Raw genomic sequence first — 144,179 nt, forward strand, 5'->3', positions numbered from 1 at the left:
AAATTTCATAGCATAAAAGTATATTTCCAGGTATAAAGAGGATGATTTAATAGTAATGGAAGTGTTAATTCATAAGTACATGATAATACTAAACAATTGCTATTTAATGAGTTTTTTCTCATTGACATTTATAAAACACTACCTAATGATAGAATACAAATAGTTTTGAAGTGTACAATAGAAAATTTAATGAAAATTTTTCTGGGCCATAAGGCAAATGTGAGTAAAGCTGCATGAAATTAAAATATAGAAAACATGTTCTTTTTTTTTTTTAATATGTATTTTACTGTGCTTTAGGTTTTGGGGTATATGTGAAGAACATGCAGGATTGTTGCATAGGTACACACATGGCAATGTGGTTTGCCACCTTCCTCCCCATCACCTATAACTGGCATTTCTCCCCACGCTATCCCTCCCTAACTCCCCACCCCCTGCTGTCCCTCCACTAGTTTTCCACCACAAACCTCAGGGTATGATACTCCCCTCCCTGTGTCCATGTGTTCTCATTGTTCAACACCCGCCTATGAGTGAGAACATGCAGTGTTTGATTTTCTGTTCTTGTGTCAGTTTGCTGAGAATGATGGTTTGCAGGTTCATCCATGCCCCTACAAAGGACATGAATTCATCATTTTTTATGGCTGCATAGTATTCCATGGTGTATATGTGTCACATTTTCCCTGTCCAGTCTATCATTGATGCGCATTTGGGTTGGTTCCATGTCTTTGCTATTGTAAATGGTGCTGTAATGAACATTCGTGTGCATGTGTCCTTATAATAGAACGATATAAGGAAATAATTATAAATTAAAAAGAGGAATGAATTTGAAAAAATAGCAAATAATTAGAAAATAAATAATATTCCTTTAGACCCCAAAAGACAATCACAATTATGATTAGAAAGTATATATAACTGAATAAAAATAAAAACACAACCTATATTAATTTGTGGAATGCAGGCAAAGCATTAATTTGAGGGAGATTTATAGCATTGAATATGTTTATTATAAACATATAATAAACATATAAACAAAAATAGTCTCAAATTTGTGACCTTCCAATTTAACATATGAGGTGTTTGTTTTTAAAAAAGTCAGGAAACTTTATGTAAGCAACAGAAAGTAGGTCATAAAGGTTCATATAAAAATCAATAAAATAAAAAACAGAAAAATGACATGTTAATTATAGAAAAAAATCTTATTTTTCAAGAACAAAAATAAATTAATGATTCTATGTAGCCAGACTAAGAAAATTAAGATAAGGGAGACATGATTCTAATATGAGGAGTGAAAGAGGTGACATTAGTGCAGATCCTATTGATATTAAATAGATAAAAATGGAATATTATCAAATTCACATCAATAAATTTCATAATTGTATAAAATGGACAATTTTTTAAAATGACAAATGCAAAGCCTATTCAAAAAAAAAAAAAACAGAATAGCTAAATCAGTGTATATGTAAGTATAATAGTATGTAATAAGTATATATATACTTATTACATTTGTAAGTATTTTATAAGTATAAATACTCATAAAATAAATTAGATTATGGTAAAAAAAAAACAAGCTCAGGTAGCTAGCTGGTGACATCTATGACATTTTAAAGAAGAATTGATATCAATTCTATAAAACTCTTCCGGAATATTGAAATGAAATATTTCCCATTTTTATAAAGTCAATATTAATCTAATATCAACAATATATAAACTTTCCACAAATTGTATGTGTGTGTGTGTGTGTGTGTGTGGATATAATATATATTCTATACTCTACATGATAAACAAAAACTCAGTTAATAAAGAACATAGGTCTAAACACAAATCCTACATCTGAAAAGCTTCTAGAAGATAATGTCACAGGATCTTTACGGTGTCACTTTTCCAGTCGGAAACCTCTGTGGACAGTGGCGCCTTTGCCGAAGTTTTGCTGGAGGCCGCTACCAGCCTGATCCCATGCCTGTCAAAGGCAGGCTAGAGGAGGAGTGAGGGGTGTGAGAGCAAGCACTGGGTATGGCTACTGCACATGCACACTGCCAGCCTTTGGCAGGGTGGGCAGCTCTAGGTTCCCGTACAGGCTCTGGCTCCATGAGAGGCTGTGGCTGGACCAGGTGAATTCCAAGAAGCTTCTACTGCAGACACTGGGGACCCAGGTGGCACCTGGAAGCTTAGAGACACCAGGAACCACACAGCCCCAGAGTGTCACAGTCCTGGCTCAGGGAGCCCCTAGGTCTGGGATTCCCGAAGGGCTGCAACTCTTCTCTCCTTCTCCTTGCCTACAACTTGGTGAGAGAGGGGCGTGTTTCAGCCCTGTTTGCTTTGCAGCTTTTTCAGTCCTGCCATTTGGCAGTCCTCAAGTTTTCATCCCACGTCGCGGAGGAATAGGTATGAGGACAACTGGATGGTGAGTAAAGCAGCGAGGAGCTTCATTGAGCTACAGAACAGCTCTCAGGAGACACGAAGTTGGTAGCTCTTTTCTGCAGGCAGGTCATCCCAACAAGTGTCCAGTTCTCAGCGTAGAAGAGATCCAGATCCTTTCCCCAGGCAGGTTGTCCCAGTGAGTGTCCAGCTATCAGTGGTTGTGGGTAGCTCCTTTCTGCAGGCAGGGCGTCCTAAAAAGCAGAAAAGACCCAAAGTGGATAGCTCCTGACCGCAGCTGGTAGATCCAACGTCTGTCTGAGCCTAGCTGGGTCTGGGATTTATAAAAGCTCAGAAGAAAGAAAGTACCATGCTGATTGGTCCATGTGCAGCCATAGACAAGCCTGGAAAAATCACCGTAAGTTCTCACTCTTGGCCGCGGACTCTACAGAGAACTGGCAGGCTGGTCCCCAGGCTTTAGGTCGTATCTGACTTGAAGGCAGGGTTTCACTGAGGACCCATCCTTTTCTGCCCAGGAGCCCATCTGCCTCCTGCTGCCAAAAACATGTCATCCATGGCGCCTAGGCTGTTCGTGCTGATGAGCGCCTGCAGGCCTGCATCAAGCTGTCCTCAGCCCACCCCGTACTCCCTCCCTGAGCTTGTCTGTGTCTTAAGTTTCAGAGCGGGCTGAGGTTGCTGAGGGGCCGGCATGCCAGCGCCACCCTGAGAATGTGCACATCCAACCGAGTTGTGACAGCGCCCAGGCTTGGCTTCAACTTTGCTTTGAAATCAGAGTGGGCGCCAAGAGCCAGGAGAGGCCAGAAAGCAGGAGTAGGTACTTCTGAGCTAGCAGGGGGAGAGGCAGCTTCCTAAGCCTCCGAGAGCAGGGGTGCCAGGGTCCAGAGCCGCTGATGGGCAGCTACAGCTGCACCTGGGAATACAGGGCTCCTGTCCCACTGACTCAGAAAGGGGAGGGGCTCCTACCTGTTACCAGCTCCCATCTGCTTTGTGGAGCGCACAGCTCCAGCCACGCCCCAACCTCTGCAGCCAAGGTCTTCGGAGTGGCTGCTCCAGATGGCCCACCACTACCATCGATAATATAGGAGAATGTGTTTGTGATATTTTTAAGGCAATGAATATTTTTTAATTCAGTCATTAGCATGTCTCATCAAAACCTGAAAAATGGATTTAGCAAAATTATCATTTTTGTTTTAATTTCCAACTTATAAGAACAGGGGTACATGTGGAGGATGTGCAGGTTTGTCACATAGGTAAACATTTGCTGGACAGATCATGTCATCACCAAGGTATTAATCCCAGCATCCATAAGCTGTTCTTCTTTATCCTCTCCCTCTTCCCAACCTCTGCCTTCTGACAGGCTCCAGTGTGTGTTGCTCCCCACAATGTGTTCATGTGTTCTCAACATTTAGCTCCCACTTATAAGTGAGAACATGTTGTATTTTGTTTTCTGTTTCTGTGTTAGTTTTCTAAGGATAATGGCTTCCAACTACATCTTTGTTCCTGCAAAGGACATTATTTTGTTCCTTTTTATGGTTGCATAGTATTCCATGGTGTATATTTACCACATTTTCTTTATCCAATGTATCATTGATGGGAATTTAGGTTGATTCCATGTCTTTGCTATAGTGAATAGTGAAGTGAACATATGCATACATGTGTCTTTATAATAGAATAATTTGTATTCCTTGGGTATACACCCAGTAATGGGATTGCTGGGTCAAGTGATATTTCTGCCTCTAGTTCTTTAAGAAATTGCCACACTGTCTTTCACGATGATTGAACTAATTTACATCCCCACCAACAGTGTAAAAATGTGGCTTTTTCTCCATAAGCTCACAAGAATCTGCTGTTTTTTGACTTTTTAAAAAAAGCCATTCCAACTGGTATGAGATGGCAGCTCCCTGTGGTTTTGATTTTCATTCTCTAATGACCAATGATGCTGAGCTTTTTTTCATGTCTGTTGTCCACATATATGTCTTCTTTTGAGAATTGTCTGTTCATGTCCTTTGCCAACATTTAAATTCAGTTGTTTTTCTCTTATAAATTTAGGTAACTTATAGATGTTGGATATTAGACCTTTGTCAGATGGATAGACCACAACAATTTTCTCCCACTCTTTAAGTTGTCTGTTTACTTTTTACTTTGTTGATAGTTTCCTTTGCTGTGCAGAAGCTCTTCAGTTTAATTAGATCTAATTGTAAATTTTTGCTTTTGTTGCAATTGTTTTTGGCATCTTTGTCGTGAATCTTTGCGTATGCCTATGTCCTGTATGGTATTGCCTAGGTTTTCTTCTTGGGTGTTTACAGTTTGGGGTTTTACATATAAGTATTTAATCCATCTTGAGTTGATTTTTGTATATGGTGTAAGGAAGGGGTCCAGTTTCAGTTTTCTCCATATGACTAGACAGTTCTCCCAGCATCATTTATTACATAGGGAGTCCTTTCCCCATTGCTTGTTTTTGTTGGGTTTGTAGAAGACTCGATGGTTATAAGTGTGTTGTCCTATTTCTGATTCTCTATTCTGTTCCATTGGTCTTTATGTCTATTTTTGTACCAGTACTATGCTGTGTTGGTTACAGTAGCCCAATGTTATAGTTTGACTTGGGTAGCGTGATGCCTCCAGCTTTGTTCTTTTTGCTTAGGATTGCCTTGGCTATTCAGCCTCTTTTTTGGTTCCGTATGAATGTTTAAATAGTGGTTTTTAAAAAAATTCTGTGAATAATGTCAATGGGAATAGCATCAAATCTATAAATTGCTTTGGGAAATACAGTCATTTTCACAATATTGGTTCTTCTCATCCATGAGCATGGTATTTTTTATTTGTTTGTGTCATCTCAGATTTATTTGAGCAGTGGTTTCTATATAAACATAATTTATTAAAATATGTTTTTGAGTATCTGATGAAGCAATTGTCATGGTCTCACTTAGCTATTACAAATTTTGAATGCTTTATTCTCTTATCCTCTCCATTTAGAAGATAAAGAAATAATTCAGTCATGCACTACACAATGGCATTTCAGTCAACAAGGGATAACATATAAGATGTGGGTCCCATAAGATTATAGTGGAGGTGAAAAATTTCTATATCACTTAGTGAAGTCATAGCTGTCATAATTTTATAACTTTATAATGTAATACATTATTCACGTTTGTGGTGAGACTGGTATAAACAAACCCACTGCACTGACAGTCAAATACAGTATAATACACACAATTATGTACAGTTTATAATACTTGACAATGATGATAAATGACTGTTATTGCTTTAAATATTTACTATACTGTATATTGTTACTTTTCAGTATAATCCTTCTACTTATTAAAAAAAGTTATCTTCAAACAGCTTCAGGCAGATCCTTTAAGAGGTTTTCCAGAAGATATTGTTATAGGATATGAAGCTCCATGTGTATTATTGCCCTTGATGACTTTCCAGTGACAAGATGTAGAGATCGAAGATAGTGATATTGATGGCCCTAAGCCTGTGTAGACGTAAGCTAATGTGTGTATTTGTGACTTGGTTTTTAACAAAAAAGTTGAAAAAATTAGGAAAAACAGAACAAAGCTTATAGAATAATATGAAGAAAAAAACATGTATAACTGTCTAATATGTTTGTGTTTTATGCCGAGAGATATTACAAGAGTAAAAAAGTTAAAAAAAATTAAAATTTGTAAAGTAAGAAAGTTACATTGTTAACTTATTGAAGAAAGAAAAATTATTTTTTTAATTTGGTGTACCCTAAGTGTACAATGTTTATAAGTCTACAGTGGTGTACAGTAATGTCCTAAGACTTCATATTCACTCACCTCTCATTGTCTGACCCAAAGCAACTTCTAGTCCTACAAGCTCCATTAATGATGTGTTCTATGCAAGTATACTCTCTGTAATCTTTTATACCACATTTTTACTGTACCTTTTCTATATTTAGATAAACAAATACTTACCACTCTGCCTATAGTATTCAATACCTTAACATGCTGCACAAGTTAGGAGCAATACGCTATACCATATAGCCTAGCTGCGTAGCAGGCTGCACCACCTAATTTTGTGGAAGCACACTTTATGATATTCCCATAATGTTGAAATCACCTAATAACATGTTCCCACATGTTTCCCCAGTCATTAAGTACCTCATGACTGTACAATTATGGCCAATCCAATATAAATGACAGTCTGTTGAAAGCTTCTTGAAGGTGTGTTGCTTCTCCAGATATAAGGAAAAGATGTAGCTATTTCCCAGTTCATATTGTGGGAAAAAAAAAAAAAAAAATATATATATATATATATATATATATATATATATATATATAAAAAATACTTGGTGCTGGGAGGCTATCTTGCAATAATGAAGGAAAGGAACAATAAGAACAATAATCACTGATATGCCAGTCCTAACATTTTTGGACAACTAAATGAACTTAAGTGCGTACTTATCTCTATATCTCTTGTTATATAAAAATATGTATTCAAGCCATCAAAATTTAATTTTTCTATTTTATGCAATCAAATACATTCCTTAGTAATAAACACAATGTAGGTCAACATTTTTGTTTAGTGTAAGAGTTACAGAAGGGAAAGGTGTTGGCCTTGATTCCAAACACTTTAAAGTTTAATAAGAATGACAAAGAAAGTAATGCTTAGAGAGATTTGCTCTTGCGAGACAAAGACAGTACTAGGGAATCATTCAGAGGACCATTACACAGCAAGGCCAGGGCAGGGAGGCTTCCTGGAGATGTAGACTTGGGGAAAAAGTTTTATTTAGCCAGACAAAGAGATGAAAGAGCATTCTATCCTCAAATAATTGAATATCTAAAATGGCTTGCTTCAAAATATCTCTTTAATTCATCTACTTCCCTTTCTTCCTCCTCCCTCAACCCAGTTCACCTGATTTACCTGATGAACCTCCTTGCAGGTTTTATTTTCTGTGTTTATTTCCTCTTCTCCAAATCCATTTCTCATTAGCAGCTAGAGTGATGTTTCTAAAAGAAAAGAGATCATGCCACTCCCTTACTCTAAATTTTGCAATAGCCTCTCATTTCACTTAAAGTAAAAACTTGTAAATTATTTTATATAACAAGTGTCTAGAAAGTATGAAGACAAGATGAAAAAATGATACAAGATGGTCAGCCAAATAATGACTTAGAATTAAATCTGCATTATCTGAATTGAAAAATATTTCAGCTACAATACAATACAACATCAAAACCATTCCATTAATGTTTTTTGAACAGCTAACATATTGAGTGCAAGACTTATCTATTTTTATGCTCTTTTGAAATGTCTCCCCAAAAAATGGAAGATTAAAAAAAAAGAAATAAAACATTGCTGTACCAGTTGACCTGAATGGCATTAAGCTCTCAGTGTGTGAAAATGAATTTGACATAGTTTATTATAAAATCAGTGAGATAACTTTATGCAGGTAAAAAAAAAAAACAAAAACCTGACTTGTATGCAGACTTGCAGAAAGCATTTGTATAAAGGAAAAGTCAAAAACTCCCCAGTGTAGTACACACCATGATCTATTGTTGGAACAAGACACCTCAGCTATAAGCAATTGGGAACATAGAGAACAAAATCTTTTATCCATGACTTTATGTAGATACTTTGATTTTGCAAAATCTTTTTCACTTTTGTCTCTAGAAAGGTACCGAGATTTTTGAACAGTGCAAAATGAGCAAAACAGTACTTGATGGAGGAAAGTATATATTTAAGTGTGTCAAATAGGCTGGTTTAGAACAGGATGTCTCTCATAGTGCTTTATTGGCTCAACCTGCATTCCAGGGTCTGGAATAAAGAATCAAGTAATAAAATTGTGTTCTCCCTTGTGTTCTGACTGATGGAACTGCGACAAAAGGACATGGGAGGTAGAAAAAGGGATTAAAAAAATACGAGTAAATTATAAGACCTTGAAGCTATTAGCTACAGATGTTTGTATGACAGTTCACATATTATCAGCGAATTACAAAATTCCTTCAATTTCATGTTACCAAGAATGCTTTGCAGTTGTAATGTATGTTGATGTGTCTTCCTTCATCTCACCATAGACACCATGGTGTTTTTTCCCTGTTTACAATGCCACATCCTGGGTTTTTCTTGCTGTATAGAACCCAGTCCTTGCCCTAAGAAAGCTCTTGTTCCAGTGCAGGAAAGGAGATGAAGGAACAAAGAAAGACAACATGTAATCAGTATTGAATCACTCAGGTTATAATGCAGTGGATTGAAGAAACGATTAATACTCATTTTTCATTTGAGAATTAAAGGAGTCTGCAAGGAGGCTGTGCTGTGTAAGACAAACAAAAGTTTGAAATTGTTTCATATGTAGCAAATGCTATGGTAGTAAAAATGTTAATACTAGTAATATGTATTTTTTTCTGGCATTGTATGTTTTCCCCAATAAATAACGCTTAATTTAGAAGTAGGTTTATTAGTTGAATTACTTAATTTTCCAAAGCATACTTGCCACATGGTTCAATGGTAACAGCCATACCACTTAATACAGATATCTCATTTTGCACTACATTTTAATTTGAAATTAATATATAATTTCTACATTACATATACATCAAGTAACTGTCATTTTAAATCAAAATAACTATGAAATTAGCATGTAATATATCATATCTCCTTCACAGTTTTATTTAAATATTTGTATATATTCATGTAGCAATGTAAGAATATCTGACTTTTGTAATTACAATCCCTGCTCTAACATAGCTTACCAGATTGTGTATATTTTATTATTGGTTTATTTTTCCTTCTTGCTGCTAAAAACCCATAAATTAGTTATTTACATGTGAATCATTTGTATGAATAAGTTAGGAGAGAAAGAAACTAAATATATACTTTGTAGAAATGAAATCATTACAGCAAGTCCTGTATTACTTATGAATCTAGTCAGATGCATTCAGTCACAGCACTACCTGACACCTTTTTCTATTTGCACAGAGTAAGGGCTGTGACTACTGATGTATAACCTCCTAAGGAAAGAAGGCAGAATTGATGTCAATGGTGATTCAGAATGGCCAAATTTTGATTCAGTCTCCTGACATTAGGCAGCCAGGCCTATCAGTCCCTAACATTACTAGTGAGATTACAGAAATAGTCAAATGTTGTTAAATTCATAAGGCATAAATTTAATGAAACCACAGTCCTGCAATCACCAGTGAGCACTTTGTTCTCACAGGACACAGAAAATAAGCAATCATTCAGACCCAACTTTTCAATTAAGGAGATGAGTGGAAGTTGGTTGTGTGGTGCAATTCAAGATGAATAAAGAGAGGATGTGGTAAAGTGAAATAAATTGGCTGAAAGTCATGGCCACTTGTATGAAATTCAGTCTCTTAACTGCAAATTTGATTGGTATGATGCTGCAGGATAGAGTTATAAATAGGGTCTTCAGAGTCATTACAGAACTAAGAGAACTGAGAAAATCATCTTCATTGAAGATTTGGGAAATACAAGTATTATATTTAGACTAGATTAAAATGAGAAAAAAATACATACAATCTGAAATATGATAAAGGGCTAAATAAAAGGCAGTTTTCTCTCTTTCCTTTTTTTGCTGAAGATCCCTTCCTTATAATTGGGAACAAATTATTCTTAAGAACTCCAGAACAGTTTCCTAACATTTGTCTGTTAAATCAGGTAACTACTCAATTATAGATACTAACGTCACCATAAGTAATTAGGGGAGAACAATGTGATAGAATTCCAATCATGCAAAGTAATTTTGCAGAGAGGGTAACCAAAATGGAGCCTATTTTTTACACAGTAAAATGTAAACATAGTCACATTTTAAAGTCTCTAAATAGGTTAACAAGATGAGAAGGAAACAGGGTCCAGATAGCAATTCTTGTTGATGTAAAAGTATGCATTCTCACAAGTAGTAAAATGAAGAAATAGTCTTTGGCAAGAAAAAAAAAAATCAAGTAGGACCAGATGAAACTGGAGAAATTATTAATAGCTGAGGGAATGTTCATAAAGAAATATCACCAAGCCTAATAAGTCACAGAGGGAAACACCTTCCCCAGAACCATCTAAACATTCAAAGATGACAGACTAGAAAATTCTCAAGATTTTCAATGTCAAAGAGGCAAAAGGTTTTATTCGATATAAGTCAAAAAACATTTATTAAATATTTATCAAATGGCAAATACTACACTAAGCACTGAGTGTGAAATAGTCATAAGACATAAGACATTTACAATCCCTGTCCTGTAGAAGCTAATATTTCAGTGGGGAAGAAAGGCAAGTACACAGATATTTCCAATCTCAAATCATTTTAGGAGTTTGCCAGATAAAATCCCAGACCTGTATAGCTTTTTTTTTTCCTTCTGTAAAATGCTTTATTTCCATTTGCTACAAAGCTTGGGAAAGGGCTCCATGGTGATTAAAAAGCTGCCTCGCTGATGAAGGCAGAGTCTTAGGCAGAAGCCCTGATATTCTAAGAGAAGACCTAGACTCAGTAGGCTCCTAGTCATGCTAAAGGTGAGCCTTTGCAATAATCTCCCAGCCAACCCTGGGGCCCGACCAGCCTGTGGAGGTTGGTCACTCATCTTCTGAAGGTGGGAGAGGGAGGGGAGGGAGAGAAAGGGAGAGCAAGGGGAGGAAGAGTGTGGCTGAATGGGAAGGGAGGGTCTAGGGGGAGGGGGTAGGAGGTGTGGAGCAACATCTTAGAGGCCTCCTGTGTAAATATAAATAAATATAGTGTTGTTGGAAATGCTCTCGGGGCTGCTGCCTCTGTCCTCAGGGCTGTGCTGCTCAGTGGAGGTGGGTCTGTGAAGGAGTACAGAGGGACCGGGAGATGCCAGGCCCTGGGGACCCACGGGGGCCAGCCCCACTCATTCCTCCAGGTGTAGGCTGCCCCTTCAGATGCTCCAGGGACTGACGGATGCTGAGGAAGCCCTGATCCCTCCCACCACCCACTCACAAGCCCCCGCCTGCTTTAGTTATCAGCATCCCTGGAAAATCCTGGGATGGAGAGAGCTGGCTGGCTCTTGTTCTGCCCAGTGGGACCTGAGGAGAAGGCAACTGCCTGCAACATGGACACAGGGAGAGGCGGCCGCTCCTGCTTAACCCTCCTCAGGAAGAGCTCAGGATCTGGGCTGAGGGGAGATGTTGAGGCGTCCATCCACATGGGTGTGTTTGGGTTATGACGGTGGGTGGGGAGCAGGGGAAGTCCCTCTGCCGGTTTCTGGGCAGGAAAGAGTCTTGTCCAACTGGCAGAAGCAGGTGCTCCTTGCTGTGGCCACAGGGACTGGCCTCAGGGGCCCTCGGGGTCCTGCATGGAGCCCCCTCACAGCTATGATTCCCTTCCCATATGATGACTGAACTCTTGTGTGGAATTGCTGCATACACAGATTTACATTGGTATCTGAAACAGTTCCCTCCCAACCCACCATCACCAATGGGCACAAGCATGGCCAGCCTGCCAGGTGCAGGGTGGGTGTGTCTGCTGGTCCCAGGGCCAGGGAGAGCTGGGACCCAGGCCGAGAGGGGCCGAGGGTCAGCCTCACTTCTCCAGGCACAGACGCCTAGGGCAGAGCAGGGGCTGCCTGAGATGTGGCACTGGCTGTCTGGGAAGTGCCCTGGGAGTCAGGGGCTAGGCATTCACTGAAGGGAGACTTCCGGAGTCTAAGAGTGAGTTGAGGACTGCATCGGGAGAGGGACTGAGGCTGGGGAGGACGCTCTGCTCTTTCCCACATTGTCCTGTCCTCCTCATCTCTGCTGAATTCCCCTCACCCCATGTGGCCGACCTCTACCCCCTTACCCCTAACCCACCTCTCAGAATCTCAGATCCCAGCACAGACCGGACCCAGCACCTGCCCCAGTACCCTCCTGGCCAATGCCTTCTTCACCATCTGAGTTCCAGTTCCTCCCCAGGGCCCTTGTTGGCTCACGACCATGGTGACTGCCAGAGCACTGGTCCCAGCACTGCCTGTATGCAGAGCTGTGGTCATGGTGCCAGGGGCTGGCCCAGCAGCAGAGGCTGGTGGGGCACAGCTGTCTGGTATACAGCGGTCTGGCCCCTCTGCAGAGTGACAAAGGAGCCATGTTTGGGTCCTCTTTGGCCCCATCCTCCCCCAGAACACACCAGTCAGCTGGACAGATGCCCCTCTGCCCCATCCCTTCTGCCCCATGTGGGCAGTGTCAGAGGCTGGCCCTCTGTGGCCTTTGGGAAGAAGAGTTTATCTTGGCAGGGCTTCCCCAGCACAGTGCACATCAGCCCACCGGGGAAAATGTGGGGAGTGAAGAGTCACTGGTGGGTGATGTGCACAGCTCCCGTGATTCCTCTACCTTCAGGGTCATCCTCAGGAGACGAGGTAGCACCTCCCCTTTGCAGGGTTGAGGAATGGTAAGTGAGCCGTGTTTGAAGGGAATGTGGTGTGCACTCTCGTGTGTGTGGGTGCTCAGCCAACTTCCTCACCTAAGGATGAAAGTGACACCTTGGCTTAGTGATACCTCAGGATTCCTGCTGGTTACCCCACTGGCTGTTGTCTGCCCCATGTCCCTGTTCTTGTTTTGGCTGAACCATTCCCAGGAGGAAGAACCTGTGCTTCCTCCACCTCTGTGTCCCGCCTCTGCCCTACAATCTGCCCCTAAACGGGGACAGTGGGGCTGACTGGGGGGCCCTGATAGACTGAATGTTCATTTCCCCACTCCTGCCAATTCCTGTGTTGAAGCCCTAATCCAGGATAGATGATGGTATTTGGAGATGGGGCCTTTGGGAGTTCTTCAGGGCTAGAGAGACCATGAGAGTGGGGCCTTAATGTTGGGATTAGGGCCCTGGTAAGAAGCAGAGACCCCAGAGCTCTCTCTCCCTGACAGGAGGACACAGTGAGAAGGCAGCCATCTGCAAGCCAGGAAGAGAGCCCTTACCAGAACCTCAGCACACTGGCACTCTAACCTTGGACTTCCAGACCCCAGACTGTGACAAATACATTTATTTTCTTAATACATGTCCCGCCCATCCCCCAAGTCTATAACACTTTACCCTAGCAGCCCTATGTGACTAGCACAACGTTCATCATCTCAGGAACTTCCTTCCTAACTGGTATCTGGAAACTGCATCAGAGCCATGGGAAAGAATGAAGAAAGGCTCAGCCCTTTAGGACGGTCAGCACACCTCCACCCCAAGTGCAGTGTATCACAGGTGAACCAGGAGTGCTGTGGAACACAGTGAAAGGGAATCTGTAAATACCCATGACATCATTACATCCATGCTCAGGGAAGCCAGGCAGCTCACTCACAGCAGGTGCTGGGGGAGTGCTGAGGCTCTCGGTGGGCTTGGCCTCCCTGCTCATGCACCCAGTTCACATAGAAAAATATAATAGAAACCACACAGAAAAAATATGATAGAAACCAATATACCCACCACGTAGATGTGGGCCATGTCAACATTCTACCCTTTGCTCATTTTTAAAATAAAAGCTTTATTAAGACATTCACATAGCATGCTTTCACTCACTGAAATTGTACAATTTGTGTTTTACATAGAATTTGCAATCATCACCACATTAAATTTATTTATAGAATTTGCAGCCGTCACTGCATTAAGTCTACTTACAGAATTTGCAAGCATCACCTCGATAAACTTTAGAACATTTTTATCGCCTCAAAAAGAAACCACTGGTCAGGCATGGTGGTTCACTCCTGTAATTCTAGCACTTTGGGAGGCCGAGGCAGGTGAATCACCTGAGGTCAGGAGTTCACAACCAGCCTGGCCAACATGGTGAAACTCCGTCTCTCCTAAAAATATAAAAATTATCTGGGTGTGGTGGTGTACTCCTGTAATCCCAGATGCCTGGGTGGCTGATGTGGGAGGTTTTTTTTTTTTTTTTTTTTTTTTAATCCCTGATACTTGGTTTGGTTCCTTTCACACAGGGAAATTGCATCAAGGAAAAGAACTGGGCAAAGTCAGATTTTCATGCCAGCCGGACTCCTTTGCACCCACTTCAGGGAGTACCAGAGCCTCGCGCTATCCTCCAGCCGTGGTCAGATGATATGACTTTGGCTCCAAACATCCTCAAGGTTCAGGTGTCACAGGCTCCCAGCCCCAAGCAGCTACAGCCTAAGCTTGCAGTCGGGCTTCATGCTGAAGGGCTTCAGCCGCTCGCCCTCAGGGAGCATGCTATTGAGCCTGTCCAGCAGGGGCACGGTCTGGTCGATGCTCATCTGTATGCGGCGGAGGATGGCGGAGATCTCGTTCACTTTCTGGATCTGCTCAGCCTACTTGGCATATCTTTTCTGGCGTTCCTGCATGAAGCTGAACAGGGTTTCTACAGACAGATCCATCTCTTTGATTCGTTTAACCAAAGCATTCTGGTCAAAAGCAACAGCCTCTGCACACTGATGCAGGTGATCTTGGTATCGGAGGCAGAGCTGCAACACCTGCTGAGAGTCCAGTTTCTCCAATTTGGCATTTGTTGGGGAAGTCTGGCCACTCAATAGCCCTTTCAAAAGGGGCTGGAAGGTTGGAATCTCTTGCAACTTGGTAGTGACATCGGGATCGTTGCTGACATTCCATGAGGCCTGGGAGCCCTGAGCTACAACCACAATATCATCCATCTTGGCTCTATGCTTGGCTGGTGAAGGAGTCACTGTGAAAACTAAGATGCGATTCTTTAGAATAGATCTTCTCAAGGTTTCCTGGGACCTGGGATCCTCCAAGATTTACCCGACCGCCGCCCAGGCGACCACCAGTTGCGGCGCCACCTTGGACTTGAACCACCTGCGGGATAGACTCGGCCGCCGCCAAGAAATCGGCCTAGGGAGTCAGCAGCAGATCTGCTTCCCGCGGCCGCGGTCTGCGTAGCCGCTGGTGCTCTTCAGGTGCGGCCCGCAGGCCCGGGGCGTTCGTCAGACCCTCCGACCCGCTAGGGAGCCCGAACTCTTTCAGACTCGTGCTCCCCTCAGCTGGACCCTGGCCCTTTTTCACACACCAGAGGAGTCGATTTATCGTAGCCCCAGGTCCCAGCTCCTTCTCAGTCTAGCGCTTCGGACTCCCTGGAGCCCCAACTCCCTCACCCTGGAATCCCGGGAATCTCCAGTCCACATGTTCTCAGAGTCGGTCCCGGCCCTTCAGTCCCCTGGCATGACCTCGTGAGGCCGCAGTGCCCGAGGGGGTGAGCCCTGACTCTCCTTAGAGCCTGGAGATGCCCAGGTCCTCCCAAGCTCGAACCTATCTCCTAAGCTCCTTCTCAGCCTCTGTGGTCCCCAGAGGTCCTGGGAAAAAAAACCAGTTCCCTCTGCCTCGCTAGGGAAGTGGCTTTCCAGGAAGTCACAGAGACAAAAGTCTGTGTGGCTGAACCCAGTGCATGAAGATCCAAAAGGTCCTGGTTCAGGTTCTTCCCCAGGGCTATGGCACCTTCCAAGACATGCAGGGTTTTACCCCACTCATCTTGAAATTTCTTCTGAACATCCTGAAAGAGAACATAGCCCCCCAAGCTGGTTTTGCACCTTCAAGAGTTGTTCTGAACTCTCTCCTTAGCCAATTCACAGATAAGGTGGCCCATGCCTTCCAGAGCTACATTGTTGTGGTCAAATAGAAGCTCAGAGAAAAGTAGGTGTTGCAGGCCTGCAGATGCAAATTGATCAGGTGGCTGATGGCTGCTTCCTCCTTGATGGAATATATATATATATTTTTAATTTCAACTTCTATTTTAGACAAGGATTACATGGGCACATTCATTTCATGGATATACTGCACCAAAGTACTGAGCATAGTATCCAACAGGTAGTTTTTCATCTCACACCCTTGGCTCTCCCTATGCTTCATAGTAGTGTGCAGTGTCATTGCTCCCATGATTATGTACACGTGTGCTCAATGTTTAGCTCCCACTTACAAGTGAAAACATGCTATATTTGGTTTTCTGTTCCTGCATTAATTTGCTTAGGACAGTGACCTCCAGCTGTATCCATGTTGCTGCAAAGGACAAGACTCAATTATTTTTTATGGCTATGTAGTATCTCATGGTATATACATATCACATTTTCTATATCTAATCTATCATTGATGGCCCCCTGGGTTGATACTATATCTTTGCTATTGTGAATAGCACAGAGATGTACATACAAGGACATGTGTCTTTTTTGGTATAATTATCTGTTTTTTTGAGGGGGGGCATATATCATGTAATGGGATTTATTGGTCGAATGGTAGCTCTGTTTTAAGTTTTTTGGAGAAATCTCCAATATGTTTTCCATAGTGGCTGAACTAATTTACATTACCTGGGTGGAATAATTATGACAAATCTGGCAGTTCATGGTTGGTCATCAATAAGGCCACAAAATGGTGTTGGCTGGTCCCAGAAGCAGGAGATGGCTGAGAAGATAGTCTTGGAGTTGCAAGCAGAGGGGATATTGGAGGTTGGTGAGAGGCTGGAAGAGAGGGACTCCCCAGGTCTATTCCATTCAAATACTGTTGAAGCAAGAGACAGATCTGTGGAACTCTCAGAATGCTGCTGAAACTAAACATTTGTGATGTTTTAATTTTGTTTTGTTTGTTTTGTTTTATCATACATGGTGACTTTTCAATACCTCAGTTAATTGTATTATTGGTACACAGTGGGTTTTAAATATTTATTGAATGATTGTACAATGAAATGAAAAGAGAAATATCATTCTGGTTAAAGGAAAATGATTTTGCTTTTTAATGGAAATGTTATCCAAACTTTACACCATCTACCGTATTAGTAAAAAAAAAAAAAAACTGTGTACACAACCTCACCATAAGTATATGTATTTTATGTACATATACTATTGTGCTAATCTATCAAAAACATTAGACAATTTAAGAAATAAAGATAAAAGTATATGAAAATATAAATTCTAATATTTTTCTTCTTATAGTCTGATAAATTTTTGTATCTATCTCCTGGGGTGCATGAGATTAGTTTGTTTTATTTTATTTTGTTTTAGGGATCAAATATAGCAGTAAAAATTTTATCTGACTTCATATGACACAATGAAAATTTAAGGCGACTTTTTTCTATAATCCTAAAAGTGAGGGCTGGAGAAATACATGCTGTGAAATTGGTCAAAACAAATTAATTGTCTGGGACATTTTAGTTGGGCAAAACAGGTCATGAAACGCACATGAGAAAGAACATTTATAATGGTATTGGTTGCATCTTTAGGTGAGTTAGTTCCCAATTTTTAGGTAAAGGAAAGCCCTTCTTAAAGACAGTGTTATTAGAAAAAAAAAATGTTTCCTGCTCAAATACATTTGATTGTTTAACCTTTGAACATATTTATACAGTTTTGTCTTTTACTGTAGATTTCTCAGAGCCCAATTAATACATACTGAAGACAACATAGAATAAAAAAAGAATGAAATGCATTTTTAAGTTAGTGAAACATTATTAACAAACATGAATTATGCTTGATTAGATTTCTACTTTTACTGGAGTTTTCTTATTAAAAAAAATCTGGTTATATTTTTTCATGATTTTCTCCAAGATGGTTTGGTTGACAATGTGGTCAACATACTTGTATAGTAAAGGATATGTACCATTAGTATCTCTGAGATAAAGGCCAGGAAGCCCTGTCCTTGAAAGTCAACTAAAAGAAAACTCCAACTAATACTACCTGATGGCTTGAAGACCCAGTTTGAAAAGCTCTCCTTACCATTTTACAGGTGTCATTAGATCCTACTGACCTGTTATGCAAATCCTATTTGCCTTTAATTATGTGTACTGGTGTTCCAAATACTTTCAGGAACAGTTTTCAGCCAGGCCTGAAAGTGTACTGGCTGGAGTTATAGGAAACCTCAAACACAGGTCCCAAATTCATCCAAAGCACGAAGTACTCAAAATAGAGAAAACAAATGAAAAAGGACTCTAGCACATTTCTAGTGCTTCCTGCATGGAGGCATCTAAGGTCAATTTTCCAGTTCTCTCATCCCTTCAGCCAGCCGCCTACTTTCAATCCAGCTATTCATAAAGACATTGAGATACTGGTGCACATTAGTAAATGTGATATCGGGCATCTATGTTAATAGAATAGATGAAATTTTCCAGGTGGATCCAAAGGCAGTAAGGATGTCCATCCACAGGATCTGGTTTTATCTCTGTCAACTGGTCTATTTTTATTGTCATTAACTCAAACCATACACAAGAGTCACAGCATGATCAAGATTTCACCACCTTCATCATGAATAATCTTAAAGACTCATTACAATAATTTTATAAAACTGTCATTCTTGAGGTATATCATCTTAGATTAGATCATATATCATCTTTGAGCAATCACTGTGACCAGAGAGATACAATGCTCTGATTAGTAAGATAATATTTTCAATGTTGAGTGTGTGAAAGAAGTTAAATATACCCACACCAAATGTGCTATGATTCAGGGAAGGATGTTTCCTATTGAAATATCACAGTCTGTTATCTTAAAGCAGAATAGATTATGGGTAATCAAAATCAACAGATGCCCTTAACAGAGAAAACTCTTATGATCTTTCTTTCTTAGAGAAACTATCATCAGAATGATACTAACTTTCATTATAATGTTGCTGTTAATGGGGAACAAAACCTTGATATAGGTTGGTATGTGTCAGGGTTTTTTGTGTTTTGTTTTCCTTCCTTCCTTCCTTCCTTCCTTCCTTCCTTCCTTCCTTCCTTCCATCCTTCTTTTTTTTTGGTTGGAGGGGGGTCTTGCTCTGTCACCCTGGCTGGAGTGCAGTGACGCTATCCTGGCTCACTGCAGCCTCTGCCTTCCAGGCTGAAGTGATCCTCCCACATCAGCCTCCTAGGAAACTGGGACTACAGGTGTGTCCCACCATGCTTAGCTAATTTTTTAACATTTTATAGAGATGAGATCTCACTGTGTTACTTAGGATGGTCTTGAACTTCTGGACTCAAAGGATTCTTTTACCTCCCCCAAAGTGCTGGGATTACTGATGTGAGCCCCCGTGCCTGGCCCATATTTTCTTATGGAAGAGATTTTGCTGAATCTTCCATACAAATTTGTCATAGATCTACCAATTATCTAAAATACATTTTTAAATGCAATGACAATTTCATTTTTATAAGGTTTTTTATCATATAAATATTATTAATTTATACACTTAAGAAATGGAATTGAGACTATCCCATTAGAGGCAAACTTTATGAACATCTAATGTGTCTTCTTCCTATCCATGTCAGTTTTCCTCAAATGCCATCCTTTTGAACTTAGCATTAGCAAATCATTCACGCTTTGTGACATTTTAAGATTCTGAAATTCAGAGATCACAGCAGCTAAAGAAGGGAAGACCTTTAAAATGACCACTAAGTCAAACTTATGATCTTCTGCCACAGCAGGAAATTAAAAACAAATTCATAGCACTGATCTTTATAGTCAGGAAATATTTATACTATTAATATATTTATACTATGTTGAATATAAAATCATTTAACTCCATGTTGAAATATAAAATCATTTGCAATTGCTCATGAATTTTCAAACATTTTTAATTGAAAAATATTTGGATTTCTATTATGGTACATTAATATATGTTATTTTAATTTAATTTATTTTAATAATGTAATATGAATTACCTAGGAGTCATTACTTTGTAGTAGAAATAGAAAATATTATCTAATGAAATTGCATTCAATTAAATATATGTTTTATATATAATTGCACATATAAAAGAAAAGATGAACTTGCATATTTACAAATGTAGAGCATATGTGAAAGAGTATCAGAGGGAAACTGCTAACTAAAGAATGTCTTTAAATGATTTCATTCATTCTAAATTATTATTTTGAATTCTCTTTTTAACTTACTGATACTTTGTATAATTACTTTTTCTTTGATTTTTTTCCAGGAATAAAGTGAATATGTTCAATATTATTAAATCTTATATGTGATAACCTATATTAAATCAAACCTTACAGTTCTAATACATTGAGCTATCACTAGAAAAATTTTTTAACTTCTAAAATGTTATATTAAATTTTTATATTTAACATAATTCTATCTTATTAAGGTATTGGTCAAACAAGATGTTTTAGCTAATTGTTGTGAAAACTATGTCACATTCCATAGTGATCACTTTTTTTTTTAAATTAAACAGGTTATTTCCAAAAGCATAACTGATGTCTCCATAACTTTTTTCTCTTTTCATAATTAACCCTCTTTGGTGCATGATCACAAAAATGACCTCTATATGGACTCATTAAATTCTGTTTGTTTGAATGTTACCCTTTCTGAAACTAGCATTATGTAAATTTAATAAACATAACTACATAAATTGTATTATAAAAATATATTGTAAGAAAACTTTGCATTTACTTGAAACCTATTTACCAATGTTTGTTTACAAAGAATCCTAACAAGTCCTTTAAAAAAGAAGTCTAGTTTTCAATATACAACTTCACAGAAACATACAAAAAACATCTTTGTTTGCTAGGGTAGCCATAACAAAATCCCACATATGTTATGGCTTAAAACAACAGAAATTCATTGTCTTACGATTCTGGAGTCTAGAAGTCCAAAGTCAAGGCATCAGCATGACCATGCTCTCTGTGAGACTCCATATAGAATTCTTTCTGGCCTCTTCCTTGCTCTTGTGGTGGCAAACAATGGTTGGTGTTACCTGACTTGCAGCTGCATCAGTTCAATGTCTGCTTCCATCATTACATGGCCATCTGCACATCATCTTCCCTTTGTTCATGTCTTTTTTGTGTCCAAATTTACCTCTTTCAGAAGGACACCAGTCATGTAATATTAGGTCCCACTTTAACCACATCATTTTAACTTGATTACCTCTGTGCTATCATCTAAATGTTTGTGTCCTCCTCACATTCATGCATTAAATCTTAATCCCAAATGTGATGGTATTAGGAGGTAGGGCCTTGGGCAGATAATTAGATCATGAGGTAGAACCCCAATTATTGGGGTTAGAACCTTTATAGAAAAGACCCCAGGGAACTAGCTAGCCCCCTTCACCAAAAGTTGGGGGCACAGCTAGAAGTTACTATCTATGAGGAATCTCGGTTTCAGTAGATGTCACTGGTGCCTTGATCTTGGGCTTCCCAGCCTGCATAACTGTGAAATGTAATTAGCTACTCAGTTTTTAGTGTTTTATTATAGCTGCCCACATAGCATTAGACACTATGTGAAGACCCTATTTCCAAATAAAGTCACATTTTAAGGTACTGGGCTTAGGACTTCAACATATATCTATATACAGATAAATATTTTTTTGAGTGACACAGTTAAATTGATAATAGGAACCCACAGAATGTAATGATGTCAAAAAAAGAGAATATACTAATAACCTGACAATACTAGAATGTGAGATCAATGAAGCCTCATTTCAAACATTAAAAATAAGGGAAGAAAAAAAGAAAGAAGATAAAACTAGTATAGGAAAGAAGAAAAACACTCTCAACATAAATGTAAGGAAGAAATGCCTTATAAATCTCACGGTACATAAATAAATACTTGATCTCATGATAGAATTAATATTTAATATCCATGACTCCCAGCTATCAATAATGAAATCAGTAACAAAATGATTATATTAAAATAACAACTTTTTGTTTTTGAGACAGCATCTCACTCTCACCCAGGCTGGAGTGCAATGGGGTGATCTCAGCTCACTGCAACCTTTGCCTCCCAGGTTCAAGCAATTCTCCTGCCTCAGCCTCCTGAGTAGCTGGGATTATAGGAATGTGCCACCATAGAAGGCTAATTTTTATATTTTTAGTGGAGACGGGGTTTCACCATATTAGCTAGGCTTGTCTTGAACTGACCTCAAGTGATCCACCCACCTCAGCCTCCCAAAGTGCTGGGATTACAGGTGTCAACCATCACATCTGGCCCAATTATTAATATTTTATTTTTTAATGTGTAATAGATTATAGGTTATTAGAGAGAGAGTAAATTTTACACACATATTTGAAAAATTATGAAATACTTTTTATACGTAAATGGTCTCTATGGTGTTCATCAGGAAAATAGGTTATTGAAAAGCATATTATTTCCCTCTGGTGCTAAATGAATTTAATGTAGCATAATTATGATTTCATTTCAATTTTAAAATTTGTTTTCTTGAAACAATATGAAATGTTTCTTGTCATCAACTTTAATGAAAGCAAAAGTTAACACACAATGGTGAGAAAATGTGAAAATATGAAAATGTGTAAAGAAGCAAATAATTAGAATGTATACAGGTCTTTTGAAAGTTTCTCAGAGTAACATTGTAAATGACAGCCCTGAGCAAAACATCACACAGTGTTCTGAAGCATCTTAAACAGATGCATTCTTATGAAATATGAAACAATTATTTTTAAAAAAGCTATTTTTTCTAATCAATTATCAAGGATTAAGAAAAGGTAAAAAAATATTTTAATGACTACAAACATTTTTTTGCAATCTTCATTGCAAATGAAATGCCATTTTACACCTAGTTCTAGTAGTTCTGACTACTTCATCACATCTGAGATTTCTCTAAGTAAACTGAATATAGAAATGAAGCATTCTAATATTTATTCAAATGTGATAATGCATCATCCTAGTTTAAAATCTTTTAATAGCTCCTTGTGTTCCCAATTTTGACATTGCTAGCCCTTGGTTCTTTGACCCAGTTTTCTTTTTCCCTAGCCTAGTTTCTGAATTAAACTTCCAGCCACAGGGAATGATTTGAAGTTCTCAGAAAATATCTATTTTAACTTGATACCTTTGCAAAATCTATTCACTATGACTTAAATAATATTATGTAATCTTTCCCTAATTTTCACAGAAACAATTCTTCTTCACTTTTTATATTTCTTCTTAGATATAATCTAATTCAGCATTCTCAGTAAATGATCCAAGATTGTATCAGCTTCTGCTTTTATACCTTTTCAGAGAACCCTATAACATAACTCTTATCATACAATATTGAAGCTAACCACAGTCTTGTATTCTTCCTTATACAGTACTACCTAATGGAGAACAAGCCTGTGTCTTAATTATTATTTCTAGAATCTAAACACAGTGTGACCTATGGTATGGGCTCAATAAATAAATGTGTGCATACATTTTTATTACTAATATTTTTTTTCTGTTTCTAACACATATGTGAATATGAATGATTTTAAAACAATGATAATTCTTACAAAAAATTTTAACTTAATTAAATTTCAAATGTAATTTATTTCATCTGTAGTCAAAATTATACAAAAGGCATTTCAATTTATAATACACTTGATTTTAATTTATTAAATTAATTATTCTATACATAAAATATTCACTTTTTGATAAATATATGAAAAAACGTTTAAAAATATGAACCACCAGTTGGTTTTCTGGAATTCAATCTTTTACTCTGTAACCCATAAGATTTATACAAAATTATAATCATATTCCATCATAGTGTTTATTTGTAGTAGTATGCATTCCTTATCTCAACAAAAGATATTTACAGTACATGCAAATTTAAATGGTATTTTACACAGAGCAGGGTGGATTCAAGGGATTTTACTGAACTAAAATGATTTTCTAAATTTGTAAAATGTGTAATCCCATTTCTCCTAAATGCCAAATTTTGGCATGTAATCAGTATATAAAAATTGATGTAATAAATTATAAAACAATAATTCCTACTTCACTAGAGTGCACAGCACTGTAGAAGTGACTCGTTTAATATTACTTGTTATCCTCTAATACCATAGGTATTTTGTATGTGTCAGCAATAATGTTTGTTATGATTACACTCAATAATTTTCTTATAAGCTTGTAATATGTAGCAGTACTAATTTACCAAATAGTCTTGATTCCCTACCTGATATGTTATTTTATTTATTAGCATTATATTATCTTCTTCTGTTTAATGACACTCTTGTTTATATAACTTTTCGAATAAATTGTGTGCATGAATGATGGAAATCATGTCTTTTCTGAGCAGAATTTTTCAGAGTTAGCTTGGGGTGCATCATGTTCCTTTTTTCACTGCCCTAAGACCAATTAAATGTCCCAGATAAGGGCTACTAAAATACTATAAATTCCAGAGAGAGAGCATGAAACAAAGGTGTAGTTTACCCATTTGCTAGTTCTTCTGCATAGCAGCTGTGTAACTTTTAACCCATTACTTAACCCATTTAAACTTTAATTTTCTCATCTAGAGATAAAAGTAATGATATATTTTCAAAAATTCATTTTTATACGTAACTAAATGCATGTGAAGGGACCAGTCAAGTATCTTGAGACAGTTAAACAATAATTGGAAATTTCTGTTCTTGATCTTTAAAATTGAGATAGAGAAAAAGGTACTCTATTTTTTTAGTAGGAATATGTGAATTTTAAAAATTCAGAAAAGAATGAACAAATATATACCTTTCACAAGTGTCAATATTATTGAGAAAAATGACCAATTAAGAGTATGATTATTAATTACTAATATACTAAATTATTTTGCTCATCAGTATTTAAAATTAAACTACAAAATCACATCATTTCACCCCCCAAACACATTAGTATGTATCTCTTAAATTAAGGATATCCCCAATACTGTACAATTATCAGGCCTAATAAATTAGTGCCTCCTTAATTTTGGTTAATACTTGATGCATTTTCAAATGTTACTAATTGCTTGCAAAATAGCTATGCATTTGTTTTTTTGCAGTAGCATTCAAACACGGTCTTCATTTTACTTTGTCTTATGTTTTTTAACTCTATTTTTGTGTGACATTTTTGGAGAAGTTTTAAATTAAAAAAGTAAAAAGAAATAGTACAATTAACACTTATTTACTAAACATTTATTTTTATTAATTGCTAGCATTTTGTTATCTTTAATTAAAATCTGTATCTGTGTCTCCAAATATTTATCTATTAATTATAATGCTAAGCCATTTTAAAGTAAATTGTAGAGGTTCTGACACTTCATCCCTAAAAACTCATAACACATCTGAATAATTAAAAAAACACATATTCCCCAACATAATTGTGATACCACAGACACCTAAAATTTATATTAATTTTCAATATCTAATACTCAGTTCATTTAAATGTTTCTGAGATGTCATTAATTAGCTGGGATGAAAAGACAAACAGGTAGAGAATATGTGATTTTTTAAGAAAAGTCTACATAAGAGTTTGTTTTCAGCTTTAGTGATGTAGTTTAGATGTTTCATCCCTTCCAGAACTCATGTGGAAATGTCATCCCCAATGGTGGAGGTAGGGCATGGTGGAGGTGTTTGGATTATGGGGGCACATTCCTCATAGTTTGGTGCTGTCCTTGCAGTGAGAGTGAGAGCAAGTTTTCACTTTCAGTTTTTGTAAGGTATTGTTGTTTAAAAGAGGGCAGCACCTCCTTTCTTTTGCTTTCCCATTAGCCACGTGACTCACCTGCTCCTGCTTCACCTTCTGCCATGAGTAAAAACTCCTTGAGGCCTCACCAGAAGCCAAAGACATGTCAGCATCATCATGCTTCCTGTACAGCCTTCAGAACCATGAGCCAATTAAACCTCTTTTCTTTATATTTTTTCTTTTCTTTGTATTACTCTAAAGGAATATCTGAGACCCAGTCAGGTGTGTAGCATCTCCCCCTTCACTCTCTTCTTCCTACTCCCACAATGACTGTAAGTTTCCTGAGGCCTCCCCAGCCATGCCTCCTATACAGTCTGTGAATCTATGAGTTAATTAAACCTCTTTTCTTTATAAATTTCTCAGTCTCAGTTGTTCTTTATAGCATTGTGAGAATGGACTAACACAACACCTATCATTGAAGGAAAATCACTAAAAAATATTAAATTAGATATTGAATCCCTCAAAATATAATGAATAGAAGTAATTAGAAAGTGTTTTTATTTTTAATTGGAGAGTGGAAAATTATAATGGGGAAAAGCTTGGTGACATGTGTGGAGAAGGAACCATTTATATAAAATACATATCCAGGACCTTAGAAAGATTTTGGTTTTATTTTTGAAGAATTTACTGTGAAATACCAGAAGCTGTTGTGAAAAAGCTTGGTTAGAAAGAGTCCAGTAGCATAGAGCTTTGTTAGAAATAGGTCAATATGGTGCCTATCAATTGTTCTCTACATTCCTACTTATTTAATATTAGAGTGCTAACTGCTGTCTGAAAATTTGGAGAATGAAGGTGAGATGCTAAGGCAGTTTCTTAAATGCTTTATCTCACAGAGTAATTTGCAAATATGGTACAATAAAGAACAGAAGGAGAAGATAAGTTAATGAAAGTTGATAAGACTCAAGTGGGTTTCTCAAGACAAGTTTACAATAAAATTAATCTATTATGCTTACATTTAGGAAGGCTGTTCATTCTGCCCCAGCAGATGGTAGCACAATAGCATTCCTTAAACACTGTTGGAAGTGGCAGTGCATGGTGACGGCTGCTGATGTATTACACTAATACTTTTTTAGAGTGACAGCACTCTTGATGATGTATTATACTAATATTGTAGTTTATCACATGAGCAGGACTCTGATGATGCATTACAGCAATATATCATCAAAGCAGTTCTGTTTGTTTTCTTTCTCACTAATCTAAGTCAAGCCCAAAATTCTGTTAAAAAAGTAAATTATTGACTTTCAACCTGTTTTCTGGGGGAGAAAAGGCCTTTGAGGAAAAGTATGACACTTGTAGTTACTATAAAAATGCAAATGACTATAAAAATTTAATCATTATTTTGCTTTAGTGCTTAAAATTTGCATTCTATAACCTTGCCTTAAAAATCATAATATATATGCAACAGAATTTTGCTTTACATCAGCAGAACAAAATTTTGTGTTCAGTGTATCTACAAATAAGTTCCACATATGGATAGAAAATACTAAATAAGGCTAAGAGAAGAGATAATGCTTTATTATGTAATTAAATGACTATAATTAATTAAATGAAACAATTATTTGCATTGTCTGTCTTCATTTAAGAAAACAAACATCTGCCATTGTATAATAAGGAATTAGCATGTGAAGGTTCTCCTTTTTTTCCAGTAACCAGGAAACTTTTCTATGAACGATTATGTGATTACAAAAAAATAGAAAAAGTAACTTAATTCTGGATAATGGATAGAACCTGAGATTTATTTGAGGAGTACACGGCGGGGGAGGGAAGAAGAAGAAAAATAAAAAAAATTAGGGATTGAATACATCTACTAGTAGAAAGTTGAAACTCATCAATACAAGCACCTGAGACAAGTCTGTTCTGAAATGTAAAGTTGATTATAAATGGGAAGGAACCAGAAAGTGTACCAGGAGGATACTCTTGGTGTATAAAGAATAAAGAGCAATCTTTAGGACACTCTTGACTAACAATAACCTCTTACCCACACTCACTTTAAAAAGTAAATTTTATTGGTTACACTGCATGCTGATATGTCCCTGCTAGGGGAAGAATCATCATGATACAGACCTCATAGGATAATATGCAAATAAGATGATTTAACGGGGGAGAAAAGAGAGTTGACACAAAGAATTTTAAAATGTAACCATACTTTTAGAAACTTTCCAAAAGTAGTAGATAATTTAGATGTAATAATTTTATGTTATAGGAAAGTATAACATTTCAGACCAGAAGGTAATATTTTAATCTTGATGCTTTTGCTAACAAATCAAAGTTGTGCCTCTCTATATAAATAGTTTTCCTCATAATTACAAAAATATATCTACTAGAAAGAAGATGTGTAGGAGCCTGCTCAATGGTATTAGCCATCTTCATTTGATTTAGCAAATAACAAATTTAAATACTAATACAATTGTATAAAAGGTAATAGTTTTACCATTACACTTTCTTGTTTGCCTTCTTTCAAATGGCAACCTCATTAAGCATAAAACTTAATTATACTATGATATCCAAGTAGATGTAAATATATTACTGTATATCTATTAAGTTGGAAGAACTGACAAAATAAAAACTAACAAAAATAAAAATAATAAATCATGTAATTAACCTAGTTACAATATGCTTGAAGAGAAAAAACTCAAAAAATAATGCTTTGCTCTATAAAGTTCTATAAAGTCTACCATGTATTAGAGCATTCAAGATCTCATTTTATGTCTGCATTGGCTCTGAAAAGTGAATAACACATAGATTAAGACCTGGAATGGCAGATTCAAGAAAATCTGTATTTGAATCTCAATTATTTTGTTTGTCATATGTGGGGCCTTGCACTAATTAAGTCTCTTAGTATTTCTTAGCCTCAATTTTTCTCATCAATCATAATATGATTTTAAAGGTTTAATGTAATATTTGGAATACTGTAAGCACTCAATATATACCATTATTATCTGTTTTATATGAATTTTGAAATTTAAAATCTAAGGACCACTTTTTGTCAAGGGCACTCAGAGAGGGAGAGCTGAATCACAAACTAGATTTCTTGATTGCTGTGTGACTCTGATACACAACTTCTTCTTTCATACAAAGTCTTATCAACCACTGTTGGCGTTCATGACAATGGCTTAATATGTTTCTGTGTATGTTTGTTTTCTGAAATAAATCTAGACTGCTGTAAGTTCACTGACTATATAAATTCAGGGAAAGCTTCCTAGATGAGAACTATTAAATTAGCATTTAAAGTTTTGCCTTTTTAATTTATATGCAAAACTTGACTTTATTGGTGGGAATGAAAAAGCAATACCTAAAATAATGTATTCCCAATCAACATGGTGACCCTGACAAGGAGTTGAAGATAGAGAGGTAACAGAACTCAGTTGAAGAAAAATAGAGATATTCTATAAAAAAATAGTGTTTCTGAAGGAATTCACACACAGTATGCTAGAAAGGGATTTTCTCCACTACATTCTTGAAAGCTGGGGAAGGGTAAATAATAAATACTAAGAATCATGGGCCTTGGGTTTCTTTGTAGAAGACGAGCAGGCACAAGCACAAGCAAGACAAAGCTTTGAGGCCTCTGCCTTCCAAATGCACCTATGTGAGCATGAACAAAGTCTACTTCCTAGTGACAAATATCAACTACAGAGCAGAACAGCAGTTCCCAATTTATCTATAAGTAGATACACATGCACACACACACATATATATATACAAACACCTATGTGTATGTGTATATATAAATATATAAATTATTACATGTAATTGGAAGCAAATGTGAGCCAGGACTCAAGAACACAAGGGATATTTCTCAGAATAACTTGGATAATTTAGAATAATTATGTTTCTAGTCACTGTGGACCTCTATATTTATAAAACCACATACTGCTTCTATAACTTAATAAAAAAGAAGCTACAAACCAGCCTGGAATAGTTGCATGATTTTATTAGTAAAGATAAATAATTCTCTATTTTCTCTAGGATGTAGTTTCAGGAAAGCAAAAGATAATAATTCAGTTTAGAAAAATGTAACCCTCTATTTAGTTTAGGAACTTATATTTACTGTGTAGAGCTAAGGAATCACTATGATAATTATGATCATAACAGTAGCCTGCCTAAATATTTTGATACCATATGTGATCTTAGATTATGAAAAATTTTGGCTAATAATTATTTAGTAGTATATTTTTCAGGATAAAATTGCTTTCTAAAAATGAGCTCACATATATATCAGCAATTTATTAATTTTGAAATTAGTTTGCACTGAGCATCTCAAAATCATAATTGTCAGATACTTAAAATATTAATAATGGGAGAATAAATGTACTTACAAAATTTTTGATTAGGTAAGTTGAACTACTTCTGGCTATGTTTCTTAAAATATCAGACTTTTTATTACAGATAAATCTAATATGAAAAGTTCTATTGACCTCTGCTACATCTCCAATTGCAGAAGTTGTCAAATATATTTTAGGAGTGAATATATATTACAAAATACATTCCTTACATCTAAATACTTTATGCAAATTAACTTGCCTTTATAAAATTATAACATTATGCTTTCTCCAGATGTGGAAATACAGTGTTTCATTTTTTCTTTTTTCCTTTGTAGAAGATACATTGCTTTTCCATAGCATTATGAAGGGCACAAACTAAACATAAGAGAAGGCTATGTTTTATTGTTCTAGATTTAAAGAGGTCATAGGACATTTGAATTTGAAGGGACTTTAAAAAAATCATTTAACTCAACCTCTGCACTTTACAAAGCAGACAACAAAGTCTGCTACTGGCAGAGTAAAAATCAAAGTAGCTACTGGCAGAGCCATCAGTGGAAATCAGGACTGGTTCTTTTCCAAAATGGGAAAATAATTGTACTCATTTTGTAATATGTAAAATATTTGAAATTATTTATGCAGTTGTAATCAAACATCTTTGGAATGAAAGTTGTGGAAGAAGGGTGTTGGGTGAATGGCAGAGATTTTTCTTTAGTGTGGGTAGATTTAATTGTGTCTACATAAACAGTGCTGCACAGACTGATTGTGGGTCGCTTCAGTGGCAGCCTGCACATTCAGCTGCAGGCTAGAGGCAATGGATTACCAATGTAACAGTATTTTGAAACCCATTAGCCTCTTGTAAGATGAGTGCTCAAATAAGCCTTACAGACATAAACACAAAGAAATTAAAAAATAGCTCTGGGTTTTAATTGAACATTAAACACTAATGCTATTTTACTATTTTTTAATATATGTGAATTATTTTATTTCAAACAAGTTATCTAGAGAGTAAAATAAAATGATCAATGACACCCATTGATCAAAGGCTATTTAGTGAAATAGATCTCTGTGTATCAGTAAGCATGCCTCTATCTTACATTGTAAAGATTAAACATATTTAGATTGAAAAAAATAAATAAAAACAGCTCTAGTATTATATGTACACTAGCACTGTAGTTTTAGGGTAAGTCAGATGTTACCTACATCTTATGTGACAGTCCCTATAAGCTCTCATTTTGAGACAGAGCTTCTACTCCTCAGAGTTTGAGTCAAGCATTCATGAGATTAGACAGAAGAGAAAAAGCTTCCTCAGTTTTTCCTTTGCTATCTCATTTTGGTTCTGTATTCTCCTAGCATCTCAATCAATTGTCTCCTATGTTTAACCCCTAAATTATATTACCACCCAGGTTCTAGGTTATTTTTTTGTAGTCCATATATTTCCAATTCTGCAGCATACAGAGGCTATACTTTTTGTTAACAGCCAAGAAGCTAAACCTAAGCTTCCACTTGAGCTGCCTTAGGAAAAATGGCTGATTTATCAAGTTTCTAAAAATCACTGAATCATGCTTATATATTCCCTGAAGAACTCCTATTTGCTTAAGACCACTATGTCAGCTTCTACTCTAGGTAAAAAGAGTCCCAGGGAATGATATGTGGTCCATCTCAGTTCACCAACTTGGGATGCAGAAAAACTTTAGCAAGTACAAATGGTTGTACTTGTCTAGAGTATCTCTCTGCAACTGCTTAACCACTTGAATACTCAGATTTGGCCGTACCACTTGTTTTCATCAAAGATAACTAAAGTTCACCACAGAGTTTGCCTATAACTTTCTGTTCTTGATTGCTATCCCTATCGTGACACCAAACTCTGAACTCTATGTAAGAAACGGTCTCCAAATTTGGTGTACTGTAATGTCAATGACATAACTACATTTCTGTAGGCAGTAGAGATCAATTCAAACTATACTTTATTGCCATTCATAGAACTGTAACATGACAGTAGGCAAATTACAGCTTATTGAATTCTTAAATGGTACAGCATATGAAAGGATCAAAACATTATTTGGGGTTATTGTTAAACCCAGTGGGTAGAAATGCTGCTGCGTATTATTGAACTTCCACATAAGAAAATATTGCTGCACACACAAAAAGACACAATAATAGCAGGGAATTCGTGTGCAGACAATTAAACACACCTGATGACAACAAATTTTCTCTCAAGTAACTCTAAGAAGCTTTTCTTCCTCTCGTCCCATTAATAGTTGATTTTCTGGTCAGGTGCACTATTGATCGATTTGTACTGAAGCCATTTCTTCCTCATCAAACTTTACTTTGCTTCAATTTTCCTCAGATACAAAAGCCCCACAAGATTATAGGAGACTTGTTGCTTAGCAACAATCTCATACTTATAACTGTAATGGTTCAGTGTACAAAGTGACCTTTTTAGGGGGAGAGGTCAGATGCTTTTCTGTTTCCAATGCTTACTCCATTTAATTACCAAAGTAAGATATTTAGTAATTTTTAATTATATTTTTCCTACATGAATGGTTTCTGGTTTTGTAATTGTGCATGGCAATGTTGAGAGAGAATACTTGTTTATGTCCTTTACAAATACATCCAGAAACTTATTCCTTATTACAAAAATACAAGCAAGAAAAATACCTTTTTTAATTTTCAAAATATTTTTTCACACCCAAAAAGAGAAGTTTTGACACTTCTTGTAGCAATAATAGCTGTCATTATTGTGTTCTTGAGGCTTATATAATATAGAAGTTTATTGTAAACACATTTGCTGTAGTAAATTTCTATAATAATGGAAAATTATGTATCATAAGCTTTCTGCTTTCCACCCACATGTGTATAACAATTATACCCTTTGTATCTGCTCAATATGAAATATCCTCTGTTTTGTGCACACCATTTAAATATAATTTACAGGTATGCATAAACTTAGCTACATATGATACTTTGACTGCAATATAGTTTTGTACAAAATCAAACCCACCCAAAAATGAGATGTAGAAATAACACAAAGAATAGTGGGTGGAGATTTAAAAATACAGCTGCTTCAAGGAAATAAAACATATCCTAGATTAGAAAACATTGCATCTGTCTCTGGGGACAGACTAATGTAACTACTAAATCTTTGCTCATATTGCAATATAAATGTCAAGACATTTTTGTTTGCAGAATTTGGATTAAAAGCATTATACTAATACCCTGAACATTATGAACCTTAATACAGCTGGCTGGAATGTAGAACAGTTTAGAAATGTTATTTTTATTTATTTATTATTAATGAAGGATGAAGGCTGAAGTTTAATAAATAATTTAGAAAATAAAACAATCATAAAAATAAATCTTTTATCTGTATTTACTGGGCAATTTCTGCATGTGAAACTCTAGTTACCTCTAATAAATGTGTTTGTTTTAATTTTTCTTATTGTATTAACTACATTTATAGTTGGTTACTACTTTTTTTGCATGCTACAGTTACTAAGTGATAGAGGGAATGTTTAATTGTGCATTGAAATTGCTCTTGTCAGATGACTTCCTTGTATGTTATGGGGAGGGTATTCACTTAAATAAGTCCTCAGAGCTGACTACAGAGCAAGTTATAACTAACCATCCTCATCATATTCTTATTAGTTATTAAATGTGTTTGTATTTCAAAAGAGGGAGAAGATAAAATATGTGATTCATAATAATGTTTATCTGGAATTCCATATTCTTCTTGTAGGTGCATGTCTGGAATAGGTCAATTTTACTATCAACATTAGATCATATTTTATTAGCTTGGTACAAAAGTAATTGTGATTTTTACCATTGAAAGTAATAGCAAAATCCACAATTACTTTTGCACCAACCTAATAATATAGAGATCTGAATTTTTTAATCACATTTGCATTTTAAGTTTTACTGTTAGTAGGTGACTGAGAAAATATACTATTGTGCATAGAAAGAAAATTGCTGTCGTCAGATGACATCCTTTTGTTTTGTGTTGAGGTTCATTTGAATCGCACCACAGAACTGACTACAGAGCAAACTGATACCCTAATCTCAAAAGCTCACTAAGGGCTGGGCACCAAGATTTTAGACATTAGATGTAAACAGCATGTTTCTGAGATGGTATTAGCTTCCTAGGGATACTGTAACAAATTAGCAGAAATTGGGTGAGTTAAGACAATACAAAGTCATTCAGATGATATTCTCTTGGAAGCCTCAAGGAAATAATCCTTTCCTGCCTTTTTGACTCCTTGGAGTCCCAGGCTTGTGGCAGCCTCATTACTCTATTTGCTGCCATCTTCACATGGACTCCTTGTGACTCTGTCTTCACCTATCTGACTGTAAGGACAATGACTATTAGATTAGAAGCCCACCTTACACCAGGATGACAACATTTTAAGTAATTTTATCTCAAACACTCATTCCAACATAAGGTCATTTTCTGAGGCAATGAAGCTTAGGATTTCTACATATCTTTTTGTGGGGGACACACAATTCAACCTATCACAGATGGTAAAAGTCACAGGATTAGCGCTCTACAGTTGTAGAACTTTGAGTAAGGGGGCTTAGCCCTGTCTCCAAAATATGAAGAATACAGTGTTCAACTGAACTGTTCCATTATAGTAATGTTTGAAAAATTAAAAAAAATAATTGTTAAAGTTGGGATGGGTATCTAAGTATTAACCATATTTTTTCCTCTGATTTTGTAAATATTTGAATATTTGAAAACTTAAAATATAAAGTTAAAATGTGGTCTGTGTCTCTTGAAAAGAAGAAGTTGATTGGCTATGATATTTTTAAATTGTGATAAAATGCAGATATTTAATAACATAAAATTAGCTAGATTAGCTATTTGTAATTGTACAGTTCAGCACTATTAAGTACATTTACATCGTTGTGCAGCCATCACCGTGACTCATCTCCAGAACTCTTTTCATCTTGCAAAACTACACAGTAGTTGTTATAGCTCCTGACAACCAATGTTCTACTTTCTGTCTCTATGAATTTTATCACTCTCAGTACTTCACATAAGTGAAATCATAATGTATTTGGCTTATATCACTTAGCATAATGACTGCAAGGTTTATCCATGTTGTAGCATCTGTCAACATTGTCTTCCTTTTGAAGGCTGAATAATATTCCATTGAATGCATATGTCACATTTTGCTTAGCCAGTTAGCTGCTGATGGATACAAGAGTTGCTACCACCTTGTGTTTCATGTTAATAAGGTTGCCATAAATATGAGTATATGACTATGTATTTGAGACCATGCTTTTAATTCTTTTGAGTATATATTTAGATGTGAAATTGTTAATCATATGATAATTCTACTTCTAATTTTTTATGGAACTGCCATACTATATTCTATAGAGGAAAAGTGTACCACATTACATTCCCAGCTATGCACAAAGGTCCCAATTTTCCAAGTTTTCCACATTTTTGCCAATAATTGTATTTTCTGTTTTTTTCTTTGTTGTTGTTTGTTTTTAAGCAGCTATCTTAATGTGTGTGAGGTGACAATTAATTGTAGTAATGTTTTGATTGGCACTTATCTAATTATTGGTAATATTGAACATCTACCCCTGTGCTTATTGGTCATTCAAATACCTTCTTTGGAAACAATACTAATGAAATATTTTGTATATACTTGAATAAAGTTATTTGTATTTTTTATTGTTGAATTGGTTTTTCTTAATTGTAGAGTCACATAAAGCTTAAGAACTACCAGCTTGAGCAACATAACAAGATCCTATGTCTACAAAAAAATTAAAATATTAGCCAGGTGTGGTGTTACCTGCTTATAGTCATAAATACTCAAGAGGCTGAGGCAGGAGGATCACTTGAGCCCAGGAGTTCCAGGCTACAATGAGTTATGATCTTGCCACTGAATGAGAACTTGGGCAATAGAGGAAGACTGTTTCTAAACAATAAAAATTTAAAAAGAAAAGCTTATTTGTAAGCATAGTAAAGAATACCCATATATATTCATTACCCAAATTTACCAATTTTTAATCTTTTTCCCTTGTGCTTCCTATTACATAATGGATATATATATATGTTATATATATGTGTGTGTGTGTGTATGTGTGTATGTATGTGTGTGTACATTTAAATCATTTGTATGACATATAAAAATCTATATGACATATATCATATATAATCATATATGATATACAAAAATTATATATATGCACACACATATACACATATATGTGATTTTTATATATCATATATGATTCTATTATATATATTAGATTTTTATATATATCATATATATGACTTTTATAACTTGCATCTAGAAGTCCTTAATCTCTAAATACTAGTGTCTGTATTAAAAAAACATAAAAGATTGTCTCTTGTATATAACCAGTACATATATAATCTACACATTTAAAATTTGTATAAAATGTTATCTCATCTCTTATATGTATGTATTAAATCCTTTTCATCTTACACTGTAATGCCAATAAGTTTTTTGTTTACTCTTTTGTTTGTTTTTCCAGTCACTACATGATCAAGTAGGCTTCCATATTGTATTTGACTTTCATGTCTCTGGAATCTCTTTAGTTTTGAATCAGAAATCTGAAATATTTCCACAGGAGCTTTTCTTTTTCCTTTCTTTATTTTTTAAATGTCATTGAGGTTTAGGAGAATTTAATCAAAGGGCAATTGTTACACCCCTTCCTCACACAAGCAAATTATAATTCTGGAGTATAGGTTTGCTCAAAATTTCTATTCTTTTTACATTTGGATTCTTGGGACTGTTTAAAGCCTATCAGGGCAAGAATGAAGGCATAACTGACATTGTCATAGATACAGAATTTGTGGAGTGTAACATAGAGCAGCTAATGATACAGAGAAAATTGGCAATGAAAGGACTATCTGTCCTGGACCAAGACTAACTCATTAGGTTCAACAGTGAAATGGGGAAAATAAAAGAAAGTGATGTACCATAGTGCTTAAATTTAGCATTTTATAATCTTAAAGATGAAGCTGGAGGTATAATTTGGTGACATGCATGGCTAGCATGGGGAAAGAATACACACATATACATACATGCACACACACACATTCATATACATCAACAAAAATGATTTTTTTTACACCACTGAGTAATCAATAGAGAGTTGAGTGAAAAATTAGAAAAGTGAATAAGGAAATGCTTCAGAAAGTGAACTGTCATTGATGTAATTAAAAACACACACATACACAAGTTTTGCTATATATAAGTCCAACTGTTTCCTAAGAAGTTAAAAAGAAATTATTTCCTACTCCTAAATAGGAATGAGTTTGAGTGAGAATGTTTGCAGTGGGGACAAGGGAGAGCTGAATTGCTGTGAATGATAAAGGAAGATCAAATATTGGTGAGGGTGATATCTTAGGAAAGAAAAGCAAGTTATCAGCAGAGCAGGGCACTTCATGGGAAGAGAGAAACATCTGAGAGCCCTCAGGGCAGAGTAGCACAAAAGAGATTTGGAGAGAAAAATAATTTAAAAAAGAGATTCTTTAAATTGCTTGCTAAGTGGCCTGCTGTGCAATCTCAATAATAAAAGGTGCAAGTCTGAATAATTATTTTTTAGTTAAAGCAGATTATTAGAGGAAAATTGGTTAGGGAGCTGCCAACATTTTATAGAGTCACTATTTCTCAGCTAAGAATGTGTCCACCTCTTCTAGGGCACATTTGGCTATATCTTCAGATACTTTTTTTTTTTGAGGAGAGAAAATGCTACTGCTATGTAATAAATAGAGGCCAAGGATGCTGCTAAATATTTGCACTGCACAGGACACCATTTCCTATTCCCAGTCACTAATTGCCAGGCCCCAAATGTCACAAGTCTCAAAACTAAGATACCCTGATCTAAGTGTATGCAAGACAAACAGATAATACGGAGACACTAGAGTAGAGGGCAGAGTGGTGATTCTGGCTATAAATTCACAGGACTTTTCAAAAATTCCTGAGAAAAATCCAGGCTTTCAAAGATCATGAAAATCGTAGAGTCCAAACCAAAGTCTCAAAGGGTAATGGGGCATTCAGCTTTATCTGCATTAGGAGTAAACTAAAAATAATTTTACATTAATATAGATTGACAGAATGATTATAGGACAGATTCAGAAAAAAGGAGGGTATGAGCAGGATGGAAAGACTGAGAGGCATGGGGTCTGGGTGGAGTAAAGGGCTTTTATAGCCTATGTGGTCAGGGGAAATGCTGAGCGTACATGCTCCTCTTTGTGTCCCCTTCTCCACGCTGAATATTCCAGAGCTCTGGGTTATGAAGCCAGAATTCTGGACTGGAGCACACTTTCCCAGATTCCAGTTCCCAGTGATGAACTGCACTTCACTTCATATAAGGGAGAAACATCTCTTTCATCTAAGGAGTATCAGTGTCTGTGATGGTTAATACTGAGTGTCAACTTGATTGGATCGAAGGATGCAAAGTATTGATCCTGAGTGTGTCTGTTAGGGTGTTGCCAAAGAAAGTTAACATTTCAATCAGTGGGCTGGGAAAGGTAGACCCACCCTTAATCTGGGTGGGCACCATCTAATCAGCTGCCAGCATGACCAGGATATAAAGCAGGCAGAAAACCATGAAAAGGCTAGATTGACCTTGCCTCCCAGCAGACATCTTTCTTATGTGCTGGATGCTTCCTGCCCTCAAACATTGGACTCCAAATTGTTCAGTTTTGGGACTTAGACTGGCTTTCCTTGCTCCTCAGCTTGCAGATGACCTAATATGGGACCTTTAATCCTGTGAGTTAATACTTAACAAACTCCCATGTATATAAGTATATGTATCTCCTATTAGTTCTGTCCCTCTAGAGAACACTGACTAATGCAGTGTCCCATACTGAGCCCACAATACTTCCTCCTGTGTTTGGCAGAGCACCTTCCATTATTGACTCACTATCAAAAGAGAAATTAGACATCACTTATGTTTGTGAAACATCCACATTCATTTAATTCCTCAATAACATTGGTCCAGGGAGACGCCTAAGAACAGAACTCTCAGGATAGAGGAGAACAGAATCTCGAAGAATAAGTTGGTCAGGGAAGATGCTAGAGTAAGAACTATTAATTAGATGTAAAACTCATGGACCACATATTTCAGTTTAGCAGAGGCCTTCAGAATACATTTGAAACACAGGTTCCGATTTCACTAATTCTAAGATTCCAGGGCTCCTTCAGGAGAACAAAGTTTCCCAACACATCTGTTTAACATTTATCATCTCATCTCAGATGTCTCTGACATAAACCGTATCTTTGTGTTTGGTCTGACGTGCACAGCAATGCTAAAAATTGCTGTGATCGGATACTAGAGCCCAAGTTCTATCCTTAAGAAGCAGAATGTTATCATATACAGTACACATGTACATATTGGTCTGATACTGTGCACACTTTTTAGCAGTCAATTTTTGACTAAAAGTTTTTTGGGGACCACATCCAAAAAACCCTTCTTGGAACTTTTTAAAGATGAAAGAAATAGAAAATATTTTATCTACTTTAAAAATAAATAGCAGGGAAAGATGAAAGGATTCACTAAGTCACTGTAGAAAGACATGTTTTTCATGAAAACTGAGGGTGTTGAGGAAAGAGAGATGGAGGTTTTTGTCCCCTCCCTTCATTCTTTTTCTGTGTTTCAGTATTAATGCAAAGCCAATGAGAAGGAGATAAAGAATGTTGATAGTTAGTTATGTTATCCTTTCCAAACAGGCCTTCTCCAAAGGTGAACCATAATTTAATTATTCTTGAATATCTATTATAGTAAATCCCCCTAAGGATTAAAAAAACAAACATACTCAGAGAAGAAGTTTACAGGAAAGACATCAAAATTTAAGACACTTCTCTCAACCCTTCCCTGTCCTATCCATCCTTGGGAATGAAAGAAGGAAGGTGCTGAGTGATGAGGCAATGTGAGAAACAAAGGAACAAGTCTTGGTTGGTTTTGAAGGTCAGACTTCTTGGGCCTTGCTTTAGATAAGTAGTTTAATGTTCCCAAACCTCAGGCTTCTCCTTAGTCCTTGTGGATGCTACAATAAAATACCATGGACTGAGTGGTGTAGAAACAATGGAAATTTATTTCTGACAGTTCTGGAGGCTAGAAAGTCCAAATCAAGGCCCCAAGAGATGTGATGTCTGATGACAACCAGCCTCCTGGCTTATAGATAGAAATCTTTTTGTTATGTACTCACGTAGTAGGAGAGACAAGGAGTCTCTTTCAGAGTGCACTAATTGCATTTTGTCAGGGCTCTACACTCATAACCTAATTACCTCTCAAAAGCCCTACCCCAAGCTAATTCACAGGGTATTTGTGGAGATTACACAAAATAAGAGAAAATCCTTGGAAAATGATAAAACACTATACATACAATGAACTTTATTTTCATTGGTCATTTGATTTGTGTGCTTATTCTTAGAGTCCTTAAAGTATTATACCCTAAGAATCTTCTTTGAAAACTCATTCACTCCTATTTTTATTTTTCCTGGTTTCCTTGCTTCATCTTGGAGAACTTACTTGAGAAGAGCTATGATGGCACCTTCTATGACCTGATTGTTTCCCCCTTAATTTATATGTTGAAATCCAATCCCCAATGCAATAGTTTTGAGGGATGGAGGCCTTTACAAGTTGATTAGGCCATAAGAGACGAATGAGATCAGAGTTCTCATAAAAGAGATTCATTGTCATTTGTTTTCCCCTTCTACCATGTGAGGACCCATAGGGGGCATCATCCATGAGGAACAGTCTCTCAACAGACACTAAATCTGCTGGCATCTTGATTTTGGTCTATGTGCCTGTTTTATACCAGTACTATGCTAAGATAAATTTATTTTTTTGGCTCACAAATATATTCCCTGAAATTATTAGAGAAGTAGATGAAATAGACAATTAAATTTTTGGTTTTTTTAATGAAATAAATTTATAAATATACATTTTCTACTTCTTGGTCCCTTGATAGAGGAATACAGGAATATGTACTTTCAGATGGATTTATATATACATTCATCAATGAAAGTTAAATGCATTTCATTCCCTGACTTCAAAATATACAACAAAGCTGTGGTAACCAAAATAGAATGGTACTGGTATTAAATAGACACATAGACCAACAGAACAGAACTTAAAACACAAAATAAATTCACACATTGACACTTAAACCATTTTGACAAACAAATAAAGAATATACATTAAGGAAATTATAATCTTTCCAATAAATGGTGCTAGAGAAAAATTGATATTCACATGCTGAAGAATTTATATCTCTCACCATATAAAAATACCACTGAATATGAATTAAAAACTTAAATATAGGGCTTGAAACTATAAAAATACCAGGCGAAAACATTGGGAAAATGCTTCAAGGTATTGGTCTAGGTAAAAGGTTTTGAGTAAGACCTCGAAAGCATAAGCAACCAAAGCAAAAATTGACAAATGAGATTACAGATCAAACTAAAAAACTTGTGCACAGCAAAGGAAACAATCAACAAAGTGAAGAGTCAACCTACAAAATGAGAGGAAATATTTGCAAACTATCCATCTGAAATGAAATTAATAATCATAATATATAAGGAACTCAAAGAATTGAGAAGCAAATACACAAATATCCTCATCTTTAAAAATGGGCAAAGGACCTGAATAGACTTTTCTCAAAAAGAAAAAGACATACAAATCGCCAAGAGGTATATGAAAAAGTGTTCAACATCATTTATCATCAGAGAAATGTAAATCCAAGAATTACAAGATATCATCTGCTGCCAGTTATAATAAAAAAGACAAAAAATGACCCATGCTGCTGAGATGCATTGAAAGGGGAATGCTCATACCCTGCTGGTGGTAATGTTAATTAGTACAGCCTATGTAGTATTACATTACTAATGTAAATCAGTACTCAAAAGCAGTATGGAAATTTCTCAAAAAATTAAAACTAGAACAGACTATCATATGACCCAGCAATTCCCATTGCTGGATGTATATCTGAAAGAAGAGAAATGGATATATCCAATAGATGTCTATGCTACCATGTTTACTGCAGCACTATTCAAATAGCCAAAATATGGAATCAATCTAAGTGTCCATCAATAGATGAATAGATAAAAATGTGTTATGAATATACATAATGAAATATAATTCAGCCATAAGAGAAGAAAATTCTGTAATTTTCAGTGAAATAGATGGAATTGGAGGTCATCACATTAACCAGGCACAGAAAGACAAATATTAATATCACGTCTTCACTCATATGTGTGAGCTAAAACATTGCTCTCATGGAAGTGGAAATTAGAATGGTGGTTACCAAAGGCTAGTTTCTTATGCAAGGAGTATTTAGAAAATTCAATTTATTCACTTTAAGAAATTTGTCTTATTTGTCAGATCACACGTTTCTATTTTATGAAATATTGTTGGCAATATCTTATTATAATCTTAATACACTACTTTCATGTTACAAAATGTTGTGAAATTTATCGGAATCTAAGATGATTATTTAATATCTTATATTTCAAGTTATTTATCTACAGACTGAGATGGGATTCCCATGTTCTAGCTTTCCGGTCCTTTGCACGTGAAAATGGGTTTTACAGGTCTGCATTTGTTTGTCAGAATGCAGGCTGATTGAAATGCTTCCAGATGAACATATTTAGTTTGGAGATCTCACTTTGAAGACTGTTTTTTAAAAATTGTCATGAATGTAACAAATATAGTAATAAATTATGTCCCAGCATCTCTCATAAGCAGAAGTATTAGGGTAGCCCAAAACACTTTGTCCTTTGTCCTTGTGTAGAAATAATTTGCTTTTAACATTTGTTGTCTAATTTTCTGCTATCATTTTGAAATTTGATTAAAGTCTTACAGCATAAGATATATCTGATGATCAACTTTGTCAGATTTATGAAAATTGGATATTCAATTTGATAATGGTAATTCTAAGCCTACCCTGTGGTTCTATTTCCTGACAAAGGATGTTCCTTCTTACTTTCATATTATTATAGCTTTATTGCAGTATAAATAGTATACCCACTTATACCTTTATGTTCAACATACTCTTATGCAGTGCCAACTATTCATAGTCATAAATATTGTCTTTTTATTCATGTTTTTATAAAATTAAAATATTAATGTATATAAGACAAATGAAGATACGCAATACAAAAAATTTAAATCGTAAGAATTGGATAGTTATGTTTTTTTAAAAGAAGAGTGTGCACAAATTATTGCCTCAATTAGGCACCAAACTATTATTTAGAAAGTGAGGCTAACCTATATATTTATATTTCCAGGTAGCGATGAATTAATGAATAAATTGATAGATGGGGGAAAGAATGGCTGGGTAAATAACAGACATTGATTTATTTAATATTTGCCTACCAAATATGCATTTATATTATAAATTAAAGTCCCCCACTTTAAAGTCTCTCATTTTGAGGGATTTCCTCAATTGGCATACACTATTCTACCAGAGGAAGGAAACTTTGTGACAATTTTACATTGATTTTTAAGTGTTTGCTCTATGTACATAAAGTTTATATATATAACCGTATTTTGCCTAGAGAACATTTATTCTGGGGTCAATAATGCTATAATTTTAACTTACTTCATTTTATTATTTGCATTTTCTGTGGATATAAAATATGTGTAGAAATATTAATAAAAACATATAAATTATGTGAATTTATTAATAATGTCTGCATAATTCTAGATCCTGAAAATACTGCCAAGGTGCTTTGGAGGATTTAGAATTCCTCTGGGTAATTTGTTTTGCTAAAAAATATACAGCTTAAAAATTCAGCCTACTAATGTATTGAAGTTTTTATCATTTCTCTTTTTCAAGTAAATTCTCTATAGGCATTGAAATTGTGAAAAGCTCAGAGTAAAGCCACTAAAATAATACTTTCAAAAGTTGCCAGAGTAGTCCCTTATTGCATATTCTTTACAATGATTTTGAGTTGTGGATTAAAATATCAATCATTGAATAAATATGAAATCCTGAGTGTGTGCTCAAATCTATTTCATTTAGGGTTGGAGAACTTGTGATTTAAAACTCTAAAATTTGTTCTCTAATTAAGCATGCGGGGCTAATCTAGGTTAGTCCAATAGAGAAGAATGTGCTTATGGATGAAGCATACCTATGTATTTGTCATGTTGAAAATCAGAAAAATTTGAGGGATCTCAAACAGGTAAGGAAGCATTTAATGACTGTAGAAGGAAATTAAGCATCAGAATAAATTAAAAATAGTAGCAAATAAAGTCTTAAAAATTAAAAATAAGCAATGAGACTGTTCTGTGTGTGTAGGCTTAGGTTAATACGGAGACATGTGTCATCAAAGGGAATGATACATTTAGAAAATTAACGAGAAATAATATTTGGTTTTCTCTATAAAGGGCGTTGAGATTGTCACAATGACAATTATAAGTATTTAAAATGAATAGTTTATTGAATTACCTGACATTTGAAAGGGTGAATTTATAATAGTTTTGTTTTTCCAGAATTCTGACTTCAAATTTTATAAATATTCTATTATTTACTTATTATTAATATAATTATAGAAACCTTAAATTTTTCATTTGGTTTCTGGATTATTAGCAATCTACATTTTCCGTGTATTATAATTCTTCAGTTTATTTAATGTCAACACTGGACTTTCTCCCTTACGTAAAATTTCTCCCATCTCTGGCATACCTCACACTTAGGAATTTGCTTTGGTGATGGGGGAAGGCATGTAATTATGTGAGTGCACGTGCGTTTGTGTGTTTGATGTTGTTTAGATGTTTGAATTTTTTACTAGTTTTTCTTCTTACTAATCTATTTTTCATTTCCATTTGCTAAAGAAACTTTGTATAATAGCGTGTCTTCAAAAATGCTGAACATTTACCCTCCTCCCTATGCACACACGCTGCTTCCCACATCAAGAAGTAGAAATTATTTTCCTTCCCATAAATGTGGGATTAGTCTTGGAACTTAAGTTAATCAATATAATATGGCAGAAGTGACACTGTCAGTTTCAGGCCTCAGCCTTAGGAAGGCCCAGTGCCTTACTATTTTGTGTTTTTGGTGCTTTGAGCTCTCATGTAATAATTTGATGCTACTGGTCAGAAACAACACATGGATAAAGAGACCAAATGTTGGAGCACCGAGGCACCAGGCATAAGAAGGGAGAAGGTATCTTAGCAGTCTATTTGAGTTGTCATCTGATGACAACCCTTTGATTGACCCCAGGTGATACCAGTAAAATGTCTTTCAGTTGAGCCCCTAACACTCACAGAATCACGGAAATAGTACAGTAGTTACTAATTTAAACCAATCAGTCTGGATGTTATTTGTTAAATACTAATACTAATAGATAGCTGAAACATACTAGGTTTTTTCTGAAGAAAGAGGAAGGGAGAATAAAGGTCTTATAGTTGTATCCTGAAAATTAGTGCCCTGTGTCATGTATGCACAAATAATAATTTTTTTTCTATAACGAGAAAATTTATGTGTTTATGAAGATGACCTTGATCATGGCCTCCACCTATAATTCCTTAGTGCCCATGGTGCATTCATCAACAGTGACCTTAAGTTCCCCTTAATTCCTCTCAGTATGAAATTCTCTAGCATAGGACGGTTTATAATATTGCATGGCTGGTTCACTGTATAGTTGGTGAAAGTGCCTGGTCTCTTCCAAATAGGCCTTGTTCACCCTATTCTGCTATGACAGATCACTCTACTCACAGCCTGTAACTCTTAGACATTTATTCCAGGTACCATCTCCACATCTTCCAAATTCTCAAAGATATGTCAAATTTTTTATTGATGTTCCTCTATAACATTACTCAATTTGCATGGGAGTGGTGGAAGGTGACATGATACTCCATCAACATCTGAGACTCTAAGTCAAAAATTTGTATATATTAAAAATCTTCAAGTAATAATTACATATTCTTGACATTGAGATAAGCTAATTCTGTCATAAATTTCCTTTTGGAATCTTCTGTGAAAACACTTCACTTATAAACTTTGGATCTATGATACCCAGTTTTTTTTTTTTTTTTTTTGGTCCAAAGTGTGCATGAAATAAATTATTTCTGAAACTCACACATAATACATGTTAAGCACACAAAAAACATTAATGAAATTAGACAATGAATTCCTATAGTCTATTCTCATTATTAATGGTAGCTAGGTTTTATAAACTCACCATAAACATTAAATTGGTGAATATTAAAGCATTATACTCTCAGGGGAAATACAGGCTTAGATCCTACAAGACTCTGGTCACAACATTTTCATCAGCTGATTAACACATAGCCTTATTTCATATGTTTTCTGTTTAAGGACACATTATTGAATGTATGCGTATGTGTATGTGTGTGTGTGTGGATATATGTATATACATATACATATACATATACATATACATATACATAGTTGACTGATGAGCAGTGGACTCACAGTCAACAACGTAATTCATGCCTGATCAAGTGTATCTAATATGTACTTTTTCTGTAAGGCACATGGTAGCCTTGCTGATCATGAAAATATTAACCAGCATTTACACACTACACTTGAGGGTCATTTTAAGAAGAAAATTAGCAGAATACAAAAATGTTAAAAAAAAAAAAGTGGTAATAGATAGACTTTAAAAAAGACACTTGTTTACAAGATAAGGATTGAAACAAGAAGGCAGAAGATTGCCTTACTAGACTTCAACTGTATATGTCAGGGTTACTTCAACTATGTATGTCAAATGTGTATGTCAGGGTGACTCAAATTTTCTGCCACTCTCTACATGTCTATGAATGACTGAGAACACCTTGTAAGTATGGTTCTGGGGGTTGCAGATAAATTTATGCCAGCAGGAAAATTCTGAAAACTGGAAACACCAAAAAATTAGAATTGAATACACGCTTATATATCAGGTTTTATAAGATTTTTATTTTCTAAATGTAATGATATTCTTATGAATAAAAAAGCATAAATAAAATAGAACTGATACCCTATAGAAACAAATAGTTAACATAATAAGCAGCTGTGATGATTACTTCTATGTGTCAACTTGACTAGATTATTATGAAGGTGCCCCAATGTTCTGTCAAGTATCAATCAAAATGTTGCTATGAAGGTATTGTTTAAATTTGATTAATATTTAATTCAGTAGGCTTCTGGTAAAGCAATTTACCCTCCATAATGTATGTGGGTGTCATATAATCAGTTGAAAGTCTTAAGAAAAAAAGACTGAGGATACCAAGAAGATATTTTGCCTCCAGACTGCCTTAGGACCTCAGCTGCAATGTCATCACTTCTCTGGGGCTCCAGCCTACAGAATTGCAATGCAGATTTCAGACTTGTCAGCCTCCACAATCTTGTGAGCCAATTCCATAAAATAAATTTTCTATATAGACACAGGTACGAGCATGTGCATGCACCTCCTCCTGTCGCAACACACATACATCCTAATGATTCTGTTTCTCTGGAGAACCCCAACTAACACAGTAGCCAATATCAATTATTATATAATGTTATAGCCACTCATTTTATAAGCAATAATAGCAAGTGCTAACAGAGTGATGAGTACTTTTCATGGTAAGCACACACATGGAATACATTTAAAAAATTAAATTACAGATAAATCACAACAAAAACCTAATAGATTTTATGTTTTATTCCAGTTGTGCTGACACATTGCCTACCTTTGTGAGAACTCTTTCACCAAAAGTAACTTAGTTTTGACACTCTGTCTTCTTTATTTAGCTCTGAGATAACCTCACATTAGTTACTCAAAAATTTTGTAAACCAAAGGATTCATGATCTTTAAAGTTATAGAGTATTAATTATCTTTTATTGGTAATACTTTCTTGGTGTAGGACTTCTGGGCATTTATTTTTATTGAGCCCTATAAGGGCCATTATGAAAGAGATGATGAAATCATGATGCTTTGCTCAGGAATATCTAAAAAAACATCAAATGATTAATAGTACCCAATTCAGTGCTATGTCCTGCTAGTTGTAGGACGTTTCCCCAGCTCTAACACAGTGCATGTATCATTGATATCTATTTGGATGGTTGCTATTTTGTTGTACAAGTGTGACCTATTTAATAACTCAGAGTCCTTGAATTTTTGTCTTCCTGTCTAAAATTGCCACCACTTAAAAATGAGCTCTTAAAATCCAATGATCTGCTTTAATGCAGAATATGCCTTCCTGCTTTGATTTAGAGTAGAGCAATGGATTATACTAGCTCACTTGTAAATGGAGGTGATCGCCTACAAAAGCAGACTGCACCCTAGCTATTAAGCTTGAGCATGCCTGGGGTTGCAATCCTGGGATTTGAACGCTCAACAGTTACGTTTTAATTATCTGTTTGGAAGCAAGAAATAGAACCAACTAGAACAATACATAGCTAACAATATGCACCAAATAAACATCAGTTAAATATTAAAAGAATCAGTTCATGACCAAATGGCAAACTGTTGTATAGAACTTAGAGCCTGAGAAAAAAATGTGAAGTTTTTGCCATATTTATGGGACCTCAGGAAATAATTGCAAATTTTGATTTAAAAAAAGTCAGTGGCTTGCATAGCATAAACGTATCATCTCTGAGAAACAAGGAATTGAGTTTGTCAGAGAATGTAAGAAGCACAAACCACTGAGTCCATAAGAGTGACCTGAGAACTACACTAGGGTCAGACAATTGGATTCTCAATTGAGGTCAGGAAAGGTAGCTGATTTAGGAGGCATAATATGAAGAGAGATTGGGAAAAAATGTACAGCAGGGGAAATTGTAAAATACAAAAATACTCCAGCATTATCACAATGATTTAAAAAATATTATTAACACAAAAATGTTTAATATCCACAAAAATGTTAGGGAAGGTTTTGGTTAAAAAGTCTTTAAAACTGGATTAGACATTTTTCCTCTTTTCTCAAATGAAATTTGTGAAATAGTGAAAGAGAATGTGTCTTAATCAGACCGTGTACATATGAGCATACGTGTATAGAGAAACCCTTGTAGTTTGGTTTGTAGCTTTTATTTATCATTAACACTTGAAATCCATCTTAATTCATCTAGCCTAAAAAACACATTCAGTCATGATAAAATTATTTTAAAATTTATATTTTTAATAAGACAGACTGCTTTATCTCACTGCTTAAAATAGACTAATTTTGATCCTATCTCAATTCTTAGGAGAAAGGACTGAAACATTTTTTCTTAGTTTCAATATTTTCCTTCATAATTTTTATCAAAATATTGGCCTTGATGACTTCTCCGTCAGTGAAAGCTGGCTGATGTCCAAACAAATGAATAAATGAATTGTGTCCAACAAAGATGTTGGAGTCCTTTCCCCTATACTTATGAATTTGGCCTTATTTGGAAATAAGGCCCTTGAAGATGATTAAGTTAAGATGAGGTCATTAGAAAACCTCATAAAAATATAAAAAGGAGAAATTTGGATACAGATGCAGATATGGGAATAAGATGTGAAGACACAGGGAGAATATTATTCACATATCAAGAAATGCTTGAGGCTACTGGAAGCTAAGGGAGATGCATGGCAAAATTTTACTCTTAGGAAAAAACAATCTGCTGATACCTTGATTTTGGACTTGCAGCCTCTGGAACTTTGAGACAGTAAATTTCTGATGCTTAAGCTACCCAGTTGGTGGTACTTTTTTACAGCAAGTCTCAAAACAGGTTAATGTATAAATACAAATTGCTATGAAATAAAATATTTTGATATATATTATAAAAGTTTTAATATTTAGTTGCTGGGTTATCTTCAACATTCTCTTGTCAACCTTCCATAAATATTAGCAAATGCTTTTAACATGATGTTTAGTGGTTATGCCAAGAATCCTAGAGAAAATATTTTCTGTTTAATAGAAAAACTGGAAGACTCAATTCAATGTTTTGTGAAAGTTTAAAGTCTATTTAAGTTTATGTAATCTCTTTATATCCTTCTATTTCTGAATAAGACTCTAGATAAAGTTTTTTTTAAATAAGCATTGTGCTAAAATATCTTCATCTGTTGTTGTCACTGAATTCCTTTCTCAGTTCTTATGTAACTCTGCATATGAACTTCTATTTTTCTCAGCAGTTATTTCTGGGGGTATAGTCAATTTTGCTTTGTGTGCAATGTGTCTAACTTCTGTTCATTATCAGCTATTTCTGATTCACATATTTTTCCCCCTGGCATTCTGGAAATGTTGTAAATTTCTGCTTGTTCTTTTGAAATATTGTTTAATACCTTATATTTTAGCAATTAAAATGTTTCTTATTTTGACATATTGTATTCTTTATCAACAAATACAAAATATTATATTTCTTTAGGTTAATTTTAATTAACATATTTCTGATAGTATAGGATACTTTTATTATTTTTTGTTTAATTTTCACTTCCTTAACTTTAGGTTTAATCCCCTTTGGATGTTTTTGCATGAAAGAACTGACAAGAGTTTGGTAATTGTTGTTAGATGATTTGGCAGCAACCATGACAGTAGTGAAAGGTAAGCAAGGATAGTGAACTCCAAAGATACCCAGGTACTAATCCCTGGGACCTGTGACTGTTCCCTTATATGGCAAAAGTAAACTTGCAGATATAACTAAGGAAGAAAAATGTGAATGTGACACAAAAGGACAAGAGATAATGGAAACTATGTTGCTGGCTTTGAAGATGAAGAAAGGTACCATGGGCAAAGAAATGCAAAGAATGCAACTCTAGAAGCTGGAAAAAATAATGAAACAGATTTTATGGTAGAGCCTCCAAAGGGAGCCTGATCCTGTCAATACTTTGGTTTGTTTTTGCTTCTGGTTTCTAGAATTAGAAGAAAATAAATAAATTTGGGTTGTTTTAAATCACCAGTGTGTGGTAATTTGTTATAGCAAACAAATTACCCATAGGAAATTACCCAAAGTCTCCATAGGAGACGGCTACAGCCAAGCTCCTTAGGAAGTGACCATGAATACATGTGGAGAATATGAGGCCTTCCTGAGGATCAAATCATTCATGCACATCTACCTGGGCTGATTTGATTAGGAAAGCTGTGCATAATGAGCATGAGGCTTGTCAAGTGAAGGATAAGGGTGAAGTAGGGAGAATGGAGATGGCAACAATAAAATGGTGGGCATATATCATTTGAATCTTATAATGGCAATCCCTCAGTACTCTTCCTGCCTCTCAATCCCTTATAAAAAAGCATTTTTATTAGTGCCTACAAGACTTATTTTAAAATCACAGATTCAAATGGCCCACTTGGATGTTCAAGTGACAAAATGCAACACAGAACAGAAGCTTATTCTATCCCCTTAATAATGAAAATGAGCACAGTTTGTTTAATAAAAATCACAGTGAAAAAAAGACTCCTTGTGGCCAGGCACCATGGCTCTTGCCTATAATCCCAGCACTTTGGGAAGCTGAGGTGGTTGCACTGCTTGAGCCCAGGAGTTCAAGATCAGCCTGAGCAACATAGTGAAATCATGCCTCTACAAAAAATACAAAAATTAGCTGGGCATAGTAGCATGTGCCTGTAGTCCCAGCTACTCAGGAGGCTGAGGTAGGAGTGTAGCTTGAACCTGGTGGGTGGAGGTTGTATCGAGTTGAGATCCTGCCACTGCACTGCAGCTTGGGTGACAGAGGAAGACCATGTTTCAAAAAAAAAAAAAAAAAAAAGATAGAAAAGAAAAAAAAAACTACTTCTGGTATCCTGCAGTTGAGGTGATTCAGAAAACTGGTCTTTGCTACTACATCCTTCTTGTGATGGTAGGCTTTGTCAACGGCAACAGTGATGCATTGCTTCTAAGTGGATTTCCAAGCAGCAAGCATCATTGATGAGACTAGGAGACAAAGAATCTGAAAGGTCTTTAATGAACTTAAATGGGTAAGACATAAATACTCCAAATCATTAAATGAATGAGCTTTTTAAAGAAATGTGGAAGTCCTGTGTCATCAAAAAGGAATTAGTCTCAGTTGTAACTATTTAGGTTTAGTTGCTGAATTACCATTTTTAGAGAGGCAATGCGGTAACTGCTGAACCATCACCAGACATTTCTAAGGGTAGGAGGAGAGCCCTCTCCTGTCCCACTCATGCCTATCTGTCTACCAATAACAGTTCCCAGCAGATTCTGACAACGTATGATTAGGCTGAGTGTAAGGAATATCAGGAATTACTCATACACAAAGAGAAATTTAAGCAAAACATGTTTGGCAGGCATCAAAAGGATTGTTCTCTGTTCCTTCTCCTGCTTTAATGAATCCTTTCCAAATGAAGTTCCCTATCTTTAGGCAGAAGCCCTAACAAAAACAACCCACACTGACAAGAAACTATGGCATGAATGGGAAGAGCACAGAAAAATTCACTAGCATCCACTTAGAATTTGTGTGCTGGCTGCAAGGGAGTAATTTTTAAAAAGGTAAATATATGACTTGTTTTTATTATTACATATAAAAACTTCTACTTAACTTATAAATTAGGGAGGAAACTAAGAAAATGTTATAATTTGTTGAAAGGAGAGTCTGAAGAGCAAACACATATATAGACAATAAGGAATGTCAAATGCATTTGCCAAGAGATGCAAAATATTTAAGATCTATAGGAGTGCAAAATATAACTTTTGAAATCGACTTTTCAAGCGGGTAGAAAACAATTCCATTTCTACTTGACATTTGCATTTCTGTGGACAGCAAAAGTGTGCATTATCTTCAGTTTCCTACAGCTTTCAGAGCTGTAGTCAAGAAGAATGAGCATTGTAGATTTTATAGAAATAGGGAAGTAAAAAAAAAAAAAAAAAAAAGAAATGCTTGAAGAAACTCCACACCCTATTGAAAAGACCACCAGTAGTCTTTTGCCCATTTAAAGATGTTCACATTTACTCATGACATGTCTCTATTATGTACCAATTCTGTGAACATGGTCAAGTCATTAAAACTCTTTGAAAGTCAAATTCTTGATCCATAAGAAAAAAAATAATTTTCAGACCAGAGGATTACAAAATATAATAGTTAATGTGTGTAAAAATCAATTTGTGAATAATACACTTCTATATGTAATTGTAGTGTTCACATCCATTCTACTTTTCTGGATAACATGTCACCATATCAAAAGAAAAAAAAACTTAAGCCACATTCCGATGTAAATGCCAGAAATTTGATTTTTTAAAATTCCCCTTTAATGCTGAAGAACCTATTAGTGCAGTTTATTAAAGTGATCATTTTATCATAGTATACAATTTGCAAATACATTTTAAAAAATAGAACAGTTTTTACTTTAATAAATACATCTTATAATTTACTCCTTAGATAAGCTTATACTGCATATTGATTACCACCCATATAAATATTGAAATGTTCTCTAACAATTTTATTTCCTGGAAATGTCAATCTAAGATTTGTGGCATTCACTCAATAAATACATTAAAGATTAATTATATGTAAGTTATTGTCTTATTTTTTAGAGACTGGGTCTCACTTTGTCACTCAGGGTTGAGAGCAGTGGTGTGATCATAACTCACTGCAGCTCTGCTTCCCCAGCTCAGTTGATTCTCCTACCTCAGCCTCCTGAATAGCTGGGACTACAGGCATGCACCATTGTGCTCAACTATTTTTTTAAATTTTTTAATTTTTTAGAGATTGGGTCCCACAATGTGGCCCATGCTGGTCTTGAACCCCTGGGCTGAAGTGACCCTTCTGTCTTAGTCTCTCAAAGTGCTGGGATACAAGCCATTAGGTACTGTTCTAAGCAATAAATAAGATAATGTCTGCTCTCATAAAGGCTACAGTTTAGAAAGTGAGGCATGGGAAACCAAGTAAATAGTTAAGTGAACTATTTATAAACTGCAGTGTAATTAAGGAAACAGTGTTTGTAAAAAAAAAAAGGCATCATAAACACATTCGAGGGAAACTATTTCAGATAAGATAGACAAAACAACTCTGAAAAGTTACCATTTAAGCTAAGATGAGAAGGTTAATATAAATATAATCATTTAAATAGGGAATGAAATAGTTTTCTAGGAATGGGAACAGTAAATGCAAGATGCTCTGAAATAGGAAGAACAAGTACTGAGTACTGGTATGTTCAATTTTTTTGATTGGCAATAATAGAATATATTTTAATGCTGATGTGACTATTTAAGAAGGGAAGGCTTGATGAATTTTTCCAGTTAAGATAGAAATAAGTGGTTACATTTGGGATGTATTTTATAAATAAAATATATACAAATTATTTATGAATAAGTTGAGTGGACTGAAGAAAAGAATATATCCAGGAAGAAGAAGAAAGTAGGAGATATAGAAGAGAATGCAGATTACCAAGTAGATATTTTTAAATTTTCTATCATAAAAATACATATATAAATACAAATACAAAGCATAATATAAGAAACTTCTATATTTCTCTAACCCAGTTTCAAATTTTCAACATATAGTTGAACTTGTTATCTCAGTGCATCCTATGCTTCCTTCCCTCTCTTGGTCTCAGCTGATACTTTAAATACCAAAATTCATATTATTTAATCCATAAATACTGAAAGGAATGAATTCTAGAAAAAGTAAGCAAAAATTAGATTCAGTGTGAAAGTAAGCCATGTCCAGGCACAAGTGCCTCATCAAATTTGGAAATATAAAAGGGTTTGTCAGAGAAGCTTAAAGATAACAGAAGAATTCTGAAGCAGCTACTGTGGAATGAAAGAAGCTACAAGAAAAAAAAATTATTCAACACTCTTTGCAAGAATCATTTATATTATTTATATAAAATGTAACTTTTCATTATGAAAACCAGTAAAACTACCAAACCAATAAAAAAAAAACGGTATTCACACTTTGAGAAATGAGATGATGTTTGTGTCTATTTCTGTGAGTGTGTGAATAGAATTCTGCCTGCAGTGTAAATAAAGATAGAAAGGGAGTTGGCTTTGTTTGGTGAAGTATCCCCTGGCTTTTCTGAAAGTTTATATATGTCAGCATAATTCCATAAATTTCAATTAACCTCTGTTGTAATTACTTTCTCACACATATTATAAATTACATTGACATTTACCTCTCTATTTTAAAGATAATCACCCTTCTAGAAAAATAAGGATTAAGGACTTTCTTCAAAAAGCATTTTTTAAACATGAGTAATGACTCCTATCCAAAGAAATGAGAGAGAGATAGATAGCTAAATACATAAACAGATAGGTAGATAGGTAGATAGACTGATAGAGAGATAAAATTATAGGTATAGCTACAGATATATAGATAGATAGATGAAATTTCAAATCAAATAATCAAATGTGTTTTGTGAAGATGCAAATGAGATATATATTTATATACCCTTTTTCCTCCCTGAAGTATTTCTGCTTAAGTAGAAATACTTATTCCTAAATGTACCATTATTCTAGTTTTAGTTTTTTCACTGCTTATAATAAATCTGCAAAGGAGATACCCAAATGAAATAATCAACCATTATTTAGTTAATCTTGTTACATCAGTGCATCCTATGTTTGACTCTAAGGTTTTAGCACATACTTAGTTATAGTGGGACTAGCCATACACATAATTTAGCTACAAATAACTTAGGAGTCATGAAGTTTTGGCATGAGCCGTGCTGTGATAAGTTTTGTCTTATCTGTAATCTGGAATAATATAGAAGGAAAAGATACACACTAATGTTTTGTTTCAAGATTAATAACCATCTTGTAAGCAAGATGGTTATTAATTTTTGAGTGAAAATATTGTAATAATGAAGTATAAATTGGAGAAGGACTTGATATACCATGATGTTATACATTTTTTCCATTATATCAAATGAAATATATGCATATAACTATACACAAGTGTGTAATTTTAAAAGTAAATAGAAGTAAAATCACAATCGCATTTTTAAAGTTCAAAATTACTTTATAAACCATATAATAAAGTCATTCTATGATTGTTTCTAGATTAAACATTCTAGAAGTAATAATGGTATAATACTAATAATACTAGTGTTAAAATAATAGTAAATGTAATAGTAGTAATACTAAAAATACCAAAAAATAGTTAATTTTGCTTCTTTAATATGTTTGTAACAAAAATCTTAAAACATCCAAAATGATATGTAATTAGTAAAACATTTAAAAAGCATAGAGAGGGAATAAAGTTTATGGACATATGTAATTAGTTAGAATCACTCTTTGACAACAAACACTCTATAATCTGCAGTGATTCAAATTTTGTTTCCAATATTCTAAATTTTTCTCACACTTCCTGGCACGAACATACACAGAGATTTTCCTATTGTGTCTTGAGAGACATGGAAAATCATAACTATTGTATAGAATGTGTGTGTATAAGTGGAAAGAAGACAGTATATTTAAGTGAATAATAGCACTTAAACTTTAATATGCCAAGAATCAAATGGTGATCTGGTGAAAATGCAGATTTTGTTTCAGTCAGCCTGGAATGGGAACTGAGATTCCACTTTTGTTGCAAGCTCCCAGGGGCTGTCGATAGTCTTTTTGGGCAGACTGATATTTGGACAGCAGGAGTCAAATTAAATGAATTTAGGAATTTTTGACTTTATGTAATGAAGGAATGACACCTTGAAGATAAACCCTCCCATATACCAATTCTGTAAATTTTTGACAAAATGTTATAGTTAAAAAATACAACTGGCTAAAGGTATTAAAATGCAATTAATAGTGTGCAGAAACTTCAGCCAAGTATAGTTATATTAGAAAGAAAAAGCAAATGATAACTTATATATCTTTTGTGAACTTTTTTTTTCTAAGGGCAAGTCTCAATTAATGTTTTTGACATTTGTGTATGATAACAGTAGAGATTTATGTAAATAATATTTCCCCAATGTACTGAGCTGAATGGTTTCCCCTAAAAAGATATATTCACATCCTAATTCCTCTAACTTATGAATGGTATGTTATTATTTTTTTAATAGGTCTTCAAAGAGATCATTAACTTCAGGGCTCTGAGATGAGATAATTCTAGATTCCAAATATATGGTAGACCCTAATTCCAATATAAGTATCCTTTTAAGAACAATGAAAAGCAAAGACACACAAACTCACAGAAGAGAAGCAATGTGAAGATGAAGCAGATACTATTAAAATCATATGACCACAAGCCAAGAAACTCCAAGGCACATCTGGAGAGACCAAAAGCTATAAAGAGGCAAAGAATGGATTCTTCCTCAGAGCCTCCACAGTCAGTACAACCCTAATTACATCTTTTCCCCTCCTACTTTTTTTGCTGTCAATATCTAAAGTTGTCTTCTTCTCTTCTCCGCTGATTTCTTAGTCAGCCACACCCAAGTTAAATCCATGGCCCACCTTGTCTACATTTGGGGACTTTGATGAAACTGTAAATTAGCATATTATAAAGTACCCTGACTACACTGCTGGTAACTTTCAAAACTTGACACATGCTACAAAATATATTTTATAGAAATGAGTCATCATGGTCTGGAATTCAGGAATTTTCCTAAAATCTTATAAATCCTTACTTAGCCAAGTTGGCAGGATATTAACTTTAATTATTTTTGAATCACTAATTATTTTAGTTTCTTTTCTTGTGAGACCATAATTTTTGCAGTTTTCCCTTATGCCCAAACTTAGGTTTTTAATAATGGCTACTTATCTCTTTAACGTTTCTACTTTATTGTTTCTTTAATGGTGCTGTTTTGGCTCTCACTTTATTTTCCTAGATACTTATCATTTAATTCATTTAATACTGTTGTCTTACAGTCTTATGTCATTGATTTGTTTTGTTTAATTCATTTTAAGATTTTACAGGATGAAGTAATCATTACATGTACTATTTAATTTATTGAATTATATTTTCTTCAACTTTCTTTATCGATGGTTGTATACTATTTTCATTCTACTTTGATTTGTTGTTTGTGACTCCATAACTTTCTTCCCAAAATTTCTGGGGAATTATTTGTTTGTTTTAGGTTGGGTATGGGTTGTTTGTATTTTTTGTCCTCTTTGAGATAAGAAGGAAGTTTGAATTTTCTATATTATCTTCTCTATCCTTATGATGATATTGAGCACAGGCTTGGGAGAAGTGAGTGATACAAGGAGAGACTGTTGAAATTCTATGTAGTTTTTCTTAGCATAACTTGATTTCTTTCATTTCCAACAAAATCTTGCTGTGGATTTTTCTGAGGTAATGTTAAGGCTAGCAGAGTACCAGATAAGACTAAATTTCCAAATCTAGCTAGTCTGCCTTGAGTAGGAATGGGCACTGATTTAAAAGGAACAGGATGCTGATACTTGAGGTGGTTTCATCTGTGTTGCACATAGAAAATAATAAACTGCCAGGTACTCCTGAAGACTCTGGGCTTATAGAAATGGCCTTTCCTTGTTAAAGTCTAGAGCCTAAAAATAATGCAGAGGAATCTGTCTTTCAAGACAAAATGCAATTTTCTAGGATCCACCCTGATTTCTCTTCCTGTCTGATCTATAACTAGAGTTAAGTTACAGCATACCCCAGCCACACTCTTAGATGCTGAGCCACCTATGCAAGGGAAGGAAATATTCCCTGAAAGATTATAGAACCTAGCCAATCTGTGCTGGCAGGAATTGACAGGGAAAGCAAGACATAATGTTAGATAAGGGAGAATTTATCACTATAAGAGTATACTCCTGTGACATAGAAATGATCACATTGACAAGCAACCCAGTAGATAATGCTGAATGATTTTAGTTTGGCTCTTCCAACCCTGAAAAAGGGGATGCGCTTCATTAAATGAAGCAGAAATGTAAGAATTTCCATAGCAGATGGTGTAAGATGAATAAAAGGGAGAAAGGACCAGGCTTGTTAAAGAAGACATGTTACATTATACCAGTAGTCATTGAAGTCGTAGGCACATAGAAAGTTAGCAGTCAACTATGTATCACAGAGTTTGCATTAAGCAAAATGTGCTAAAAATGTAATAAGTAATATGTTGGTAAAGTCCACATGGGCATCATTGTGAAGGTTATTGTTGGCTGACACTAACAACAAGTGATTATTTAGATAATCAGGGAATCTGATAGCAATGGGGAATATAGGATCTAATATAACATATTAGAGGCCAGGTAATGATATTTCACAATTAGAAACATGGTGCATGAAATTTTACAATGCACAGCAAGGTTGAAGTGGCAACAAAGGTTCAAAGAATTAATAGAAGGTATGCCTGGGGTGAAATAGATAGATAGCCAAGATAGGAGATAACTCTCAATATATCTTATCAAAATTTACCCATGTAAAAAAACTGCACATTTGCCCTCTGAAGGTAAAATAAAAGTAAAAAAAGGAGAAGTCAAGGATAGATGATCGAGTGTCTGAGATCTATTGCCTCAAGGAAAAAATTATTCCTTTCCCAGTTTCCAATACTGAGACAATCTTTAGACGCCACACTCATTGACTGAAGAACAGGCCAAATCCCCACAGAAAATTAAATGGTAATGAATTCCTCAGTTCTTTCCCAAATTCACTATTTTGCATTGGCTATGGTAACTGAATAATAGAGAAGAGGGGCTACAACTCTCGGGGTTTGGGATAAAGGTCTGGATTGACATTAAAGCTTTTTCACTGCGGTATCACCACTACTCCACCCTTAGAGGGCATCAGGTATTGAGATAGAGTATTGTACTTAGTCCATAAATAATGAGCATACTGTTGGGTCTTGTTAGAGACAAATCATCTGATCACAAGATATCAAGTGACCATGTGGCTAGAGCTGCTCATTATGAACTGGAAGTATCAGACTTACTGTATTTAAAGTTTAAAGGAAGCCAGCATTAATCCATTGTAAAATGGAAATGTTATTTCCTGGATTGCTTATGAGGAGAGTCAGAAAGTAAAAACACGTAGCCCAGAAAACTATTGTTGCCCCTCTTAACTTAGACTTATAGTTGCATTGGAGCTGAGGGATTCCATTGTGAACAAATGATGGAGAAATAAGATCAAACCTGGTTCATGATGGATAGGCTTGGTATTTTGCAGTAGGTCAAATGTTCTATAGACCAATTCAAGGATAAAGCTAAAAGCATAAAAGACAAGATTGAGGAGAACCTGTCATGATGGAAAGAACATCCGGTGGTTGGCCTGGTCATTCACTTTTTGTGACAAGATAAATATGTGCGTGTGTGTGTGTGTGTGTGTGTGTGTGTGTGTCTGTATCATGAGCAATGGCAAATGGCTTGGCTGGTTGATCACAGCAGGAATGAAAAAAAATTGCAATTTGGGGGATCAGAGTATCAGGAGTCACATGACTTATTCTTTAAAATGATTGTAATTGTAGATTTACTTAGTCCAGTAAAAACAGAATAATGATCATTATTTACAATATTTATATTTAAGATGTTCTTCTATAATCATATTAGTATTATAACTGGTATACCTTTTATACATGACATTCATAATACTTTATGAAAGCTTGACAGTCTAGTTTGAGTATTTCCTTACTGTATTATCTTGCTCAGTCTTTAATTTGATTTAAAGAATTCTAGCAATTGGGTAAGACAAAACAGAACAAAACCAAACCTCATATGGCAATGTAGTCTACTATATACTTCTCTAAAAAAACTATAATACAATATTTTATTTTGGAAGCTTGTGAGTATAGGATATGTTGAAAGAGATGAGTGAATATAATTATAGTCTATTATTTACAATGACATAAAATTACTGGAACTGATTTGGTAGTTTGTCTATATTTTTTAAACCTAAAGGGAAGTTTTTAGAGAAGGATAATTTTCAGACAGGTTATTTCATCAACATTATTCCCATGTTTTTATTAGTCAATTATTATCTATTACATAGTTGTTGCAGAAGTGGTTGTATTTGATTAACATAGTATTCATATAGTATCCCTATCTGTATTTTGCTATTTAAAATAAATACTGCAACAACAAAAGATACGCTTCAAAGTGTTCCCAAAAGCTATTATTAACATTTACTGGAAATAAGACATAATACATCAGAGAGCTATGAGGTTTATTTTAATAAAAGTAGGTTTGGAAGAAAAAAAACTGGGTGAATTTGACAGAAGAGGAGAATTATGTTAATATACTAAAAGTATCACATAGCAGAATTGATTTTGCCCTGTGGCTTTAAACTGATATTTATAATGCTTGTTTAAAAAATTCTGTCTTTCTATTTAGGATTACAATTACCTTATCATTTTTGCCTCATTGTGGTCGATTAACACTGCTTTAATTTGTTATCCTCTTTCCCTTCATGTGGAGCAGTAACACCCAGTCTGATTTATGATTCAGCAGGAATTCAGGTGTCTGGTCGGCCTAATCTTTAAAACAAATTGTTGCTTGAAACCTCAAGTTAAATAACGCTCATTTAAAAGTATAGGTAATAGCTGCTCCTTTTACAGAATGATGAAAATTACATTCGTAAAACTATGCTGGCACAATGTGTATACTGTTGTAGGATCTGGTGGGTGAGAAGATTCATTCTGTATAACATAGAAAATGCTGGGATGTTCTGTTTGCTGACATTGTATAATTTATATGAAAATACAAGTACATATTTCAGATAAAGAAACTTCCAAAGAAGTTAATTTACTCCAATTTACAAAGTGCTTCCTTTTATTGGTATTCTTTCTTTGTATGAGTAATTGCCAGGTACTTTAACACAACGAGAAACTTATTGTGGAGTGGATGGAGGGGGAAAGCAATTAATAAGCAATAACTGAATGTACATATTTAAAATATAGTTTTGAAATTTCATAGAAAAGAATACTTAGGTATTATGTGACTTTTTTCATTAGGAAGTAGATATAGTAGCAAACAAAGAATTTACATTGTTCAATTAAAAATTCATTTTGTGACATATCAGTGACTTTTGTTAGATACATTAAAATCATATTTATAAAAGTGTGTTGGTCAAATGCACTGACAATCTTCTGGTACTGGTATTCATTATGGCTAAATAATAAACAAATTTTTTAAAAAATTAAATAGAGTCTTTAATTCTACTGACAAGTTATACCATGGTCTTTAAAAACTTTTACATGAAAGGAAAGTTTCAAATATACAGATACAATTCTAAGGTGTGACCAGAATTCAAGATATATTAAAACTGATTAAAAAACCTAAATGCATATTAAATGTCACTATTTTAAAGTAAAATATAATTGATGACATATTAAATTCATAAATAAACCTAAATGCACATTAAATGTCACTATTTTAATGTAAAATTATATTTATATATTTTATATATAAATTATATTTATAATTAATATAAATTATATTCATATATTATACGTTATAATTATATATAATATAGTATATATTATATACATACATTATATAGTATAATATATGTATATATTATATAGTATATTATATATTACATATATAATTATATATATTATATATTATATAATACATGTGTATTATATATGTATATATAATATGCATAATATAATATATAATATATAAATATAATTAATATATATGATATATAATATATAAATATAATTAATATATATGATATATAATATATAAATATAATTATATAATATATATATTTATATATGAATGTGTGTATAAATATATATCTATATATAATGAATATAAATATAAATTATATAAATAATATATATAAATATATAATTTATTTATATAATATATAAAAATATATATTATATAATGTAGAAAAATATATATTATAAATATATAAATATATATAATATATATAAATATAATTAATATACATGATATATGCATTTCGGTTTTTTATATAAATAATATATACAAATATTTTTTATACAAATAATATATAATATAATTATAATATTATATATAATATATAATATTATTATACATATACATACATATATACATATATATGTATATGTATATATTATATATAATAATATATATTATAATAATATATTATATATTATATTAATTATAATAATATATTATATATTATATACATATATATGTATGTATATGTATATATTATATATAATATATATAATATTATTATATATGATATATTATATATATTATATATATGCATTTATATGTATATATTATATACATATATGACTATGACAGTCTTTACATTCATTCATATGTAAGTATATTACATGCATTTATATAGCTATACCAAATGAAATCATATGTTATATTTAAATATTTATTATCATGCATATGTAATATGTAGTTAAATATATATTATTATATATAAATATTATATATGCATCTATCCAATAGGCTGGAGTTTGTTTAACTATGTCTGCTATCTACATTTTACATACAATTCCACTCTATAGTATCAAACTTCCTACAATAAAGCAGAGTTGAATAGCCTGCTACAGGTATAGGGAGGGCTTGAAAAAGAGCAAAAAGTCTAAAAATGTAATAATTTTTCTGATTCTTAGAGTTATCTTCCTAATTTCTATAGCTTATGAGATGAAAATACTGTTTTCAATATATTTTTTTTTTCTGGAATAAGTTATGCCAAAGTGCTGAGATTACAGGCATGAGCCACTGAGACCAGCCAGAATGGCTAATGTGCGAAAATCACAAGCATTCCTATACACCAATACTAGACCAAAAGAGAGCCAAATCATGACTGAACTCCCATTCACAATTACTACAAAGAGAATAAAATACCTAGGAATATAACTACCAAGGGATGTGAAGGACCTATTCAAGGAGAACTAGTAACCACTGCTTAAGGAAATAAGAGCGGACACAACCAGATGGAAAAACATTCCATGCTCATGGTTAGGAAGAATCAATATATGAGAATGGCCATACTGCCCAGAGTAATTGATATATTCAATTCTATCCCCATCAAGCTACCATTGACTTTCTTCACAGAACTGGAAAAAGACACCTTAAACTTCATATGGAACCAAAAGAGAGCCCACATAGCCAAGACAATCCTAAGGAAAAGGAAAAAACAAAACAAAAAGAGAAAACAAAGCTGGAGGCATCACACTACCTGACTTCAAACTATACTACAAAGTTACCGTAATCAAAACAGCATGGGACTGGTAGTAAAACAGATACATAGACCAATGTAACAGAACAGAGGCCTCAGAAATAACACCACACATCTACAACCATTTGATCTTTGACAAAACTGACAAAAACAAGCAATGGGGAAAGGATTCCCTATTTATTAAATGGTATTGGGAAAACTGGCTAGCCACGTGCAGAAAGCTGAAACTGGATGCCTTCCTTACAGCTTATACAAAAATTAACTCCATATGGATTAGAGATCAAAACATAAGACCTAATGCTAGAAAAACCCTAGAAGAAAACCTAGGCAATACCATTCAGGACATGGGTAAACGCAAGGACTTCATGACTATAGCATAAAAACAATGGCAACAAAAGCTAAAATAGACAAATGAGATCTAATTAAACTTAGGAGCTTCTGTACAGCCAAAGAAACTGTCATTAGAGTGAACCAGCAACCAATAGAATGGGAAAAAATTTTTGTAGTCTGCCCACCTGACAAAGGGCCAATAACCAGAATCTACAATGAACTTAAACAAATTTATACGAAAAAACAAACAACCCCATCAAAAAGTGGGTGAAGGATATGAACAGACACTTTTCAAAAGAAGACATTTATGCAGTCAACAAACATGAAAAAAAGCTCATCATCACTGGTCATTAGAGAAATGCAAATCAAAACCACATTGAGATACCATCTCATGCCAGTTAGAATGGCAATCATTAAACAATCAGTAGACAAGAGATTCTGGAGAGGACGTGAAGAAATAGGAGTGCTTTTACACTGTTGGTGGGAGTGTAAATTAGTTCAACCACTGTGAAGGACAGTGTTGGGATTCCTCAAGGATCTAGAAATAGAAATACCATTTGATCCAGCAATCCCATTACTAGGTATATACCCAAAGGAGTATAAAACATTCATTGTATGTATTATTCAACTAAGATTTATCTGCTAAAACACTTATAAATTCCATTTTTAACAAGTAGTTAAATTATAATTTATTTTTAAATATTTTTTAAGATAGATCTCCTTCATTTCCTTGTTTTACATATGGATGCTTTTCTCAATATTAATTGTGGGAAACAAATTTGTTTCACCAATCTGAAATACAAAACTAAGGTAAATAAAATATGCTCTAACACTTTGGTTTGTTTTAGGCTTTCCATACAAAACTGTCTAAAACCCAAGAGCAAGTGAACAGCTAAAAAATAATATTAGTAGAAATTGGCAGTGTCTTGTGATGGAGTGTGGTAGTCTATTCCATAGAGGACATCAGCCACCCATGGATCTGAGAACACATGCCAAGGCTGTCACTTCACTCAGAGATGATGAATATTTGTTACTCCATCTTTACTGCCAATGTTTGAACCAAGCCTCCTCCCTGACTCAGTCTTGTAGTTCTGTTCAGATCATAATTTCCTTACAGAGCAAGGAAATAGAGGAGCAAGAGAAAATCCTAGCAGATCCTGACAAAGAAAATAGGGAGTCATCACTGTTCTGTATTTGTTATATGTTATTGGAGATATATTGATATTAATGTTTTGATTTTAATTTTACTAAATACACTGCCATTGGCATGAAGGCATACATGGATCCTGCTGCCCTCCTCCTTCCAATGCCTTACCCTAGTTAATATATGTGCATGCTGCCATAGCTGCTGGTATATGCAAGCTAGCGTGGATCCTGTTGCCACCTCTTTCTTTAAGAAGTGCTTTGCCTGGCAACACTCCCCATTTCAGTGTTGGGACCAGTGGACCAGGAACATCTTGGCTCCTTCAGTGCAGTAGGTTCTTAATTTCAAGGATCCAGAGAACAAATCTAGGGACCTTGTGCCAGTCCCCCAGAGCTAGAGCATGCAACTCTGAGTTGAACCTTGGCCCACTGAAATTTGTCAAAACAGACCACTTGACAGAGTCCACCTTATACCACAACCCAACAACCAAGTATTGAAAGAAGATAAAAGCAAGAATCCCCATCCAAAGAAGAGCAACTTCAAAGACTGAAGGAATATCATCCCACACAGATAAGATAGAACTAGCACAAGAACTCTGGGAACTCAAGGAGCCAGATCTTCTTACCTCCAAACCACCACACTAATTCCTCAGCAATGGTTCTTAAAGATGGCCGTAAAGGCTGAAATGAAAGACCTGAAAGAGGGAGAGAAAGCAAACCATTTGGAAACCTTGGAGGAAAACCTTTGAGGATACTGTCCATGAAAATTTTACCAACTTCCCTAGAGAAGCCAACATTCAGATTCAGGAAATGCACAGAGTCCCTGTGAGATATTATACAAGACAACCATCATTAAGACAGATAGTCATTGGATTCTCCAAGTCAACATGAAAGCAAAAATAATAAAAGAAGCTGGAGAGAAGGGGCAGGTCAATTCAAAGGGAACTCAATCAGGCTAACAGTGGATCTTTCAGCAGAAACCCTATAAGCCAGAAAAAAATTAGGGAAGTATATTCAACATTCTTAAAGAAAAGAAACCAATAGTTTCACATCCACATGCAGCCAAAAAAAAAAAAAAAAAAAAAATTCATTAGTGAAAGAGAATTAAGATTCTGTTCAGACAAGTAAATGCTAAGAGAATTTATTACTACCAGACCTGTCTTAGGAAACATCTGTCTGTTAGGGAGTGCTAAATATGGAAACAAAAAACCATTACTGGCCACCACTAAAACACACTTAAGTACATAGACTATCAACACTATAAAGCAATTACACAATCAAGTCTGCATAATATCCAGCTACCAACACAATGACAGGATCAAATCTGTACATATCATTATTAACCTTGAATGTAAATGGGCTAAATGCCCTAATTAAAAGGCATAGAGTGGCAAGTTAAATAAAGATACAAGACCCAACTGTATGCTCTTTTATATTGACCCATCTCACATGTAATAACACCCATGGGCTCAAAGTAAAGGGAAGGAGAAAATCTACCAAGGTAACAGAATACAAATGAACAAAAAGTAGGAGTTGCTATTCTAATTAAAGAAAAAAACATTAAACCAATAAAGATCACAAAAGACAACGAAGGACATTGCAAAATGGTAAAGGGTTCAGTTCAACAAGAAGACTTAATTATCCTAAATATGTATGTACCCAACACAGGAGCACTCAGATTCCTAAGTTCTTAGAGTCCTACAAAGAGACATAGATACCTGCACAATAATAGTGGGAAACTTCAACAATTCACTGGTAGTCTGAACTCACACTTGACCAAATGAACCTAATAGAAATCTATAGAATTCCACTTAAAGACAACAGAATGTACATCCTTCTCATTGGTACATGGCACTATACTCTAAAATTGACCACACAATTGACCATAACAACACTTCTCAGAAAATAAAAAAAAAATACAAACTATATTATCAGACCCCAATGCAATATAGAAACAAATGCTAAGAAGATTGCACAAAACTGTATAATTACAAGAAAATTGAACCCCCTGCTCCTCAATTACTTCTGAGTTAACAATAAAATTAAGGAAGAAATCAAGAAATTTCTTGGATCTAATAGAAACAAAGATACAACATAGCAGAATCTTTTGGATACAGATAAAGAAGAGTAAAGAGGAGACTTTATAGTGCTAAATGTCTACACAAAAGTTAAAAAGATCTCAACAACCTAACATCACCATTGAAGAACTAGAAGAAGTAAGAGCAAACCAACCCCAAAGCTTGCAGATGACAAGAAGTAACCAAAATCTAAGCTGAGCAAAATGAAATCCAGATGTAAAAAAACCATAAAAAAGATTAGTGAAACAGAAGATGGGTGTATGAAAGAATAAATAATATTGGTAAGATTGAAAGACCACTAACTAAACATTGAAAAAAAGAGAGAAGATGAACACAATCAGAAATGTTAGAGAACATTATCATCAAGCCCACAGAAATACAAAAAAAACCCTCAGAAACTATTACAAACACCTCTATGCACCCAAACTAGAATACGTAGAAGAAATGGACAAATTGGTGGAAACATCCAACTTATCAATATTGAAACAGGAAGAAATTGAAAACTTGAACAACCCAATAATGAATGCCAAAATTTAATTATTAATAAAAGCCTACCAGCTAGAAAAAGCCAAGTATCAGATGCATTCACAGTCAAATTCTGCCAGATGTATAAAGAGTTGATACCATTCCTACTGAAACTATTCCAAAACATTGAAGAGGAGGAGGGATTACTCCCTAACTCATTCTATGAGACCAGCATTATTCTGATATCAAAACTTGGCAACACACACACACACACACACACACACACACACACACACACTTAAATAAATAAATAAATCCTCAGGACAATATCCTTAATGAACTCATACACAAAAATCCTTAACAAAACACCAGCAAACAAAATTCAGCAGCTCATCAAAAATCTAATTCACCACAATCAAGTAGTCTTTATTCTTGGGATGAAAGTTTGGTTAAACGTCTGCAAATCAATAAATGCAATTTAGCACCTAAACAGTTAGGAAAAACAAAAATCACATGATCATCTCAATATATGCAGAAAAAGCTTTCAGTAAAATCAGTATCTCTTCATGTTATAAAAACCACAACAAAGCAGGCATTGAAGGAACATACCTCAAAGTAATAAAAGCCATCTATGAGAAACCCACATCCAACATTACACTGAATGGGCAAAAGCTTGAACCATTCCTCTTGAGACTGGAACAAGAAAGGGATGCCCAGCCTCACTACCCTTATTCAACATAGTGCTGAAAGTCCTAGCCAGAGCAATCAGACAAGAGAAAGAGGTGAAAGGCATCTAAATAAGAGACAAAGTCATTGGTACCCATTTGGGATTACCAAATTTGGGGGGGATTGTTCAGGCTAAGGTTTCATCATGGGACAGCAGTTATCAGTGCAACAAGGGCAGTATATAAAAGTATTGAAACAGCTGCTTAAAGCTAACAGAGCCCTGATTTCACAGGTTCAGTTAAAGGACCTATTGCAGACTGTCTTCCACAATCCATGGTTCCCAGCATAAGGCATGTTAGATATAGAAATCTAGGAACAAGTAGGAAGAAATCTTAAACAGCATTATGTGCAAGGGCAAGGGTCCCAGTAATGCCTTTAATGTTATGGGCTCTAGGGAGGGCAGCTCCGATCCCACTGTACACAGAAGAGCCTAAAAAGAGGAGGAGGGAGGAACTGTCACCTACCTTACTACCTCTTCTTTTTCCCTTAGCTCAGCTATCATCAAGTAAAAATAACAAGGAGGAAATGAAGGTTTTGCCTGACCCCTCCTCCAATAAATAGAAAAAAGAACAGGGGAGGCACTACAGCTATGGATCCCTGTCCTAAGCAAGTAGCATTAGAAGGGATGTTCAGCCTGTTCACTAGTGCAAGATCAACAAGGCAATCAGATACTTAAAAAGATAAGGAAAAGCATTAGAGGTTGAAGCCACACAGCCAAGTGAGTGGTAGGCAGAAGAAAAGGCTCAACAGCAAGAAAGCTCACAAACCAGGAGCCAAAAAATGCTCCTGGGAATGGCGGGATGGCAACAATGGTGATGGACAGCCAGGCTCAGCCCCCAGAGTTAGCCAGCCAGCTAGGGAGGAGCAGGAGGCATGCACAGAAAAGTTTCCCCCCACAGGCAACAGCTACCCAGTGGCTGGGAGAGGCTGGACACAGGCAAAAAGCGGCAAAAAATGGCAAAGACAAAAAGTAGCACCTAGGTGAGTACAACATGGCTGCTGCCCAGGACCTGTGCTGCTGTCCTCTGGCTCCATGGGTGCCCTCGACAAAGTTTCATATTTTTACAAGTGATATACCAGATTACAATCCTCTGCTGAGATTTAAGTAAAATTTAAGAGTCTGTGAGACCTTTTTTCTGATATTGGCCAACTCTACCTCTAACACAGCTCTTTTAAAATCCTATATAGGTAAAACAATAGCCTCTGACGGGAGAGAAATTCCAGCTATCCCATGAATTAGCAAGAAGAAATTAAAGCCAGCCATATGGCCTTGCTCCCCAGTAGAAAAGAAATTCCTAACTGATAAGTTGCAAAACCTGTTTTCTATCTTACAAGGCAATACATCCCTAGATTCTCCCAGATAGTTAAACCCTGCAGCAAAAAGGAAAATCAAGGAAATAGAACAAGCCTTATTTACCTTTAATTTTCTAAATTTACGTAACAAATTTCAATCAGATGTAGAAAAAGCACTTTGTTAAAAATTCTCAAGACAGAAACAGAAAGATTGGAGAGAGAAATAGAGGGAAAGAATGAATAAGAGAGATGAGAAGCAACAGAGATTAGAGAAAGACACAAAAAGTAAGGAAAAAGATAAAGTAGGAAGAAGAGAAAGAAATATTAAGAAAATTATATATATATATATGAATGTACCTTTAGTAAGAAAGGTTATAAAACAAAGTCTGAAAGTTAAGCCATGTTGAAAATTGTCTGTGAAAGTCATAAAGAATGTTACAGGAAGGAATTTATGCAAGGAATGTTGTATAATTTTTGTTTTGAAGATCTAAGCAAGTTTTAAAATGCTAATTGTAAAAGAAATTCTGTGTGCAAACATACTGCATAAAGTTAAGGAAGTATTATCCAGCTTTTCTGTAAACTAGACGTTAAAATAAAGCACAACATGTTTTTCTTAAAGCACTAACTTGCTCTTTAACAAAGATTATAAAAGGTCTCTTAGCACAGGTACCACCCCTAGAATTCCCAGTATACCAACACCACCCTGAAGATTATGTCCTCCTCAAAGGATGGAAAGAAGAAAAAACTCGAGCTAGCCTAGGAAAGACCCTACAGGATGACAAAAGCCCCAGACATTGCTTGGGGAATGCTGAAGAAGACAATGCAGGAGGCTAAGTGAATCCTGCTCCAGATACAAACGTCATTCACTCCAGATAATTTGTATGTTTTTTATTCTCTCACTCTGCTTGCAACCTGTACCTGCTACACTCTATCAAGGACATCTTCTAAACCTACTTTTTTTCTGCCCTGTTACTTAGACAAACACCCCCTTCCCAGCTTCTAATAATGCAACTGCTTGGCTAGGAGGGTTAGATTTACCCCCATTGGGGTCCCTCAATAATGGCACACATTGGACTAAGGTGCCAAATAACACTACATATCACTCTACTATCTCCCACTATGTGTAAGTTATAAAGGTTCTAACCCTTACTGTGTACCTGCCCAAGAAGAAGTATGGCTATATTATGCCAAAGGAAATGTTTAACCTTCTTAGCTGCAGGTAACCTCAAACCAGGCAATGCAATCAATACCACTTTCCCAAACATTCCTTCCTGTGCTAAAGAACAAAGCCAGGAAAGTAATGGATTCCACTCTAGCTAGGAAGTCTGTCATGGAAAACAAGCCCACAGCCTCCAGTTAGGCAATTTCTTAGACTGGAGTCCCCACGGCCAATTACAGGGCAGCCTTACTAATGTCTTCTACTGTCATAGCATTAATCACAGTTTTATAGCCACATCTTGTTCCCCTATAATTTGGTCTGTTGAGTGGATGGGATATCCCAGAGCCTGAGTAAAATTCATGCCACCCCAGGCACCCTATGGTACCTGGGACATCTTAGCACCCCTCTTTACATCTGGCATGGGACATATCGTATTTCCAGTCGTGATTATAATATAACCTTTATTCATAATCACACTGATCAGTGTGTGATTTGCACTACCCATCCATATGTTTTCCTGATGGGAAGTAACATTTCCATTTTACCCCAAAACTCCACATTTGTGACCTGGGTGCAGGGACAGCCTTGGTTTGCCTCATGTATCACTAACCACAATATATCTAATTTAAAAATTACTACTGTCATAGTACTAAGGAGACAATCTGAGGCATTCTAACTAGTCAATTTGACACATGATTGGCAAGGTTCCTCTGCCCTTGACACATTAGAATGAATATAATGATTGAAAGAGAAAAATATGACTTGTCAATATTTACATATGACATTTTGTGTATTTTGAAAATCCAAAATGATTACAGACAACAATTAAAATTAGTAAGTTAAATTAGTGAAATTACTGAATATGAAGTAAAGTGTACTCATAAATATGCAACTACCAGTTCATTCAAAAGAAGACAATGTATAATCCCCTGAGAAGTACAGATCCTCACAGGCAAGACACCCATAGTGGGAGGAGGTTATGGAGTGAACAAGGACAAATGACCGCAAGGCACACACTAAACGCCAGAAATAGCATTTGTTGAGAAAATGTTTCAGAGAGAAAGGCAGTGACAGGTGCTTGGTTTACCTGTCCCCACTACACACTAAGGAAATAATCAAGGATAATTGCAGGTCTGACATCAGACTTTGGAAGAGTGAAACACATCCTTAGACTGTAAAGCTTACAGTATGCATCATTAGGACAGCACCAGGCTTTATCTGATAGGATCCAGGACTTGGATACCAAAGGCCCTAAAATTATAGACTTTCATCTTCTGCTCTGCTCAACCAATTTGACAAACACTGATTGAGAATCATCTTTGTGCCTGGTATAAATAAGGATTAGAATTTTTTTTTTTTTTACAAAGTTTCACTCTTGTAGCCCGTGCAGGAGTGCAATGGTGTGATCTCGGCTCACTGCAACCTCTGCCTCACAGGTTCAAGAAAGTCTCCTGCCTCAGCCTCCTGAGTAGTCACACCTGGCTAATTTTTGTATTTTTAATAGAGATGAGGTTTCAACAGGTTGGCCAGGCTGGTCTCAAACTCCTGATTTCAGGTGATCTGCCCACCTCAACCTCCAAAAGTGCTGGGATTACAGGCATGAGCCACCGTGCCCTGCCCGGGGATTAGAATTTAAATTTGTGATATTTTGGAAAAAAAACATGGGACCCAGTCCTGTTCTACAACTTCAGAATTCATGGTTGAGGAATTGCAGTCCCTCACCTGTCACAATTAGGAAACTGAAGTCCAGGTCTCACAACTCTCCCTATATTATATGGTGAACCAGTGGCTTTACTTGCCACCTCTGCATTAGACCAAGAATCATTGACTTATGCATTTGGTCACATCTGTGCTTTAGGATGCAGATATCATTTCTAAAATGGTCTTACTCTGAAGGTGGCAAAAGTGAAATGGATTAGTTTTGAACATGTTAAATGTTACCTCCAGATATGATTCAAAATCCAAAATAAGGACATCACAAAATGTGGAAGGAAGAAAAACATCTTAAAATCCAGACAAGCATCCAGTAGATGTGTCAGTAATACATCACACTCTGAGGCATTGGGATGTGGAATCAGTCTCATTCTTCAGGATGGAGGATAATAAAAGTAGAGCTATACAATTTTACAGAAAGGATCTAGGATATTAGTCAGATAACTAGAATAGATATTTGGTAATAAAGAGTAAGACCAAAGATTAGTTGGCAAGTTTATTTCTACCATGGAATTTTAAATGATAAACAGATTAATTTCTTTGAAACAAAATCCTTCCTTTGAATAGAATTAAAATGTAGAAGGATTTGCTGTTGAGGCACATAAACTAAGGCTTGGTGTACTTGAGTACCTCTAAATTCCAGAACTGACTTACAGAAACTGAAAAAAGAGTTTGGTTGAAAGAGAAGAACTGAATAGTCTCATTAGAAATGCAAAGATGGCGTGATTCTCAAGGTCCTGACTTTGCCATATGAGTCACTATGCCTTCAGCTGTGCCTACCTAGGTTATTTCATCTTAAAAAATGATATAAATTTTTCAGCTTAGTAAATTATGAAAAATAACTAATGACCAGTAAATTATGTAATTATATAATTTAATCATTTATCTAAAACTGGGTATTACATACACAACACACAAACACACACACAAACACATGCATCATTAGTGAGATAAACCATCTAAATATTTCCCTGGATTATATTAAGAATGTGCTTACTTTATGATATCCATGTAGTAATTAAAATCAAATTTCTAAAATGGTACAGTATCATATTATTTTTATTTAATGATAACATTAGATTAAAATGTAGAAGACTTAAATCCAAATTCTTAATTGTGACTACAATTAGATTAAAGCCTATTGGGAAAGATATATTTCCCATCATAAATTTAGTAGTATTTCTTATTTTAGATAGATGATGCATGTATAATTAAATGATCATTAAATTCTAAGCTAGGAAGCAGAAATACCCTCATTAAGTTACTGTTAATGGCCTGTTATTTTTTAGCATGGAGCTCTATTTGGAAACCATCACAGAAATTTTTAATATTGACAGAGGATACTTACAAACAAGTGGCTAAATAAGGCTGAGTACAACACCGAAGTTAAAGTATTGATACAGCCTCTCCTTTTTGTGAGATTATAAAATATTGACTTAAAAGATAGAACTGTAATTATTGACTTATCTCCAAGGAGAAGTATTTAAGTTTATGTTCCTTGTTTCATGTACAAATTCTTAAGAGTCTGAATTCTGCAATTTATAGCTTCAGAAGAAAACAGAAAATCAACGCACAATAACAAGTGCAACTTTTTTATTATCATCATTAAGTTGCCTGTTTCTTCACGTTGGCAAGACTCTTCAATATTATTAGTCTGACTGAGCTGCTGATCCCGCTACTCACTGCTGATAATTATTTTATTTTATTTGGTAAATCTCTATGACAGTTTTATTGCAGGCTGAAAGCAGAATTGATCCTAGCCCTAGTTTACTTAGACTAAGATAGTTTACTTTGACTATCTTTCCAAAGGATACAGATATTCCCCATCAAGGTGAACTTTGAAAAGAAATCAAATTAAGAGCAATTTTATTTCAACCTAAAATTTGTTACTGCAACTTCTCTCACTATGTAACTCTTTAGAGTATTCATCAAAAAAGAAATTTTTTTAGAGGAAAAATGTTATTAATGATCAAATTTTTCACTTACATAACCTCAAAATAATTTTAAATTCTCTCATTCTGTTTTGAATTTCATGTTTTAAAACAAGTTCAAATGGTATGGAATACTGAATCCTGGGATATCATTGAACCTGCAGTAGGAATCTGTTAATTTCAATGAAGCTTTTAAAACTTCAGCAATTACAATGTATCTGCACAGTTACTAAAATAAATTTTTGAAGGGCTGGAGTTACATTCTTTTCCTTAAATTCTTTATATTGTATGAAATACAATGTATGCTTATATTGTTGCAGGTACTATAGTAGTAATTAAATATACAAATGACAATATCTATGGTCTCAAAGACAAATGAATATGCCTTTATCAACATCTGTGAAAAATGTTTTAGTAGACATATGAATAGTATGCTGGAGAAGCACATTTAAGCATGTTACCAAGAACGGAAAGGCAAAGACCAGCTGTCTTAGGAGGATGGTCGTGCTTTCATTGAGACTAGATACATATAGAGGAGTTTGTCAAGTGAAGATCAATGTTTCCACTGAAGAATTGAGGTAACAGCCTGAGTTAAGCCCTGAGACATGGGACATCCTAAAATTAAGAAAGGTACTGTAGTAATTCTGTTTAAAGATTATTTATACTTGAACTAAGTTAATGATAATGAAATGAAGGGATTGGATTAAAGAGATCCTAAGACATAAAAATGACATAATTTAGTGACTGGAGGTACAGGATTAGTCAGAGGTCATAGCCCATGATAGTTCAGTTTTAAGTTTGAGCAACTGGGCAGATGAAGTATCATTTAATGAATATGGAAATAAATATGTGAGAAAGAAGATGATGTGGTGATGTGGTCAGTTTGAGAACACTTATGGGTTATTATTTAATAAGCACCGAGGGCCAGAAGTTCAAACATGACATCCAAGCTAAAGGTAGATGCTAGTAGTGTATTTGCCTATAGATAGGGATCAATACAATGGAGAAGTAAACAAGTGGAGAGTAATGGGAAGAAATCTAAAAAGGTACCCATAGGAAACACTAAAATGTGAGGACCAGGATATAGAAAAGAATTGCTTCTATGAAGACTTCTCAAAAGCAAAGTTGGAATGGATTCTACTAGATCAGAAAATAGAAAATGGAGACTCAAGAAGTAAGAAGTAGTCAGTCACAACTCTGAAGGCAACAAGAGGTATACAGTATTTGATAATTTGTAGATAATTTAATAATTCACATAGGTGTATGCAATATGTAGAAAAATAGAAGGAATAATGCAGTACCCCCTAATAAGATGTATGGGGGCACCATTAAGGCACACACCCTGTTATTTAAGGGGCAAACTGGAGAGGGATCACCAATTGACTAAACCCAGTTGGAAGGTAGAGGGCAAGAAAAGAGTCCATATCATTTATCCTCTTCTAGTACATAGCAGATGGAAGGATATTGCCTGAACTGTGAGGTGCAAATAGAACATAATAGTCATCAAAGTAGAATGCCACAGATATAGGACAGAATTGAATGCCACAGATATAGGAATTAGAAAATCATAAAGAAGACACAATATATTTCCTATTCATTAAGTGAAAGTGGATTATCATAAAGGTCTTTACCTTCATTATTGTCACATTGAACAGGCAGAAGAGGAGGAAGAAGTGGAGGAGCTGGTCTTAATGTCTCAAGCATGGCAGAGGCAGAAGAAAATTCATGTATAAGTGGACCCATGCAGGTCACCCTCATGTTATTCAAGGGTCAACTCTAAATGTTTTGTACTTTGCAGTTCACCTTGACCTGCTATCTTTCATTGTAATTGATTCACACTGGATTTGTATATAGTGTTACTAAAGTATTTTGTAAATCCAATGTCCTCACATTGAAAAAGCTACAATTATGATAGAATACAGGATGACAGTATCAAAATTTAACAACTTTTCAGCAATTTGGCTAAAAGTGGATTATCAATTCAGTTAAATAGTCACTTTTATCAAAATGTTTTAAGTAATAGCGTTTATTTAAAAAAATCTGCAAAATTCAAATTTTGATAAATTGTTAAAACTACAGTTTAAAATATATATCCACCATTATTTCAATAGAAAGATTAACTCACTTTTGTTTGCTGATTGGTTTATTTTATGCCTAGTCACAGTGTTTGATTAGGTTAGAAATTATATTGTCCTGAGCAAATAATGTCCTGTCATTATCTCTATTAAAATAGAGAAGGTATAGTGCTGGTAAAGCAAGAGGTCCCATGTCTTTCTGGCTGAAACAAATTTTAGTGATTAAAAGTCCAGCTTCAATGATCGCCATTCTAACTGGCGTGAGATGGTATCTCAATGTAGTTTTGATTTGCATTTCTCTAATGACCAGTGATGATGAGCATTTTTTCATATGTTTGTTGGCCTCATGTATGTCTTCTTTTGTAAAGTATCTGTTCATATCCTTCGCCCATTTTTGAATGGGCTTGTTTGTCTTTTTCTTGTAAATCTTTTTTAGTTCATTGTAAATTCTGGATATCAGCCCTTTGTCAGACGGGTAGGCTGCAAAAATTTTTTCCCATTCTGTTGGTTGCTGATTCACTCTATTGACTGTTTCAGCAAAAGCTGTGGAGTTTGATTAGGTCCCATTTGTGTATTTTGGCTTTTGTTGCCAATGCTTTTGGAGTTTTGGTCATAAAGTCCTTGCCTACGCCTATGTCCTGAATGGTTTTGCCTAGGTTTCCTTCTAGTGTTTTTATGGTGTTATGTCTTATGTTTAAGTCTTTAATCCATCTGGAGTCAATTTTAGTGTAACAGATGCTGGAGAGGATGTGGAGAAATAGGAACACTTTTACACTGTTGGTGGGAGTGTAAATTAGTTCAACCACTGTGGAAAACAGTGTGGCAATTCCTCAAAGACCTAGAAATAGAAATTCCATTTGACCCAGCAATCCCATTACTGGGCATATATCCAAAGGATTATAAATCGTTCTACTATAAGGACACATGCACACGAATGTTCATTGCAGCACAGTTTACAATAGCAAAGACCTGGAACCAGCCCAAATGCCCATCGATGATAGACTGGACAGGAAAAATGTGGCACATATACACCATGGAATATTATGCAGCCATTAAAGACGAGGAGTTCACATCCTTCGTAGGGACATGGATGAACCTGGAAAACATCATTCTCAGCAAACTGACACAAGAACAGAAAATCAAACACCACATGTTCTCACTCATAGGTGGGTGTTGAACAAGGAGAACACATGGACACAGGGAGGGGAGCACTATACACGGGGGTCTGTTGGGGGGGGATAGCAGGGGGGTGGGGAGTTGGGGAGAGATAGCATGGGGAGAAATGCCAGATATAGGTGAAGGGGAGGGAGGCAGCAAATCATACTGCCACGTATGCACCTATGCAACAACCTTGCATGTTTTTCACATGTACCCCAAAACCTAAAATGCAATAAAAAAAAAAAAGTCCAGCTTCATTATTTAATATAGAAAATATGTGAAAAAATAAATAATGAAAGAAAGACAAATATTACCGTATCTAAGGCAAAATGACCAGGTGTGGTAGGAACAGAAAAATGGGGTGCAATTCTTTGCCTAGATAACTCTTTGCCAATCATTTTATCAATCATGCACTCCATCACATATATTAAATGCCAAATAAACAGAAACAGTGAAGTTGAATCGTTATTTCTGCCTGACTTTTAATATATTAATACTTGTATTCTTGCATATATTGTTAATAATAATTTTATGCTATTATTATTGTTAATAATAATTTATGGCTGAGTGATTTGCATTGTCTAAGACTATATAATTATTATCTGTAACTATAGATAACACTACATATATGCAGAGTGGTATTAAGCTTAGTATAGTTCCTATTTCATTTAATTATCTGTAATAAGTAATTTTAGATTGTTATATATTTAAAATTATGCTCTTCCATGTCCGTATTAACATCTCCATTCCTGTCAGTTTATTTATAGCTATTTAACCTACCTAAAAATTAAAACACATTTTCTGTTCTTATATGTCTCTCCTACTAAAGATACTACATAACATAAACTCAAACATAAGTTTAATATTAAAATGCACTCAGTAAGACATGAGTGATGTGAATTATAAATAAGCAATTCCACAGGTATCCTTATGTGTTATGCTCTATTAAGCCTACATAATCTGATTGGATTTGAAATAAAACAACTGCTCTGGCAAGGTTCATATGGAAAGAGGTGTTAGTTCATCTCTGGAACAAAAGATGATTGCATTTTTTTTTGGTCTTTAGAAACTCACATTTGGATGGACAATTTCAAACATCATCTATCCAAAGACAAACATATTATCAAAGAACACAAACATTCCTTAGTCAGAATTCTAAAACTTGCAGACAAGTAGAATATATTTTTTGTAGATATGGGGTTTCACCGTGTTGGCCAGGCTGGTCTCGAACTCCTGACCTCAAGCAATCTGCTCACCTTAGCCTCCCAAAGTGTTGGGATTATGGGCATGAACCACTGCTCCCAGTCTTATTTATTTATTTTTAATTAATTAATTAATTAATTAATTTATTTATTTAGAAAGAGCCTCACTCTGTTGCCCAGGCTGGAGTGCAGTGATGTAACCTCAGCTCACTGCAATCTCTGCCTCTTGGGCTTAAGTGATTCTTGTGCTTCAGCCTCTTGAGTAGCTGGGATTGATTACAGGTACATGCCACCATGCCCTACTAGTTTTTTGTATATTTTTGTAGAGATGGAGTTTCACTGCATTGGCTAGGCTGGTCTTAAACTCCTGACCTCAAGCAATCTGCCCATCTCTGCCTCTCAAAGTGCTGGGATTACAGATGTGAACCACTGCTCCCTGTATGTATACTTTTAACAAATAAATCAATTCTACATTATTCTTTTCAGGACCTGTTTTGATTATGTATATGGACCAGGAGCTGAAAAACACCGGAAAATTCCATAGGCCAGTATAGTATTGCAAAATCCTGACTGATTAGAATGTTATTCTATAAAATGTATAAAAGAAAAAAAAAAAACAAAAACAAATTTAGGTTCAAAAACAGATAAAAGGAAAATGTTGAACAGTGTAGTTGAAGCATTATGCTTTCTGGTGTTGGACATATTGGTAGCAACAAATATGATACCACACTACTAAATGTGGTTTCAAAGTAAGTTAGTAACAAGGCTCATTGCATGCATATACATCTCAATTGAGATTATTTGATTTTGAAAGTATGTTGAAAACCCCCCAAAAATTCCACTGTGGACCATCGCCAAGGCTACTGTGTATATGAGGCTGCAGACCTAACAAACTACCTTACCTTATCATCAGGAGCTTTACCAACTCATCTAGTGGATGAATCTATAATATTCTTTTTATCACCATAGAAGCCTAGAATACAATCTAAGACCTTTAGGTTGATGGGAGTGCCAGGGGCTAGATGGAAGCAAATGCAAAACAACCAACACAGAATGAAAACCACAATGGGAAAAGGGAAAACAAAACAACACACTCTCAAAGAACACAAACATTCCTTATTCAAAATTCTAAAACTTGCAGACAAATAGAATATTAGGAAAGGCAAAATATATCAATTATAATAATTATTTACTCCAAATATTTATAAAGAAATATGTTCCATAAAAATAAATATTAAATGTTAAAACAAGAAGATAAATGAAATGAGAACAGTTGCACATGAGACATTACTATATTAGAAATCCAGAAATTAAAATATAGTGAAAACTGGCCAGGCATGGTGGTTCATGCCTGTAATCTCAGCACTTTGGGAGGCCAAGGCAAGTGGATCACTTGAGGTCAGGAGTTGGAGATCAGCCTGGCCAACATGGTGAAAACCCGTCTCTACTAAGACTACACAAATTATCTGGGCATGGGGTGGGCACCTGTAGTCCAAGCTACATGGGAGGCTGAATCAGGAGAATTGCTTGAACCCAGAAGGTGGCAATTGCAGTGAGCAGTGATTGTGCCACTGCACTCCAGCCTAGGCAAGAGAGACTCTGTCTCAAAACAAATAAAAGATAAATAAAAATAAGTATATAGAAAAATCACAGAGAAGTGTCACAATTTTAGAATTCTAGAATATGAGAAAATACAGATAAGACATGGTTGAAGAGATACGTGGTTAATTACAAAATAAATCTGAGTTTATACATAATAAATTAAATTAGATTCATACTACATCTAACATAAAATAAATTAACAGAGAAGAGTTTAGTAAATTCACATTTAGCAAATAGTAAATGAATAATAAATCCATTTCAGGTAGATTAAAGATCTAAGTGTGAAAGGTACAGAGATCAAACAAGTTCAAAAAATCTGGACATCAAATAAAAATATAGACAAAGATAAAAATGTATAGCACACAGAATAAGAAGAGTAATATTCAAAATACAAAGAAAATGTCTACATTGTATAGTAAGTGGAAAGAAAAAAAAAAGAAAATGAGCAAACTTCATTAAAAGACATTTGATTTTTAAGTAGAAGAAATATAAATGCCTAAAGATATATAAGTAAGAGTTAGCTACATCAGTATTAAGGAAAATTACTGTAACACAACAATGGAAAGCCATTTCACATAGATCTGCTTCACAATATTAAAAGGTCTGACAGTATCTATTTGACAAACAGAGAGCCAAATCATGAGCGAACTCCCACTTACAATTGCTACAAAGAGAGTAAAATACCTAGAAATACAACTCACAAAGAAGGTAAAAGATCTCTTCAAGGAGAACAACAAACCACTCAACAAGGAAAAAAGAGAGGACACAAACAGATGGAAAAGCATTCCATATTCACAGTTAGGAAGAATAAATATTGTGAAAATGGCCATACTGCCCAAAGTAATTTACAGATTCAATGGTATCCCCATCAAGCTACCATTAACCTTCTTCACAGAACTGGAAAAAAACACGTTAAACTTCATATGGAGCCAAAAGAGAGCCTGCATTGCCAAGACAATCCTAAGCAAAAAGAACGAAGCTGGAGGTATCACGCTACTGGACTTCAAACTATACTACAAAGCTACAGTAATCAAAACAGCATGGTACTGGTACCAAAACAGATGGAACAGGACAGAAGCTGTGGAAGCAATGCCACACATCTGCCAACCATCTGATCTTTGACAAACTAGACAAAAACATGCAATGGGGAAAGGATTCTCTGTTTAATAAATGGTGTTGGGAAAACTGGCTAGCCATATGCAGGAAGCTAAAAATGAACCCCTTCCTTACACTTTATACAATAGTTAACTCCAGATGGATTAAAGATTTAAACATAAGAACTAACACTATAAAAACCCTAGAAGAAAACTTAGACAAAACGATTCAGGACATAGGCACAGGCAAGGACTTCATGACTAAAACACAAAAAGCAATGGCAATAAAAGCCAAAATAGACAAACGGGACCTAATTAAACTTAAGAGCATCTGCACAGCAAAAGAAACAATCATTAGAGTAAATTGGCAACCAACAGAATGGGAAAAAATTTTTGCAATCTACCCATCAGACAAAGGACTAATATCCAGAATCTACAAAGAACTAAAGCAGGTTTACAAGAAAAAAACAAACAAACTCCTTCAAAAGTAGATGAAGGATATGAACAGACACTTTCAAAAGAAGACAAATATGCGGCCAACAAACATATGAAAAAATGCTCATCATCATTGGTCATTAGAGAAACGTAAATCAAAACCACATTGAGATAGCATCTCATGCTAGTTAGAATGACGATCACTAAAAAATCTGGAGACAACAGATGCTGGAGAAGATGTGGAGAAAAACGAACACTTTTACACTGTTGGTGGGGTTTAAATTAGTTCAACCATTATGGAAGACAGTGTGGCAATTCCTCAAGGATCTAGAAATAGAAATTCCATTTGACCCAGCGATCCCATTACTGGGAATATACCCAAAGGATTATAAATCATTATAAACACACATGCACATGTATGTTCATTGCAGCACTGTTTACAATAGAAAAGACCTGGAACCAACCCAAATGCCCATCTATCATATACTGGACAAAAAAAAAATGTGGCACATATACACCATGGAATACTATGCAGCCATAAAAAATGATGAGTTCATGTCCTTTGTGGAGACATGGACAAACCTAGAAACCATCATTCTCAGCAAACTGACACAAGAACATAAAACCAAACATTGCATGTTTTCACTCATAGGTGGGTGATGAACTTGGGCACAGGGAAGGGAACAACACTCACAGGGCTATGTTGGGGAGTGGAAGGGAGAGGAGGGGAGAGACAGCTGGGGGGGGTAGCGGGGAGGATGGGGAGGGATAACACTGGGAAAAATGCCTGATGTAAGCAACGGGGGTCGGGGGGGATGGAGACAGCAAACCACCATGGCATGTATGTACCTATGCAACAATCTTGCAGGATGCAGGACATGCACCTGTACCCCAGAGCCCAAATACAATAAAAAAAAAAAAACTCCTCTGCTGGTTTGAAGTGTATTTTGGTACAGTAAATATGGAGACCAATTTGGAAATAGAGGTCAACTGTCCTATCCAAAACCTTTAGGCTCACATGTATTTCTAAACTTGGAAAGACAATAAGATTAATATAATGCATATTATGTTGCAAACCCAGTGGCGTATGGAGCAGCACCCTAAAACTACATACTTTATACTAATGAGATAAATATATTTCTTTATTTTCTTCAGACAATTTGGGATTTCCAGTCATTTCTTAAATTCCTGAAAATCTTAATTCTCTACAGATAAAGACATAGATAGATGGAAAAATCTGGTTATAAATGTAGATAACAGGTAAGTAGTAAGTGAGAGAAATATCCAAGTACCAAATAGCAAGCTCCTTTTAAAGAATCATCTATTAGATATTCATTCATTCCCCTCTCTTTTTATCTGTATTATCTCATCTCTCTCTCAATTTAAAGAAAGATGCATGAACGCATATGAATCCCAAACTTGAAAAAAGTTCATGGGGTGAGAGTATGTGCATGCATGCATATATATCCATGTGAGTGGCTATCTATAATAATTTAAGACAGTTTTTTCTTGTTTATTTATACTGTGCCACCATGCATTTTCACATTTTTTTTTTTTTTTTAAAGAGAAAGAGAGGAAAATAGGAAGGAGGAAAAAGGAAGAGAAAGAGAGAGACAGAATGGGGAGGAGGGAGAAGGAAAAGAAAGAGGGAGAGAGAATGGGAGTATTGATTTCTTGCCCAGGCTAGAATGCAATTTAGTAATGGGTATTGAAAACCTCTTTTATACTGATAATTATACTTAATGATGTAGTCAGGAAGGAATAAGGGAAGAAGATAACAAACAAACAGCCAACCAATATTTAATTTAAACCTATGAAATGCTATGCGATTACTGAGGAGTGATTTACTTCCAATTATATAGTCACCTTTGGAATAGGTGTAAGGTGGTAATGTATGTTTTGTGTATTTGAAGTGGAGAGTTCTATAAATGTTTATTAAGTTTACTTGTTCCGGGTCTGAGTTCAAGTTCTGAATATCCTTGTTAATTTTCTATCTCGTTGATCTATAGAATCGTTAGCTCTTCTTGTTGCATTGATCCTTTTGCCATTATGTAATGTCATTCCTCGCCTCTTTTGATCTTTGTTGCTTTAAAGTCTACTTTATCAGAGGCGAGAATTGCATCTCCTGCTTTTTGTTTATTGGTTTATTTTTACTCTCTGTTTGATTGGTAAATCTTCCTCCTTCTCTCTGAGTCTTTGTGTATTGTTGCATGTAAGATGGGCCCGGATGTAGCATACCGATGGGTTTTGGCTTTTTATCCAATTAAAATATATATAAGTTTAATACCGGCGTTTGATGCTAGCTGGCTGTTTTGCCCATTCGTTGATGTAAATTTTTTATTGTGTTAAAGTTCTTTGCTTTTTGATATATTTTTGGAAAGGCTGATATTGGTTGTTCCTTTATATGTATAGTGCTTCTTTCAGAAGCTCTTGTAGAGCAGGCCTGGTGGTGGTGAACTCTCTAAGTACTTGTTGGTTCGCAAAAGATTTAATTTTTCCTTCACTCATAAAGCTTAGTTTGGCTGGATAGGAAATTCTGGGTTGAAAGTTCTTTTCTTTAAGGATGTTAAATATTGGTCCCCACTCTTTTCTGGCTTGTAGGGTTTCTGCTGAGAGATCTGCTGTAAGTCTGATAGGTTTCCCTTTATGGGTAACCTGACCTTTCTCTCTGGCTGCCCTTAGTATTTTCTCCTTCATTTCAACCCTAATAAATCTGGCGATTATGTGCCTTGGGGTTGGTCTTCTTGAAGAATATCTTTGTGGTGTTCTCTGTATTACCTGGAGTTGAATATTACCCTGCCTTGCCAGGTTGGGAAAATTTTCCTGAATGATATCCTGAAGAGTATTTTCCAACTTGGATTCATTCTCTTCATCACATTCAGGTACACCTATCAAACGTAAATTAGGTCTTTTCACATAGTCCCATATTTCCTGGAGACTTTGCTCATTCCTTTTCATCCTTTTTTCTGCATTCTTGTCTTCTCGTTTCATTTCACTGAGCTGGTCCTCGACTTCTGATATCTTTCCTTCTGCTTGATCAATTCGACTGTTTAAACTTGTGCATGCTTCGCGAAGTTCTCGTGTTGTGTTTTTCAGCTCCATCAATTCACTTATATTCTTCTCTAAATTGTCCATTCTCGTTAACATTTCGTCAAACCTTTTTTCAAGGTTCTTAGTTTCTTTGCATTGGGTTAGAACAAGTTCTTTTAATTCACAGAAGTTTCTTATCACCCACGTTTTGAAACCTGCTTCTGTTATTGGAACACACATGTAATCTATTAAGCCTTGTTCCATTACTGATGAGGAATTGCAATCCCCTGTAGAGGGAGAGGCATTCTGATTTTGAGTATTCTCTACCTTTTTACGCTGGTTTCTTCCCTTCATTATATATTTGTCTGTCTGTCGTCTTTATAATTACTGACTTTCTAACTGGGTCTCTGACGTCCAACTTGTTGATTCCCTGCGCCGAAATCTGAGCAATCCACTGAGCCGGCCAAAACAGCGGTGTTAAGATTGATGGTGCTTTTCTGCCCGGGAATCTCCGGACTCTGCACCAAGAACTGGCGTGCTAAGGCACCAGCAAAACCGCCACGCCGGCCACAAGAGTCGCCCTGGCGACCCGTGGAGCTCCTCCACTGGGAATCTCCTGGTCCGTGAGCAACTAATATTCGTCTGAAAGTGTGGCGTCCTCTCGTTCTTTGCGCTTTCACTGGGAGGTACGTGCCCGAGCTGCTAATCATCAGCCATCTTGGATCTCTCTCGCATTTTCACATTTTACATTCAAAAAATCCAGGATGGCCAACTCTAGTGTCAGGCTAACATATAGGCTCCTCTACTAACTGGCCAGTCTGTTCCGGTAAAAATACAACTCCAGTAGATACATATTGATGGGAGAGTAGAAAAGGACAAACAGACCAAAGTGGAGAGTATGGTCTTCATTTCTATTACCTGGAAAATAAACAGTAAAATTGGATATACATCTTTTGAAGGATTTAGCAGAACATCTTATTTTTCTTTTCACCTGGAGATCTAATCTACATGCTTTTGTTGCTATTAAGATTTTATTTTTATGATGGCTTCTATATAACTTAATTAATTGAGAAACATAAAAGTTTTATCATCATCTTAATCAGAATTATTTCTCAGTCTTCTCAAGAAGGAATATTGTGATACATAAAAAGTTGAGATATAAGATACAAATATTTTAAAACTAGACAATAGCCAAAAAGTGGTATTAGAGAAGTTACAGAGTTTCTCTCTTCTCTCTATTACTAGGATGCACACTCACTCTTGTTCTTACTTTTTACAGAAATCATACACATGCACACACAAAGTCCTTCACAAATAAACTAAAAAGTTGACTGATATCATCTTATTGAATTTCTGAAGCTGTGTGCTCCTCTAATTGAAAATATGCTTATTTGTATTAGCATTTATCTTACTTCACATGTACTAACATATTTCTTTTTCAGACTTTGTAAGAATTATCATAATCTCTTTAGAGACTTCATTAAATTCCTTTTTTATACAATTCTTGCTTCTCCCTCTCTTGAGATGTATTTTAAATAAATATATTCTTTCATAGACATGTTTTCTTCACAAATTTGGAATAACTTTGGACTCACTGTTAGAAACTTGTGGTGCACATCATTAGAAATTTTAAGACAAAAATAGACCTCATAAGAAAAAACTGTGGGAAAAAAAGTTAAAAGGAGTCTTAAAATTCAAGTCTTATACTTGATTAGTCTTATGTTTGAATTTGGGTTTTAAAAGCATGCACACAGAAGTTCTGGAATTATATATCATAGGATTATACCTGATTATACAATGGGGCATATCTATGAAGATTTATCACTTGTGTTTTCTGAGTGAACAAAAAATAAATGTATTAGATATGCAGTTAGAATAAATCAATATCTCTCCAACAGAAGCCAGTTAGGGTTAAAATGTATGTAAAACATTTTAACCAGTTTATCTCACATTGAATAATTGTTATTCCTATTCTCATTGTTAATATTGTGACTCCACTGTCATGTGTAAATTGAAATCCACTTTTTTCTTAACAAAAGAAAGCTAAGAAATGCTAGATGTCAAGTACTTATCACATGTTATCTTTGGTTTTCTGAAAGAAATATGGGTTTTTGGTATCTACTGTATAGAAACAAATTTCAATAAGAACAACTGGGATTTGCCTACTCAGATTATTTTTTATGGGCGATGTCAATGTTTTCAAAGTACTACGTATGTCTATTTACAATGCGAATAGAGAACAAAGTTTTATACAACAGAAAGAAATACTGGTCTAACATACATGTCAGACAGTTTCTGGAGAAAGCCTGATGCTTTCATAATATATTGACTTCTGAGAGGGTAAAATAAGATAAAGAAGGTATATAAATGCCAATTCATTTATCTACCTAAGCATACGTACATCTATTCATCCAATCACCTATCCATGCATCTATTCATTCATCTATCCATCTATCTATCATCCATGCATCCATCCATCCATCCATCCATCCATCCATTACACAATTTCTGGAGCATAAAATGGGTACATAACAGAAAAAATGAGGAGGAAGTGTCTGATTTTTTTATGTACTTTTTATCTAGAGAATGGTCATACAGGCAAAAAGATAAATATGCAATACTCATATGAGAGATAGAAATTTAAGAACATAGCATAAACAATGTAATATTGGTAATAAAAGAAAGTTCTTCAGAATAAATGGCATCTGAGATGAGAATTTAGGAATCACTAGAAGCAAAGTAGATAATACTATGTAAGAAGAATATTTCAGACAAAATAAACATGTACCAGTATCAAGAATAAAAAGAGGGCTGGTACATTAAAAGACCATAGTTTCCTCTTATTTTTATTTGTTTCAGCCATGTTTTCTTTGTATTTTTCTTCAAACAAAGTCTTCAATCACTTCTGTGCTGCATGTGTAGCTCTTTTCCTATGCATACTGCTTCAAATTTACTGTTGAAAATGAATTAGCATATGCCCTAAAGATTTGGCTCTAACCTCTTTTGACCTAGAAAATCAATTAGTGAATGTTGTAAAGCCTAGCATCATCTGTTGCTCAAGTGTTTGAAAGGTGAATCTATGATAGCAGAAATGATTATCAATTAAAAATTATGAGCATATAGTGCCTCATGGATTATACAATTCAATCATCACACAGACCAGTAATTTAAGCATATAGGAAATACATACTTCAAAAATTATGACAACACTATTATAAAGGCCAGTTACATACTGATTTAAAAGGGTTAATATAATATGTGAAATTAGAATATATATATAAACTTGGAAGAGTTGATGTAGATAATTTTCAAACTATAATGAAACTGAATTTTGAAGCAGATTATATAAAAATATGTGGATGCCTTTATCATAAATTTTACATTATAAAAAGAAATATGGTTATATATAGAAATTTATGTTCATTGTTATCATTATATTCTTAAAATTCAAAAGCAGCAAGATTAAATGGAACCATTAACTTATGAACTTCTTAGTTTAATAAAAAACATTCAGGGAATTAAAGAAATATAATTAAATTCAATTGAAATGCATGAGAGCAATCTATTTTGAAGATTGGGATAATAGCAGGAAATGTAGGCTATTCTCTTGGTACTATGTATGGTTGTGTCTTGCTTTTAACCTTTGCAAAGATGCAGTAATGCATAAATTATAACAACATTTTAAAGGTTAGAGTAAAAATCTTCAAGCATTAAAGGGATTGGATCATATCAAATACTCTCTAGTCTTGAAAGCTTTAGAGTTAAAACAAGATAGATCTTATGTGTAAATCACTTAAACTAAATATAATTGAGACTTTCTATAAAAATAGATGGAGACAAAAGTGATATATTTGAATAAGAATCTCTTTCTTTGGCAAAATATATTAATTTCAGTATTGGAAAATATCTAAAATGTATACAGTTTGTATTCATTAACATAGTCTGTCTTTCCAAATTCAAATGGTTGTTTTCAAATTCATTATGCTTGCTTACATTAAATCAAATGCTACCTTCTCAATTGACCATATTATGAAAGTTTGAATAAAGAGTCTTGTGAAGATCTAATGAACAATATTGGTATGGCTTAGCATTCCGAAGAAAAAAATTAGTATGATCTTAAAAACTGAATCGGAAGCCAAAATAGAGAGTTAAAAAAATGAATCTTAAGACATTAAGTAAATACCAATCTCATTGATTTTACTGAAAGATTACATATATAATATCATAACGTAAAGATTTGGGGAATCTAAATGAATTAAATGATGAAATTGTTTTACATATACATACAGTATAATAATGCTTTTTTTGTTTTAGCATTCCAAGAAGTAAAGTATGGATGTACATGCAAATATACTGCCATTTATTTAGTACATTTCTTTTTTGTGCTAAATTAGAATTTATAAATATATTAGGAAATACTTCCTTAGATTTTAATTTTTTAAATTAACTTGTAAACCATTGCACTCTCCTAGTCAACATGCTATTACTGCCTTTTCGCTAAGAGCAAACATACAAAACAAGAATGGAAACATATACATAAATGGATAAGTAACTGTTAAATACAGTACACTTAATACTATTTAAGCATACAAAAATATACATAAATACACATTTATAAAGACAGCAACAATACAACAACTGTTAGTGGAGTCACATTGCCAATATTGGGATACTGACTCCTCTACTTATTAGATATAAGTGATAACTGAGACAAATGGTAAACCTGCTTGCTTCAATTTCCTTACATATTAAATGGCAGAAGTATCAATGTACACTTCTTATTATTGCTGTTAGAATTGAAAATATATGTTTTATATATATATATATGTATTTACAAGGCAATAAAAAGAGTGCAATAAGTGATAGCTATTGTAATTTATACATAGGCATTACTATATATATCACTAGAATTAGAGAATTGCAGATGACTTTCAATCCAAGAAAGTTATATAGAGCATATTGTGTCTCTTCCTAAGATATTTTAAAAATGAGAAATGAGAGTGAGCAGGTGGATGCCACGATATAATATCCCATTATTATTAAGACCCTTGCTACAGATTCTTTACATGTTAATCATACTAGGAAATATGCGGTACTAATTACAGGAAATTAACTAAATTAATTTGCAAATCTTAATTGTAAGAAAGTGTCATTTTTAAAAACCAGTCTTTTGCCTCTTATTGTCAATCATTTATTACATTTAAAGGGATTATTCCAATCAGGAATGTCAATCTGAACTCCATCACCTCTGAATGAAGGAAACTGTCACTAACAGTGAGATCTTTGAAACTAAGTGTAGCCTCTGGATAATGATCATTTTACAGAATGCCTGGGACACAAAATGTTGTCAATAAATGTCTGCTAAATGAAGTAATTAATAGTTAATTAAAGCAGGTACTCAATGCTTAGGAGATTACTAGGATTTTTTTTAGTATATAACAAATGAAAGGATACTGGAAAAGCTTTCCAATATGAACTGAATCTCTGTCACGTACCATTATTCTAACATGAGTGAATTCTGCTTAACCATCTAAATGAATTAATCTAATATTTTATTATATTTCTTCTCAAAACTCAGATGGCACAATTAAGGTGGAGATATTATCCCATTTGATAATAATTCGTCATAGGTAACTTCTTCCAGAATCCCACAGCCTTAGTAAGGGCAGTGTACATAGAATCATTCCTAGTTAATACTTGCTCAAGAATATAATTACCCTATTAAGATATAATATACTTATGAGTCTGCAGGGTGCTTTACCTGCAGGACTTTTCCTTAGTTGAGCTAAAGATGGGGTTCTTGTTCCAGGGCCATGAGAATTTCGTCTCACAAATGGTTTAGTGTGAGTAAAGCAGGGTTTTATTGGTTGAAAAGGAAAAAAAAGGGGGAAACAGAGACTCTCTCCAAGGCCAGAGTTCCTGCTTTCCACCTTGCAGTTTGAATCCCAGGTCCCACCCAGGAAGAAAAGGGGCCAGTCTCCTCCCCACTGCAAATGGTGTGAACCTCTGTGGCTCCACCCCAGTGCACATTCCTCCCAGTGTGCAGGCTGGTTGGAGTGTTTCTGGGGATCTCCTCCCACCTGGTTGTTTATTCCTTCATCTAAGTAAGTATACTGACTGCTGTTAGAATAGCAATAAGGATGAAGACAGTTTTTAACTGCTTCATGCTGACAAGGAGTGCTGTTTTGTGGGAAACAGCAGTCAGAGCTCCCTCAGAGGTCTATTTAAGGGCTCACAGCAGAATGACCTATGGTCAGAGACTTCAGTTGCATGACCATTTGAAGAATGATGACCTTAAGGCAAGAGCAGACACATTGGGTATTTAGAAAACATGTATCAAAACAAAACAAGGCAAGGGGTGGTAAGGACAGCTCTAAAATTTCTAGGCATTTTACCAATTTGCAAGGGGAGAAGGCCAAAAGCCCAACTTGTAAAAATGCTTACCCTTGTGCCAGCATGTTGGGTTTTTGGGTTCCCTTCCCCTGAGCTCAATACTAAGTCAACCAGCTCAAGGTTTGGGAAATTAACTCTTTCCAATTTGGAGGATGCATCTGAGGGGAGTGTCCTATAGTATGAAGACACATTTACCTTTTTGTGAAGACAGAATTGAGGAGGAGAAAGAAAAAAAAGAGGGCATTTTTCAAAGGAGTCCCAGGAGTTCAGGATGCATTCAAAAGGGATACAGACTGAATATGAATGGCTACTCATAAAGAAAGAGGGGAGCAGGCCTCCCTGGTTCCTTTCTCTTCCTAGCAGATATCTGAGATACATGAGGGAATGCAGGAAGAACATCCTCTTTCCTTCTTCCATCCTTTCATCCCCACATCCCAGCGACCCTGGCAGGTGCCACCATGAGTTTCAAAGCAGCTTGCATTCACAAAGCAGGGGGGCCTAGAGGGTGAAAATCATCTGCTCTTACCCACATATGTCCTATCTCCCCTGCTGTCAGTAGCCTTGAATTCCCTATATCTCATTTATGCCATGGATACTAATATGAGCTTTATTCATGAAATAAGAAGCTTGGGCTTGGCTTAATCTGCAGAAATCAACCATGCTTACCTGCATTGTGCCTTTTAACCTCTGTTGTCTGCCTCTGGAACCCTTAGATCTAGTTTTCTTTCCTAGGACTTTAACTTGAAGCTGGGAATTGAGTTTGGGACAAAAATGTGTCTCTGGGGGTGTCATGGACTTCTTATCATAAGCTGAATGCTAAAGTGAAGCTCTGGAATTGAGTGCTCCTCCAACAAGGGAGAGAAAAGGATGTCTTGTGACACACTCAGATAACTGGTGGCTGTAGTTATGCTTGCTAGGATTTGGGGCTTGGCTTTTGTTAGCTCCCTTGGTCTTACTGTCCCTAAAGGAAACCTCCAGATTATGGGCACCCTGTTTATTCCCATCACCTAGCATAATTTGCAGGATAATTGCTTCGAACTAGAATGTTCATCCAGATTACATTATCCATCCCTTTTGTTTTTTCTGAGATGCAGCCAGAGATTGCTGATTGCTTTACAGGAACAAGCAGGGTTAGTCTAAAATGTAGGCAAAAACTTAGAAACAACTAGTGTATTTAGAATTTAATGACAAATATGTAAGTTTTCAAGCATGATTTCTTTCTTATCAATTCTCTTTTTTGTTAAAAAAATTACCATAGTACTAAATGGTTTGCAAAATAGACTTTAGTGTTACCCTTGGCCTGATTATTTGCATAAAGGGCAGCAAGAATAATTATTTCTACATAGGCCCTTTGGATTGGCTTTGATGGAAGTTTGTTCCACAAGGAATCTCAGATAAGACCTTTTAAAGATGAATCCAGTCATGGGTTCCAACCTCAAATATCTGTGCATTGGATGACTCTCTCCTCATAAGGTCTCAAGATAAATTCTGAGCTCCTGGACCTGTTAGAAAGTGACACTCTTTATTGACCCCAGGTCAGGAACCTTGTTCAGGGTCTGTATATATGAGGGTATGATGCCAATTTCTCCCATAGGGCTTTTATTGGCTCTGAGAGTTGAGTTGACTCCTTAAAGGGAAGCATACTCTTCCATTCAAAACTTTGGTAACAAAACCACTTTCTCCAATTGTGTCCTGTTGCAAAAGAAAAATAGATTCTTATTGCAATGATGCAAACAACAATATTGCCATAAGAATTCTCACAGATAGTTTCCAAATTCTAGAGGAACCAGACAAAGAGAAACAAACATGCTCCAAATTTTTTTTCATGGAAGTAAAACTTACTCAATTATTAAAGCCTATAAATAGTTCAAAATAAGTTGCCTTGACTCCACAAATCAAGGATCAGAAATATTCTAACAAGAAGTCAAAAAGTTTGCTTCAGCTTTCTGAGTGCAGTCCATTTAGTTAACTTTTGTTTTGCTTGACATCTGTGAACATTTCAGTTTTTGATAAATCCTTTACATTTTCCTTTATTCTAATGTCACAGATTCCAAAGTTATCAGAAATCTGATTATCTCAAATACAAGCAGAAATTGTATTTGCAATCACCTGTAAGAGTCCTATAGATCAGTATGAACAATTTTGAAGATAATTAAAAAAGATAACTATTGTCTGTGAATAACAAAACGTGCAGAGTATTTACAGTTAGCAACACAATTGACAAAGAAGTTTGGTTATCTCTGTGGTCTACAATAACTTAACATAGCAACCTTAATTATGATTACTAGCATACACCTAGACATCAGAATTTTAGAAATCCCATACAGCTTTGGAATATATATTAGCATTATTCACAAAAATATAACCTAATGCAGATTGGACATCATTTATTTCCAGTAGTTTCAATTACATGTCATAATGACAAATCCTAGAAATTATTAACTTTAAGGTAAAACCTGGTAAGTTATTTCAATTGTGTGCTAAGTACAGTCAAGGTATGCCTTTGTAATTAAGGGTGTGGTTAGTTCCATATGTCCCTAGGCCTTACTAATTGTGAAGCAGGCAAATCAAATTGTTCTAAAACCCAAAAAGCAGTTTATAACCTTAAAACATTTATCAAACCTTGCAACTGACAAGCATAATTTATTTCACTTATTTACATCTTAATGACACCTGCCTTATACCAATAATCTTTATGGTTGTTTTTTATTTCTCAAAGATTAAAGTCAAGGAAACTGAAAGGTACCACAGCTTTTGTCTTCCCTTTAAAAAATATTTGATCTAAGCACTCACTTGTCTGTCTTCAGGCCAAATTAATTAGAGATATTTTTACAGACATCACATATGCACACACAAATATAACTACACGGAAAGGCAGGAAAAAACCCCTTCCCCAGGTAAGGTTCTTTATGAGACAGGGCTAGGAAAACATGCAGTATCAAACCAGAAAGGAACTTATTCCCTAAGGTAGGTTTGCTGCACAAAGCCTTGCCACTGAGGTTACAAGCCATGCCTCCAGGATGTAAAACAAGATAGAGGCTTGCAAGGAAGTTTGCTAGAAATCATACAGACATGGAAAACACACCAGATTGGCTAGTTTAAGACCAGCCTCAAAACTGAAATCTTTACAGAGAATATAAATGTGATAGTTTGGAGGGCTGGCCTAGTGAAGTGTCTTCTAAAAGTGGGGGAAAAACTTTAAAGATTAACTGCTGATGGGGTAGAGAAGAGGAAGAAAAGAAACAGTTTAAAAATGCCTGTGGAAGAACCTCTTATTCATGTCTTATTCTTATGCAAGCAGTTCCTCCACTAGGGAGAGATGTTTAATTACTGTCCAATGGAGTTTAATCCCTTGGCCAGGCAAGGGGAAGGCTGTAGTGACAGGTGGCTGGGAACCAACCAAGTGGCTGTGCGGGACCCTTGGACCATGCATGCTAGCCCTGGCATGGAGGGGAGGGGAAGTGAAGATTTTTCGCTCATGTAGTTCATTCCAAAAAAGTAAGAAAAGGGCCATGGAAAGGCCCCTGATCTCCAGGATCAGTGAAGATATGAGGCATGTTTATCCTAACCTCAGAAGTCTGAGGATGAAAGTCTTAAAAGCCACAGTGAGAGATTTTGAGTCCCCATTTCACTCACCACTTTTTGAGCCCATGTTGGGTGCCAAAAATGTTGCAGGACATTTTCTTGGTTCCATTAAAGATGAGGTCCTTGTTCCAACAGCCATGAAAGTTTAGGTTCACAGACAGTGTGAAGGGTGAGCAAAGCAGGGTTTTATTGGGTGAAAAGTGAAAAAAAGCGGGGGAATTGGGAATCTTCACAAGGCCAGCATTTCTGCTAGAATGCTTCCCACCTCACAGTTTGAATCCCAGGTTCCACCCAGAAAAAGGAGGGGCCAGGCTCCTCCCTTTGCAAATGGTACAAAACTTTGTAGCTCCACCCCCCTGCACATTCCTCCTATTGTGCAGGCTGGTTGGAGTTTTTCTGGGGACTCCCTCTCACCTGGCTATCTCACTTTGTGTATGTGTATACATATCTATGGTGAGCACTAGATTTAAAAAACTTAAATTGTTATCTCTATTGGGGATTTCTTAAAAGTATTGATGTCTAATAGGGAACATTAACATTCAATATCTGGTTAAGAATATAATATTTTATTAAATTATTATCATTTAAAAATGCACTTATGAGTTTATTTGTTTATTTTTAAGCATATTGAGATGTTTCTGGTTTTGACATTTGTTGATGTTTCCCAAGAATAAGTACATTTGATGTATTTGAAATCTAAGAGAGGTAAATAAAACTAGAAGATATTTATGAATGTTAATTTGGGGGCACATATTTGATTTTTTTGTTGCATATAAGTAGTACCTACTTGGTCATATTGAAGATGAGATAGACAATTTATCCAAAAGCAGCTAACATCGCAAATAAATTCTATATATTTGTTTTAGAGATTTTGCTTTGATTTATTGTTGTTTTATGTGTAGCCAGAAACATACCTCATTCTAAAATATGATATGTATCTATAGAAATTTTAACAGAAAGGGGGAAAAAAACATATAACAGGAATCAGTAACCACAGCCACTCCTCTGAATTACATTCTTATGGACTACATTTTCTTCTGTTTCATCAGTCAAAGTTAGACTACTTTTCTACTCAATGTCACAGGGGCCCATCAATCAAAAAGGGATGTTTTGTTGAGCAGGCAAGTATCACAAATGACTACACAACTGAGAAAACCTTTTATACTCAGGGACACGAAAGATCCCACCGCATTTTCTTCTAACACAGGGATTAAAAGTGTAGTACTTCTAATATATCTAAAACTAAGTGAAAGTGTTTTCTATCCAAAGGTTGTAAGCCTCATCAACTGTCAGATTTATGACTTGAGGGTCATGCTTTAAGGCCCATTGAGTTTTACATCAGAGATAAAAAGTAGAATAAGTTTTTTTCAGTAATTTAATCTGTTTTTCAATTTAACTATTTTATGTCATCTCTACCAATGAAAATACAATGTTATTTTAATAAATTATTCCAATAAGGTTTAGCTAATATATATTTTTCACTCTTAAAAATAATATATATTTCTTAAAAATAATATATATTTTTAAGAAAGTATTTGAGAAACTAACATTATTTTTGAATATAAATATACCTTCTAGTGTTATGCAATGGAAATGAAGGTGACTTTCTGAATGCTGGCTTCTTATATATATAAAGTTTTATATATAAAAATATTAAAGTTATGACCTAACAATTATTTATTGTATAATGTTTGTGCTTCATCTCCTTTGGTCCCATGGATTCTTTGATACTTTAGATCTTTCCTGGAGGAAACATCTACATCAAAATTTGTCAAAGTTGATTTTGTCCTATAATTCTTATGTTGCTGAAGTCCCACATTATTTTTTCAGCCAGTGAGGCTTCACAGGAGTAGATGATGCTTTCCTTTCTTTTATTTTGGGAGCAAGAGTTTTCCTAATTTTTTGCTATTCTGTTTCTGTGGAACATTTAATTTCTAACACTCACTGCCTTCTTTCATTTTACCATCAGTTTTTCAGGGGAACTTCTCTGATGGAAGACAGATTTCTCTCTCTATGAGACTTGCCTTCCAAGATTACCTTCCCTGGTATCACTAATTTTGAAGTCTTTTTTTGCTGCTTATTGAGAAGACACAGATAAGATCAGATCCATCAGATTTTGGAATATTTTCTGGTATTTGACACACAGGTAGAACTCTTTCTGAGGCTGATTGTATCTGTGTTTTGCTTAGGCTAGGATTCCTCTGCCTGTACTATTTTCCTCAGTCTCCCTCTGTCTTCTTGCTTTGATATTGACACTGTAGCTAGCCCTGCTGACTGCAGGCTTTTTCTGCACTTACATATATGTGGACATTCTCTACTTGTCCAAATTGAAGTTTAGTGTTTTCTATTGCCTAACTGTGCTATAGACATAATTGTTTGAATTCCATATATATACAGTTTTGGAAGCTTTTGACAGTATTATCTCATGGAAAATCAGAATTTTAAAATAATAAATTAAACATGACCTTTAGACCCAGGAGCTACAGCCCTGTTAATGAACATAATAAATTATCACTTATTCCAGAGCTACCATCTCTTTTGCTGCCAAAATGCACAAGTGTGAAGCTAAAGAATGGGCATGTGAATTTAGCTCTCTTTAAAGTTGTCTTTGACATGGAAATAAGCTCATTTGTTATTTTTGTTGTATTAGATCTGTTTCCAACTCTCCAGTTGCTGGTTCTCAAATTTCACTATATATTGAATTCAACCCAAATGATATTTAAAGGTACAGTTTCCAGGATCACAGGCCTTGAAATTCTAAGTCCATAGGTATAAAGAGGAGAGTAGAATTGCCATGTTTAACAATATCTATCAACTCTTTCAGTGTGAATGTTCTGTAGACCACCCTTTGAGAACTGGAACAAAATCAATCATTTTGCGATGTATTTTACTTATGGTGTGAGCCATATGAATTTCTGGGGTATCGTAGTATTAGTAGTCCAGGCCCTAGGAAGGAACTTTAAAGTGAGAGTGTGCTAGGTACATTGGAGGCACGGTGATGAAGTCAATGGAAGTAGATGCCAATGAGTGAGGAAGAGGACATCAGGAGATGAGATCAGAAAGGTAGCCCAGTTGTAGCAAGTTATATATGGATTTGTAGGCCATGTAACTCACCTCATAATTTATTCTAAATAATACAGAAAACCTTTGGGAAGTGTGTAATACAAGGTTATCATGCTATAACTTTAGAAGTATCAGTTTGAATATTTTATGAAGAAGACACTCAGAAAATCAGTGTAGGTGGTAGACGAATATTAGAATGTTACTACATTAAACCTGATGAAATGCTATAGTAGTATTGAAGAGGATGGTAACATTGATGATAATGAGAAATGGTTTTATTCTGGATATATTTTGAAAATATAAGAATTTTTAAATTAGATATGGGTTATGATGGTAAAGAGTTGAGAAATAATCTTAAAGTGTTTTGGCTGAGCAATTAGAAATATACTGTTTCCATTTACTGAAATATGGAATATCAGGAATGAATCATACTTGGGTCGGAGGAGTTAAGAGTTTGGTTAAGATATATTGTCTGGAAGATGTTTACAAGGCATCAAATTAAGATGGCTTATGAACAATTGGCTACATTTATTTGAAGCTGTAAAAATAAGTCAGCATTGAAGATAAACGTTTTGGAGTTATCAAATGATATGTAATATGTAAAGCAATACGTTTGGAGAAGCCTACATTGTGGGTTCAATTTAGAGACCAGAAGACTCTGAAGAACAACTGGTGGAAGAACTGGGCAAAAATTAAAAAAAAAAGACAGAAAATATGAATAATACCAAAAAAGATTTACATACAGCTGATGGAAGAGTATTATATTTATCAAACAAATCAAATACTAATTAAATATTAACTAAGATGAGAAATGATATTTGATAATTGGCTTTGACAGTATGGCAATTATTAGTAACATTGACAAGAACAGTAGAGACAAACATCCCTAAATGAGAGGGCTTCTAGTATGAATGCAAAGAGAGAGACAGAAAGAGAGAGAGAGAGTAATACCATGGTATAATGATTGTAAATACTTAAGTATTATAAGTCCCATAGAAGTGCATCAATTAAAACACAAAGTTACAATGACTACATTGAAAAAGGCCATTGTTTGAGGTTATTATTAAAGAAAAAAATTGCTTTTCATTTAGGAGAAAGATGAAATTGTAATTGTAATGAGATATAGTAACAAAATTATAAGCCCCTGTCTCTGCATGTATTGGCTTCTTTATTAGTGAGTCAATTGTGAGGCAAGCCATTTGTATTTTAAATAAGTATCAGGCATGCCTCTTACATAAGTTTTTGATAAACAGCTCAAATATAGCCTATGGACTGCAGACTTTTATTGACACCTCTCCTCTCCCTTTTTATGTATTCTATTCTTTGAAGACAAAAAAGAAAAACAAATTATCTCATCACAGAAGCATTGCCAGAATAATAATGATAATATACTTCATTATATGACCCTTCTCAAAAAGCAATTTTTATGGCTTTGCACATGTAAAGAACCTTTTAGATTACCCAGAACATCTCAGAACTTTTCAAAGTTCCCTGTTGTTATCTAGTCTTCCAGAATGTCTGTATAAATCCTGGCAAAGCTGCTCTAACTGAAATCACAGCTGTAGGCAAGTGAGCTGCTGCCAGCAGCTTCATTTTGTTTGGTAATGCCCTGGAATTTGGCATCCTCTATCCTGCTGATCTGAGGACTGTGTCAAATCAAATAGCACTAAACCCTGGGAACAGAGATTCTTCAAGATCTTCAAGTTCAGATAAAATATTGACTGTGTGTGGGGATGGGGCTCTTAAGGTACCCCAAAAGAGGAAAGTCATCTTCTTAGGCTGCAGGACTTTTCTCTGCTATCACACCACTGAGTTGAGAGAAGGGGAAGATAGAAATAAACTCAAGTTAAAATATTGCAGACCTCACTATTTTATGAAAATTAGTTTCTCTTGATTATTTTTAGTTCATTCTGTGGGATTTGTTAATTTCCAGAGTCCTAAAATGGTTAATTTTAGTTATTTGGTCTATATTTTTGTCGGCTTAGAAAAAGAACAAGTTTATCAATATACTTGCTTGGCAATTCTGAAAGTCCCTTTCAGCTCTGCTTCTTTGATGACACACCAATGTCTTTCCTCCTTGTATTCTAACAGGCTACAAGTGAGTCAGGCTAGGCTTTTGTAGGGGGGAGATCCCATAAGTGCTGAAGCAGGGACAAAATGCCTCAGCCTATTTCCATATAAATAATGAAGAAGAAAGTAACTAGAAATATAACCGTAGTAGTTATTAGTTATTCATATGTAATGATAGTTATTCATAGGTGATCTTAATTCTTTTGCTAATGCCTCTCAGGTTGGAAGTGTGAACCTGGGTTGACATTGTGAAATGAATGACACTAAGGCAAGATGCTTTAAGCCCTCTGACACACCTGATAAGGGCCGCTGGAGGATGTCTCGGCTGTGCGGCAGCACCAGCGCTGTGAAAACGCCCGCCGTTTAGCCTGCTAGGGAAGGAGATGTCCAAAATGGCCAAAACATCTTCTTCCTGGGGAAATCTGGAGAAAATTCTGCTTCTCCAAGCTCTTGTGGTAGGCCTGACAACTGTCAGGTAGGCCCTCAGACATCCAGGGGCTTAACTGTCTCTATGTGATGCCGTTCTTCAGCGGTCACTTTCCATGTCTACTCTCATGTTCTGCTTCTGCACCTGGTTCCTTTTGTCTTAGAAAAGATAATCAGCAATAGTAATATAAATCTTAATGTTTTAGTTATTTCTTGATAAGTATGGAAAAGGTGCTGATGCATTATGCTCCTTACCTCACTTCGGGTGCCAGAAATTCCTGAGTCCCTACCTGAATGACACATGATGTACTTGACCCTATCACTGCCATGCCCTATCTACCCTGCCCCCAGTCTCGAACCCTGGGCCCAAACTCTCTTTTCTCTATCTCTGTGTCATGTGTCTTTTATTTCTCCAATTTCTCATCTCCACACCAGCTGGGAGGGGCTCACAGAACCCTGTAGGGCTGGACCCTATAGGCTTTCATTTAGTATCCTTGAAGTCTCTCTCTGTCAGTTGAAGTCAGAGGGTTCATCAGGATGGGCAGGTCAATTTTTTTTTTCTCAGTCACTTCAGTCTCATCTCTTTTATAACAGTATTGATCAGGATGAAGAAGTTTATGTTGTTATAAACATAATATATAGTACAGCAAAGACTGATTCTTCACTTATACTTTTAGTTCACTTGTGTTGATGTGGGCATGTCCTGTACACAGACACTCAGGGACCCAGGGTAACAGAGATTCCCCCATGATGTAGCTGTCTATTGGGAACTTGCAGCATCTTCATGTGGCAGGTGAGAAAATTTATGAAGATCTCATCAGTACTCCTCCATGCTTCAGCCTAGAAGAGGATCACTGTTGAGATCTCTATGAACTTTTTCACCTGCCACATCAAGGTGAAATGCCATGCCAATTTCTCTCTAAAAAAAAATGGTCATAAATGGTTATATGGTTTTGTTTATGCTGCAAAGAGATTTTTATTTTTTATTTATTTATTTTTTATTGCATTTTAGGTTTTGGGATACATGTGAAGAACATGCAAGATTGTTGCATAGGTACACACATGGCAGTGTGATTTGCTGCCTTCCTCCCCATCACCTATATCTGGCATTTCTCCTCATGCTATCTCTCCCCAACTCCCACCCCGCATTGTCTCTCCCCTATTTCCCCCCAACAGACCCCAGTGTGTGATGCTCCACTCCCTGTGTCCATGTGTTCTCATTGTTCAACACTCACCTATGAGTGAGAACATGCGGTGTTTGACTTTCTGTTCTTGTGTCAGTTTGCTGAGAATGATGGTTTCCAGATTCATCCATGTCCTTACAAAGGACACAAACTCATTGTTTTTTATGGCTGCATAGTATTTTTTGCCTCCTTTATGACTAGAAAGAGGAGAAACTGCAATCTACTTTACTATTCTTCAGCTGGCTGCTGCTTAAGTCTTGAAAAATCAAATTTAAACAATTTTCTCTTGCAGTCCTCTCTGCGTGGTCTAGCACTTTGCTTTTGAACTGGCATATACTTACTATACTTACTATGTACTATCTTTTTGTTAGCCTACTGGTGCCTTAGCTAAAAAGAAAAAAAATCTCCTTCACTTCCTTACTGTACAAAGTAGAATATTGTATAGTTATAATAATATTTTGTTAGAAGCTTTTTCAAAAATTGTCTCCACAGTAGCCAGTAAGAATTGGCACTCTACCCATTTCTAGTCCAAGGATGAGAGCCCCATTTTTCCATTTTTATTCGTTCATCTTTTTCTTCCAACTGGCTCAAAGAACAGGAAGTTACACTGATACAATCTGACAGTATGCCTGGTAGTGTCCACCTAAACAATAAATGGTTTCCAGATATTATTAGCACTAACTTCTGCATTGCTTTTCTAAAATTAATGTGTAGCTTTAAATCAGCTATTTCTTCCAACATAGAGAATTTAATTCAGAAATAATGTCTTGACTGAACAAGTTTGCTTGATCACCTTACACATGGTGCTTCTATCATCCATCATTTAATGATCCAATAAGTAGAGTGGTCTTGGGTTTCCACTGTATGCAAAGGACTGAGCTAGGATCCTGGATTATGAAAAGTATGTGAAACATACATGCATGTTATGCTCATGCAATTTTTAGTCTATGAAAGTTAATGATATTAAAGAAACACCTTCATTCAGTAATGCAACGATTATTTAATGTGTTGAATACTTATTAGATGCCAGGTACCGAAAATACAGAAGCAAATAGGGCATTATTTCTGTCCTTAGGTACCAAATTATAAAAATTCCTTTGATTTATTCATTTCCACTCATTGTGCATTACAAAACAGCAATAACAAATAAAATCATATCATAATGTGGATATATCACCTACAATTTCCAATATAGCTCTATATAGATTCCGACAAGGTCATTAAAATTTGTGCTCCATTTCTCTGCCTTCCGGGACCACTGGGATGGCGACATCACCCCCATGGCTAGACTAGATGGGAAGGCCAACAGCAGCAATCAGTCTGAGCTCCACTCCCATGGTTCTCTCCAGTTCTGTGTTCTTTGAAGCCTAGGTGGACACAGCTGTGTCTCTGGGGCCTATCCACTCTGGTACACTGACTTCTACTGAGTTAGCTGGGTGTGACCTCCCTTCCAGTGCACTTAAAAGGAAGAACATCAAACCAAGGAGGATTATTCTTGAGGCTTAAGGTCTAATGCAGTTTGCCTTTCTAGGTTTTAGACTTTTCTTGGGAACCCTCAACCTTCCCTCTTTCCTACTTGATCCCTTTTGGAATGGGAATGTCTATGCTATGTCTGCCTGTATTTTGGAAGTACATAACTTGTTTGCTTTCACAGGTTTACAGCTAGAGAGGAATGCTGCCTCAGGATGAATTGCACCCTAAATCTCATCTGTATCTGATTTAAAAGATATTTTGATGAAACTTTAGATTTTACAATTGATGTTGGAATGATTTCAGACTTTTGGGGCTGTGGTGATAAAGTGAATATATTTTACATGTGAGAGAACATGAAATTTGGAGGCAAGAGATGGAATATTCTGACTAAGTATTTGTCACCCCAAATTCGTATGTTGAAACTCTATCCCCTAAGTGAGTGTATTATGAGTGTGGCCTTTGGAAGTAATTAGTATTAGATGAGGTGATGAGGGCAGAGACCTCATGAGTGAGACGAGTGCCCTTATCAGAGTTCTAAGAGAGCTTGTTCCACTCTGCTCTCCACCATCTAAGATTACAATGAGAAGTCAGCAGTTGGCAATATTATAACAAAATTGCAGAACACAAAAATATATAAAAATTAATTGCTTTCTTACATATGAAGAATAAAAGTGGAATTTGAAATTAAAAACAATACCATTTACACTAGCAACCCAAATATGAAATACTTAGTTATAAGTCTAACAAAATATGAATAAGATCTACATGAGGAAAACTAAAAAACTGTTTAAAAAATTGAAGAACTAAATACCTGGAGAGCTATTTTATGTTCTCAGATAGGAGAACTAAATGTTGTCAGAACATTAGTCTTTCCCAACTTGATCTATACAGTCAATGCAATCTGAATCAAAATCCTAGTAACTCATTTCATTGATACTAATAAACTTATTCTAACATTTATATAGAGAGGCAAGAATTCTAATAGCAAACATAATAAACAAAAGTTGGAGGATTGACACCACTCAATTTCAAGACCTACTATAAAGTACTATAATCCTGACATTGTATTATAGGCAAAAGAGTAGGCAAAACTATTAATGGAACAGAATAGAGAGCTCTCCAGAGCTCTCTATTCTGTTCCATTAATAGTTTTGTCTACCATAAATACAGTCATCGGATCTTTGAACAAAGACAATACAATGGAACAAAAATCTTTTTATTTAAATAAATTGTCCTGAAACAACTGGACATCCATTTGTAAAAAAAAACAGACCTTACAGTCTTTGCAAAAGTTAACTCAAAATGGATCACAGACTAAATGTAAAATGGAAAACTATGTATATCCTAGAAAATAACGTAACAAAAAAATCTAGATGACAGGGTCTGGCAAATTGTTAGATATAACACCAAAGGCACAATTCATGGAAGAAAGAACTGATACACTAGACCTTATTAAAATTTGTTAAATTTGCATTGGGAAATACAGTGTCTAAGGAATAAATTAAAAATAAGGTACAAAGAGATAATGTTTGCAAAAGACATACCTGATAAATAATTGTTATTTAACTATACAAAAAATTCTTAAAAGTCAACAATAAGATTAAAGAAAACCAGGTAAAAAATTGAAGAAATATATACAGATAGCAAGAAAGATATACAGATAGCAAATAAACATATGAAGAGATGCTCCACATCATGTCATCAGGGAAATGAAAATTTAAAAAAAAAGATATACTACGACAAAACTATGAGAATGGCCAAAATACAGAGCACTGATAACATGAAATGCTGATGAGGATCTGGAGCAAATTGAACTCTCATTCATTTGCTTGTGAAAATGCAAAATGGTACAACAATTTCAGAAGACAGTTTGGTGGTTTCTTACAAAAATAAATAAACTCATACTGTAAGATTCAGCACTCATACTTTTTGGTATTTATCCAAAGGAATTGACAGTTTACCTCCATACAAAAACATATACAAGGGTGTTATGTCAGTTTTATTCATAATTGTGAGAACTTGGGGAAGAAGCCCACCAAGATGTCCATGTCTATTACAAGTGAAAGATGTTTTTTTTCGAGACTGAGTTTTGCTCTTGTTGTCCAAGCTGCAGGGCAGTGTGAGATCTTAGCTCACTGCAACCTCCGCCTCCTGGCTTTAAGCAATTCTCCTGCCTCAGCCTCTTGAGTAGCTGGGATTACGGGAATGTGCCACCATTCCCAGCTAGTTTTGTATTTTTAGTAGAGAAGAGGTTTCTCCATGTTACTCAGGCTGGTCTCAAACTCCCACCCTCAGGAGATCTGTCTGTCTCAGCCTCCCAAAGCACTGGGATTACAGGCGTGAGCCACCATGCGTGGCTGATGTTAGTGTTAAAAGGCTACATATTGTATAACTCCAACTATGTGAAATTCTAATTAAGGCAAAACTGTAGAGACAGTGAAAAGATCATTGGTTGCCTGGTGTAGGAAGAAGGGAAGGTGCGATGAACAAATAGAGCACATAGGATTTTTAGGACAATGAAAATGTTTTGTATGATATTATAATGGTAAACGCATGTCATTATACATTTGTCCAAACTCACAGAATATATAACACAAAGAGTGATGCTAATATAAATCACGGACTCTGGATGACAATGGGGATTACAATGATGTATGATTTTAAATTCATCAGTTTGATAAATGTACCAGGAGATATTGATAATGCAGGAGAGTATGCATTTGTGGGGAGCAGGGTTATATGGGAAATCTCATTACCTGTCTTTTAATTATGATGTGAACATAAAATGGTTTTAAAAATAGAAAGACTTTTTAATAGGTAATATAGTGGACTTTTGGGATTAAATATTTTAGTAGAAAGCACAAAAAGAAAATAAGCTCTATTAATAATTTAGAGGCAAATTTAGACAAGACTTATCATCTGAAATGAAGAATACTAAAGTTGATAAGAATTACAGGAGATTGGCTACGTGCAAAAGTTATGCAGTATTAAAAAATGTCTAATATATACTGTCTCTTAAGGATACATTATCTTAAAATATAAATCTTAATTCTTTTGTAACATGATTAATAAATATCAGAAATATTATTATAAGTGTAAAATACCTTTCATAAAAGAGTATATACTATATGAATCTATTTATATAACATTCTTGAACAGGAAAAATTAATCTGTGGTTAAAACAAAATTGGATTTGCCTTAGAATAGGAGATTACATTGATGAGCTGAAAATGTACATGAGAGAATATTCTGGTGGTAATAATAATGTTCTATATCTCATTAAGGTTCTATATTACTTATTTGTAATAGTATATATATGTGTGTGTAAAGATACAACAATTGCACATTTAAAATTTGTGCATTCCATTGTAAAGTTTACAACAGTTTTTAAAAGTGCACATATATTAAACTTTTGTTAATGATTTGTACCACATGAGTGTTCATATCTAGCAGCTATTCACTGTACAATTCTTTCAAATTTGATGTATGTTTGAAAATTTTTTATAATAATACACTGGAGAAAATAATAATGAACTCTGGAATTGAGAATAGAGCAGAGGGGAAGACTTAGTTTTTTTCACTTTAAATGGTTTTAAAATTTTATAATATATCTATTTTACTTTCACAATTTTTGTTTAAGATGCAGAACCAGCCCAGTCTAAATGTGATACATCAGCAGTGCCTCAGAACCAAAGTTAAGAGATATCTGTTCCAAATGATGTACATGTATATGCACATAAAAGTGTCTTATGTTGGATAAATAATCTTGCTTGCTCAAGTGTAAAGTTAATTTTTCAATACACAGCTGCACAGAAGTTTCAGTATGTTTATGTATATAATAATTCATTAAGAAGAGATTTAGTAACACATGTTTTCTAAAGATTGACTATAAAACCTGTGTTGTCCATGAATTAAAGTTTGTTAAGCACCATAATAGATATGCTGAGCCTAGACATTATACAGCCAAAGACATAAACCTCTCTACTGAATTTAATCCAATCAATTGTTCAGCTATCTAAGGTTGATGAAAGGGAGTTAACAAGCTTCTGGATCTACAAAATTCAAAAGCGGATGTTTTACTTTAAAAAAACCAGTACAACTCTCAATATGAATGGTCTGTTTATTAATTTAATGTCTGTCAGTACCATTATTTTTATGTTATGAATCATGTAACTCAAGTTTCTTTTAATTTTGACCACTTAAGAAAGTTAATGTAATCAATTATTTCTATGCAACTTGTCTATAACAATGAATACATAGTTATGGAAACACATTGGAATTATAGTGAGAATGAGCCATGATAATGGAAATGAAGTTATAGGAAAATGACCCAGATATAAAATACACTTATTTTGAAGAAATTAATTTTCTTTGGATTTGGAAACTCAGTGATTTATAATAATCTATCAAAATATTATAAAAGCATACCAGGAGACAAGATTTGTTAAACCGAATAAATTTAAATGGCTTATCTTTGCAAAGGATGATAGACCAATAAGGTATTAGTATAGCAGAAGTAGTGAAATATTCAAAATAAATGTGTTTGTGTCAATAAATGGCAAGTGTCTAAGACTGAAAGGAAATACATATCCAAGAGAGGAAAATATTTCATGTAAATGTCAGATAAAATAGTATGTTTCTACCAGTAGCGATACATGTAGTTTTATAATACATTGAACTTCTACAATAAATTATTTTTCTAGAACATCATTAAATAAACTTTAATATGCTAATGAATAATAATATGATAAACCTCTGAGTGTTAATAAATCATTTAGCAAATATTCACTAGTATTGTCAGTGATCACTCATCTCAGCCACCTGATATATGATTTGCATTTAGATTTATGAAGTAATAGTTCTCTAAAAGTCTGAACTACTGGTTTGGCTAACTAAACTTTTAAAACCATTTAATGTCTCAATAACTAACACTCAATGAAACAAAAGCCACTGAACTAATACCTCTAACAGAAGTATTTGTAATCATATGGCTGGAAAAAACTTGGACTTCATGTGTGACACTTTTAAAAGTAACTGAAATATTGTCCACTCTTTTATAGCTTTATGCATATTATCTTACAAATTTAGTGATTGTTATTGCTATTATTATTACTTAATTAAAATTCAATCTTGCTTAAATATCTTTGATTGTTAAATCCTAGTTAAACCATGGATTTGTACTGGGATAGAGACAATATCATAGTTTTACAACCTGTCCTCAGAAACAGGTAACTTTAAAACTTAGTATTCTATATATTTAAATGAAGGACATTGTAGTATCAAATATATGAGATGTGTAAGACTAGTTGTTTTCCAGTCTATCTCATCAAGTGGATTAAGGCATTTAATTGGCTCTGTAATACACAAAAATATAGAGATATGTGTTTCTATGTCAGCACAACTTTTACCATTTAAAAGTGACAACATGGTGGCCTATGGTGATTGAAAAGTTTCCTTTTGCACCTATTCCACCCATCAGTCTAAAATATATATATATATATGTCAGTGATCTAAAATGTCTGGACTTTTTGATTGTCTTCAAGAGTAGCTGGAAAAACTGGGGTAAACTCACTTAAATCAAAAGGCTTAGGGAAACAGCATTACCTTATTCTTTGCTTCTGAAGTATCCTTTGAACTGCATGTTTTCTGATTAATTAATTAACAGCAGTAAATTTAAGTTCAGGAAATTTTTCTCTCCATCTTTTAAACTAAATCTCCTGTTTGCATCCTGACCTACTTGTGTTACATATAAATTATTATTCTGTCAATCACCAATATATACATTCGCATATATACTCAAAGCATATGCCTACAGTATCATGTAGTGCTTTCCCTGACTCAGCTGTACAATCAGTCATTTCTCCAAAGAGCCCTAATTTGTTATCAATGTAATATATTATTTAGAAACTAAAATCCAGGTACTTTTATGTGTTATTTGTTAATGGGGTCAAGTTATTTTCATTCTCTCTTCATTCCATGGACAATGAAAAACACATACACAGAAATACAAACTCACATATACACTATCAATACATGTTTTTAAATACATTTTACCAATATGTCTAGTACCAAGGCAATAGTGCAGATTGCATGCCAATATTGCCTTATTCATATTCTTAACCTCCTTTTCAACACTGTTTCAACAATTGCTGGTAAGTTGGAACTTACCAGCAATTTACTCAGTGTATTTACTCAATTATAGATTACTGACTATTTCATACATTGAAAGTTAAGTCATGTGTAAATAGGGACAGTTTATATTTTATTTACTGAATCTCAGGTTAATTATTTTGTTGTTTTATTGTACTTGCTAGGATCACAAGTATGTTGAAAGTTGAATAATAAGATGAAGCATAGATTTCACACCTTGTTCCTGATTAGATGGGTGAAATACTAAATATTTCACCACTAACTATGTGTTAGGTATAGGATTTTCATAAATACACTATAACATATTGAGGATGGGTGTTGAATGCTGTAAAATATCTGTTTCTACTTCTACTGAAATGGTTTGACTGCCAGATTAACAAAAAACTTTGGATACAAAATTGTTGTACATATTTATAGGGTACATGTGATATTATTTGAGACATAGTCTTGCTCTATCCCCCAGGCTAGAGTGTAGCAGCAGAATCTCGGCTCACTGCAAGCTCTACCTCCCAGGTTCAAATGATTCTCCTGCCCCAGGCTTCAGAGTAGCTGGGACTACATGTATGTGCCACCACAGTCAGCTGATTTTTGTATTTTTAGTAGAGACAGGTTTTCACTACGTTGGCATGGCTGGTCTTGAACTCCTGACCTCAGGTGATCCACCTGCCTTGGCATCTCAAAGTGCTGGAATTACAGGAGTGAGCCAGTACTCCTGGCCCATGTGATATTTTGGTCCAGACATATAATGTGTAATAATCAAATATGAGTAATTGGGGATATCTATCACCTCAAGCATTTATCATTTTTGTATTAGGAAAATTCCAATTCCAATTTTCTAGTCATTTTGAAATATGCAATAAATTATTGTTAACTATATTTGACTGACTGTGCTACCAAATATTAAGTCTTAGTCCTTCTACCTAATTGTATTTTTGTACCAATTTACCATTATCTCTTTATTCCCCCTAGCCACATTACCCTTCCTCTGGTATACATTATTCTACTTTCTATCTCTATGAAATCAAATTGTTTTAGCTAACACATGTGACTGAAAACATGAGATTTTGTCTTTCTGTGCCTGACATATTTCATTAACAAAATGACTTGAAGTTTCACCCATTTTTTTGCAAATGACAGGATTTTGTTCTTTTTATAACTGTATAATATTCCATTGTGTGTAGGTACCATCTTTTCTTTATTCATTTATCCACTGATAGAAACTTAGGTTGATTCCATAACTTGGCTATTGTAAATAGTACTGCAATAAATGTGGAAGTGCAGATATCTCTTCAAATATACTTATTTCCTTCTTTTGGATATATACCTTACAATGAGATTGCTGAATCACATGGTAGTTTTATTTTTACTTATAGTTTTTTGAGTAACCTCTATACTGATCTCCATTGTGAATGTACTAATTTGTATCTCCACCAATGGCGTACATGGTTTCTCCTTTCTACACATCCTCACCAGCATCCATTATTGCGTCTTTTGATAAAAGCCAATTTAACTGGGGTAAGATGATATATCACTGAAGTTTTAATTTGCATTTCTCTGAAAATTAGTGATATTGAACTTTTTTCACATACCTGTTGACCAATTGTATGTTGTTGTTGTTTTTTTTTTACATATTTTCTTAATAGTCAAATGAACCTTACATTGTTGGGATAAATCCCACTTAGTCATGCAGTATTATGTATTTTATGTATTGCCAAATTTATTTTTATAACATTTCAAAATATTGTTATGTTTATTTTCATGAGAGATATTGTTTCTCAATTATTAAAAATGTCATGGGTTATGATAACTTCTGAAACAAAATGTGAAGTTTTTCCTTTTCCACTTTTTAGTGAATTTGTGTAGAATGGCTTATATTTTTCTAAGTTGGATATAATTCACCAGGTGAATAATTTAAGCCTAAGTATTTTTGCAAGTGGGTAAAGGGCAATAATGATTAAAATTCAATTATTTAATAAGTGTAGTGCTATTCAGATTTTCTATTTCATCTATGTCAAACTTCAAAACTATTTTCCAAGTGAAAATATTTGAGTATTTTAGATTTGTCATACTTATTGGTATATTTTTATTCATATATTCATTGTAATACTTTTATAGTCTATAAGATATTTAGTGATAATTTTCTTCCACTCCTATTATTTGTAATTTATATTTTCTCTTTTCATTCTATTGTCTGCCTTTTGATGCATTTGCCATTTTGCTAACCTTTTCTAGGAACCAACATGTGAGTTGCTTTTCTGTTTTGCATTCTTTTCATTTTATTGATTTTCATATGTGTTTATTATTTTCTTCCACTTATCTTGTGTTTACCTTTTTCACTATTTTCCTACTCTAGAATTTTTTTGTGAGTTTCTGTTTATCTAATAAATGTATCTAATCTCTGAATTTCCTTTAGCTCTAACTATATAATTTTGTATGTTTGATATGTGGTATTTTTACTACCAGTTCTTTGAAATATTTTATAATATATCTTATAATTTATTATTTTTCATGTTATTTTAGAGAAATTTTTAAATTTCTAAATGTTTGAAACTTTTCTACATTAAATTTTTTCATTGTTAAATGTGTCTAACTTAATTTTACTTAGACAATATACTTTAAAAGTTGTCAATATTTTGAAATCTATTGAGACTTCATGATCAATCTTATGGTCCATTTTGTTGAACACTTCAAGTGCACTTGAAAACAATTTGCTACCTAGAGTTTTGGGTGTTGTAATCTATTACAGTGAAATAAGGTAGCAGATACTTGTGTACACTTCTCTCTATATATTATTGTGTTGGTTTGTGTTTCTTCTAAGTCTATTTATTACTAAGAAAAATGTATTCAAATCTTCATCTAAAATTGTAGGTTGGTTTGTCTGTTCTTTAGTTCCGTCAATTTTACACATTTTAGGGTTGGGGCATTCACAGCTCTCTGACTGAGGCTCATTGTCAGATATACAAAGGGTGATGGGCTGTAAAAACACCTATGTACCCCCTTTAGTTCAAATTATAAAAGTATTTTCAATGACACTTCTAATTCCCCTGCATCATCATAATGACTTCCAATGTCTCAACACTAATTCATCAGAAAATGAGTTTTGCTGATCACATCAATTATGTTTTCCTCTATATCACTTACTGTATACTCTTTGTTAAATAGTGAGATAAAAACACATGAAATATCTACCACAATTCATTAACTTACAGATGAGAAAATTGAGTCTTTGGAGATATTGTTTGATTTGCCCACAGTTACACAAATAAATTGACAAAATATCAAAATCAGAATGCAGGTTTCTTGTCTCCTGGGCTCAGATTCTTAGTACTTGAAGTTAGCTCCTCAACTTTCTATGCTATTACATATCTTCTTATACAAATAAACTACATTTATATTACATTATATTATTATGGCTATATGATAGATGAGAGAAAATGTGACTACAGAAAAAGTAAGGTTTGCTGAGATCAATTTTGTTATAGCTGTGCATTTTCATCTGAAAGCCACATTTGTAGACAAGGAATTAGGAGGAAGAACTAGAATACTGTTGTGATATTGTACAATAAATATTTGGTCTTTTTCCTATTTCCTGACATACACTTTCTAAGATCCTTAGAATCTCCAATGTGATGTATTTTTGTATACTAATGAGTTAACTGATTGCTGGCAGCTCGTTGGTAGCTTCAAGATGAAGACTATTCACTTGAAAGACCAAGGATTGATTAGTCTTGGGACTTTCACCTCCACGCTTCAATCTCTGGGAAGAGGAGAGGGGCTGAAGGTTAAGTTGATCACTAATGGCCAGTGAATTCATCAATCATGTTTATGTATTGAAGCCTGCATAAAATCTCCAAAGGAGAAGGTTCAGCGAGTTTCCAGATAGCTGAACACATGGAGGTTCCTGGTGGGTGGCATGCCCTAAGAAGTCAAGGAAGCTCTTTGTCCCTTCCCATATCTCACCCTATGAATCTCTTTATCTATATCTTTTATATTATATTTTATAATAAACCAGTAAACCTGTTTCTCTAAGTTCTTTGAGCTACTCTTGATTGGGCCCCATAATTAAGGAAACCAAAGGATGGAGTTGTGGGATCTTCGATTAATAGCTGGTCAGTCAGTTGCACAGGTAAAATATCCTATATTTTGTGATTGACCTGAGAAATGGGGGGCAGTCTTGTGGGACTAAGCCTTTCACCTGTGGGATCTGACACTATCCCCAGGTAGAAAATGTGAGAATTAAACTGGGTTCAGAACACCTAGCTCATATCCACTGCAGAACTGCTTTGTTGTTTGGTGTACAGGAAGAAACTGGACATTTGATAACAGAAGTCTTCCGTGTTGATTGTTGTAGTCTGAGAGCAGACTAAAAATAAATTGGGTTTTTACCTTACAGTAGTGATGAGTTCCCACTGTAACTGACAGTTAATTTAGTTTTGCCCATCTTATCTACATGGTGAATTATCTGTGTAAAATACTTTAATTCTTTATTTATCATTATAAATATAAATTAGTATGTATAGTATGGCCTAAATTTTGGCAAGTATATTTTGTTTTATTTGTGTATGTAACAAAGGGAGGGTTGTAAAATTAATTAGTAGGAAGACCAGCTATAAATGAATTACATTCCATTATGATTACTAAAGCATCCAAAGACTAAGAGGTAAAGAGTTCCTCACAAAAATACAATTCTAAATAATTCATTGTACTATTTTCCAAGGTAATTAAAGAAAGCTAAAGACTTTAAAAATATATTATATTGCAACACTAAAAAACAGAGCTATAAATTGTATTAGTTGGTTAAGTCTTAAGGTAGGCATTCATGCTATTGTCAGTGCATTAAAAATGTGATTAAAAGCAAATAGAAAATAATTCTTCCATATTTTAGATAATTTATTGTGAACTTGTTTTATTTTAATTGCAGATAATGTTAAAACAATTTTTCTCCAAAATAGAATGCTCACTGAATGTATAGAAGATATCTGTGAGAGTGTGAGTTTTTCATGTGTCTGTAAAGTGAAAGATTCCTTCGGATAAAACAAATTAGTGTCATCTAAAGCAACTTATTTCAGAATGCTTCTACAACTCAACAAAAATTAGAGAACAAACTGTGTTAAAATTTCAATTTATTTTCTTAAAGTTTACAAGTTCTCTGCTATTTATTTTGTGGATGCAGAGTGTTGTGTTATAATTAGGAGACTATTCTTGACTACTAATATGGCCTGTTACTTGGATTGGGCCCCATGATTATAATATTTTTTAATCTGTTTCTCTTTGTGTCTCTGTCTGTTTCCATCTCTCTATCTCTGTCTCTCTTACTCTCTTTCCCTCTCTCTAAATATATATCCTATATCCTATATCTGTATTTTATATCTATTTCTCTCTATAACATTTTAAATATCTTTCTGTTGTAAACTTTGAAATTCTTGAAGCAAATCTGGGCAAATATATACTTGTCTCAGCATGTATGTGAAACTTTTTTTTTTTAAGTTTTACTTATAATTGCATATTTTGCAATGTCGGAGGACTTGAAAGAATATTGTCGTCAAATTGTTTCAAATTGTTTTAAACTCTTTACCATCCTCTCCTCCACACACATATGTGCATATGCAGACCCCAGGACTATAAATCACAGGGAAGCACGTGGGTAGAGTTTGGAAATGCTTGTCAATATATTCCTCTTCCCAAGGAGTTATTTATTTATAATTTATTTACTTACTTTTGTAGAACCTGGTTGCCAACTATCATGGGCAAAGTAAGAACAGAATCTTCACAGCAATGATAGTTGTGAGCCTTGTCTTTCCAGACCATAATGCTCTTTTTTTGGAGGCTTGAGTGATTTTATAAAATAAATTCCAGGGAGTATAGAATACCTACTACTTAATGTCTATTTAGACGCAGAGTATGTTTTCAAGTTCATCTGCTTGAATAATTGGATGGATACTAGTGAAAAACAGGTAAGGTTAGGTTAGTAGCCAAAACTGATGTTGCTGGGAAAAGGGAAAAATTTTTAAACTGTCTTTCATCTCATAAGTACTTACCTGGGTTTTCTTCTGAGCTCAGAACTTATAGCACAGTCATTCCTATCCATGGTAAGAAATAACCGAGAAATGAGCTATTTTAATATATCATATTACATATTTTTAAAGATAAGCAGAAACTGTGAAAAGTGTATTAAGATGTCAAGAAGAATAACATGTGTCACGCAACTGTTTGCTGGTTTCATAAGTGGAAAAGATATGCTAGCATAGACTTTATAGCCATCAATGCTTACTACTTAAAGATAGCTAATGTATCTATCATAGCAAAATCAAGATGAAAAAAGAATGTTTTTGTCATATACCCCACTCCAAACTTTTCTTCATTTAAGTGTACCTTTCTTGGATTTATCAACTTTCTTAAAAATGTCAGATAACTACTGCCATGTGAGTAATTATATGTAATAATGTAAAGAACCATAAGAAAAAAATGAATCATTGTTTTACACCAGTAATTTCTACAGTGGTGTGTTACGTGCCAACAACTAACTGAAACAGACATAGCTGTCTAGGGTGAGGTACTGCTGTAACAAAAACAAAAACAAAAAACTATAATATGTGGCATTTGTCCAGGGAGGAGACAGCAAGCAAAAGGCTGAAAAGGGCAGTAAGAAAACTTTTGTAAAGTTGAGATAACAGTAGAGAAATTGCTGGAGGCTGGAGAAACAGCAACTTCTAGTTGCAGTGGTACAAAAATTGCAAAACTGTCTACTGAGTTAACTTGAAAAATAGAAAATGAACTTGTGGTTCTGACTAATAAGCTTTCTAGCACAATGTGGAAAGTGTCAATTTAATTTTTTAGCTGCATATGACAAGACTTTTTAAAAAGTGTGAAATGAACTAAAGAAGGAATTATTTAGCTTGCAAGATGAATTTAGAATAAATATAAAGTGTGTAGGACATATTGAGTAGAAATATAACTCTTTTTCAGAAATTCAGTGTCCCCTGGAAGCTTGAGATTCTAAAGGCAAAATCAGCCTAAGGATGAATTGTATTAAAAATGTGATTATAAAAACATTTCAGTGCCTTAGAAAGTTTTAAAGCTATGATTATTAGATCATTACAAACAAGATGCTTATAAAAATCTCAAGGATGTTGTCCCTCATTGGCCTTGTATAACAAAGGTATAAAGAGCCTGTGTTGTGAAAAATTTTAGCTGCAGTCTTTGGTACGTAGAAGTAAACCCCAATAAAGTTCAGAGACAACCTAGAAAATGTAAAGAAAGTTTTACTACCTAAATCACCCTTATATGAAAAAAAAAAATTGAATATGTTAAATATGGAAATGAAAACTGTTCTCTAGGCCCTCAGTTTTCAATGCCAAGGAAGAAGTCAGATAGCTAATCAGCAGTTATACTCCTATAAGAATGGATAACATTAGAAAGTTTGACGACATCCAATATTCATTAGAAAGTGGAACAACTGGTTCTCTCAAACATTTTCATTGTAGTTTAAGATGGCAAAACCACTTGGGAAAATATCTCCCAATTTCATACAACAACAAATGCATTAGTCTGTTTTCAGGTGGCTGATAAAGACATAAGGAAGACTGGGAAGAAAGAGACTGAACTGGACTTGTGGTTCTGTATGGCTGGGGAGGCCTAAAAATCATGGCCGGAGGTGAAAGGTGCTTCTTACATGGTGGCAGCAAAAGCAAACTGAGGAAGAAGCAAAAGCGGAAACTCTTAATAAACCCATCAGGTCTCGTGAGTCTTATTCATTATCATGAGCATAGCTTAGGAAAGACTGGCCCCCAAGATTCAATTACCTCCCCAGGATCCTTTCCACAACACATGAGAATTCAGGGAGATACAATTCAACTTGAGATTTGGGTGGGGATACAGCCAACCCATATCATTCTACCCTGGCCTCTCCAAATCTCATGTCCTCACATTTCTATACCAATCGTGCCTTTCCAACAGTCTCCGAAAGTCATAACTTATTTCAGCATTAACGCAAAAGTCCACAGTCCAAAGTCTCACCTGAGACAAGGCAAGTCCCTTCTGCCTATGAGCCTGTAAAATCAAAAGCAAGCTGATTACTTCCTAGATGCAATGGGGGTACAGGTATTGGGTAAATACAGCCATTCTAAATGGGAGAAATTGGCCAAAACAAAGGGGTTTCTAGGCCCATGCAAGTCTGAAATCCAGCAGGGCAGTGAAATTTTAAAGCTCCAAAATGATCTCCTTTGACCTCAGGTCTCACATCCAGGTCACGCTGATGCAAGAGGTGGGTTCCCATGATCTTGGGCAGCTCCACCCCTGTGCCTTTGCAGGGTACATCTCCCTCTTGTCTGCTTTCATGGGCTGGTGTTGACTGTGTGGTTTTTCCAAGCGCACAGTGCAAGCTGTCAGTGTATCTATCTTTTTGGGGTCTGGAAGATGGTGACCCTCTTCTCACAGCTCCACTGGGCAGTGCCCCAGTAGGAACTCTGCATGGGGCTCTGACCTCACATTTCTCTTCCATGCTGCCCTAGCAAAGGTTCTCCATAAGGGCCACGCTCCTGCAACAAACTTTTGTCTGGGGATTCAGGTGTTCCTATACATCTTCTGAAATCTAGGTAGAGGTTCCCAAACCTTAATTTTTGACTTCTGTGTACCTGTAGGCCCAACACCACATGGAAGCTGCCAAGGCTTAGGGCTTTCACCCTCTGAAGCCATAGCGAGCTGTAAGTTGGCTACTTTCAGCCATGGCTGGAGCAGCAGGAACACAGGGCACCAAGTCCCTAGGCTGCACATAGCATGGGGATACTGGGATCAGCCCATGAAACCACTTTTTCCTACTGGGCCTTTGGGCCTGTGATGGGAGGGGCTGCCATGAAGATCTCTGACATGGCCTAAAGACATTTTCCACGTGTTCTTTGGGATTAACATTAGGCTTCTTGTTACTTATGCAAATTTCTGCAGCAGGCTTGAATTTCTCCTCAAAAAATGGGTTTTTCTTTTCTACTGCATCATCAGCCTACAATTTTTCTGAACCTTTATGCTCTGTTTCCCTTTTAAAATGGAATGCTTTTAACTGCACCCCAGTCACCTCTTGAATGCTTTGCTGCTTAGAAATTTTTTCTGCCAGATACCCTAAATCGTCTCTCTCAAGTTCAAAGTTTCACAAATCTCTAGGGCAGGGGCAAAATGCCACTAGTCTCTTTGCTAAAACATAGTAAGAGTCACTTTTGCTCCAGTTCCCAAAAAATTCCTCATCATCTCAGACCATCTCAGCCTGGACCTTATTGTCCATATCACTATCAGCATTTTGGACAAATCCATTCAACAAGTCTCTAGGAAGTTCTAAACTTTCCCACATTTTCCTGTGTTCTTCTGAGCCCTCCAAACTGTCCCAACTTCTGTCTGTTACCCAGTTCCAAAGTCATTTCCACATTTGGGTATCTTTTTGGCAACACCCCATTCTACTGGTACCAATTTGATGTATTAGTCTGTTTTCAGACTTTTGATAAAGATGTACCCAAGACTTGGAAGAAAAAGAGGTTTAATTGGACTTATAGTCCCACATGGTGGGGGAGGCCTCAGAATCATGGCAAGAGGTGAAAGGTATTTCTTACATGGTGATGGCAAGGAGAAAAGGAAGAAGCAGCAAAAGTGGAACCCCCTGATAAACCCGTCAGATCTCATGAAATTTACTCCCACAACATGTGGGAATTCTGGAAGATATGATTCAAGTTGAGATTTGGGTGGGGATACAGTCAAACTGTATCACCAAATATATACCTATTTAATAACCCAGAAAATGCAATCTTAATTACTTATTCAAGATAAGTGAAAATATTATCTACATAAAGACATATAAATCTGATTTGTTCATAGTAGGCTTATTCATGACAGCCTCAAATCAGAAACAATTCCATATCCATTAATAGGGGAATGTATTAAAAACAAAACAAACATAAAAATGCCCCCAAGCCTGTGGTATATTCATAAAATAAACTATTACAAAATAAAATGTATGATCAATAAAAACAAAAAGATGAGGTCACAAACATGTTAGTGAATGAAGCCTCACATAAAATAATATATAATTTATAGTTTTACTTATAGAAATGATGAAAGTAGACCAAACTAACCTTTAGTGGAAAAAATCAAAGCAATAGTAGCTTCTGTGTTCAAATTTTCACTGGAAAACAGCATGAGAAAAAATGTTTTTAATAGATATTCTACATGTTTTACATACACTACTAATGGATAGATAAGTAGATATATGATAGCTAGCCAGCTAGATAGATAGATAGAGACTTTTTCCCCCTACAAAGCCATTTAAAAGTGGTGAACCCAAGGAAGTCTGAAATAAGAGCAAGCTGGAGGTAATGGAAGAAAGGATTGGCAACTTGAAAATAATCTAGAAGAAATTATTCAAAATGGATCATAAACTAAAAGCAGGAAATAAAATAAAATAGAGCTATATGGGATAATATCTAACAGAATAAACTATGTGTAATTGGATTTTCAGAATAATAGGTGGACAAAGAAGGAAAAAGAAATACATACATGGATAGAAAATGTCAGTATTTTTTTTCAAAACTGAAGAAAGAACACCTATACACAAGCCCACAAAGCTGAGTGTTTCCTAAGCCAGACATTTAAAAATAAAGAAAAAACATGTTAATAATATTTATTTTGGATACTGTACTGATGTTTTCTATTTATTTAATATTATCTCCAGTACATGTGGAATTAATGGATAGCGATGACTAGATGACTATATATGTGATAGGGCAAGTAAAATTAGAGTTTAGGTTATGGACATGAGTGTACACTGCAATATTTTTTTCAACTTTTGTCTTTGAATATATTTTAATGAAGTATTGAAAAATAGGCCAAACCACTCAAACAGACATTTTATAAAATGGTATATCTAGAGACCAAATAACATGAAAATGTACTCAGTATTATTAGTTGTCAGGAGAATGCAATTTAAAACCACAATGCAATACTACTACACATCTACCAGACAGTTACAATTTAAAAGACTGAAAATACACAGTGTTGGAGAAAAAGTTTGGCAACAGTAGCTTCTGTACATTTCTGGTTTCAATGTAAATGATAAAACCACTTTAAAAATGTTATGTCAATTTCTTATATGTTTTAACATATACCTACCTATACCCCTGCATTCCTTCTGCTAAGTATATATCTAAGAAGAATAAGGCTTAAGTGCATAAAATAGCATACATTTTAAAAAGTTTTACTTTAAGTTCTGGGATACATGTGCAGAATGTGCAGATTTGTTATACAGGTATACATGTGCCATGGTGGTTTGCTGCACCTATCAACCCATCATCTAGGTTTTAAGCCCCACATGCATTAGGTATTTGTCATAATGGTCTCCCTCCCCTTGCCCCTCACTCCCCAGTAGGCCCCGGTGTTTGATGTTCCCCTCCCTGTGTCCATGTGTTTTCATTGTTCAACTCCCACTTAATATTTTTATTCTCTACATCTATTGGAGCAAAAAAATCTGTTTTTCAATGGCAGAATAAACTGTGGTGTAGCTTGAGAAATATACAAATTAATTCAGATTGACACTAATATGGAAAGGATTTCCTATGTGAGGAGGGCATTAACCAGGGAAGGGTGTTAGGAAACTACCCATGGGACTGCAAATGTTCATCTTGACTTGGTTACTAATTACCTTAGAGTGTCTGGATATGAACAAAACACAAATAAAATAATTTTAATTAAATGGGAATACTTAAATATTTTTGAAATCATGATATCACATGCTCAGTTGAAATCTCTTTGCCACACATTCTTCATTTGCTTGCTCACTCATTCTCTTAATATATATTAATTAAAGATTTACTATGTACAAACCAGTAAGCTTAAGGATGGAAGTTCAAAGTAAATAAGATATTAACTCTGCCTTCAAGAACCTTCCAATTTTGTACAAAAAATGAGCTCAGGAATCCATAATATGTGACTAATTCTTTCTATATTAACATTATTTAATTGTATGTGGTGCATCTTGTATTTGTAATTATTGTGGGAACGCAACAGAAGGAGTAAGGATCACATCTAAAAGATTTCTTTCTCAGTCTATTTTAATGTACATTATTGTCACTGACTACACTAGCACCCTCCTTATAGTCCAAATATAAGAAATGTATGTAGCCAATCAATCTTCTGCCTATTAATTAGTTGTTTTTTTAAAAAATCCTAACCAGTAGACTCAAATTTAATCCTATTGCTTTCTACTGCCAACTACTAGGAAAAGATGGGTTGATAATAGACTGACAATTAATAAAAAGCTTTTTCAGAAACTCAGTAATAAATAATTTAGTATAAATAATTTATTGGAAATACCAAGACTAATTATAGGAAAAAAAAATAAATTCTGTACCAAAGTCAGAATGGAAAAACTGAAGAGAGACTTGCAGAGAAAGTACCCAAATTTTGACTTAACTTTTCCACCATGAAAACAGCTTCCATTCTCACTTCTGAAGGAAGAAGTTTCTTCCTTACCATTGTATTTTCCTTTTCAGTCTGGAACATAAGACCCTGCTTGAAATTGTCTTTTCCTCTGTCTTCTACTAAAAGCACCAGAAGAGTAAATTCCCTTTTTTGGTGGGCTCCTCCCATAGATTTTTATTTCAGTGAAGTTGTTTTCAGTTCAGATGGAACTATCCTCCTCTCTGTGAATTTAGTTATAATGAGAGCTAACTAGGTGCAAGGAGGGATGTTTGATGGGTTGTTTCCATGGGATCCAAAGTTAATGTGCAATATTTTCAATTCTTTTTTACACACAGTAGCTTTAATATTATATTTTTCTGAAATAAAATGAGAGGACATCATTTGTGCAAGCTGTAAGCACCTTCTTAATTGTAGCATCAATTCAGAGATGAATAAGTAATTAAGCTAAGAGGTCTGGCAGAGCAAGGGTTAGGCTTTATTTTGGAATTTCTTTCTTAAGAGTCCAAAGCATTAAATTACATGGTTATAAATTCATAGTTTAAATAAAAAATCAAGTCATGCAAAGCAAATACTGTTCCTGTAAAAAGTCACATAAATAGAGAAAAGCTGAATCAAGTGGAAAGCTTGGCAGATATGTAAATATGCTCACCAAAGCTATTTTCTTACTAAAGCCAGATTCATGTCCCTGTACATAAAAACAAAGTATATTACCACCTGGAAATATCCACCTTTATAAAAACATGTGGCTAAAGAAAGAATGATCTAGGCAAATGCACATTATGTAATAATGTATGCTGGATTTTACCTAGTGATAAAAATTGAAAAATGTAAAGCCAAATAACAGCAGATTTGAAAGAGTTCTTAGACACAGCACTGAGTAGGTTCACTTCTGGGTGGAACAGGAACACCAGGTTCTACACAAACCCTGACTCATTTTCCTACCAGAAACGTTTTGGAGGCATACCCATGTACTACTGTCTAGGAAACAATCCACTTAAAGGAATCTATGACTGAAGGGGCTTGCATACAACACTCAAGCAAAAGCTGTCTCCTAATCTGTCAAATTGTTTCAGAAGATGTGTTTATTGCTTTACACTGGGGTTGGGATGGGCGATCTTAACCTCGACATTAAAGAGCCAGATGATGTCTTTACAGGAGCCCACATTCTCAGGACATTTTATCCTTTATCTTTTCCTTTACGAGAAAAACCCTCCTGAAGTTTTCATCCCCCTCCCACATGTGCAGCCTGATCTCTTGGCTGGGGAAGTGATGCATTACTTTGATAGGTGTGAATCCATCTATGGGAAATTTTCCTTGATATTTATTTATTTATTTTTGTTGTTGTTTCATTTGTTGCCTGCCTCTCTTGTACTAGAAAAAATCTTTCCCGATGATCTTAGAATTTTCTTTTCTTAATACAAAAGAAAAATCAGGTAATATTTCACTGGGGTGGAGTTGATTATAGACATTTGGGAGCTTTCGTTCAAATTAAATATTTTTTCACCCCGGGTCAAGCTTTTCTCCTTTGGCAGCACTGAATAAGAAGACAGGTCATGTGATGGAAGAATTCTCCAGTAATTTACTGTTTAGCCAGCCTTCTCTAGCCAAAGGGCTTTCTCTTACTCTAGCAATATTAGAGAATGGATGGGAGTGTCTTTGGCCTTTTAAATGTAAACATCCAACATAATATACTCTTATAAATACAAAAAGCAAAGTTTGCACCCATGTCAATAACCTCATTGTAGTACAAATTAACACTGAAGCAAAAGCTTTCACTGAGTTATCAAATTTATTTCATTTATTCTGTTGTCTCTGGAGACTTTAGTCTCTCTCTTCATTCAACTCTCTGCCAAAAGATTTCACTTTTATAGACAACATAAATTTATGGTTCAGAACTGAAGCAGTCTTATATTACAGGCTGTATTTTATCATGATGGAGCAAGATTTTTCTTATGTTAGTAAAATAGAACATCAAATTGTTATTTTTCTTATGCGTAGTTTTGTGAAAATTATACTCTTTCACTTACTTTTACTGTAAAGACTACCTATATTTCTTCAGCATCGCCTACATGACTTTCTATTCTTTCACTGTTTTAATATTTTCTCTCCATAGTTTTAGATGCTTTGCCTCGAGAATAGGAGTTTCCTGATAACCTATGGCGTCATCCATATTTGCTTTCTCTTGTACTGACAAATACATAATATGAAGTTCTTCATAAGTTTTAAAATCAAGCATGTATAGGAATCACACTGAGTTACTAAGATTTATGCCATTTGATTTTTGTCATGTGACTTTCAAATAGATTATTTCCATGGAAGTTAGCCAGATGTTTCATTGACTTCAATATATTGAACCTTGGTATAATTATAACAATATATTTTGTGATAGTTTCAAATTTATGGTGAATAATTATCATACATTAAGTAGCACAGTACCAGGTTTAGAGATTTTGTTAGTATTCTTTTTTAATGAAAATTTCTCTACCAGAAAAAATTATGAAATAATAGTTATTTTCTGATGCAGCACCAATAAACACTCAAATCTGTAATTTAAATCATTGATTTCATTAAAGCACTAGCATATGATCCAATTTCAATGTCAACATGAATTGAGGTGTATACTATTTTTTTTCTTCTGGATGATTATAAAATGGATAATTTCTAAATGTATCAATTCTAGCATGATACACCAAAATTTATCCTAGCAGCAATTATGTTAGTCATCAATCCTGTTACTCCCCATTCTGTCCAGAAGGAAATTTCATCTTCCACTGTTTTCCTATTTCTCCAGCCTGTAGTCAGTAGCCCATCATTGTAAGAACTGTTTCTTAAAGCATCTTTGCTTCCTTGTTCCTCTATTTCTCATTTTTATAATTTCACAGGCTTGTCACCTATTTTCTTAGTGTCTTTATATATATAGCTGAGTATTGATGCTGAAAATCCCACAACTCCATAAATTAATGTTTGGGGTCAGAGCCACAAATATGTATGACTTCAAAAGGCCAAGCAAAACTGTCTGCCTGTTCTGCTAATAGGAATTTTACTCTCCCAACTTCAAAAAAAGATTGTTTTGCATCTTTTTTTTTTTCACATCTACCTGTCATATCCACATTTATTTTCAGTCAGTCTTAACCTTAAAACACAGAAGTCACCAGGTTTGAACTCCTAGATCTTTCCATCAACAACAATTCTAGTCTGACTACTACTCAAGTCCTTTCGTCACTTGAGCACCTCCTAACTCGTGTCTTCCTTTCCAGTCTGTGCACTTGGAAGTTGGCAGTTTCCCTTGAATTCAAAGGCAAATAAAAGTAATAGAGGGGCTCCTAGTGTTAAAATTGTACTATAAGTTCTGCAAAACAAGAGACAATAGACTGTTGAAAGAATGAATTATTCCTATTGAGACAGGCAGGCTAGCTGGTTTACTGTTTTGATGTGATTTAGAGAAAAAAAACAAAAGCGCTTTACTCAAGCTGTAGCTAAACTAACTTCCAGCCAATCACCAACAAAAGATCCAAGAAGATATTAAAAGATTTTAAAAACCCAGGACACTGACAAGAATATGACTGAAGAAGGTAGACAAATCGAGCATTTGCAAGACTGTTACATATGTAGAATTGTGCTGTTTTAATGTGAATTATTAATCAGATAGTTTGTTTAACCTAACAGATTACTTATTAGCCTTTATTCATTTTAATAAAAGAGAAACACTTTAATTAATGGTACAATTGAAAATTTTTGACATAGTTTATGCTTGGTGGGGAGCTATATAAACAATACAGTAATAAAAACAAGAAAACAAGAGCTACCTTTTTTATTATTTTAGTATTTACTTTATGCCAATCACTTCAGTAAATGTTTTAGATATACTGTATTATTAAATATTTACTCCATTCTGAGAGAGGCACTCATTTCCACCACTTTGTAGAGCAGTAGTTCTCAACCTTTTTGGCACCAGGGACCTGTTTCATGGAAGACAATTTTTCCATGGACGATGTGGTGGCAGAAGGATAGTTTTAGGATGATTCAACCACATTACACTTATTGTGCACTTCATTTCTATTATTACATTATAATATATAATGAAATAATTATACAACTCACCATAATGTAGAATCAGTGGGATCCCTGAGCTTTTTTTCCTGCAACTAGACAGTCTCTTCTGGGGTGAGGAGAGACAGTGACAAGTCATCAGCATTTGAGTTTTATAAGGAGCCTGAAACCCAGATCCTTTGCATGTGCAGTTCACAATAGGTTCATGCTCCCTTGAGAAGCTAATGTCTCTGCTGATCTAACAGGAGGTGGAGCTCAGGTGGTAATGCCAGTGATGGAGAGTGGCTGTAAATATAGATGAGGCTTCGCTGGCTCACCTGTCACTCACTTCCTGCTGCGAGGCCCAGTTCCTAAGAGGCCATGGACTGCTACAGGTTCATATCCTGGGGTTTGGGGACCCCTCTTGTAGAGGAAGAAGTTGATGTTGTCATATATAACTTACTCAGGATCATTTTGCTGATAAAAATATATCCAGAGCCCTTGAATCCAGTGTCCAAATTATTAACAATAACCTCTTCCTTTTTTAATAATAAAATCTGAAAATGTCACTTAAGTCACATTGAGAAAGAAGTTTACATTTTTGTGTAACTTCGAAAAGACCTATATTCAAAATAAGTAGTCAGTAATGAAAACTATCTGACAATCTTTTTTATCCTAGCAATTACTATGTTCTTTCTTAAAACACATAGTACATACAGTGTAAGGTAGTCTCTTAAACACTATTTTATTCTAAATAGTCAACTGTCCTACAAAATGCCCTAAATATAAATATCCACATTCAGTTTTATCACATTGGGTAGGTTTCATTTTTAATTTGTTTCATTTATCTGTTAAATACTCAGGGATCTTTGTCTCAGTCAATACTCTGATCTTATAAAATTGAATTATCCTCCTTCAGGGAGATAGCCTGATAGAAATGATTTAAGTAGCTAAAACAATTTGAGTTTCTTTCCTTTTTTTCAGTTTGAATTCTATTAAAATAAATACATTTTATTCTTAAATTTAAATAGTGACACCTGCAAACTTTGTTGTATATGTCTGAGAACCAAAATTAGAAAAATAGATTCTAATATTTAGGTACTTACTTAAAAAAACAAATCTAATATTTGCTCCTTGAGAGATGCCAGTGATATTTAAATCTTTTTTTTTTTTTTTTTTTTGAGATGGAGTTTCGCTCTTGTTACCCAGGCTGGAGTGCAATGGCGCGATCTCGGCTCACCGCAACCTCCGCCTCCTGGGTTCAGGCAATTCTCTTGCCTCAGCCTCCTGAGTAGCTGGGATTACAGGCACGTGCCACCGTGCCCAGCTAATTGTTTGTATTTTTAGTAGAGACGGGGTTTCACCATGTTGACCAGGATGGTCTCAATCTCTTGACCTCGTGATCCACCTGCCTCGGCCTCCCAAAGTGTGAAATCTTTTAAAGAGTTGTTTAACTACAATTATTTTTAAATTTACAAATCCATGTTTTCTTGTTTTGTTTTGTCTTTGAGACAGGGTCTCACTCTCTTACCCAGGCTAACGTGCAGTGGCATGATCACAGCATACTGTAATCTTGAACTCCTAGGCTCAAGTGATTCTCCTGCTTCAGTCTCTCAAGCAACTATTTATTATTTTTATTATTATTATTTTTAGAGATGGGGCAACACCTTGCCATGTTGCCCAGGCTGGTCTGAAATTCCTGGCCTTAAGCAATCCTCCTTCCTTGGCCTCCCAAGGTGCTAGGATTACAGGTATAAGCCAATACACCTGGCATAAAACAATGTTTCTGAAGATATTATGAACAAATATTGCAAATTAAGTCTTATTTTAGGCTTACCAAATTCTGTGCAATATTTGGAGTTCTCTTGAGATGAATTCCCATCAGAAGAAAGAAATCCCTTATGATATAAATAATTTGCACCCTGGTTTAGTTAGTTTAGAGTGTAGTAGGTGGATTTTGACTCTGTTGAATTATAGATATGTTAGGGAACAATTCCTGTCACATGTAGCAATAAATGGAGAGTTCCTATTAAGAGCACTGCTTCACTTAGTGGCCTTTAGACTATAACATGCTATAAGAGAAGATAAACAATTTAATTAATTGTCAAATGACAAATGACAAAATCTCTACCTAGTAACCAATGCAGATTTTTCTCTTTAACCGTAATTTAAAAATATATTTTAACTTTAGAAAACCTTAAATCAGTAATATTTAAAGCACATTTTTGATGAGATGGGATGTAAAGGCTGATAACTTTTGCCCTGGTGTGGCTTGCTAGCAGCTTTGCTCCCATGTGTCTTGTTTCTATTGTTTTACACCAGCAGAAAAGGAAAAAATTGTGAATTTGAAACAAAAACCACAGACACAGAAAGTGTGTACATATCCAAATAAAATTTAGGGAATAAATTTTACGTTAAAGGTTTAAATTAAATATGCTAAAGGTTAAATGATCTATGGTCAATTGCTGAAATGTATTTCCCTAGATATGACTATATATTTCTGTCTATCTATCTATCTATCTATCTAATCTATCTATGTTATCTATCTCTCTATTGTAATTAGAACTTGAAGAGCTATGCTCATTTGCTAAGTGGTCTTCAAGAATGTGATTCTTCAATGAGCAATTGAACTCAATATATTGACTCACATGTCCCAAACTTTACGTGTTCCAAAAATAACCTGTAATTCAGTATCAGTGCAAACTTTAATATTATTTTTACTTACATTCTAAATGATATACCTTAGAAAAAAACAGAAAACACTACCAAATTATACTGAAATAAATTTATAAGACTAACACATTGTGGTTTAACATATAAGAAAATTATTTAATCTTTATTTAAGGATATGAATGATGGTAAACTCACACATCTAATGCAAAAGTATAATAATCATGAATGTTTTCCAAGGTCTGATATTATATACTTTTTGCTAAACTGACTGCTGTCTCTCACTTTAATTTTCAGTTGATTAATTCCATTTAAAATATACTAATCCTGAAGTAAAAAAATTCATTTTCAAGATGACTATATTTACCTTCCTGTATATATTCTATGAGACCACAAAGCAAAAAGAAAAAAAAAAGTGGGTGTTAGCTTTTCAGAAGTCAAAACTACTGATGTTCATTTTGTTTTTTCCTCTTCTGCATTACCTAGCAAAAAGGCAACACAAGTAGTAGTATCCCTGGCCACATTCTATTAGGGAGGTGTCACTATATTAGTTCTTTTGGTGGCTGATTGGGTTATTCTAAATGCTTAATAATCATACTTTTATAAATGACATCTTGTAAGGAAAACAAAATAAATAAGCAAAGCTGAATCTAATCTAGAAATACGTTTTCATGTATGTTATATTGTAATTTTTATTGAAAAGTCCATATAGTGGATCCAAGATGGCCGACTAGGAGCAGCTCAGGATTGCAGCTCCCAGCAAAAGTGCAGAAGGTGAGTGGATGCCTCATTTCCAGATGGAGTTTTATTGGCCACAGACCAGGAGCAGACGACATGATTGTATATCTAGAAGACCCCATTGTCTCAGCCCAAAATCTCCTGAAACTGATAAGCAACTTCAGCAAAGTCTCAGGATACAAAATCCATGTGCAAAAAACACAAGCATTCCTATACACCAATAACAGACTTAAAGAGAGCCAAATCAAGAATGAACTGCCATTCACAATTGCTACAAAGAGAATATAATACCTAGGAATATAACTAACAAGGAATGTAAAGAACCTCTTCAAGGAGAAATACAAACCACTGCTCAATGAAATAAGAGAGGACAAAAACAGATGGAGAAACATTCCATGTTCATGGTTAGGAAGAATCAATATCATGAAAATGGCCATACTGCCCAAAGTAATTTATAGATTCAATGCTATCCCCATCAAGCTACCAATGACCTTCTTCACAGAACTGGAAAAAAACACCTTAAACTTCATATGGAACCAAAAGAGAGCCCGCATAGCCAAGTGAATTCTAAGCAAAAAGAACAAAGTGGGAGGAATCACACTACTGGACTTCAAACGATACTAAAAGGCTACAGTAATCAAAACAGCATGGTACTGGTACCAAAACAAGAGATACAGACCAATGGAACAGAACAGAGGCCTTGGAGGCAACAAAACACATCTTCAACCATTTGATCTTTGATAAACCTGACAAAAACAAGCAATGGGAAAAGGATTCTCTGTTTAATAAATGGTGTTGGGAAAACTGGCTAGCCATGTGCAGGAAACAGAAACTGGACCACTTCCTGACACCTTACACTAAAATTAACTCCAGATGGATTAAAGACATAAATGTAAGACCTAACACCATAAAAACTCTAGAAGAAAATCTAGACAAAACCATTCAGGACATAGGTGTAGGCAAGGACTTCATGGCTAAAACACCAAAAGCATTGGCAACAAAAGCCAAAATACACAAATGGGACCTAATCAAACTCCACAGATTCTGCACAGCAAAAGAAACAGTCATTAGAGTGAATCAGCAACCAACAGAATAGGAAAAAATTTTTGCAGTCTACCCATCTGACAAAGGGCTGATATCCAGAATTTACAAAGAACTAAAACAGATTTACAAGAAAAAAACAAACAAGCCCATTCAAAAATAGGTGAAGGATATGAACAGAAACTTTACAAAAGAAGACATACATGAGGCCAACAAACATACGAAAAAATGCTCATCATCACTGGTCATTAGAGAAATGCAAATAGAAACTACATTGAGATACCATCTCATGCCAGTTAGAATGGCGATCATTAAAAAATCTGGAGACAACAGATGCTGGAGAGGATGTGGAGAAACAGGAACACTTTTACACTGTTGGTGGGAGTGTAAATTAGTTCAGCCACTGTGGAAGACAGTGTGGTGATTCCTCAAGGACCTAGAAATAGAAATTCCATTTGACCCAGCAATCCCATTACTGGGCATATATCCAAAGGATTATAAATCCTCTACTATAAGGACACATGCACACGAATGTTCATTGTAGCACTGTTTACAATAGCAAAGACCTGGAACCAACCCAAATGCCCATCGATGATAGACTGGACAGGGAAAATGTGGCACATATACACTATGGAATATTATGCAGCCATCAAAAACGATGAGTTCGTGTCCTTTGTAGGGACATGGATGAACCTGGAAACCATCATTCTCAGCAAACTGACACAAGAACAGAAAATCAAACACCGCATGTCTCACTCATAGGTGGGTGTTGAACAATGAGAACATATGGACACAGGGAGGGGAGCATCACACACTGGGGTCTGTTGGGGGGAAATAGGGGAGGGACAGTGTGGCGTGGGGGGTTGGGGAGAGATAGCATGGGGAGAAATGCCAGATATAGGTGTTGGGGAGGAAGGCAGCACATCACACTGCCATGTGTGTACCTATGCAACAACCTTGCATGTTCTTCACATATACCCCAAAACCTAAAATGCAATAAAAAAAAGAGTATTTCATAACAGCTGATAGCTTGACCAACAAAAAATGTTTTCCTTTCCCAAAATAAAGTTCTGTGGTTTGACTCAAAAAAAAAAAATTTCCATATACATTACGCCATACCCATTACCTAATTGTATCACTATGTCCAAACAACTATTGAATGTCTCCCTTTATCCTCATTTTCATTTTTATTACCTTAATTTATGAAATCACAAATTTCCATAGGCCAGAGTATTTTATCTTGACTTATTTCTCTAAATTTAGAATCTACCTTTTCTTCCACCTGTTTTTTTTTATTTTATTTTATTTTCAGAACAATCTTTTTAAAACAAAACCTCTTCATTTCTCTTTTTGAGATGGGGAACATAATTAAAACAAAGCAAAACAAACAAACAAAAAGAGCAAAAATACATGTTCTAGCTGAAAATGTTCTTTATGATCAGCCTCTTGCTAACTTTTTTTTAACTCCTCCAATCCCTGTATATAATCTGCACATAGGTAATATTCAATTATTTGAGATTTCTCAAATACTCATTCACTCATTGTTTTGCCTTTCCAAATAGTATTCAATTATTTGAGATTTCCCAAATACTCATTCACACATTGTTACGCCTTTCCTCTTCTTGTATTTAACAATGACTCTTTCAGAAACTGCTTGCCTCACAGCTCTCTAGGAAACCTCTGGTGATTACCTGCCTCATGGGATACCTTCAGTGAATTCCACCAGCCTTTGAGCATACCGCTGTTGTTGCACAGATCATGTTGTAATTGACTTGTCAACACTGTGTCTCTAACAACCTGCATGGACCTTGGCAGGTCATAGATCTTTAAAACTATTTGTAGTATAAAATATTTTTTAAAACTTATGTTTACATGTTTATGTGCTTTATTAGTATGAATTCATTGAGAATTAATGCCTGCCTAGTCTAATTTGTCATCATGAATGGTAAATTTAAAAATAAATGTGTGTTCTATTTTCTCCTTATGTGATATATAATAATATGAATGAAAAGTAAAAATACTCATATATTTCTCCAATCCAGATTGGCCTCACCTTCCTTATCTCTCACTCAGAGATCACCAGAGGTAAGCTCTGTTAACAGCTGAAAAATCTTTCTGAGGCCTTCTCTGCTGGCTCAGACAAATACTTATATGCATGTAGAAACAATAAGACATATGTCTTATTTGCAAATGAATTGTATTATATGTGTGCATATATGGAGATGTGTATATATGCATGTGCATGTGCATATGTGTGTGTGCATTTGAAATTGGCATTTTTATCACTTTTATTGTTTTACTTAATAATACTGGGCATATTTATCCATTCTGCTCTGGGCATATTTATCCATTCTACCTCTAATTTTTAGAGTGTACTTAGAATTCTATTACTTGGATATGTCATAGGGCACTTTTCCAGAGTGACAGTGAGGGTCAAACAGCTTTTTTTCTATTCTTTTTCTTTATCAACAGGATTATACCGCACAATCCCACTGTGAATGCCAACCCACTCTTTCTCCACCACCACACTCTTCAGCTAAATGTCTACATTTAAGAGAGAGATAAATAGAGAGATTAATGGATATATACTTTTTGTTTCTGTTTGTTCGCTTTTGTTTTTTTCATAGATTTTATTTTTAGAGCAGATTCAAGGTCATAGCAAAACTGAGCAGAAGGTACAGAGATTTCCTTTATGCCCCTCACCCCTACACATGCATAGCCTCTCCAGTTATTAACATCCCCCACCACAGTGGTGCATTTGCTACAACTGATCAACCTATATTGATACATTATTATCACTGAATGTACATAGTTTACATTAGGGTTTCTTCTTGGTCATGCCCATTTTATGGGTTTGGACAAATGTATAACAGCATGTTTCCATCAATGTAGTATTACACTGAGAAACTACACTGCACCAAAATAATCTGTGCTCCTACTATTCATCTCCCCTTCCCCTCAACTCCTGAAAACAACTGATCTTTTTACTTCTCCATAGTTTTACATTTACTAGGCTGTAACAAAGTTATAATTATATAGTATATAGCTTTTTTTTTTCAGACTAGTTTCTTTAACTTAGTAATAATGTGTTTAAGTTTGTTTTACATATTTTCATTGCTTGTTGGATTATATTTCTTTTTAGCACTGAATAATATTCCATTGTCTGGATGCACCATAGTTTATGCATTCACCTGCTGAAGGACATCTCACTTGCTTCTAAATTTTGGCAATTGTGAAAAAGGCTTCAGTAAATATCTATGTGCAGGTCATTGTATGGATATGAGTTTTGAAGTCTTTTTGGTAAATATCAAGAAGTATGATTACTGGATAATATGGTTAGAATACACTTGGTTTTGTGAGAAATCTCCACAAAATTTTCCCAAGTAGCTGTACAATTTTGCATTTTCACCAGCAATGAAAGTGGTACTGTGAATGTGTTAGGTTGTGACCATTCAAACAGGTGGGTAGTGGTATCCTTTATAATTTCCATTTTCCTGATTTTTATGATGTCCTTGCTTGCCATCTATTTATTACTCAGGTTGTTTGTGTTCTTGTTTAATTTTAAAACCTTAGAAGAAAACCTAGGCAATACCATTCAGGACATAGGCATGAGCAAGGACTTCATGACAAAAAGACTAAAAGCAATGGCAACAAGGCCAAAATAGACAAATGAGATCTAATTAAACTTAAGGGCTTCTGAACAGCAAAAGAAACTATCAATAGAGTGAACCGGCCAAAATTTTTGCAACCTAGCCCTCAGACAAAGGGCTAATATCCAGAATCAACAGAGAATCTAAACAAATTTACAAGAAAAAAACAAACAACACCGAAACAGGCAAAAAATATGAATAGACACTTTTCAAAAGAAGACATTTATGCAGCCAACAATCATATGAGAAAAAGCTCATCATCATTGGTCATTAGAGAAATGCAAACCAAAACCACATTGAGATACCACCTCACACTAGTTAGAATGATGATCTTTAAAAAATCAGGAGACAACAGATGCTGGAGAGGATGTGGAGAAATAGGAACACTTTTACACTGTTGGTGGGAGTGTAATTAGTTCAACCATTGTGGAAGACAGTGTGGTGACTCATCAAGGATCTAGAAATAGAAATACCATTTGACCCATTAATCCCATTACTGGGTATATACCCAAAGGATTATAAATCATTCTATTATAAAGACACATGCACACATATGTTTATTGTGGCACTGTTCACAATAACAAATATCTGGAACTAACCCAAATGCCCATCAATGATAGACTGGATAAAGAAAACGTGGCACATATACACCATGGAATACTATGCAGCCATAAAAAATGGATGAGTTCATGTCCTTTGCAGGGACATGTATGAATCTGGAAACCATCATTCTTAGCAAACTGACACAAGAACAGAAAACCAAACACCATATGTTCTCACTCATAAGTGGGTATTGAACAATGAGAACACATGGACACAGGGAGGGGAACATCACACACCGAGGCCTGGGGGTGGGGGGCTAGGGGAGGAATAGCAGGGGGTGGGGGGATTGGGGAGGGAAGCATTAGGAGAAATACCTAATGTAGATGATGGGGCAATGGATGCAGCAAACCACTACCATGGCACGTGTATACCTATGTAACAAACCTGCATGATCTGCACATGTACCCCAGAACTTAAAGTATAATAAATAAATTAATATATATATATATATATATATATATAAACAAGTTTTAAATTTCAATGGACACTGTCAACTTTTCTGTCAGTAAGTTTGTATTAATTTCTGTGCTACTCAAACTTCTTAAGTTTAAATTGAATTGATCTTTTCTATTTACCCATTCTTTTAGAAAACATATGCTCTATCAATTCTTTTAGCATTTATGTTTTTTCTTATTGTCTTTTCACTTGTTTATAGGCAATTTATGTCTTCTTTTTTAATTATTTAGTTTTGTCCTTTATGTTCTTATGTCATTTGTCTTTTTCTCATTTGAATTTTAAAATATATTATAGCCTTTTAAACTTTGTCAATAATATCTTGTAAAATCTTTTTTAACCTGTCAATTTTATTCTATGTTTATTTTTTGTATACTCCTCCACATGTGAATCTTAAATTTTTATGAATTCTCATCTGTAAATCTTTTTTTTTTCTTCACATCCTCTGGGAGAAATGATGAACTTATAAAAGCTACCCTTTCCTGATAAGCTTAATAAGCTTTTTCTAATTTCATTACAATCTCTTTTATTTGAGATTGCATATCAGTATTATTAATTGCAAAGCATTATTTAAAAGTACAAAATTGGAATAAAAATGCTATATACTCTATATCCTAGAAATTAAAAAAGTTAAATAAAATAAGCAATAAAACGTTAGCATATTAACTGCTATCTAAAGTCAGATGCAGATGTAGTGATCACAATACAATATGAGTGTATGCTACAGCACCTACAAATGAAGGATTTAGTATGAGAAAGCTATTTTGAAAAGTATGATGGTCAAAGCTAAACTGGAAAACTCATCCAAGTGTTAGGGGAAGGGGCCGCAAACTTTAATAAAAGACTTCCTAAAGTTAACAAAAGCCCTAAAAAAAAATACATGATACTAGTAATAGCATGTTGGAAATCTGAAAGACAGTAATCTAATTTCTCAATATTAAATAGTAATCCTTGGGGAAGAAAGAATGCAATATAATTATCTTATGAATGACAATAAAAATGTTGTTAATAAATGTAGGGGAGGAAAGTATTACAGTGCTAGATGAGGCACTTAACAAAAATACTATTTTGTTTTTTGTCTTTAGTGACATTGGAGTTATTAGTCAAACCCTTTTAGATTTGCATTTTTTCTTATTCTAAATTGATATAAAATTTTGTACCTAATTCTGTATTCATAATTTTATATTCCTTTTCTTAAAAAGGTGCATCAAATTGAGTAAGCTTCAGGCCAGCTCTTATCTAGATCTTTATATCTATCATGCTGAGTCAAAATGTCCTGTTTTTAGGTTTGACTTTTCAATATGAAGGTGCAATATTTCTTTGAATTCAGTAAAATTTCTGTTTATTAAATCTCACCAAAACTTTTTGATTTTCATTTTGTTTATTGAGTGTTCAACTTTGTGAATTATTTTTATTGTCTTTGCCCTTCAAGTATTTTATTTTTGTCCTTAATTGCCTTCAAACGTTGGCCTATATTATATAAGTTTACTATGACATCCTCAATCTTCTATCTGTGTCAAATATCAAATTTTTAGAAATATCTAAAGGGTTCCTCACCACTACTGGCTACTCATTAATTCCATAATACTTTAAAATCTAAAAAATAATAAATATTTTTGAGCTGTTGACTCAGCTGAAAATTATTTTTGTTGTTGTTGTTTTGGTATTTTCTCCAAATTGTAAACACTCTAACTCTTATTTGAGGTATGTCAGTAAAAACTATCAGAATTTCATAGTTTTACTTTTTTCTTTGCCTTGAGAATGACTTTTAGTCTGGAGAAAGGGTATAGAAACTTGTCAGGCCAAAATATCCAGTATATTTCTTTCTTTATGTAGTTACCCATGTTCCAATTGTTTAAAATACACTGCTGTTGTTAGTAAGAAATAGAACCAATTGATAAAAGGATTCCATCAAAGCTACTTGGATATTTTCATATATTTATTCTTATTTTTCATGTGTCTATTTTTGACTATATAAGATTTATTTTAGATGTGTGGATACGCATATAGGAAAATTCAGAGATTAAACTTCTTATGATTGGATAATTGGCCAGTTTGTGAGCATTTATAGTGTTTTTAATAATTTTTGTCTTTCAATTAGAAAAGCACATCAGGCATATTATACACTCTGCCATCATTTTTCAAATAGTTATACATGTATTTTATTCTCCTCATCTTATTGAGTAGTTTATAAGACATTTGTTTAAAATATTTTCTGTAAAACTTGGAGAGAATAATAGGGTTCATGTTCTTGTTGAGTTCTTAGTAGCCTGAATCTTATGTGATTCACCTACTATATTTCCACAAGCAATGTAATTTGGGAAAAAAATCAGGTACCGAAATGTTTATTTTTATAAATGAGTTAAACTTAAAAATGATCCAAAGAGTAAGTTCACAGCAAGCATTCATCTTTTCCCTCCATGTAATTTGCATGCAAATCAGGTATTTTCATATATTTTTATAAATCCTTTTTTTGATTTGTTCCTTTTCTTACAATAATTGTATTATGCAATTATTTTTACTCTGGTGCCATGAATTCCACTTCAGAATGATGAAGGGAATTAAATATTTATATTACATAGATATTAATATTCAATATTCATCAAACATATGCAAAATAAGCAATTAAAAATATGCAACTGTATCCCATCATGAACATACCCTCGATATGCCGTCCAAATTTAAATTCCAGATTCTGTCTGCTACTCCACTAGAAGTTTTTGCTAATATTTTCTTCCCAGAAAATTGTATTTTCTGAACTAAAAAAAAATTCCACTTTTTGAAATAGTCTATTTCTTAATTTTTTCATCATACAATTAACTACCCACCCAGCCTATACCAAGAATTATACAGTAATTGCTTTTTTTAACAGTTAATAAATAACAGTAGTTTTGGGCTATAACAATATACTGTGGCTTACAAGCTACTATGGAATAGTGGCTAACCCATGAGTCTAGAGAGAAGGCCATATATATTAAAATTGCACTATAGGTACATGTGTAGAACATGCAGGATTGTTGCATAGGTACATACATGGCAATGTGGTTTGCTGCCTCCATCTCCCCCAACACCTGTATCTGGCATTTCTCACCATGTTATCCCTCCCCAACCTCCCTACCCCGCCTCCCCTCTTCCCCCTCAGCAGACCCCAGTGTGTGATGTTCCCCTCAGGCTTTTTAAAAGTTATACTGGATTAATCTCTTAGCTAATAATTACTATTGTAGTTTAGCTATTTGGATATGACAAAGTAATAATAGTTGAACCTCATTTGAAAATATATGATGGCAACTTAGTACATAATTTTGTACATATCTTCACTTTGTTAAACAGTCTTTAGAGGATATGCTTAGTTATTTCACATTTCAACTCTGAATTGTTAGTTTGCAACAGTAGGTTCAATGCATTACTGGTACATTGTGCGACCTAGGTGTTTTGCACGCTCATCTTGGTAGAATGTTTTCAACACTCTGATTTTGCTCACATATCCTCTGTAATTTTAGAAAATTAAATTGCCTCAGTAAGTTTTGTAAGATAATTTCAGTAGCTGCATTATTTGAAAGACTTAATGGTTCATAAACCATTTTTGTTTCTGCATTTCAAATATCCACTTTGTTTGAAATAGAACCAAAGAGAAACCAAGATATTTTTATTTTAGTCAGAATAACTATGATGCTATAATCTAGATTTATTAATGCATTCAGTTATTCAACACATGCTTATCAACCACCCATCACTTTGACACACACTCTGGATAGAGCAGTGAACAAGCGGATGATTACACATATCCTTGCTATAACAAGGTTAATATTTTACCGAGCAAATAAAACACTATGTGTAGTGAAGATAGAGTATTTGCAAAGGAGTATTTATTATTAAATATTACATTTAGAGAAGAGCTCACCAAAAAAGTTGTGGAATAAAAATCTGAACAACATGAGGTAGTGAGCGATAGAATTCTATGGTAGAAATTTCAGCCAAAAATAAGAGTCAGTTTGAAGAGAATGATGTAGCAATATGTTTGGGGAATGTGATAAAGATCAATACAGCTGTACCTGAGAAAGTAAGGGGATGAATAGCAGATGCATTCAAAGAAGTAATGGGGGACTAAATTGTGTAGGTCTTACAAAATGAAAAGTAGCATAATATAGCTCATGGTGTAAAAGGATACTATTGTTATTGGGGTGAAAATGGACATATAAGATTAGCATTAGGGGGATGAGTTAGATGGTCAACAAAGTAATCCAGACAAGAATGATCATGATTGGATCAAGGCTGCGTCAATAGAGAAATTGAGAGCTTTTTGTATTCTGTATATATTTTCAAGTTATAAGAGAAAGAATTTGCTGAGAGACTGGATGTGGGATTCATGAGGAAGACAGTGATTAAAGATGACTCCAAGAATATTGTGATAAGAGTAATTGAGATCTGTAAGACTTCAGAAGGTTTTGTTTAAGGTAAATGATTAGAAACTTGTTGGTATATGCTAATTTTAAGAGAAACAGAAGGCATCTAAATATATATTGGGTAAGCAATGGGTAGGAACCTAGAGCTTATACATAGAGATCTGAGATGGAGGTATATATTTGGTATTCATCAATAGATAGACACATTATGTTCTGTGAGACTGAATAAGATCACAAACGTCCTGAATATCAGTAGAAAAGAAAAAAAAATCCAAGGACCATATTCTGGTTACACTCCAAATTCAAGAGGTTGTTTGGATGAGGAAATGAAGGCCAAAATCAAAAAATATAGCAATAAAATTAAGCAAGGTTGCTGTTTAAGAAATTAAATGTGTAGAGTCTGAAAGTGTTTCAAAGATGAGTGAGAAACAATGTCAAATGTTGCTGATAGATCAGTAAGTTAAGGACAGAAAAATAACAAATTACTTAGTAATCAAAATGAAGATTATTGATGTACCTGATTAAAGCATTTTATTGTTTATTTATGCCTCAGTTCTAAGTGGCAAATTTTCCAAAGCAAGTCACATGTTTAAGCCCAGTCCAAAGGGTAAAGAAACTCCACCAACAACTGGGGGAAAAAAATCAACTTTATATGGCAAAAAGTGGGTATGCAGAATTGGAAAAATTATTGTTGAAAAATTCTAATGGCAACAATAAATTGTAGTGAAATTGCAAACAATTTAACATGACCCGAAATCAATCCTACAGACGTTAAGAAGTTCATAAAATGACATTATAGACATAATGCTCAGTATCAATCATTAGAGAAATGAAACTTAAAACCACTGAGATGCCAGTGCATGCCCTCTCAAGTGAGTTAGCATTAAAAAGAAAATGGCAACTGTTGACAAGAATGTGAAGCATCTATAATTTTGGATATTGCTAGTGGGAATGTAAAATGGTACAGCCACTTGTGCAGTTTGTCAGTTTCTTGTATAAAGACATGATTACTGTATGACCCAGAAATTAAGTTTATAGGTTTTTAGCCAAGAAGAAGGAAAACATATTTATGCAAAACTTCTATGTTAATCTTCATAGGAGCTTTATTTATAATGAACCAAAATGTAAAAACCCAAATATTTATCACAAATTCTGAGTATATCTAAATTACGAATGATTAAGCAAATTGCGGTTTCCCCATGCAATGGAATGGTACTTAGTGATAAAAAGAACTATTGATACAAAAAAGAGCATGAATATCTAATGTATTCTGAAAGTCAAAAAAATCAGACACACAAGATTACATATTACATGATTTCATTTGTTTGAAATTCTCAAAAAGACAAAACTATACGAAAGAAAGATTAGTGGTTTCCTGGAGCCAGTAGGTAGGGTGAGTGAATTGACTGCAAAAAGGTACATTATGTTACTATTTGTATTACCTAACTATTCCTTATTTTAAATGTCCTTGGTCAAAAATGCATTGCATTGTGCATTTATAATTGGAGAAATTTATTATTCATAAATTGATAATTAATATAACCAAAGAAATAAAATAAAAGATAATAAAGGATGTTATGAACAAGCTTATGTAATAACAATTTGGATAAAGTAGACAAAGTCCCTGAAAAAACACAACTTATCAGAACCAATTCAAGAAATAATAAAAAAAATCTAAGTAATCTTATGGGAAAATTGAATTCTGCATAACACTTTCCCAAAGCAACAAATTCCAATCTCAGATGGTTTGCAAATGAATTTGTACAAATCAATATGGTAGAAATATCACTAAAATTGCACAATCTCAGGAAGAACTAACAAAGAGGAACACTTGTTAACTTATTTTAGGAGGCCAGCATAATTTTTATATCAAAATTTTACCAAATTAAACTAGAATAAAAGTTAAATTGTGGGACAATGTTTATATAAACAATTGCATGAATAAACCAAGGAGTCCCAAACAAGATTTTAGCCATTCAAATCCAATGATATATAAAAACCATAATGTATCATGCATAGATAATACAATGTGTGACAATATCACAGAAACAAAAAATGCTATATACTTGAATATAAATTACTAATACAATATGCAACTTAATAACAAGTATTTTTCTCAATAGATGCAGAAATATATTTGATAAATTCAACAAATGGGCATGATAAAAATTAAGCCTCTACACACATACCCTAGAACTTAAAGTGAAATAATAATAAAAATAAATTAAGTCTCAGCAAAATAAGCATAGATATGAACATTTTTAATCTGAAAAAATCACATCAACAACAAAAACTGTGTAACTAAAATGTATGTTACTAGTAAAATATTTACTGCTTTTCCTCTGAAATTGGGTAAAATTCCTATGTGTCCAGTATCAATATTTCTGCTTGTCATAGACCAGAGTCCTATCCAATGCAAGAAGGCAAGAAATAGACTCTTAAAACAAGAAAGAAAAGGGAGTGTCATTTCTGCTTGGTCCTTGATTTTAATAAATGGAGAAATTAGAATTATGCATTTATTTGATAAGTTAAAAACAATCAAAGTTAGAATTTAGAATAGAATATATCCTGGCTGCAACATTAAAGAAAGTAAAAATAAAGAAAACATTCTCATGAAAGGTAAAAAAGAAACTAGAAAGCACAAAACATGCTGAAAAAGTAAGACATTAAAATTGACAATACACTTTGAAAAAAAAAAAACAAGAAAGGCATAAATCTGACATTTATAAACAGCTAGCATAATTGTTTCCTAGGAAATCTAAATGATACATTATTAACAAACTAATTTAGAATATTTGACCTGTACATAATGAATATGCAATAGTCCCCCACTTATTTATGGGGGATGCTTTCCAAGACCCCCAGTGAATGCTTGACACTGTGGGTAGTATTAAAACTTATATATACAATGCTTTTTGCCTATACCAATATACCAATGATAAAGTTTAATGTATAAGTAGGAAAAGTACAAGATTAAATTAAAAATAGAACTCATAATAAAACAGAACAATTAGAACAATATGCCAACATCACTACTCTTGTGCTTTGTAGTCATTATTAAGCAAGATCAGGTTTCTAGAACATAAGCACTGTGATACTGCAACAGTTAACAGATAACCAAGAAGGCGACTTAAGTGACTAAGGGGTGGTGGGTGGCTTCTACAACATGAATATGCTGAACACAGGGAGGATTCACATCCCAGGGAAGAGAGAGCTGGGTGACTTGAGAATTAATCACTCTACGCAGAACAGTGTATAATTTTAAACTTACAAGTTGTTTGCCTGCAATATTTCATTTAATATTTTCAGACGATGATTGTGTGTGGGTTACTGAAACCTACAACCATAAAAAGTATAACCATGGATAAGGGGAGACTACTATAGAAATAAAATCACTGTTATATTTTTGAGACTTTTATACTGACAAACTTAATTCCAGGCTGGATTAGAAGTTGGGATTTTTGGCAGGTAAACCACCAATTGATGTCCCATGTGTTTATAGACTGGAAAAAGAAGTCAGAAGTTCTACCCTCTAGGAGTGCATGTTTACCATCATCCTCTAGGAACAGTCACAAGAAGGATAATGGAAGCAATGCATTTCAGAAGGAAACACAAAGAGCCCCAAGAATGATTGTATGGTGTTACTTCTCTCAGAAATGAATTTGAGCATAATAAAGAAGTGTTCTCTTCCTTTAAAACAAAGGCTATTTGACTTTGGAATTGCTATGAACCAATGACAGCTGTCTGCCTTTCTTTCCCTTTCTGAATGCAAATGCTTATTGTGATTATCCTTTGTACTGTTGATGTGCATTGGCTGTGCGTAGGAAAATAATTTCTCTTTTTAGTCCATATTTCTCCATATTTAGATAAACCACATTTGTAACTTCTGTGTAGATGATGATGACCTTTGACTTTGAGCCTGATGAACTGATGGCGTTAAGAATGTGATGGTACCTTCTTTGGGGGAAAGGTGAGGAAAATATATATTTTGAATATGAAAAGGAAGAAAATGAATATTTGTCACCAGGAGTATGGAAAGTGTTCTAGTGCATTCAGACAATTTTTGACTGCATTTTTCTCAGTAATAGAATTATATAATACACTCATTGCCATGTGAGATGTTTGCCTCTTTAGCTTTGGGCTTGGTCACATGACTTGCTTTGTTTATGGAACTTGAGCAAAAGTGACATATTCAAGAGAAAACTTGAAGTTACATTTTGTGATTAAGCTCAGCTCTGCTTTATTTCCTTTTGTTGTGGTAATTGACATGTTCACAATAGGTCTGCCCTCTTTCCAGAGATAAAATTCACTGGGAGCTGTGCCAAGCACAACCTACAGAAGCTGCAAGGGCAGTGATTATAGTTGAACTGCAGATGGTTAAATGCAAATTGAGCAAGAAATGTCTATAATTGCAACTGGCTAAGCTTTGGGGGTTACTTATTACAAACCAATGCTGACAAGTACATAAATCTGCCTCTCAAAATGAACCATTAAATAGTCTCTATTCTAAACTAAGTCAGGCACTCTGAGAAAGA

General features: G+C 34.7%; 1 pseudogene; it reads right to left on the reverse strand.

Annotated features, from left to right (window-relative positions):
• Nucleotides 1-14,433: 14,433 nt before the first annotated feature.
• Nucleotides 14,434-118,104, reverse strand: LOC105725338 (BLOC-1-related complex subunit 5-like; annotated as a pseudogene).
• Between the last annotated feature and the right edge of the window lie 26,075 nt (nucleotides 118,105-144,179).

The sequence above is a fragment of the Aotus nancymaae genome, unplaced genomic scaffold, assembly GCF_030222135.1.
Source record: "Aotus nancymaae isolate 86718 unplaced genomic scaffold, 86718_ANA_hifiasm-v0.15.2.pri h1tg000003l, whole genome shotgun sequence".
Classification (NCBI taxonomy): Eukaryota; Metazoa; Chordata; class Mammalia; order Primates; family Aotidae; genus Aotus; species Aotus nancymaae.